The 132373-nt window shown below is 43.3% G+C and overlaps 3 protein-coding genes and 1 pseudogene across 8 annotated transcripts; 1 reads left to right on the plus strand and 3 right to left on the minus strand.

Annotated features, from left to right (window-relative positions):
* Positions 1-7202: 7202 nt before the first annotated feature.
* Positions 7203-33818, minus strand: LOC106613094 (WD repeat and SOCS box-containing protein 1). Its single transcript, XM_014215011.3, has 9 exons — positions 33414-33818; positions 32143-32311; positions 23190-23458; positions 17625-17756; positions 16819-16919; positions 13685-13857; positions 13476-13589; positions 12528-12635; positions 7203-9863 (listed from the first exon to the last, which is right to left on the minus strand). The coding sequence occupies exons 1-9, from the start codon at positions 33451-33453 to the stop codon at positions 9701-9703; spliced, it is 1269 nt and encodes a 422-aa protein (XP_014070486.1). The 5' UTR covers positions 33454-33818; the 3' UTR covers positions 7203-9700.
* Positions 33819-42258: 8440 nt separating this feature from the next.
* On the minus strand, positions 42259-91376 carry LOC106613091 (CUE domain-containing protein 1). Of its 3 annotated transcripts, none has more exons than XM_014215007.3 (11): positions 91122-91376; positions 57745-57948; positions 57311-57642; positions 56415-56542; positions 55235-55361; positions 54813-55092; positions 54409-54480; positions 48720-48809; positions 48479-48572; positions 48178-48300; positions 42259-48022 (listed from the first exon to the last, which is right to left on the minus strand). In XM_014215007.3, coding segments are annotated over exons 3-11 (1221 nt in total). In that variant the 5' UTR covers positions 57617-57642; positions 57745-57948; positions 91122-91376; the 3' UTR covers positions 42259-48021. The 3 variants fall into 3 exon arrangements, with proteins under 3 accessions (XP_014070482.1, XP_014070481.1, XP_045580641.1); XM_014215006.3 differs by adding an exon at positions 61472-61575 and having other exon boundaries at positions 57311-57948; positions 91122-91358; XM_045724685.2 differs by lacking the exon at positions 91122-91376 and adding an exon at positions 60276-60367 and having other exon boundaries at positions 57311-57948.
* Positions 91377-93550: 2174 nt separating this feature from the next.
* LOC106613090 (vascular endothelial zinc finger 1) lies at positions 93551-113606 on the minus strand. 4 transcript variants are annotated; one of them, XM_014214999.3, is made up of 8 exons: positions 113482-113588; positions 109286-109345; positions 102184-102986; positions 99978-100047; positions 99407-99572; positions 98058-98102; positions 97575-97643; positions 93551-97374 (listed from the first exon to the last, which is right to left on the minus strand). In XM_014214999.3, exons 1-8 carry the CDS (start codon positions 113512-113514, stop codon positions 97052-97054), a joined length of 1569 nt encoding a protein of 522 aa, XP_014070474.1. In that variant the 5' UTR covers positions 113515-113588; the 3' UTR covers positions 93551-97051. The 4 variants fall into 4 exon arrangements, with proteins under 4 accessions (XP_014070474.1, XP_014070476.1, XP_014070477.1 ...); XM_014215001.3 differs by lacking the exon at positions 109286-109345 and having other exon boundaries at positions 113482-113606; XM_014215002.3 differs by lacking the exon at positions 97575-97643.
* A 3910-nt stretch (positions 113607-117516) lies between these two features.
* LOC106613089 (gap junction delta-2 protein pseudogene) lies at positions 117517-121695 on the plus strand (annotated as a pseudogene).
* The last annotated feature ends 10678 nt before the right edge of the window (positions 121696-132373 follow it).

A 132373-nucleotide genomic window follows, 5' to 3' on the forward strand; every position in this document is an offset into this window, starting at 1 on the left:
AGGGATTTGGACACCGAGGAACTGGAAGCTCTTGACCAGCTCCACTATAGCCCCGTCAATGTGAATGGGGGTGTACTCAGCCCTCCTTTTCCTATGGTCCACGATCAGCTCTTTTGTCTTGCTCACGTTGAGGGAGACATTGTTGTCCTGGTACCACACTGTCAGGTCTCTGACCTCTTCCCTATAGGCTGTCTCACCGTCGTCAGTGATCAGGCCTACCACCTTTGTTTCGTCGGCATACTTAATGATGGTGTTGGAGTCATGCGTAGTCACACAGTAGTGGGTGAACAGGAAGTACAAAAGTGGACTAAGCACACACCCCTGTTGGGCCCCGGTGTTGAGGGTCAGGGTGGCGGAGGTGATGTTGCCTACCCTCACCACCTGGTGTCGGCCCGTCAGGAAGTCCAGGATCCAGTTGCAGAGGGAGGTGTTCAGTCCCAGGGTCCTAAGCTTGGTAACTAGATTGGAGGCGACAATGCTGTTGAACGCTGAGCTGTAGTCAATGAACAGCATTCTCAGATAGGTATTCCTCTTGTCTAGGTGGGTGAGGGCATTGTGGAGAGCATTTGAGATTGTGTCGTCTATGGACTTGTTGAGGCGGTATGCAAATTGGGGTGGGTCCTTGGTGTCTGGGATGATGGAGTTGATGTGTGCCATAACCATCCTTTCAAAACACTTAATGATTACTGATGTGAGTGCTACAGGGCGGTAGTCATTTTGGCATGTTGCCTTAGAGTTCCTGGGAACAGAAAATATGGTAGTCATTTTAAAATGTGGGGATTACAGACTGGGACAAAGAGAGGTTGAAAATGACCTGCCAGCTGTTCTGAGCATGCTCTGAGATCTTGTGTAACCGATGTGAAATGGCTAGTTAGTTAGCGGTGGTGCGCGCTAATAGCATTTCAATCGGTGACGTCACTCGCTCTGCGACCTTAAGTAGTTGTTCCCCTTGCGCTGCAAGGGCCGCGGATTTTGTGGCGCGATGGGTAACGATGCTTCGTGGGTGTCAGTTGTTGATGTGCGCAGAGGGTCCCTGGTTCAAGCCCAGGTTGGGGCGAGGAGAGGGACGGAAGCTATACTGTTACACTTGCCCTGGAATATCATCCGGTTCCACGGCATTGCAAGTGTTGACCTGATTAATGGACTGTAACCCCTGCCATATGCGGCGGGCGTCGAAGCCTGTGTAATATGATTCCACCTTATTCCTATATTGTCGTTTTGCTCGTTTGATGACTCTGCGGAGGTCGTAGCGAGATTTCTTGTACTTGTTCCTGTCCTCAGCCGTAGCCTCAGGGTTGTCTACGATAGCCCTGTGTGTGGCAGCCCTGTCCTTTAGTGCCAACCTCTGTGTTAATCCAGGGCTGTCTATTGGGGAAGCAGCGTATCTTTATTGTGGGGACAACGTTGCGGATGCATTTCCTAATGAAGCCGGTGATGGAGGTGGTTAGCTCATCAATGCTATCGGTGGAGTCTCGGAACATATTCCATTCAACGCTAGCAAAGCAGTCCTGTAGCATAATCTCTGATTCTGATGACCATTTCTCAACACAACGAGTACTTCCTGTTTGAGCTTCTGCTTGTAACAGGAAGCAGGAGTACAGAGTCATGTTCTGATTTGCCGAATGGGGGACAAGGAGGGCCTTGTATGCATGCTTGTGGGTAGAGTAACAGTGGTCTAGGACTTTTTCGCCCCTGGTAGCAAAGGAGACGTGTTGATGGAAGCTGGGCATCACGTGTCAACAAGGAAAGCAGCCTCCGGGTGCAAGTTTTACTGCTTATTTATAGCCTCATACAGTTTGTTAAGTGCCAGCTTGTTATTTTTCTTGTTCCGAGATGGAATGTATACAACAGTCACAATAATATCTGAAAACTCCCTCAGGAGGTAGATGGGTCGGCATTTGACCATCAGATAGTCCAAGACGGGTGAACGATGGGTCAAGACTTCCACTGCGCTCGAGTCGGCACACCATTTGTTGTTGATGAAGAGGCAAACCCCTCCCACTCTCGATTTCCCAGACTTCACTGTCCTGTCCGCTCAGTGAATGGAGAATCCATCAAGTTGGATAGCCATGGGGGTATCGTGGCCGAAAGCCATGTTTCAGAAAAGCAGAGAATATTGCAGTTACGAGAGCCCTGTTGGTGGCAAATCCATGATAGGAAGGTAATCCATTTTATTATCAAGTGATTCTATTGGCCATGATTGTTCACTCGTCTTGGGCAATAGAATGGAGGGAAGAGGTGGCTGGTTGGGGGTCCTGGGTCCTGTTGGTTCCAGACTTGGTGCATCGGTACCGCTTGACGTACTGTAGCAGAGAGAACAGTCTATGACTTGGGTAGCTGGATACAATTTTTAGGGCCTTCCTTTGACACCACCTGGTATAGAGGTCCTGGATGTCAGGGAGCTCGGCCCCAGTGTGTGTACTGGGCTGTACGTACTACCCTCTGTAGTATTTGCCATACCAAGCGTTGATACAGCCAGTCAAGATGCTCTCAGTGGTGCAGGGTTAAGGTTTAGGGTTAAGTGCCCTGCTCAAGGGCACACCGATTATCACAATAATCCTGGCTTAACTATCACCAAATACAAAGATCACAGCACATGTTCATTAAATGTTATCTATGTATGTGATTTGCCAGTATACAGGTTGGGGGAGAGAACTATGGTGGGAACCAGAGTAGTTGGCAGAGCGCAGAGAATAACCAGGTTTTTGTTAAATTTGTGTGTGAGATGAAGCTCGGACTGGCATGCTGTGATCTGCCCTCCCTGTGTTTCCCATGGGAAAGCTCCCCTCTCCAAAACAGCTGGAAAACAATCTCCCTACATGGGCAGGAGAGGAGGAGGAGCCAAATCCCGGTGGACCGGAGGGCACACAGCCAGTTCCTTGAGTCCTGGAGAAGAGCCTTAACTCTGGGAATACTTTAATGCTCTGTAAGGGAGGCAGATGCAGACAGAATTCGAAGTCATTGGATTTCATCCACTCTCAAAGCCCAATGCAACTCACCTAGAATTTTACAGTAATGGGTACTAACCCAGAGGGTTCTGGCATCAGGCAACTTGCTGTGTTTAATGACATTCTAATCACATTCACACCGATTGGCTCTATAGAACAGCACTGACATAGTCCTCCTCAGAGCCCTCGGGCCAAGTTGCCTAGATTTCAGGTGATTAGAGAGAAACTGGTCCGTCGTGGCACTCGTGCCCGCTACCCTCAACAAAGTTGATCAAAACGCATTGTTGTTTCATTATATTTAAATATCTCATAATGCAAAGATGTATGAAAACATGATTTGTATTGACATAGACAGTCTCTCCTGTCTCTTCCTGTCCTATTTTGGAGACTGCTCCCAATGTTTGGGGACGATTGTTGTAACATATTTTTGTATTACTGTTATTTTGTCCTCTTGTCCCAACTTTTTTGTGAGAATGTACTGCCATCTACTGATACAATAGGGTCAGTGAATGGAGAGAGAGAGCGAGAGAGAGAGAGAGAGAGAGAGAGAGAGAGAGAGAGAGAGAGAGAGAGAGAGATTTCCCCTCCCATCAATTCAATGAATGAATTCTAATTATTTTCTATGTAAAAATATATATTCTTTAGGAGGTCTGTTAAAAGATTGACGTAGTTGGCAATGAAGACACTCAACAAGGACAGGAAGTGACGCTGTTAGGAGATTGAGAGACAGGAAGTGGACACAATTGGAGGAAGGGAAAGAATGTTAATTCATCCCTTGATATTTACAGCCCTCTATAATGTATCCACATACCCGGTAACGTCATTGTATCAATATTTATTTCTGCATATCCCCTTTGTTCTTTTTATATTCATATGTGTATCAATCCTCAAATGTCAAGCCACGTTTAAGAAACAAGATCTTTATCACATTAGTACACAAATAAAATGGTTGTATAAATGTGATCAACTGCAAGTGAAACAGCTGTTGCACAAACAGCTGATCTGGCAACGAAGCAATGCAAATGAACGTGCAATTTAAGTCGCACATTCCCCTGCCTGCTAAGAAACTTGTACTAGCCACAGTTCCACCATATTCTCCCTGTTCTCAGTGCATGGATCATCCAGCACAGATCTTATGTAAAGGCCCAATTTGTGTCTTTGTTCACGGACACGTCACTATGAGAACAACGTGATATTTCACAGGCGACAAGGAGAGGGCCTCCTGTGGTGCCAGATTCTCTTCACCGGCCATTCCAAAACATAGTGTAAAAGTAGGGGTTGTGCACCTGAAATGGCATCCTATTCCCTATATAATGCCCTACTTTTGGCCAGAGCCCATGAGGGATAGGGTGCCTGAGTCTATTTTAGGCTGCTGAGCTCCTCCATCTGCTGACCTGTGACCCACAGAGGCAGCTTTACGGTCAGACATCAGGGGCCAACTAGGCCAGTTACCTCTTTAGCCATATACTCTAAAAAACACTACCACTGATGCACAATAGTACTAAATTGACAGTAATCGCTCAGAAAGCACCGAGTAGCACTCAACAGCCTGAAGTCCACTGAGTGAGACTGAGAACAATCAAATCAACACACTACAGATGGCGAAAGAAAGAAAAAGAGAGAAAAAGCGAAAAAGACAGACCAGTTTCCAAATGAAGTGATAGTTGTTTCTACCAACCCACTCTCCCTGCTCCCCTCCCTCGCTCTCTGTATCCTTTTCCCCCTCTTTCCCACTTTTTTCCACGAGGTGTCAATATTATTATGTTTCAGGAGGCGTGGCCGTTGAGCATATGACTTGCACTGCCCAAGACATCATTTACACTAGTTTTTCAAGGCTGTAAGGAAAAAGGCCCTCCACTATGCCCTCAAATACACACAAGCACACAGAGGCAATCTTTATCCTATCAGTCAAGGACAGGAAATGATAATGGCTTTATGGAAGAGTTCCTGTCCCAAATAAATAAGAATTTGTTCTTAACTGACTTGCCTAGTTAAATAAAAATTTAGGACAGTTTTCCTATGTGAAATGTTTGCTATATGTGTATTTTTATTTAACTAGGCAAGTCAGTTAAGAACAAATTCTTATTTACAATGACGGCCAAACCTGGACGATGGTAGGCCAATTGTGCGCCGCCCTATGGGACTCCCAATCATGGCCGGTTGTGATACAGCCTGTATTCAAACCAGGGTGTCTGTAGTGACACCTCTAGCACTGAGATGCAGTGCCTCAGACCGCTGTGCCACTCGGGAGTGTATGACGATTAAGAATTTCCAACGACATATTTTAAAGAGATTGAACAGAATCTTACACACTTACAAATTCGTAACATAATTGTTAGGGTATTTTTGCACCTTTTACATTTTTTTTGCAGGACGTAACATATCATACGAAATGGATGACGTTGTACACAATTGTGCACCATTTTTGGGGACCAGATTTGGATTGTGAGCACTACTTTTCAAACTACTGGATGAAATTATACAAAAGCTTTGTAGCATCACTTTAAGTATATGATCTAGTATGTTTTATGTTTTCTTCTATGACATTACTGCTGACTGATCCAGATGTTTTTTATGTCTTATTTATGAATGGTTCCTAAGAAATTTATTATTATCCAAAATGTCAGGTTAGTGCTTAAATCAGGTAGCTAAGTGTGCTTGTGTCAGTAAATGTGATACTGTATTATCAGAACACACAGCATATTTCTAATACCATGTATTGTAAAGATAAAAAATAAACTATATGAATCATTCATGAATGTGTCATAATGCAGTTTGGATCAACTAGAATTAGTCATGTGGCTTTGGGTTCAACACATTTTCTGACACATTTCACAAACAATTTTGCACCAAGTTTCAAAGTTCATCATATTATGCCACATTATGATGGATCTGCAGTAACAGTAACACTTAATCTATATAACATGTTTCTACCTGTGTAGAAACAGGAACGCTACCTAGGACTGATGATTGTGGTCTCTTTTAAACTGGATCTTCAGTACTGTGTGTCATGTGTCAGTGTGGCATGGATCTGGTGTAAAATAAAACTGGGCTTCAGTAATTCACAGCTGATATTGGTCAGTTCTAAACCAAAATGGAGCTTCAGGAGTGTTCTGGTCACTTGTGTCACAGCTGACAAAGCAAGACAGCTGGAGATCTACAGTAACTCCTCACTCTCTACTTCTCCCAGACTAGTAGAATCTTCTGGAGGTCCTGGAGTCCCGTGGAGGCAGTTACCACAGCTGAGAAAGCTAAGACGGGGGGTTTGGTCTTACAGCTCTAAGGGATTGGGTCAATATCCCCTTGACTGGGGAGTGCTACTGACATCACAAACAACCTCAAACTCCCCATGCAACAATCAATGTCATTTCAAGAAAACGTACTTGACACACTGTTTTGGGCTGTCTTCTCGAGCTCGTACCACCCCGTGCTAGTTTTGCTTTTATTTGCCTCATGCTCCTGTTTCACATTGGCAGGTTGAAGTGACTCAAGTCCTATTTTTTTGCATATCGGATTCAAATCTGTTATTTCTCCTGCAATCTGAACAGCCAAAAAGCAAATGGAATCGGATATTTCAAGCCACATTTCAAATCCCATTCGTAGGTGGTTTGAAGTCAGACACAAATCTGAACGATGAAATCGGATTTGTTTTTAGAATGATATTTGGCATATCTAGCTGCCCTGTTGACAGTTTGACAAGAATACGAGGTAGCTACCTATTATCTTGTTAATAGTTTACAAATGAGTGAATGTGCTAGAAAGCTAAGCATCTACCTACGTAGCTAGTTGACTGCTGTGGCTAGCCAGAAAGGACTCATTTTGAAAGTTGGATCACCTTCCGGAGGCTTTAAAAGTGTTCTTACGCTATGATTTTGAACATTCAAAGTGACTGGGAATCGTCTTTGGCAGGTATTATCACCTTAGCTTGCTACATAACTTGAGTGATAGAAAGCACGAGCGCCACCACCAATCAGCCTCCACCACTGCACACCACAATCGTTACTATGACAACTAACAGTGTCACCAAATGACTGTCGTCTGAACACACACATTTGGTAACTTGAAACTTGCTGTTCGGATAGTCATTTTTACTAAATGGATTTGAAGAAAAAACAGACTTCAGCATTAAGGCCTGCAGTGTGAACAAGACTTCAGTGTTTCTCAGGTGACCTCTTTTCCTTTTGCCTTGTGGGTTCCAGGATAAAGCTTTCCTGGTGACTTCAAGAAAAGGACAAAACAAAGAAAACTTATGACTTATTTTTGGTTTTCAAAAAAAGGCTTTATTCAAACTATAAATGCAAAAAAACAATACATGCATAAAGCAGACCAGAAAGAGAGAAAAAAAAGGATTTAATTTCAATTTGATATATTCAACATTTTACTTGTTGAATAGTGAGAGAACCAGTTTTGGGGAAGCTATTCTGTAATGATATTGGTAGCTTGGTAAACTTACTTCACACTGAAAGAAGTTAAGCTAACCCTGAAAAAAATATAGTTTCCTTAACTAATGTTACTTTGAAAATGTAGTTCACTACATCCAAACTACTTTGTGAAAAAGTATATGTAAATCTGAAATGTCAGACTATAAATTGCAAGCAAAGATCACTTTGGGGTCATACAGTATGTTAAACAAAATGTGTAATTTAGCCTATTAAACACAAAAACTAATGTTCCAATTGAGAATTAGGCAGGTTTGATGCCCAAACATTTAGGAAATGATTGCCTACTTCACCCATAGTTTTAGTTAGCTACACCACTACATGGCAAAAACCTGTATTAACTACAGAAAAAAAACTACCGAGATTGAATTAAGTTACCACCAAGCTAATGCAAACTGTAGTTCAATTACTAGTTGAACTACATGCAGTTTACTATTCCCCAACACTGGTGAGAACCCAGCGCTTGGATTCATTCACTGGCTCTAGATCTAAATCAGCAAAGGCTTTACTAAACACACCAACCCAACCGGTTACTGAAGACAACAGCCTTATGGCTTTACTAACAGGATAAATCAAATCAAATTCACAGATGCACAATAGTTAGAAGTTTTAGCCATGAGAGAGAAAAGTCACTGACTGACAAGAACAGGCTATAAACCGAGAGAGAAAGAGAGACCTTTGGCATCAGCATTGACAGACAGAAAACGTATTTCCAAGATTGAGTAACAGCAGGCCTGTATCCACTACCAAGGTCAACATAGACAAAATACAAAAAGTAGACCATTAATACTATTCAGTTAGGCTCTTCTCAACATTCTGTTTCTGAAAATAATTCATTTTCCCCCCAATTAAATATTTACTATCAAATGTCTGCATATAGGCCTTCAAAGGCTTGCCAGTCATGTATGACACAATCAATAAAGATCCCATGCTACAGATGGCAACTGTAAAGACTTATTTTCAGATGTTGTATAGCTCTCCACGACAGGTTATTTCTTACACTTAGAAACACCACTTTAGAGTTGTGCAGCATAGCACAGGATAGAAAAGGGGTTTCAGACCGTCATTAATACGGATGTCAACCGCCTATTAGGCTTTTTCTGTGTTTTTGAATAAGTCCTAGGGCACACTATAATCCACACTTTCACAGTCTCCGTCTCACCACTTCTGAAGGAGCACAGACTACACCCTGATCTCTACAATAAGAGATTGTCTCATTCATTCATTTACAGGTCTTCACATTAAAACGAGCGAAAACTATGTACAGAGGGGGAAAAAACTGCTTGCAACAGTCTATTATTCAAAAAGAAAACAGCAGTAAAAAAAACATACTACACCCTCTGATACATTCATATACTGGTATATTAATAGGTATTTATAATATATTGTGTATATACACACACACAGACTTGCACACAATAATTGTCCATACAGATTTTTTTTTTTTACAGGTAAAAAATATACATATTATGAGAAGCAAAACAGGTCAGGCCATGGGTCGCTATTATTTTGGAGAGTGAGATGTGAGACAGTGAAGGCTACAGGCCGTCCTTTCCCTCCTGGACATGAGTGAGGCTGGAAGTGTGGAAAGAAAAGCCCATTGAGGAGCTGGGGCAGCGAGTGAGTGAGGGTTAAGACCTGGGGAGATCTAGTGTAGCAGAAAACATTGGGAGGGCACTACACTAAATCTTATCAGCAGTCATTCACTTACCCCAGTGATGTTAAACACCGGATTCAGCCCGCCAGCGCATTCAAGCCGACCCGCAGATGGTTTGACTATTTTTTTTTAAAATAAATAAATAAAAAAGGTATTTAGGGAAAGGGAAAACGATCTCAATTGATATTGAAATTACCAAAAACAAATGGAAACTGTAGAAAGGATAATGGACCTCGACATTTATAGTCTCCTCGATTTGTCCAGCTTTCTAACAGGCATTCGAAATCAAAGTTAGACAGTTAGGGAGCATCGAAAATCTAAAAGCGGCCAATTATCTACAGAGAACAAGTCTCTATTGCAGGAAGAATGCAGAACTATCCAGAGGTGACTGATATGGTAAGGCCATCTTAACCACTGAAATAACTTAACCATTCAAGCACACTCCCTGAGGGAGACTGTGGCTTGCACAAACAAAAGTAAACCAACAAAAATAAATACATAGAAAAAGAAGCTGCCTTGCCACAGAATAGCATTGGGGTGTTAGTCTGTAAATCAAGTTTTCCTCTTCTGTTGTCTTCTTTATCCTGGGTATTTTTTCAAGGAAGGTAATATTCATTGGTTTCCAGCGTGCGGTGTTGGGCGGTGAGGGTGAAGGGCTAGAGATCTTGGTAAGACAGGTAGGAGCGTATGCGGGGCGGGATGGGCAGTGTCTGCACCTGCTGGGTGGACATGACCCGTCGTAGTGCCATGCGACACAGGTGCTGCAGGCTGGCAATGCTCTTTGGGCACGCCCAGAAATGCACGCTGCCGTCTCGAGACCTGAGAGAGAAACGGGGCGAGAGAGTTATTTCCATGTCAATCTATCCCTCACAACAGCACTGAAAGGTAGGTACTAGGTAGCCATGGTCTCCCTAACAGAACTGGTTGAAGCATCGTAAGATACACCCAGGCTCCCGGTTAACCGTTAACATATAGGAGCCGCTGCGCTTCCTACAGCAGAAATAAAAAGCTGCAAAACCAGTTTCTGGCAGAACACAATGACTTGATTGATCACCTGCCACTTGCCTATAGACTAGGGTGTGTGCAATTCAAAAAGGATTATTCCCCCCCGAGCACCTAAATGGACTGAATGGGTGTGTGTGGAGAGGTGTAGGTAGGTGTGTAGGAGTGTGTGTGCGCGCAGAGGCGGAGGTACAGTTGAAGTCGGAGGTTTACATACACCTTAGCCAAATACATTTAAACTCAGTTTTTCACAATTCCTGACATTACATTCCCTGTCTTAGGTCAGTTAGGATCACCACTTTATTTTAAGAATGTGAAATGTCAGAATAATAGTAGAGAGAATGATTGATTTCAAATTGTATTTCTTTGATCACATTCCCAGTGGGTCAGAAGTTTACATACCCTCAATTAGTATTTGGTAGCATTGCCTTTAAATTGTTTAACTTGAGTCAAACGTTTCGGGTAGCCTTCCACAAGCTTCCCACAATAAGTTGGGTGAATTCTGTCCCATTCCTCCTGACAAAGCTGGCGTAATTGAGTCAGGTTTGTAGGCCTCCTTGCTGGCACACGCCTTTTCAGTTCTGCCCACAAATTTTCTATAGGATTGAGGTCAGGGCTTTGTAATGGCCACTCCAATACCTTGACTTTGCCACAACTTTGGAAGTATGCTTGGGGTCATTGTCCATTTGGAAGACCCATTTGCGACCAAGCTTTAACCTCCTGACTGATGTCTTGAGATGTTGCTTCAATATATCCACCTAATTTTCCTACCTCATGACGCCATCTATTTTGTGAAGTGCACCAGTCCCTCCTGCAGCAAAGCACCCCCACAACATGATGCTGCCACCCCCGTGCTTCACGGTTGGGATGATGTTCTTCGGCTTGCAAGCCTCCCCCTTTTTCCTCCAAACATAACGATGGTCATTATGGCAAACAGTTCTATTTTTGTTTCATCAGACCAGAGGACATTCTCCAAAAAGTACGATCTTTGTCCCCATGTGCAGTTGCAAATCGTAGTCTGGCTTTTTTTATGCCAGTTTTGGAGCAGTGGCTTCTTCCTTGCTGAGTGGCCTTTCAGGTTATGTCGATATAGGACTCGTTGTACTGTGGATATAGATACTTTTGTACCCGTTTCCTCCAGCATCTTCACAAGATCCTTTGTTGTTGTTCTGGGATTGATTTGCACTCATGGTTGTCTCATGGTGTTTATACTTGCGTATAGTCAACTTAGTGTATGTAAACTTCTGACCCACTGGAATTGTGATACAGTGAATTATAAGTAAAATAATCTGTCTGTAAACAATTGTTGGGAAAATGACTTGTGTCTTGCACAAAGTAGATGTCCTAACCAACTTGCCAAAACTATAGTTTGTTAACAAGAAATTTGTGGAGTGGTTGAAAAATGAGTTTTAATGACTCCAACCTAAGTGTATGTAAACTTCAGACTTCAACTGGAGGTGTGTGTGTGTGGTGTGTGTGTGTGTGTGTGTGTGTGTGTGTGTGGGGAGAGGTGTCGGTAGGAGTGTGTGCGTGTGTAGGAGTGTGTGGGTAGGAGTGTGTGTGTAGAGAGGTGTAGGTAGGAGTGTGTGTGTGGAGAGGTGTAGGTAGGTGTGTGTGTGTGTGGAGAGGTGTAGGTAGGAGTGTGTGTGTGTGTGTGTGTGTGGAGAGGTGTAGGTAGGAGTGTGTGTGGAGAGGTGTAGGTAGGTGTAGGAGTGTGTGTGTGTGTGTGTGTGTGTGTGTGGAGAGAGGTGTAGGTAGTTGTGTAGGAGTGTGTGTGTGTGTGGAGAGGTCGGTAGGAGTGTGTGTGTGTAGAGGTGTAGGTAGTTGTGTGAGTGTGTGTGTGTGTGTGTGTGTGTGTGTGTGTGTGTGTGTGTGTGTGTGTGTGTGTGTAGGTAGGTGTGTAAGTGTGTGTGTGGAGAGGTGTGTGTGTGGAGAGGTGTAGGTAGGTGTGTGTGTGTGTGTGTGTGTGTGTGGAGAGGTGTCGGTAGGTGTGTGTAGGAGTGTGTGTGTGTGTGGAGAGAGGTGTCGGTAGGTGTGTAGGAGTGTGTGTGGAGAGGTGTGTGTAGGTGTGTAGGAGTGTGTGTGTGGAGAGGTGTGTGTGTGTGGAGAGGTGTGGTTAGGTGTGTGTGGAGTCGTGTAGGTAGGTGTGTAGGAGTGTGTGTGTGTGGAGAGGTGTAGTTAGGTGTGTGTGGAGTCGTGTAGGTAGGTGTGTAGGACTGTGTGTGTGTGGAGAGGTGTAGTTAGGTGTGTGTGGAGTCGTGTAGGTAGGTGTGTAGGAGTGTGTGTGTGTGGAGAGGTGTATTTAGGTGTGTGTGGAGTCGTGTAGGTAGGTGTGTAGGAGTGTGTGTGTGTGGAGAGGTGTATTTAGGTGTGTGTGGAGTCGTATAGGTAGGTGTGTAGGAGTGTGTGTGTGTGGAGAGGTGTAGTTAGGTGTGTGTGGAGTCGTGTAGGTAGGTGTGTAGGAGTGTGTGTGCGCCTCACCCAGCTGCTAAGACACTCCCATCAGTAGAGAAGGCACAGCAGAGGCCATTAGTGAGGGGAGCGATGGCCTTGGGAGACTTCTCATCAATGGTCCAGAAACGCACCATTCTGGAGAGAGGGAGGGACAGAATGAGTTAATGGGTGTGTAGAAGAGAGAGAAGGACAAAATAAAGAGGGAGAGGTAGACCACAAGAGGGGCGCTGGTCAGACACAGCTGACATAGATCACATGGGAACTGCATTAGAGACAAAACAAGCTGGCTGAAAGACTGTAGGATTCATATTGTTCTGCTTCAAATTAAAAAAGGGTTTATTGTCACTTAAATAAAATGTAACTATTCAAATTCTAAATGTTTTATCCTCATTCTATCTGAAAAACTAATCTTGGCAGATGTGGCTGGGGAAAAAAAAAAAATAGTCCCCGCCATTTTGTGAGACTTGTTCCTCCTCTCCCTCTAGCACTGCCTTCACACTGGTAAACACTTAGCAGCCTAACCAACGAAGGGAAGGGCTAAGGAGAGACGGAAGCAAGGCGTCAGCGGTTGATTAATGGCCGTCATGTGAGCCATTCCCAAAGGGGGCCCTGCCTGGCTGCAACAGCTCTGTTCTCACTCAGACCCCATTAAGACTCGTGACTCCCTCTCTCTCTGCATCACATCGCTCTGCTACTGCAGCAAACAAACCCTTTTTCATCAGCAGAGAGGGCACACAGTTTACCATGTACACCGTGAAGTGTGACAGCGCAAGTGAGCTTGGTGAAGCAGCTATGGCCAACACAAATTTACAAATCTACACCAGCCATACTCTACACCTGTGGTAGAAGAGAACGCCTTAGAGAGAGGATCAAGTGGACATTAGCCATAAGAATCTCAAACATTTTTAAAGCTGAGCTTTTCCTTATTGGACCCTCCTGATGCACCAGACACAGGTCTCAGCCTTTGTTCCTTACCTGTCATCAGTGATGCTGGCGATGTGACGCCCGTCGTGACAGAATGCTACGGAACGTACCCAGCGATCGTTGGCCCCTCCTGCAAAGATGGGCGAGGGGGGAGGGAAGAGGTGCCTGAAGGAGAGAAACACAGAGATAAGAAAACTTCAACAAGGTCTTAACAACATTGTGTCATTGCTTTGCCCTAGTTCCTGGTGTCTGTGACTTACGCTAGCTCCAGCAGCACAGTGCCCACGTGGGGGTCCCAGATGATGACGCTGGTGTCGTAGGAGGCGGTGGCGAGCAAGGCGCCATCAGGAGAGAACTCACAGGACACCACGTCATTATGGTGACCCTCAAGCTTCCGGATCAGGGAATATTTATCCATATCCCAAAGGAACACCTACAGAAGAAAGAGGTCCATGTTATAGCCCACGGAATAACGCAATGCAGGGACAATCATTTTAAACAACTTAAAACACTTAACCTAAAAACTACTGACATTAAATGTCAAAACAGATGCAATGTATATTACAAGTAATTAAATTAAGCAACAAAAATAAAACAAGAAATAAACAGAAAAATCATTGTATGCTCAGTGTCATTTTATGGCTTATGTGTAGAACTACAGACCAAACAACGCACAAAATAAATCACATGCTACTCAAGCAGCAATTCTATGTTATGTAACAAAATGCATGTCACTGCACATCTGGTTTCTTAACATAGCTGCTAAAATAGTGCTCCGTATAAATTGTAATTTTCTTGACGTAGGCTAGCATTTAAACATATCAATATCTAATTACAACGTTCTCAATACAAACATTTTTAAGTCTACAGAAAAAGAAGAAAATAAAACAAGTAGTAACTTAAGGTAACATAGTGTTACTCCACTGGTATTCCCCTTTCAGAGTTCTAGTTCACTGTGATTACAAAAGGCTCGCACCTCCGGTGGAAGCCTACGAAGAGACATACTGCAAGAGAAAAAAAACATTTGATGGCCAAAAGGTTGACGCCTTTGGACACACATTTGCAACATGTGCACACGGTTTTCAACAGTCAGCCATAAAGCCTTGAACGTTCCTTTGCTCCAGAGCAATGTAATGCATGCGCAAGAGGAACATGCCTTGTTGTTTGTTAAAACTTTAAATTGACCAGAACAGAGCAAATCTAATTAAACTCCAATTCTAGAGAGGCTTTAACAGTGATGTTGAACTTCCTTGTAACTTTTAGAACCAAAACAAGATTGTATAGGCCTATTGAAAATGTCACAAGGAGTTTTGCAAACATTGCACTTGAGCAAAAGTGCAACATTTCAGCTAAAGTAGATAAATGCCATTCCACAATCAAGTCAATGGTTTCTAGGGGCTACTTCAGTTCAAAACGTTCTCCTACTCTCTCCTCTAGCGTTAGTGTGAAATGAAAGGAATCCAACGCATGAGGCTACTGCCTGCATTTTAGGCAAGCTACACCACTCCACAGTTTATAAGACAGCCAGCTGCCAGTGACTGGAAAATCTGCTCCAAAATGGCAGACAGTTACAGTTGCCTCCTTTGTTTTCTGTGGTGTTTTTAATGAGGCCCAGTTCTCTAGAAAATTTCTGTTCAAGCAATTTAGAGTTCAGTTTGAATGTATTAGCAGTTTTGTTTTTTGTACTATGACGAGTATGTGTTTTGGTTTTCAGTCATTCTGTATGAGAGACTGTTCTTCCTCTCCCACTATGATCACAGAAAATCATTGACCATTGCGTTTGTTTTCTCTATCTGCTTTAACAAAAAAATATGCAAATGCTAATCAAAGTGGGACATTTCCATGAGGAAAATACTGCCCTTTGGCCAATTATGAGGCAACAGGGAATTCACTAACTTACATCATGTTTTTTTCGACTCCAACATTGTCCATGTTCATTTTGGTAGAGTGTTTGGGACAAAGGCGGACATTTATGGGGATGATGGCAGTCTGCGGAGCCACAAAGAGTCCTTTCAATTCTCATTTACGCCAACAATGACCTGACCCCTGCACACTAACTTCATTACAAAAGGGGCTGAGTGGGGCGGCCACAACAGAGACGGGCGTGCAGACTGGCCCTTAAACATGGGCCCCGGGAGAGAAGTCAGGAGGATGAGGGAGAACTAAGGCTATCAAACTAAAGTAACTGATGTGAACAGCCTCATTATGGAGAGACATAAATAATCATAACAATGTCATTCATACAAGTTAGAGACTGTGGGAGGGCGAGACTGACATTGAACTGACAAACTACTAACCTAACAAAATGTCAGTTAAGGTGTGCTATAATAGGTAGGGTTTCTAATTAAGTACATTTGGGAGTGGGGGGGGCGAGGTGAGATAGGGAGGGACAGTAGGAGGTGAAGGAGAGGGGTAAGGGACCATGTGGGTGGGAAGTGTTGACTTTACTGCCGTTTTAAAATCACTGTTTTATAACTGATATAGAAGGAGGAACTGCGACAGCGGAGGTAGACAAACATGGAGACAGCAGCACCTACGTACGGGAGACCATGCGGTCAGGTAGGTGCAAGGCTGCCCCCTGGGCAGGGGCACAGTGCGTCCCAGCCCGGCAGTAGTAGTGGCACTGGTGCCACCAGCCAGCCGTCTGCACCGGCTGCTTTATGTCAGCGCGGCGCTCCCTCCCTTCAAAAACACTCACACACCTGCCACCTGTGACAGGGAAAGCAAGACACTTATGGACACACAGCCTAACAACAATCTAGCTGCACCCTGCACAAGAAGGGTGGAACTGGCTACAGTAACTAACAACTAGCATGTTAATGAAGTTCTTGCAAAGTGTGCATCTGTGACTGAAGTCATTGGGGTCCAATCCCTCACTGGCTGGGCAGCCATTTTGAGGACTACGCCACTTAGCTAAGCATCTCATTTTCTCCTTGCATACTATTTACTAAATACCAGGTAGATTTTATCAAAAAGGGAAATCCAAAAATATTTACAACATTTCTTTGAATGATTTTGGTCAGCACTGAGGTTCAAAGGTCATTAAATAAAGCATAGCAATCTGCATCCCACATTGTAAAGCATCAAATGAACAGTTAAAGATTGTGAGCTGGATTGTAGATGGAGGATAAATACCAGAACTATTACAAAAAAGTGTGTGATCATTTGTTAGTCTACATGCATATTACAATACCAAAGCTGTTTCAAACCAAGCCAAACCGAACTACAGGCAGGGCTGTTGAACTAGTCATGACACCAAGCATAACGATCAAGATTCAGTTGAGGGGAAGGTGGGAGTGTTTCACTGATAGGTCATTGAGCATAACTAGACAAGCAATAGCACAGAGAAGCAGTTCATCTCAAAAGGGAGAGAAAGGGGAACAGGTGTACGTACCGATTTACTGGCTCCGACAGAGCAGAGGACTGAGGAGTCTGGTGAGAATGCGCTGCAATAGACCCAGTTCTGATGACCCCGCAACACTTTCACCATGTTGCCTACAACACAGCATCACAGGTTGTTATGACATGTACATGTGACGGAAAAATGCATAAACCATTTGCTTTTTAAGAAATTATTATTGTGATGAAGTAACAGTACAAATGTCTGCTGATTATGTTTCCAAGGTTTATAGGATTGTCTGCAAGATTTCAATAGGGATAACTGTGCTATTTTAATTAATGGGCTTAGATGGTAAAATGTAGGTTTTTCCAATTAGGCTATGGAGACTAGGCTCGCGGAGTTTCATTTTTCAAGTTACAAAAACTGTAGGAAATCCTACTGCTTGTGTTTGGGTATGTTGATTGCGTCATTTGAAAACACGGACTCACAGATCAAATAGATGTGTCAGGGGACTTGGGCCCAATTTTAACATTCTCTGCTCATGTGAGCTTAAAACGCATGCAGGGGGTGAGGGGCCTTTCAAGGTGGAACTGCCAGCAGCAGAAGCTCATTCCACTGGAACAAAGGCAACTTATCACATGCTCCCTACTTCTTCAGCTTCGTGTGTAGATGTGTATAAGCCCAACACACAAAAACGACATCTGCATGCATGATAATAATCTTGACCTCAACAGATCAGTGTGGCTTGCTGGCACAGCTGTAAAATCTCTAACAAAAACAATAACTATGTTAACAAGCATGGAAAATGGTTTCAGGTCCAAGATAATAAAAAGGTGTTCCTCAGGGCTCAGTGTTCTTACCGTCATCTTTCAGGTCCCAGACCCTCAGGGTTTTGTCTCTGGATGCCGAGACTAGCATGAGGCTGCCATCAGGGGCGAAAGTCAGGTCTCGCACTATATCTGTATGGTCCATGAGATTCAGCAACAGCTTTCCTGTAAAGGCAAACAACCCCAGAGTTAATAATAAAGCTAATGAGATACACAGCACAGACAAGTTACTGTAGGTCAACTCCACCACCTCTGTTTACACAGCCTTGGGGAATTTGTTTTATTCCCTCTGTGGGGTGTAGAATAGTGTGGGTTCCACACCCATGCAAAAAGTAACCAGAGCGCTGTCAGTTTTTTACAGAGGCACAGAAAAAGAGAGTGAGATGGAGTATAGAAAGAAATATTTAAGAGGGGAAAGAAAGAGGGCGGTCACAAATGAATTCTTCATGTAACAACTAGTCCCACTGACTGTGCTCTTTTCTTTACGTGATGAGGTGGAGCCCAGGAGAGCTCTATTTCAAAGGCTGGTCCTGGTGTTGACAGTCAGAGTGACACAGAATACCCTCTGGGTAGACTGACACACAATAGTTGAAAGCAGAGTAATCCTGAGTTAAACCCTGCAATTTGTTACTTCCTGACACTCAGTCCAAACACTGGTTCCATTGAGGGGAGGATGGGACTCAATTACAGTAGCTATTCTCAAATAGTCTGCTAACAGTTGACAACTCTAAATTGGGGTATAATAATCTATTATAATAGTTATTACAATAACACCCTAATTACGCCTGAAGCCAAATCCTAACAAAAGTAACGCCACTGGCAATATTCAGCCATGAAATAAAGAAAGCAAAGCCAGAATAATCAGTTCTTGATAAAGTGAACTGGAGATCTGGATCGATGTCAGAATGCCATGCGATCACTGGAGCCAGGAGGGAAATACAGTTGAAGTCGGAAGTTTACATACACTTAGGTTGGAGTCATTAAAACTCGTTTTTCAACCACTCCACACATTTCTTGTCAACAAGTTATGGCAAGTCGGTTAGGACATCTACTTTGGGCATGACAAGTAATTTTACCAACAATTGTTTACAGACAGATTATTTCACTGTATGACAATTCCAGTGGGTCAGAAGTTTACATACACTAAATTGACTGTGCCTTTAAACAGATTGGAAAATTCCAGAAAATGATGGACCACACAGCCATCATACCGCTCATGAAGGAGACACATTCTGTCTCCTAGAGATGAAGGTACTTTGATGCGAAAAGTGCAAATCAATCCCAGAACAGCAAAGAACCTTGTGAAGATGCTGGAGGAAACAGGTACAAAAGTATCTATATCCACAGTAAAACGAGTCCTATATCGACGTAACCCGAAAGGCCACTCAGCAAGGAAGAAGCCACTGCTCCAAAACCGTCATAAAAAAAGCCAGACTACGGTTTGCAACTGCACATGGGGACAAAGATCGTACTTTTTGGAGAAACGTCCTCCGGTCTGATGAAACAAAAATAGAACTGTTTGGCCATAATGACCATCATTATGTTTGGAGGAAAAAGCTGAAGAACACCATCCCAACCGTAAAGCACTGGGGTGGCAGCATCATGTTGTGGGGGTGCTTTGCTGCCGGATGGACTGGTGCACTTCACAAAATAGATGGCATCATGTGGTAGGAAAATTAGGTGGATATATTGAAGCAACATCTCAAGACAGTCAGGAAGTTAAAGCTTAGTCGCAAATGGGTCTTCCAAATGGACAATGACCCCAAGCATACTTCCAAAGTTGTGGCAAAATGGCTTAAGGACAACAAAGTCAAAGTATTGGAGTGGCCATCATAAAGCCCTGACCTCAATCCCATAGAACATTTGTGGGCAGAACTGAAAAGTGTGTGTGCGAGCAAGGAGGCCTACAAACCTGACTCAGTTACACCAGCTCTGTCAGGAGGAATGGGCCAAAATTCACCCAACTTATTGTGGGAAGCTTGTGGAAGGCTAACCGAAACATTTGACCCAAGTTAAACAATTTAAAGGCAATGCCACCAAATACTAATTGAGTGTATGTAAACTTTAGTCCCACTGGGAACATGATGAAATAAATAAATCACTCTACACTATTATTCTGACATTTCACATTATTAAAATAAAGTGGTTATCCTAACTGACCTAAGACAGGGAATTTTTACTAAGATTAAATGTCAGGAATTGTGAAAAACGGAGTTTAAATGTAATTTGGCTAAGGTGTACGTAAACTTCCGAATTCAACTGTAGGTGTGTGAGAGAAAGAGAACCAATGAGTCTAGGAGAGAGGGGGGCCTAGCGGGGTTGTGACATCAGCACTGTGTTGGCAGCAGGGAGAGAGGGGCCGTGGGCAAACGTCATCATTCAGGTGTGTCAGTAAAAAACATGGGAGCAGGAGAGGCGGCACAAGCAGACAGCTGGGCTAAAATGAACGTCAACACATTATATCACCCACTGACTGTCTCCAACACAGACTGATGGGTAGGATTTCTAAACTTGAAATATTGTTAATCATCAGTTATAACTAGAGGCATGAGGAGTGCCATAGTCTAGTTTATACACCAGAAGTTAATGGGTATCTATAGGAGGGCTGTATATGGTGGGGTCAGGGAAGGTTCCTGCCTAGTAATAAAGATGTAATGTTTAGAGAGGAGGAGACTCCACCCAAATCGGGATATATAAACTCAGCAAAAAAATGTATGTCCTCTCAAACTTAACATGTGTAGATATTTGTATGAACATAAGATTCAACAACTGAGACATACACTGAACAAGTTCCACAGACAGAAATGGAATAATGCGTCCCTGAACAAAGGGGGTCAAAATAAAAAATAACAGTCAGTATCTGGTGTGGCCACCAGCTGCATTAAGTACTGCAGTGCATCTCCTCATGGACTGCACCAGATTTGCCGGTTCTTACTGTGAGATGTTACCCCACTCTTCCACCAAGGCACCTGCAAGTTCCCAGACATTTCTGGGGGGAATGGCCCTAGCCCTCACCCTCCGATCAAACAGGTCCCAGATGTGCTCAATGGGATTGAGATCCGGGCTATTCGCTGGCCATGGCAGAACACTGACATTGCTGTCTTGCAGGAAATCACGCACAGAACGAGCAGTATGGCTGGTGGCATTGTCATGCTGGAGGGTCACACACCACCCCAGACCATGACGGACCCTCCACCTCCAAACCGATCCCGCTCCAGAGTACAGGGCTCGGTGTAACGCTCATTCCTTCGACGATAAGCATGAATTCGACAATCACCCCTGGTGAGACAAAACCACGACTCTTCAGCGAAGAACACTTTTTTTCCAGTCCTGTCTGGTCCAGCGACGGTGGGTTTGTGCCCATAGGCGACGTTGTTGTCGGTGATGTCTGGTGAGGACCTGCCTTACAACAGTCCTAAAAGCCCTCAGTCCAGCCTCTCTCAGCCTATTGCGGACAGTCTGAGCACTGATGGAGGGATTGTGCGTTCCTGGTGTAACTCGGGCAGTTGTTGTTGCCATCCTGTGCCTGTCCCGCAGGTGTGATGTTCAGATGTACCGATCCTGTGCAGGTGTTGTTATATGTGGTCTGCCACTGTGAGGATGATCAGCTGTCCGTCCAGTCTCCCTGTAGCGCTGTCTTAGGCGTCTCACAGTACGGACATTGCAATTTATTTCCCTGGCTACATCTGCAGTCCTCATGCCTCCTTGCAGCATGCCTAAGGCACGTTCACGCAGATGAGCAGGGACCCTGGGCATCTTTCGTTTGGTGTTTTTCCAGAGTCAGTAGAAAGGCCTCTTTAGTGTCCTAAGTTGCCTACCGTCTGTAAGCTGTTAGTGTCTTAACGACCGTTCCACAGGTGCATGTTCATTAATTGTTTATGGTTCATTGAACAAGCATGGGAAACAGTGTTTAAACTCTTTACAATGAAGATCTGTGATGTTATTTAGATTTCTACATAATTATCTTTGAAAGATAGGGTCCTGAAAAAGGGATGTTTCTTTTTTTACTGAGTTTATATACTACCACTGGTGGAAATATGTATTTGTCTTATGCAGCTGTATGACCCAATGGGTGAATAAACTTGGTTTAAGTTTTACTAATCGTCCATGAGTTTTAATAGGCCTTCCCTGTAGCTCAGTTGGTAGAGCATGGTGTTTGCAACGCATGGTGTTTGCAACACCAGGGTTGTGGGTTCGATTCCCACGGGGGGCCAGTACGGAAAAAAAAAAATTAATAATGTATGAAATGAAATGTAAGTCGCTCTGGATAAGAGCGTCTGCTAAATGACTAAAATGTAAATGTATTTAGAACCTAACAAGACCATAAAACAGGATGCCAGCTAGAGGTGGGTGGGTAGATGAGATGGGCAGAATGGCATGGCGACCTTGTTTCACTTTCACTTCACACAGAGCATTCTCTTGGCACTTATTTTAGAAAAACTCATTTTCTAGCCCTGTGTGCATCAGGAAGGCTTATGTAACCCTACTGAGATAAATCTACTCTCTTTAATGATTGGCTACTAAAAAGAGTCCCTAATAATCTTGCATCTGGGCAACAGATGATGGCACAGCAATCAGACATATGTCCAGAGCCAGTGTTTTTCCTCTATATTCACTTAAAATCGTTGCTGCCACTACAAAAAGTATGTAGAAAAGAAAATGGACCTATTATGGAGCTTTGAGCACTAAGAATCACCCAAATCAAAATAAATATCATGGCATGCGGCACCCATTGATTTTGTTATGATTGAGCCACTCAGATAGCATAAGAACACATCATAAACCATTGCAAAATGTGTAGAATTGCAGGAAAGTAGCTTTAAAACAGTAAAAACATATATATATGCAGCCAAGAAGAGGACCTCTATAAACACTAAGCCCAATTTTGATCCAGAAAAAACCCTGGAGTTCCAAGTACATTTGTAGAATTGAATGCATTCAGAGTCTTTTGTGGTTTTTCAATTAGGTAAATGCAGATGGTCAACCCCATGCTCCAGCCTATTTATTTATTGGGCTATAGGTTGTAACGCTTTTGAATTGGAAATTAGATTTTATTTTTTTAAATCATTGTGTAATGTCCTTTTAAAAGTCACCAGAAGTGACCTCATAATAATGCCAAAAAAAGATGTATCACAGGTGTGCCGGACCCCACCCAGCAAAAAGGAACCTGCCCCCCCCCCAAAAAGCTACATTTGACGCCGCTGCTGAAAAAAATAAAATACATTCCATTTAGGACACGACTGGCGAGGTACCACCAGTTGAGCTCCAGGCAAGACATATCATGTCCTCTCCCCTTGACATAAGTGTAAACAGCCCCACCCAATTTCTGCCTTGCTGCTTTCAACTATAAGATCTGTGAGAGAGAGAGTGAAAAAAGGTAGAAGGGCGAAGTGGATTTTCTGGAATGAAAACACAGCCCAGGATTTGTGTGGAGAAAGTTGATCCAAGAAACCCCCCTACGAGGCTTCAACTTCCTCCCTGCTGAGAAGAGGCATGCTGATTCAATCACTTGTATTGGTACATGGAACTAGGGATAATGCACTGTGAAAACAGAGCCGTCCAGCTGGTCGTGATGTTAATGTTTAATCAGATGCTCACCAGTATAGACGTCCCAGATCTTGACACGTCCATTGTTGAGGCCCGTGGCAAGCAGCAGCTGGTCCTGACCGAACTTGAAACGGTGCCACTCGATGTTGACGCAGCGACTCTGCTTCTCTGGCACAGACGAGCCAAAGGCCAGGCCCCACACGATGTCACCGCAGTCGATGGTATGCTCCCTGGGCTCGCCCACTGGCACCACTGTTCCCCCCTCGCTGTTCTGCCGCGACAAACGCTGAGGGCCCGCTCCGTTGGAGCCTTCCCCAACACTGGAGAGTGGGATAGAAAGAGAGGAAGGAGAGGGGTCATGTGGAAAGACAGGGAGTGAGATGGAGAGAGGGCAGAAAAAGAGAAGGGACAGAAATGGAGAACAGGGAAATGAGGGTAATGGAGAGAAAGGAGAGGGAGAAAGGTGAGTTACATGTAGGCCATGATCACATTACTTTTTAATGTCACGCAACTGAATTCAATAGATCCAGGTGCCAAACAGCTAAAAGAATTATGCACATACAGGAGGAGAGCACAGTGATACATGCAGTCTAAAGTGGTGAGAGAGGGTTGGCTAACTTGGTCCGTGAGTTTCATATTGTTAAGAAAGATGTTCTGATGATTATTCCCTATTGGAATTTGGCCTCCAGGTAACCTCTAAGGACAGAAGTCATCATAAACAGGTCTTAGTAACTGATATCTGGGCCAATGAGCCACAAAATCAGCCATGGGTGTCCTTTAAAAATGTATAGTCTAGTGAACCTCGAGGTCTCAGCCTTGATTCAATGTTTTGACCAAGGGCAGGGAAGGATGAGACAACAAACATAAGGAGGAGTATTTAGGTCTACACTCCCTGCTAGGAGGAGAAAAATTTGCTGCGAACCTCTTAAGAGCAGCCTCTCTCAAACCCCGGTCTGTGGAGGAATGCTTGCCGGTCCGCGGCAAATTTGTCTTGAATATGATTTGGTCTTTCTTTGGTCTGCGGCATATTTGAATCTAATAAATACTTGCCATAGGCCTGCTTGGGCAATGCGCTCAACTACGCATGCTGCAGTAAAATAATGGTGTTGCCATGACGAAGTATAGTTACACCACACACATGCGCGCGCACGCTCGCCCTGGAATTGTTTTAAATGACAGTTGCCCACCAAAAGCGGTCTGTCAGACTTGCCTCAACAAAGCATCCCCATCTCAAGAATGAACCAGATGATATTTATTTTACGAGAAAGAGATGAGACTAACCCCCCCCCCAAAAAAATCACAATCATTTCAGACAACACTTGACTGAGGACATCGTACTCTCTCAAAACATTTCCAAATGCCAGGCTCCTTTCGCTATAGTTGAAAAGCTGGTGATGCCATCAGACGTGGATGCTTGCCAAGAGGTTTTAGGCCCAACTGCTGCTACAAAGGTCAGTGAAATCCTACTTTACAATAACACTGTCACACCTAGAATCCACAATATGGCAGATGATATTGAATCACAGGTTTTAGACAGAGCCCGTGCATCAAATTGGTTTGCAATCCAATTAGATGACTGACATTTCAAACGCCCGCTTCTTGTGTGTGTGTGTGTATGCTACACTTATGAAGAATGTATTTGTTTTCAAGAGATGCCTCAGAATACAGCTGCAGGTCAAATATTCTGTGTTCTGAACAAGTAGTCCTACATAACGGGACATGGATTACGATGGGACGTTATATCGGACTCTGTACCAACGGGACTGCTGCTCAAATTTGGCGAGAATAAAAAGAATGCGGGACACTTGTTTTAATGAGATGCGCCTTTCCACATTCTGGCTGTTCAGCAGCAGAGAATACCCACAACTCAGCAAGATGGCAGTGAAGACATGAATCCCCTTTCATTCTACATACTTATGTGAGACAGGCTTCTCCTCTCTTGCTGCAACAAAATCTAAAAATTGCAGCAGACTACAGTGCCTTGCGAAAGTATTCGGCCCCCTTGAACTTTTCGACCTTTTGCCACATTTCAGGCTTCAAAGATATAAAACTGTAATTTTTTTGTGAAGAATCAACAAGTGGGACACAGTCATGAAGTGGAACGAAATTTATTGGATATTTCAAACTTTTTTAACAAATAAAAAACTGAAAAATTGGGCGTGCAAAATTATTCAGCCCCTTTACTTTCAGTGCAGCAAACTCTCTCCAGAAGTTCAGTGAGGATCTCTGAATGATCCAATGTTGACCTAAATGACTAATGATGATAAATAGAATCCACCTGTGTGTAATCAAGTCTCCGTATAAATGCACCTGCTCTGTGATAGTCTCAGAGGTCCGTTTAAAGCGCAGAGAGCATCATGAAGAACAAGGAACACACCAGGCAGGTCCGAGATACTGTTGTGGAGAAGTTTAAAGCCGGATTTGGATACAAAAAGATTTCCCAAGCTTTAAACATCCCAAGGAGCACTGTGCAAGCGATAATATTGAAATGGAAGGAGTATCAGACCACTGCAAATCTACGAAGACCCGGCCGTCCCTCTAAACTTTCAGCTCATACAAGGAGAAGACTGATCAGAGATGCAGCCAAGAGGCCCATGATCACTCTGGATGAACTGCAGAGATCTACAGCTGAGGTGGGAGACTCTGTCCATAGGACAACAATCAGTCGTATACTGCACAAATCTGGCCTTTATGGAAGAGTGGCAAGAAGAAAGCCATTTCTTAAAGATATCCATAAAAAGTGTTGTTTAAAGTTTGCCACTAGCCACCTGGGAGACACACCAAACATGTGGAGGAAGGTGCTCTGGTCAGTTGAAACCAAAATCGAACTTTTTGGCAACAATGCAAAACGTTATGTTTGGCGTAAAAGCAACACAGCTCATCACCCTGAACACAACATCCCCACTGTCAAACATGGTGGTGGCAGCATCATGGTTTGGGCCTGCTTTTCTTCAGCAGGGGCAGGGAAGATGGTTAAAATTGATGGGAAGATGGATGGAGCCAAATACAGGACCGTTCTGGAAGAAAACCTGATGGAGTCTGCAAAAGACCTGAGACTGGGACGGAGATTTGTCTTCCAACAAGACAATGATCCAAAACATAAAGCAAAATCTACAATGGAATGGTTCACAAATAAACATATCCAGGTGTTAGAATGGCCAAGTCAAAGTCCAGACCTGAATCCAATCGAGAATCTGTGGAAAGAACTGAAAACTGCTGTTCACAAACGCTCTCCATCCAACCTCACTGAGCTCGATCTGTTTTGCAAGGAGGAATGGGCAAAAATTTCAGTCTCTCGATGTGCAAAACTGATAGAGACATACCCCAAGCGACTTACAGCTGTAATCGCAGCAAAAGGTGGCGCTACAAAGTATTAACTTAAGGGGGCTGAATAATTTTGCACGGCCAATTTCAGTTTTTTATTTGTTAAAAAAGTTTGAAATATCCAATAAATTTCGTTCCACTTCATAATTGTGTCCCACTTGTTGTTGATTCTTCACAAAAAATTACAGTTTTATATCTTTATGTTTGAAGCCTGAAATGTGGCAAAAGGTCGAAAAGTTCAAGGGGGCCGAATACTTTCGCAAGGCACTGTAGCTGTTAAAACCCCCTCCGGGTCCCTCTCCTCCGTGTCCCTCTCCTCCTTCCCTCTGAGGTTTGACCTGTTGTTGTCCAAGAGACAGGCACACCAGTCTCAATGATTGAGTGAGTCAAACATCTTGTAATATTCTATTTATTTAACATTGTATATATTGATTGTTATTTGTTTATAAAGATTCAGTTGCTATTAGTGATACACCGATATGATATTTTCCTTGCCCCAAAAAACTGATACTGATAATTTGTTTTGTGGCCTTAAGCATTCTAGTACAGTTAAATCGTTAACACACACGGACACAGCGGTCTAAGGCACTGCATTGCAGTGCAAGAGGCGTCACTACAGTCCCTGGTTCGAAACCAGGCTGTATCACATCCGGTCGTGATTGGGAGTCCCATAGGGCAGTGCACAATTGGCCCAGCATCGTCCGGGTTTGGCCGGGGTAGGCCGTCATTGGAAATAAGAACTTGTTCTTAATAACTGACTTGCCTTGATAAATAAAGGTTACACACAACAAAAAGTTATTTTGTTGGCATTTACGCATGTCCCCATTACCGGTAAAACATAATCAAAACCTGTTTCTTTCACTTACTTGCTGTGCTGTTTCATTGTTCATTTGTTCAGTTGTTTCATTCTCAACCAGGATTTCATCATACATGTCAAGCAGTGAAGTTTCAGCTCTGACCGTGGCCTCTTCCTCGGAGCGCAATGTCACTGTGTCCGTTTCCATCTTGTCCAGCTGTGTATGTAACATTTCACGTAAACCCTGTTTGTCTACATCACAGTAGCGGTCCTTGTACATAACATCAAGCATGGTGGAGACACAGTAAAAAGAGAATGCCACTGAATCGCTTGTTCACAGCCTGTGTGGGCAGTTTTGTTGCCGGGGCAAACTGTTGTCAATGGCAACTGTTTCATACGCCAATGAGGGCCAGTAAAAACACCCAACTCGTCAGGAAAAGGGGCCATCTTCACTCCATAGAAAATAGTCAGCATTAATGCCGCACGCTAGCTAACTGATTAGCTTAGCATTGACGAAGTCAGAATGGGCATACGCACTCCGCTGTTATGTGACAGAATCGGTGGCGTTAGAAAATATATAAATGCAACATGTAAAGTGTTGGTCCCATGTTTCATGAGCTGAAAAAAAAAGATGCCAGAAATTGTACATAAAGCTTCTCAGATTTTGTGCACATTTGTTGACATCCTTGTCAGTTTTGTTGAGCAGGCATTTCAATGCCATGACAGAGAGTATCACGTCTACTGCAGGCGCAGTTGATGAGCTTATTTCTCCAGTCAGTTGTTCGAATGGATCTAGCTAGTGTGTTCATGTTTCAAACATGTTCTCAAAAGCCATTTAAATGGCAGCAGCGGTATGACAACCAGCATATTCCTGAGCATACAATACAACTTCCTCAGTACGAAATCCTCGATGACCCACTCTGCTGTCAGACTTAGCATGCTCATAGGGCTGATATCGCTGGTCCAAATGTCAGTTGTGAAGCTAATAGCAGTGACGCTATTACTGTGTAACTCCGGTAGGGCAACATCTGGAAAATGTGCACTTGGTAGTGTGTACCGGTGCTCGACCAGTTGGCGAAAGTCAACATCACCCACGACAGAGAACGGTTGATTGTCAAGGACAATGGATTCCATTATCTGCCGTTAATGGGTTTCGCCTTTGAGTTGTCTCGCTGAAATTTCCTTACTCTTTCAAATGACTGCTCGACGTGTTGACTGCTCGATCCACACATCAGACATTGTAGGCTAGGTGAGGAATGCTGTGTTGCATGTGTAGTGCAACATTTTAGGTGGTGTCATTACATCATGTACCTACGTTATATAGGTAAGCACGTTAGCTTCGACACCGTCTTTGCACATCGGCGTTAAACTAGACATCGGGCCGATACCGATGTTGGCATTTTTTAGCTAATATCGTTCGATTTCTGATATATCGTGCATCCCAAGTTGCTATATTGTTTTTATTGACAACACAGGTAATGTGATTGTGTATAATGACTAAATTATATTATTTTTGTTTTGTCATTTATAGACAGACAGCCCCTGAAGACAGCACAGACAGAGCAACACTGCCCATGAGTACAACAGACAAACCATGAAGGAAGCCAATTAAATACATCATTCATTCATTTAGTATAAAAATGTATGTTCATAAAGAAAAAGCGATTATGAATTATAAAAAAAAGATGTAAAGTCCCCAGAGGAAAAAGCCCATGCCTTGCTGGTCCCTGGCACAAACAAGTTTGAGAAAGGCTGTCTTAGAGGAACGCATCTATCTTCCCATATTAATATCTCTGTCTGTCTATTAAACATTTAAATACTGAAGTTGTTCCCTTATATTCTGCATCTAGTATATCTCTACACCTTGACCGGTTTTCAATTTCTAAACAATCTCTCTCTACTAGACAGGACTTGTCTAAACCATTCTGGACTAGCTAATCACAACATCCAATAGGTAATACCAAACATGTCTACTATACAATAAGCTATTTTTGCTCAGACTAGTTGAAAAGGTTCTGGGGAGGTCACAAGGCTTTATTGTGTGGAAAAAGAGCCAGATCTGCAGAAAGGCAACTGATAATACATGCCACGTGTCCTTGGCAGCTTGCTACACAGCCCACTGCGCTCTGTTTCCTCCTCACAGGGAAGGATAGCACAAGTAATGAACTACAACTACTAGAATATTCTAGAACGAGACCAAGAACTCAACTAGAACTGTAAACAACAATTTGGACTGTCAGAATCTAGAATGAATTTTCAGTTCTGTGGTGTTATAGAATGTTGTGGATATTAGAAAATCAGATTGGATGCACCTAGGCCTTAGTCTGACTGACACCTAACTCAAAGTCCTCCTGACTTTAGAGTCTGGATAGGCTCTTTTGATGTCAGCACGATGCCTCAATAATGAAGGGGGCTGGGGTTTTTTTAATTATTTTTTTATGATTAGTTATCTTGTGTCTTTCTCACTCAAATACCCACATGGTGAGCCACATACAGCCCCTGAACTGTTGGATTTTCAAATCCAAACAATGTGAAGTCTCAACCCCCCATGAAAAAAAACCTATCAGAGAACCAATCAAAGCTCAGCAAGAATGAAGCACAAATACTGCATTTACAACAGCCTCCTGTCCAGACCAGGGTCGGAGCTCCCTCTCTGACCACGTGAGCCGCGCCAGCCAGGCTACCCTGGCCTGTTACTCGAATTAAAAAGGAAGTAGGCTGTAGCCCTGAAATAATGTAAAAGTACATTTATAGCCCTCAGCCTTCCTTTAGTATTGATCTGATGTGTCATTGTTTACAGAAGGGTTTACAGCCTTACACATAGTAGGTGACTTCATGGCAGTAAACCTTACATTATTTAGTATTGATCTGATGTGTCATTGTTTACAGCCTGACACATAGTAGGTGACTTCATGGCAGTAAACCTTACATTATTTTACAACATAAGGATACAGTAATAAAACCCTAAGCTGCTGCATGTTGCTTTCTCTTGCCAAAGACAAGACCGTTTCTGTAAAAGTTTGACTGCACTTTACAGAAGCTTTTCCACGTGCTAAAATTATAGGCTAAAATAACACAAGGCTCTTGAGTAAATATCCACTTCTGAATAACAAGAAGCAGCGTCTCCTTTTCTCTAACTTGGTTTAGCGAGAACTCCTCATTAATGAAAGTCCACTCTACGTTATCAACCATCAGCTGCTGCTTTAAAAATAGCAGAATCTAGTACAGAACACCAAGATATTCAAGCAAAACAAAAGAGCATATCGTAAGAAACATTAGGAGACAGGAATGAAGCAACAATAAATAAAAATACAGTACCAGTCAAAAGCTTGGACAAACGTACTCATTCAACGATTTGTCTTTATTTTACCATGGGGGGGATTTGTCTTTATTTTACCATGGGGGGGATTTGTCTTTATTTTACCATGGGGGGGGGGGGGGGGGATTTGTCTTTATTTTACCATGGGGGATTTGTCTTTATTTTACCATGGGGGGGGGATTTGTCTTTATTTTACCATGGGGGGGGGATTTGTCTTTATTTTACCATGGGGGGATTTGTCTTTATTTTACCATGGGGGGATTTGTCTTTATTTTACCATGGGGGGATTTGTCTTTATTTTACCATGGGGGGGATTTGTCTTTATTTTACCATGGGGGGGGGGGTTGTCTTTATTTTACCATGGGGGGGATTTGTCTTTATTTTACCATGGGGGGGATTTGTCTTTATTTTACCATGGGGGGGATTTGTCTTTATTTTACCATGGGGGGATTTGTCTTTATTTTACCATGGGGGGGATTTGTCTTTATTTTACCATGGGGGGGATTTGTCTTTATTTTACCATGGGGGGGGGGGGGATTTGTCTTTATTTTACCATGGGGGATTTGTCTTTATTTTACCATGGGGGATTTGTCTTTATTTTACCATGGGGGAATTTGTCTTTATTTTACCATGGGGGAATTTGTCTTTATTTTACCATGGGGGGATTTGTCTTTATTTTACCATGGGGGGATTTGTCTTTATTTTACCATGGGGGGGATTTTTCTTTATTTTACCATGGGGGGGATTTGTCTTTATTTTACCATGGGGGGGATTTGTCTTTATTTTACCATGGAGGGGATTTGTCTTTATTTTACCATGGGGGGGATTTGTCTTTATTTTACCATGGGGGGGATTTGTCTTTATTTTACCATGGGGGGATTTGTCTTTATTTTACCATGGGGGGGATTTGTCTTTATTTATATACAGTACCAGTGGGGGGGCTACAGCCTACTTCCTTTTTAATTTGAGTAACATTCCAGGGTAGCCTGGCTGGCCGGCTCACGTGGTCAGAGAGGGAGCGCCGCCACTGGTCTGGACAGGAGGCTGTTGTAAATGCAGTATTTGTGCTTAATTCTTGTTGAAGCCTTTGGAAGTGTGCCGTAGCCTTTGGAAGTGTGCCGTAGCCTTTGGAAGTGTGCCGTAGCCTTTGGAAGTGTGCCGTAGCCTTTGGAAGTGTGCCGTGCGACCTGTTAAAGTAAGAGTGGAGGAGCGCTGAAAGGGCCTTAAAATACCAGACAATGAAACAGGCAGGGCAGCCGCCAAATGAATACCCAGTGGGCAACAGCAACACACCAGCACATGCCACATTCACTGTCTCTCTTGCTCCCCTGCTCTCTACTGCTGTCTCTGCCAAATAGGTCTCCACACCAGTCAGTGCATTCATTGCACAGACAAATTAGTTAGGCTATTCAGACATTTTAAACTGTTGATTTTCAAAACTCAAAATGAATAGTTGCTTCTGGAGGCCTCCCTCAAAATGTAAACAGACCTTTGAAGTAACCTGTTACTTTCTGATCACAATTGTACTGACCAAGAATGTGGTTAGGCCTAGTACAGGTACTTACAAATTCTTCAGGCATTTTGACCAGGGAACAAGCGTCACAATGCGATGCCCTTGAGACCAAGCGAAATAGGAACCATCAGGTGCAAAGGCTACAGTCCAGGTCTCTCGCCCAGACTTCTGGTCAAAGGGAGCAACAGGCACTAAGAGTTCACCAATGAACTTAGCCTTACCTGAAAACAGAAACAAGAGGTCCGTCAGGGATCAATAGCACAAATACCATGATGCCATGGTGCTTGTGAGCAACATCTGAATGACAGTGTAGAAAAGACACTTTGGGGCCAACTGACCTAAGCCTGGTGGAACCAGCCTGATAACCGCTTTCATCATTCTATTTCACCAGCCTGGTCGCTGCATTCATCAATCTATTTCGAAAGGCGAACACAGATCAGGCTGGTTCCACCACCCTAAACTGGCCTCTGTTGTAGATTGAACATTCATATCCATGTCAGAACTGATGCTTAAAAGTAATTTTACTGAGAGATTCTGAGTCAATACTGTTTTGTTATTTGACATGCCATTAGAAATGTAAATCAATGATAATGAAGTTGGCTATAACACAACATATTATTAGCCCAAATAAACTTATTTTAACTGGGTACCATAAAGATATGGTTGACCAAGTAGCTAAATGAGACATCATATATCACTTTGATTTATTACGCAGTGTTGCAACAAAACAAACTATTGTATGTATTTATTATTAGCCGTACTTATTTCAACTGGGTAACATAAACATTCGGTTGGAATATAAATGAGACATCATATATCACTTTAATGTATTACGCAATAGAGGTGTTGCAACAAAACACCCATTTTATACATTAGCTACGTGATAAATCAGTGCGCTTCACCGACTAATGAGGAATGAGTCATACTGCAGAAACCTCGTTACCGCCGTCGCCTCCACCACCGAATGACATGCGAAACAGTGTGCCGACTGCTCGCGCGATGTGTGGGTACAGAGTTTCTTCCGTACGGTCTTTGGTGTGGGGCCACCGAGTATAATCCACGGGTGCATCGTGAATATGTGACAGGCGGTTACTGTAGTGTGAGTCTCTAGTCTAGTAAATAGGTTATATGCTATGGAAGAAACGACCTGACCTACAATAGAAAATAAAGACTACCTATGACGTCACCGACTGATGAAAGGCGTAACATAGTGGCTAGCTAGCGATCTAGGTTAATGTATCTTAGATAGCGAGGTGAACATTAACGTTTGCAACCCCTCCACCTCAAACACAGAGCAAGATAGTGAAAACGATCTCAACTTACCTATTTCATTTTCGTTTACAGAATTTGGGAAGCTTGCCATCTAAATAGAAACCGGATCCGTAGAGAAAAACCTATTGGTTTAATAACAAAAGTTTGGTGGAAAATAAACAAAGTAGCTAGCTTTATAATTAGCCAGAGAGAAAGCTGGATTCTATTCCGACGTCTGGAATGCTGTGCACGTAGCCTGCTGCGAATTCTAATATCGCGTGAGCCCTAAAAAAAATAATATTTTAGGAATTATCTTCTTTAAAATCCGTGTGCAGAATAGGTTTTGTTCAATTCAACTGGATGGCTAAAATCTGCGTTTATTGAAATCCACGAAATGACTGTGTTACAGCACACCGTTGAAATCCAATGGCTGAAGAGTAGACTTGATGGCATCTTTTCTTTCACTGGGGAGGTCTGTCTGAGTGGCAGTTTTTTTCTATACGTCATCACAGCTACCAAGGTCATAAAATGGCACCTCCCCTTCATTTGTAACCGTTTTCCACTCTCATTAACAAATATTTATATATTTCTCTCTTACTGTGCACTGTTCCATTTCAACGGCAAATGGTTATATATAACAAATAGATTTCAAACCAGAACTATTTTTCTGTTGAAGCTTAAAGCTGTGGGAAGGGGGACAACAAAATTAAATTTGCATCATTTACATTGGGGGATTTGTATTTATTTTATTTATTAATTTAACCTTTATTTACAGTTGAAGTCGGAAGGTTACATACACCTTAGCCAAATACATTTAAACTCAGTTTTTCACAATTCCTGACATTTAGTCCTAGTAAAAATTCCCTGTCAGTTAGGATCAACACTTTATTTTAGGAATGTGAAATGTCAGAATAATAGGAGAGAGAATGATTTATTTCAGCTTTTATTTCTTTCATTACATTCCCAGTGGGTCAGAAGTTTACATACACTCAATTAGTATTTGGTAGCATTGCCTTTAAATTGTTTAACTTGAGTCAAACGTTTCGGGTAGCCTTCCACAAGCTTCCCACAATAAGTTGGGTGAATTTTGGCCCATTCCTCCTGACAGAGCTGGTGCAACTGAGTCAGGTTTGTAGGCCTCCTTGCTGGCACACGCTTTTTCAGTTCTGCCCACAAATTTTCTATAGGATTGAGGTCAGGGCTTTGTGATGGCCACTCCAATACCTTGACTTTGTTGTCCTTAAGCCATTTTGCCACAACTTTGGAAGTATGCTTGGGGTCATTGTCCATTTAGAAGACCAATTTGCGACTAAGCTTTACCCTCCTGACTGATGTCTTGAGATGTTGCTTCAATATATCCACCTAATTTTCCTACCTCATGGTGCCATCTATTTTGTGAAGTGCACCAGTCCCTCCTGCAGCAAAGCACCCCCACAACATGATGCTGCCACCCCTGTGCTTTACGGTTGGGATGGTGTTCTTTGGCTTGCAAGCCTCCCCCTTTTTCCTCCAAACGTAACGATAGTAATTATGGCCGAACAGTCATATTTTTGTTTCATCAGACCAGAGGACATTTCTCCAAAAAGTACAATCTTTGTCCCCATGTGCAGTTGTAAACCGTAGTCTGGCTTTTTATGGCGGTTTTGGAGCAGTGGCTTCTTCCTTGCTGAGTGGCCTTTCAGGTTATGTCGATATTGGACTCGTTTTACAGTGGATATAAATACTTTTGTACGTTTCCTCCAGCCTCTTCACAAGGTCCTTTGCTGTTGTTCTGGGATTGATTTGCACTTTTCGCACCAAAGAGCACGTCTCCTTCCTAAGCGGTATGACGGCTGCGTGGTCCCATGGTGTTTATACTTGCGTACTATTGTTTTTACAGATGAACGTGGTACCTTCAGGTGTTTACAAATTGCTCCCAAGGATGAATCAGACTTGTGGAGGTCTACAATTTTTTTTCTGAGGTCTTGGCTGATTTCTTTTGATTTTCCCATGATGTCAAGCAAAGAGGCACTGAGTTTGAAGGTAGGCCTTGAAATACATCTACAGGTACACCTCCAATTGACTCAAATGATGTCAATTAGAATATCAGAAGCTTCTAAAGCCATGACATAATTTTCTGGATATTTCCAAGCTGTTTAAAGGCACAGTCAACTTAGTGTATGTAAACTTCTGACCCACTGGAATTGTGATACAGTGAATTATAAGTGAAATAATCTGTCTGTAAACAATTGTTGGAAAAATTACTTGTGTAATGCACAAAGTAGATGTCCTAACTGACTTGCCAAAACTATAGTTTGTTAACAAGAAATTTGTGGAGTGGTTGAAAAACGAGTTTTAATGACTCCAACCTAAGTGTATGTAAACTTCCGACTTCAACTGTAACTAGGCAAATCAGTTAAGAACAAATTCTTATTTACAATGACTGCCTACCAAAAGGCATCCTGCGGGGACGTGGGCTGGAATTAAAAATAAATAAAAAAATATATAAATATAGGACAAAACGCATCACGACAAGAGACAACACTACATAAAGAGAGACCCAAGACAACAACATAGCAAGGCAGCAACACATGACTACACACCATGGTAGCAACGCAACATGACAACAGCTGCACAAAACATGGTACAAACATTATTGGGCACAGACAAAGCACAAAGGGCAAGAAGGTAGAGACAACAATACATCACGCAAAGCAGCCATAAGTGTCAGGAAGAGTGTCCATGATTGAGTCTTTGAATGAAGACATGGAGATAAAACAGTCCAGTTTGAGTGTTGGTTGCAGCTCGTTCCAGTCGCTAGCTGCAGCAAACAAAAAATACGAGCGACCCAGGGATGTGTGTGCTTTGTGGACCTTTACACAGAATATGACTGGCAAAACAGGTGTTGTATGTGGAGAATGAGGGCTGCAGTAGATATCTCAGATAGGGGGGAGTGAGGCCTAAGAGGGTTTTATAAATAAGCATGAACCAGTGGGTCTTGTGACAGGTATACAGAGATTACCAGTTTACAGAGGAGTATAGAGTGCAGTGATGTGTCCTATAAGGAGCATTGGTGGCAAACCTGATGGCCGAATGGTAAAGAACATCTAGCCGCTTGAGAGCACCCTTACCTGCCGATCTATAAATGATGTCTCCGTAATCTAGCATGGGTAGGATAGTCATCTGAATCAGGGTTAGTTTGGCAATACACAGCTTTGGTGAAAAAGGAGCGATTACGATAGAGAAAACAAAGTCTAGATTTAACTTTAGCCTGCAACTTTGATATATGCTGAGAGAAGGACAGTGTACCATCTAGCCATACTCCCAAGTACTTGTATGAGGTAATCACACCTGTGGGGAGAGGGGCATTATTCTTACCAAACCACAAAACCTTTGTTTTGGAGGTGATCAGAACAAGGTTAAGGGTAGAGAAAGCTTGTTGGACACTGAGATATCTTTGTTGTAGAGCATTTAACACAAAATCTTGGGAGGGGCCAGCTGAGTATAAGACTGTATCATCTGCATATACATGGATAAGAGATCTTCCTACTGCCTGAGCTATGTTGGTGATGTAAATTGAGAAGAGCGTGGGGCCTAGGATTGAGCCTTGGGGTACTCCTTTGGTGACAGGCAGTGGCTGAGACAGCAGATATATTGACTTTATACACTGCACTCTTTGAGAGGTAGTTAGCAAACCAGGCCAAGGACCCCTAAGAGACACCAATGCTCCTTAGCTGGCCCACAAGAATGGAATGGTCTATCATATCAAAACCTTTGGCCAAGTCAATAAAAATAGCAGCACAACATTGCTTAGAATCAAGGGAAATGGTGACATCATTGAGGAACTTTAAGGTTGCAATGTCACATCCATAACCTGAGTGGAAACCAGATTGCATACCAGAGAGAATACTAGACATCAAGAAAGCCATTCAATTGATTATTGACAAGTTTTTCCAACACTTTTGATAAACAGGGCAAAATAGAAATAGGCCTATAACAGTTAGGATCAGCTTGATCGCCCTCTTTAAATAAAGGACGATCCATGGCTGCCTTCCCAGCAATGGGAACCTCCCCAGAAAGGAGTGACAGGTTAAAAAGGTTGGAGATATGCTTGGCGATGATCGGGGCAGCAACCTTAAAGAAGAGATTGTCTAAACCATCTGACCCAGATGTTTTTTGGGGGTCAAGTTTAAGGAGCTCCTTTAGCACCTCGGACTCAGTGATTGCCTGCAGGGAGAAACTTTGTAGCGGGGCAGGATAAAAAGAGGGAGAAGCATCGGGGATAGTCGCATTAGAAGGGGTGGGAGATGAGGAAATGTTGGACAGGCAAGGAGGCATGGCTGAGTCAAATAGGAATCCTGACATAATGAAGTGGTGATTTAAGAGCTCAGCCATGTGCTTCTTGTCAATAACAACCAGGTCATCATCATTAAGGGACATGGGCAGCTGTGAGGCGGAGGGTTATTCTCCAGGTCTTTAACCATTTCCCAGAACTTCTTTGGGTTAGACCCACAGAGAGAGAATGCTTAATGTGAGTCTGGAAGGAGAGTTTACAGTTTAACCAGACAACTAGGTATTTGTAGTTGTCCACATATTCTAAGTCAGAACCGTCCAAAGTAGTGATGCTAGTCGGGCGGGCGGATGCAGGCAGCGATCGATTAAAGAGCATGCATTTAGTTTTACGAGCATTTAAGAGCAGTTGGAGGCCACGGAAGGAGTGTTGTATGAAGCTCGTCTGGAGGTTTGTTAACACAGTGTCCAAAGAAGGGCCAGAAGTATACAGAATGGTGTCGTCTGCATAGAAGTGGATCAGAGAATCACCAGCAGCAAGAGCGACATCATTGATATATACAAAGAAGAGTCGGCCCGAGAATTGAACCCTGTGGCAACCCCATAGAGACTGCCAGAGGTCCGGACAACAGGCCCTCCGATTTGACACACTGAACTCTGTCTGAGAAGTAGTTGGTGAACCACGCGAGGCAGTCATTTGAGAAACCAAGGCTGTTGAGTCTGCCGATAAGAATGCGGTGATTGACAGAGTCGAAAGCCTTGGCCAGGTCGATGAAGACGGCTGCACAGTATTGTCTTTTATCGATAGCGGTTATGATATCATTTAGGACCATGAGCGTGGCTGAGGTGCACCAATGACCAGATCGGAAGCCAGATCGCATAGCGGATAAGGTACGGTGGGATTCGAAATGGTCGGTGATCTGTTTGTTAACTTGGATTTCGAAGACTTTAGAAAGGCAGGGCAGGATAGATATGGGTCTGTAACAGTTTGGGTCAAGAGTGTCCCCTCCTTTGAAGAGGGGGATGACAGCAGATTGCTTTATGCCATACAACTCTCCTTCTGTGGTCTCCAACTGCTCTTAAATACAAGTAAAACTAAATGCATGCTCTTCAACCGATTGCTGCCTGCACCTGCCCGCCTGTCCAGCATCACTACTCTGGATGGTTCTGACTTAGAATATGTGGACAACTACAAATACCTAGGTGTCTGGTTAGACTGTAAACTCTCCTTCCAGACTCACATCAAACATCTCCAATCCAAAGTTAAATCTAGAATTGGCTTCCAATTTCACAACAAAGCATCCTTCACTCACGCTGCCAAACATACCCTCGTGAAACTGACCATCCTACCGATCCTCGACTTCGGCGATGTCATTTACAAAATAGCCTCCAATACCCTACTCAACAAACTGGATGCAGTCTATCACAGTGCCATCCATTTTGTCACCAAAGCACCATATACTACTCACCACTGCGACCTGTACGCTCTCGTTGGCTGGCCCTCGCTTCATACTCGTCGCCAAACCCACTAGCTCCAGGTCATCTACAAGACCCTGCTTGGTAAAGTCCCCCCATATCTCCGCTCACTGGTCACCATAGCAGCACCCACCTGTAGCACGCACTCCAGCAGGTATATCTCTCTGGTCACCCCCAAAGCCAATTCCTCCTTTGGCCATCTCTCCTTCCAGTTCTCTGCTGCCAATGACTGGAATTAACTAAAAAAATCTCTGAAACTGGAAACACTCATCTCCCTCACTAGCTTTAAGCACCAGCTGTCAGAGCAGCTCACAGATCACTGCACCTGTACATAGCCCAACTATAATTCAGCCCAAACAACTACCTCTTCCCCTACTGTATTTATTTATTTTGCTCCTTTGCACCCCATTATTTATATTCTACTTTGCACTTTCTTCTACTACAAATCTACCATTCCAGTGTTTTACTTGCTATATTGTATTTACTTTGCCACCATGGCCTTTTTGCCTTTACCTCCCTTATCTCACCTCATTTGCTCACATTGTATATAGACTTATTTTTCTACTGTATTATTGACTGTATGTTTGTTTTTACTCCATGTGTAACTCTGTATTGTTGTATGTTGTCGAACTGCTTTGCTTTATCTTGGCCAGGTCGCAATTGTAAATGAGAACTTGTTCTCAAATTGCCTACCTGGTTAAATAAAGGTGAAATAAAAATTTTTTTAAATCACGGTGTTGATCGGGAGAGCTTAGACAACAATGGGTAAATGGCGATGAATGGGCAGAGAGGGTCGGTTAGGTACGCACAGGACCTGAGTTCGAGGCTGGGGCCGACAGATAAACAAAAAGATGTACCGCGTTAGTGAATAGTCCAGCAGGCATCAGCTGTCTAGCCGAGTGATCATAGGGTCCAATGAGCAGCAATAGCTAAGTCAGGGAGCCGTTCAGTAGTCGCTACTAAGCTAAGCGAGCGGGAGACAACGGTGTTCAGAAAGCTAGCGGGCCGGGGCTTACGGATGGGTCTTAAGCGACATCGCAATGAAAAACCTGTTGAAACCACATCGGATGATTACGTCGGCAGACCAGTCGTGATGGATTGGTGGGGCTCCGTGTCAACAATAAAGGGTCCAGGCCAATTGGCAAAAGAGGTATTGTAGCACAAGAAGTTAGCTGGTATATGGGCCTATCTCGAGGCTAGCTCAAGGCTAACTGGTGCTTGCTTCAGGACAGAGGCATTAGCTAACAGTAGCCACTCGATTGCAGCTAGCTAGCTGCAATGATCCGGTGTAATGGTCCAGAGCTTGCGGCAGGAATCCGGTGGTGTGGTAGAGAAAAGTAGTATTGTCCGAGCTAAAGCTGGCTGGTGTCCGAGCTAAAGATGAAGACCGCTAGCCGTGGCTAACAAAGACTGATAGCTAGTAGCTAATTAGCTGGCTAGCTCCTGATGGAAGTTCCAGTTATAAGGAATAAAAATAGCAGATCCGTACCACATTGGGTGAGGCGGGTTGCAGGAAAGTATATTTAGTTCGTAGATAGAAAGTGAGATTAAAATATATACAAAAAAAACCTGACTATTTACACGGGATAAGACAAAGACATGTCCGACTGCTACGCCATCTTGAAATGAGATGCTACGCCATCTTGTAACATTCAGTCCCCATAAAGTAAAATATATCATTGTGATGTATTTTATATAAACAAAAATAAAAATAAAACATTTTCTTCTTGGCTTTCAAAATAGCATCAGACCAAATACTGCTCCCTCAGTTTTAGGTTGGATGGTGTCCTCAGGTCTCTGCTGTTTGTTTGCTAGAACACCCTCCGTAGAGCTTGGAATGGGACCTTACCATTCATAAAACAAGAATGTCACTATACCAACGATTGTTTATACTGAATCTAAAATTCCTTTCTGAATATAACAAGAAAGGAGTGTGCAAACGGTGCACTATGGTATGATCGTGGACTACAGGAAAAGGAGGGCTGAACACGCTCCCATTTACATCGATGGGGCTGTAGTGGAGCGGTTTGAGAGCTTCACGTTCCTTAGTGTCCACATCACCAACAAACAATCATGGTCCAAACACACCAAGACAGTTGTGAAGAGGGCACGACAACTCTATTCCCCCTCAGGAGACTGAAAAGATTTGGCATGGGTCCTCAGATCCTCAAAAAGTTATACAACTGCACCATTGAGAGCATCCTGACCGGTTGTATCACCGCATGGTATGGCAACTACTCGGCATTCGACTGTAAGGCGCTACAGAGGGTAGTGCGTACGACCCAGTACATCACTGGGGCCAAGCTTCCTGCCATCCAGGACTTCCATACTTGGCAGTGTCAGAGGAAGGCCCAAAAAATTGTCAGACTCCAGCCACCCAAGCGGTACCGGAGTCTAGGTCCAAAAGGCTCATTTACAGCTTCTACCCCCAAGCCGTTAGAATGCAGAACAATTGATCAAATGGCAACCTGGAGTATTTGCATTATTTATTATCTATGCATAGTCACTTTATCCCTACCTACAAAATAAGAACTTGTTCTTAACTGACTTGCCTAGTTAAATAAAAAGAGTGGTTTCGGGACAAGTCTCTTTTAAGTCCTTGAGTGGCCCAGCCAGAGCCCGGACTTGAAACCAATCAAACATCTCTGGAGAGACCTGAAAACAGCTGTGCATCAACGCTCCACATCCAATCTGACAGAGTTTAAGAGGAGCGTCATACCCAAGAAGACTCAAGGCTGTAATCGCTGCCAAAGGTGCTTCAACAAAGTACTGGGTAAAGGGTCTGAATTCTTATGTAAATGTGAGATCAGTTTTTTATTTTTAATACATTTGCAACAAAAAAAAGTTTATTTGTCATTATGGGGTATTTTTTTAAACTTCAGTTTAATTAGTAAATATTTTCTTAACTCTGCATTCTTTCTTAAAACTGCATTGTTGATTAAGGGCTTGTAAGTATTTCTCGGTAAGGTCTACACCTGTTGTATTCTGCGCATGTGACAAATAAAATTAGATTTAGTATCTATTCCCAAAATGTTTTGTCTTAGCTAGAAACATTTCACGTCAAATCTCGTTCACGAAAGTCCTAGGTCTTTCTTTCTCTTCAAAGAGATAGGCCTCATCAGGAACCTGATGTTGAGCGATAAGTCATTTTCACTGGTCAGTTGTGACAATCTTGTCTAAGGGATTGATAAACAACTTTAATGAGCAGAATCAGTTAATAAATCTTTACAAATGTCACACAATCACATCAGACAGGGTACAACACAATTTGATTATTTCAATAGCTATAAGAAACTTTCTTAAAGTGTACGAAAAATCTGATCCAGAAATCAATCTTGAGTACAACAATCACTTAAAGAACCTTTAACATATGTTGTGGGTAGAAACTGGCTTCTGACCTTGGCCTTCCAAAATATGACACAAACAAACATATTGAATCATTCAAATTCTGAAGTTCTTGAAATGTATATCAGTTTTGATAATGAGCAACGCTTTTCGGATGTTTGACCTACATTGACTGGTAGGATTAGCTACAGTCCTGTTCAGAAACAGATCTACAAAAATGCATGGAGGTTAGAGGCTATAGGGTTTGTTTATGGACAGGCCACACAGATCTCACTGAGTTCCATACGAAACTAAAAACCCTCAGGCCTGTGGTGGTAGTTTTTCAAAGTAACTATGGCATACATTCTTATAATAGGGTTATGAGCCATAGAAGATTGCATGCTCATGACTGCATTGTAAACAAGCATGTTGTCTGCTATTACTGGCCTCATCTCTATTCATGTACATTCATAATGAAGCATATCACCCTGTCTGGCACACATACAGTACAATAAAATAATCTGTACTTAGAAACATCAACAAAAAAATAATTAACCAAGCATTTGTGGTGCTGCATGTCTATTGGTCAGAAAAGGTTAAAACGTTAAAGTTTAAAATTATTTTTAGTATGCTCTTTTCCGTACAACAACTAGGCCTATATGCAGCTTTTTGGTCTATCGCACAGACCGGTCCAGTATGCATTTGAAATCATGTCTGGCCACCAACATGATATTTGAAGCTTCTAAAGAAATAAACTACCAGCCTAAATATACCTTTTCATATTCTTAACTGTGCTTTTACCAAGTCGCACAAATTGGAAATGGAAGAACAGTAAAAAGAAGAGGGGTGCTTCCCTGAGAGGATACCGTATCTACAAGTTTCTATGAGCAGTCATCAAACATCAAGCCATTTTGAAATCACATCACAAAACCATGCAGACAAGTGTTGCCCTCGACAGTGCAATAACAAAACTGCACTCATGTACAGATGTCAGTCAAAAGCCTGGAACTGAAGATACAAAAAAAAACATTTTCACTTCTCTCTTTTCTGAAAAGAACAAAACTAAGCAATAGACCAATGGAGTGCAAGCACTTGGTGACTTACTGATATCATGTAATGTTGTAATAGACAGACAAACCTGCTGACTGCTCAGTGGGTGAACTGTCACAGGCTTTTGTAAACAAACGTAACCTGCGTCTTATCAATGATGCTTTCTCAGCTACTGCAGATATGAGTTAGAATGTCTTCTATAGAAATAAATGAAAGCACTCCAGTATCATGGGGTGACATTTGAAACATTCTGGTACAGTAAGAGCTATATATATATCTCACTACCGTTCAAAAGTTTGGGGTCACTTATAAATGTCTTTGTTTTTGAAAGAAAAACAGTTTTTTTTTAGCACCGCTGAAAACTGTTGTCCTGATTAAAGAAGCAATAAAACTGTCCTTCTTTAGACTAGTTGAGTATCTGGAGCATCAGCATTTGTGGGTTCAATTACAGGCTCAAAATGTCCAGAAACAAAGCACTTTCTCCTGAAACTCGTCGGTCTATTCTTGTTCTGAGAAAGGAGGGCTATTCCATGTGAAAATTTCTAAGAAACTGAAAATCTTGTACAACGCTGTGTACTACTCCCTTCACAGAAGAGAGCAATCTGTCCCTAACCAGAATAGAAAGAGTGGGAGGCCCCGGTGCACAACTGAGCAAGAGGACAAGTACATCAGAATGTCTAGTTTGAGAAACAGGTGCCTCACAAGTCCTCAACTGGCTGGCCTTCTAGGCAGAGTTGCAAAGAAAAAGCCATATCTCAGACTGGCCAATAAAAATAAAAGATTAAGATGGGCAAAAGAACACAGATACTGGACAGAGGAACTCTGCCTAGAAGGCCAGCATCCCAGAGTCGCCTCTTCACTGTTGACATTGAGACTGGTATTTTGCGGGTATTATTTAATGAAGCTGCCAGTTGAGGACTAAAAATAAGGCGTCTGTTCCTCAAACTAGACACTAATGTACTTGTCCTCTTGCTCTGTTGTGCACCGGGGCCTCCCACTCTTTCTATTCTGGTTAGAGCCCGTTTGCACTGTTCTGTGAAGGGAGTAGTACACAGCGTTGTACGAGATATTCAGCTTCTTGGCAATTTCTCGAATGGAATAGCCTTCATTTCTCAGAACAAGAATAGACTGACAAGTTTCAGAAGAAAGTTATTTTGTTTCTGGCTATTTTGAGCCTGTAATCAAACCCACAAATGCTGACGCTCCAGATAATCAACTAGTCTAAAGGCCAGTTTTATTGCTTCTTTAATTAGAACAACAGTTTTCAGCTGTGCTAACATAATTGGTAAAAAGGGTTTTCTAATGATCAATTAGCCTTTTAAAATGATAAACTTGGATTAGCTAACACAACGTGCCATTGGAACACAGGAGTGACGGTTGCTGATAATGGGCCTCTGTACACCTATGTAGATATTCCATTAAAAAAATCAGCCGTTTCCAGCTACAATAGTCATTTACAACATTAACAATGTCTACACTGTATTTCTGATCTGTTTGATGTTATTTTAAAATGGACAAAAAATGTGCTTTTCTTTCAAAAACAAGGACATTTCTAAGTCACTCCAAACTTTTGAACGGTAGTATATATTACAAAACCCCATTTGAAATACCTATATGAATATGAATGTGAATCACAGGAGGTTGGTGGCACCTTAATTGGGGAGGACGGGCTTGTGGTAATGGCTGGAGCGGAATCAGTTTAATGGTATCCAACACGTGATTTCTATGTGTTTGATGCCATTCCAATCGCTCCATTCCAGCCATTATTATGAGCCATCCTCCCCTCAGCAGCCTCCACTGATGTGAATAGCATGACAGTAACAATGAAGTCTGGATAGTCTGATAGCAGTTTGAGTAAGCTGGATAATGGCGCCCCCTATCTGCCGCTCAATAACAGTATAAAAGAGTGGGTGACATTATGGCAAATCTTTTTCATTATGGCAAGGGCAATAAACACATTTTATTGGCAAACATGTTCAGAGAGTTTGTGAAGACCTATATGAGAAAAATGCTGAGAGCAAAACTAACAAACAAGAAAATGATAACAGACAGAAATTGTCAATGGGGGAAAATTCCAAACCCAATCCATTACATCAAGACTTCAAAAAGCCAATCCATTACAAACCCAATCCATTACATCAAGACTTCAAAAAGCCAATCCATTCCAAACCCAATCCATTACATCAAGACTTCAAAAAGCCAATCCATTACAAACCCAATCCATTACATCAAGACTTCAAAAAGCCAATCCATTACAAACCCAATCCATTACATCAAGACTTCAAAAAGCCAATCCATTACAAACCCAATCCATTACATCAAGACTTCAAAAAGCCAATCCATTCCAAACCCAATCCATTACATCAAGACTTCAAAAAGCCAATCCATTCCAAACCCAATCCATTACATCAAGACTTCAAAAAGCCAATCCATTACAAACCCAATCCATTACATCAAGACTTCAAAAAGCCAATCCATTACAAACCCAATCCATTACATCAAGACTTCAAAAAGCCAATCCATTCCAAACCCAATCCATTACATCAAGACTTCAAAAAGCCAATCCATTACAAACCCAATCCATTACATCAAGACTTCAAAAAGCCAATCCATTACAAACCCAATCCATTACATCAAGACTTCAAAAAGCCAATCCATTACAAACCCAATCCATTACATCAAGACTTCAAAAAGAACACTGAAAGGGTCGATTTCAGCCTCCCTTCACACAATCAATACTTGTACATACAAAACTTTCTCTGTATGTTTACCAAACATACCTTTCTCCTTATATACAACACATGACCTATCACCAAGAAGGTAGAGTGGATGAATTGGTGTTCCAATTCCTCACCCTTCTCCCTAAAGTGTGCACTTGGCTTGCTCACTTTTATGCATCAATTTTAAAACATAGAATTTTTAGAAGCATAGTGGTGAGAGTTGCCACCATATTTCCTACACCAGTCTGTCTCTTCCTTTTTAACGATCGTGAGCAAAGAGCATCCTTCAGGGAGAAGGCTTCAGAATAAGACAGTAATCATTTCCAATAGTTGGGAAAGTGACGGATCAATGTGAAACCTTGCGAATCAGATAGTGGCTCAAAGGGTTGACTTTAAATCTAGCTCGACTGTCTGTTGAAACTCATATCACAGCGCTGGGTCATCATCAGCCTTCTCCTCTTTTCCAACAACTCATATCACAGCGCTGGGTCATCATCAGCCTTCTCCTCTTTTCCAACACCCAACAGCATCTAATCAAGATCAATGCCAGTCCTCACCTCACAGAGGCTTCATCCATATCATGTTCTGCTCTCTCCATACCCAACACTTCCCATTACAAACGGTTCATTTCCCATTACACCACATAACAAAAAACACATGTTTATCAACAATGTGCACAGATCACTGGCATATTTGTTTATCAAATATTTCTACTAGTTATATTATTGTGTACTCATTAATAACACGAATTCAGCAATATGCACCCCTCCTTACTCTCAATGAGATAGGGTTAGTATATAAATGCTGTATTGAAAAAGACATGAGAATAGTGAGATATGGCAGTCAGTTAGCTTGAGGGATATTTCAGTTCGCATGAAATCTTAAGTTTGTCAGAGTTCCTGAAATGGGATTAAAGGTTACACTTGGCATTTAGTTACACATTGACATAACAATATGGGATGAAATATGACCCGCTTGGAACAAGTGACCCTTTTGGCAGGTTTGAATGCCTCTTTGATATAGGAGGGTGCAGCAGAAGGGTTTGTTGACATTTGAGCAGGGCAACTTGAATAACAACCCCTTGACTGACACACACAGGTCTCTGATGATATCATCTCCTGTCAAATTGCTCCGAGGCAAATCCAGATTTACAAGGGGGAGTCAACTGTAATGTTAGAGTCTCTGTTTACAAGTTGTTTCTATGTCCTGAACTTTCAGGAAACATGAGATTGAACTTGGATTGAGCTGTGATTCTAGTTGAGATGTTGTTTAAAAACTCGCCACATCATCACTGCTTACTGTCTGTTTAAAACTGTGACCAAATGGGCATAGCAACACATGGGTACTGGGAGTGAACATGGTTTATTATGGGACATTTCAGAGGTGCTTGTGCACACTTTGGCTCTAGAGTGACCTACCCCAGCCATATCAAAGAGATTAGACTGGTAACACTAGATGAGTCCATATGTTAAGATCACCACCAGCAAGGCTGCCAAGCATTCTGCAATGGGGATTAAAGGGAGCTGATACAACAACAAAAAAAGAACTGTCAAAAGACTAATGCATCTGCCCTTTACATATGAAATCATATATTAATGAAGAGTTATAATACAGAGATTATAATGGTAATCCAATGCGGTTATGAACAGTCAGAGTTTAGGATAGGTGGTAGCAGTCTGCTTCCTCTCCTCCTGGGCGAGGGGGTGGTCCCAGGTCACTTCTGGGCCTGGGATTGGCTGGTCTGTGTTAGGGGAGGGAGGAGCCAAAGTATTGGGCGGCCACCAGCCATGGGTCATTCTGCTGTCACCATGGAAACCCTGATGTGGTGCAGCCTTGAGGAATCTGAAATGGAGGTGACATGTTTGTCAGATTACAGCCAAAAGGCCCATCTATAAACAAAGGATGTAAGTCAACAATAATGTTTGATTAGAGCGGTTATAGTAGTTACACAGAGTAAAGTGATACAATTTCCAACAGGGAAGGAGACAGGTTTTCACCATGACAAAGGCTCCTTGTGTGGCACATCGTCTTCCTGAGTGTCTGATCTTCTGGGCTGGCCATCTTCTGGGCTTCCCTCCACATCCTCCAGGAGGTTGGCTGTGGAGTTGGCTGTGCCCAGTCTTAGAGGGGATATGGTCAAGGGAAACACCTAAAGGCCTGGATATTGATACATATGCATCTGTATTATACAATATGTGGTACTTGAACATTGAGTTCTATAAAAAACCATCACTGCAAAAACGGAACCCATCCAATGTTTCTGATTGGAAATGAATATCGACTGGCAATGAAGGATACGACTGGTGCTTCAGGAGCGTTCTTCTTTTTAACTTTCTTCTCTTTGTCTTGTCAGAGAATGATCTGGCGATTTCAAACAGCTTCTTTCTTGTTGCTAGGTGGGAGAGAAGACAACCGTATCGGGGGGTTTTGCATAAGTATGCTGTTCTAGTGATTGAGTTTGTTAACTGGCCATTGCCAGAGAGAGACAGGGGATGGTAATCATGTGTATTGAGTGGCCTGCTGGTAGAGGATGCCTTACATTTGCCCATGTGTTTGAGTTTGTCTCTGAACATGGCGTCATCTGACACAGCAGTACAAGCCTCCATCGACCTCGAAGCACAGTGCTCTCCTGGAAACAAAGAAATTAGTTGTAAAAGACAAACATAGGCATATTATGCACACACACACACATACACAATCACACAAGAAAAGACTAACGCAGTAACACACATATAATAATGAACCTGAGTAGTGAACAAACAATCTACTTCAACCATTTTGGTAAAGTCTTAATTGGTGACTACAGCCGTCATTAAATATTCTATGGGCACTTTAAGACTTCTTTTTTTTTTATTACTATAGAACAAAGATAAATGATATAAATGTATATGTGTATGTACAGCACCAGTCAAAAGTTTAGACACACAAACTCTGTAGTAACCAGAACTGACTGCCCTTGACCAGCACAAAAACATCCTGTGGCGTACTGCATTAGCATCGAATAGCCCCCGTGACATGCAACTTTTCAGGGAAGTTAGGAACCAATATACACAGGCAGTTAGGAAAGCAAAGGCTTGCTTTTCCAAGCAGAAATTTGCATCCTGTAGCACAAACTCCAAAAAGTTCTGGGACACTGTAAAGTCCATGGAGAATAAGTGTACCTCCTCCCAGCTGCCCACTGCACTGAGGATAGGAGACACTGTCACCACTGATAAATCTATGATAATCGAGAATTTCAATAAGCATTTTTCTACGGCTGGCCATGCTTTCCACCTGGCTACCCCAACCCCGGTCAACAGCTCTGCACCCCCCACAGCAACTTGCCCAAGACTCCCCCCATTTCTCCTTCACCCAAATCCAGATAGCTGATGTTCTGAAAGAGCTGCAAAATCTGGATCCCTACATATCAGCCGTGCTAGACAATCTGGACCCTCTCTTTCTAAAATGATCCGCCGCAATTGTTGCAACCTCTATTACTAGCCTGTTCAACCTCTCTTTTGTATCTTCTGAGATCCACCAAAGATTGGAAAGCTGCCACAGTCATGCCCCTCTTCAAAGGGGGAGACTCTCTAGACCCAAACTCTTACAGACCTATATCAATCCTACCCTGCCTTTCTAAAGTCTTCGAAAGCCAAGTTAACAAACAGATCACAGACCATTTAGAATCCCACCGCACCTTCTCTGCTATGCAATCTAGTTTCCGAGCTGGTCATGGGTGCACCTCAGCCACACTCAAGGTCCTAAACGATATCATAACCGCCATTGATAAAAGACAATACTGTGCAGCCGTCTTCATCGACCTGGCCAAGGCTTTCGACTCTGTCAATCACCGCATTCTTATCGGCAGACGCAACAGTCTTGGTTTCTCAAATGACTGCCTCCCCTGGTTCACCAACTACTTCTCAGACAGAGTTCAGTGTGTCAAATCAGAGGGCCTGTTGTCAGGATCTCTGGCTGTCTCTATGGGGGTGCCACAGGGTTCAATTCTCGGGCCGACTCTTTTCTCTGTATACATCAATGATGTTGCTCTTGCTGCTGGTGATTCTCTGATCCACCTCTATGCAGACGACACCATTCTGTATACTTCTGGCCCTTCTTTGGACACTGTGTTAACAAACCTCCAAACGAGCTTCAATGCCATACAACACTCCTTCCGTGGCCTCCAACTGCTCTTAAATGCAAGCAAAACTAAATGCATGCTCTTCAACCGATCGCTGCCCGCACCAGCTCGCCCATCTAGCATCACTACTCTGGACGGTTATGACTTAGAATATGTGGACAACTACAAATACCTAGGTGTCTGGTTAGACTGTAAACTCTCCTTCCAGACTCATATTAAGCATCTCCAATCCAAAATTAAATCTAGAACCGGCTTCCTTTTTCGCAACAAAGCATCCTCCACTCATGCAGCCAAACATACCCTCGTACTGATCCTTGACTTCGGCGATGTCATTTACAAAATAGCCTCCAACACTCTACTCAGCAAATTGGAAGTAGTCTATCACAGTGCCATCCGTTTTGTCACCAAAGCCCCATATACTACCCACCACTGCGACCTGTATGCTCTCGTTGGCTGGCCCTCGCTTCATATTTGTCGCCAAACAAACTGGCTCCAGCTCATCTATAAGTCTTTGCTAGGTAAAGCCCCGCCTTATCTCAGCTCACTGGTCACCATAGCAGCACCCACCTGTAGCACCGCTCCAGCAGGTATATTTCACTGGTCACCCCCAAAGCCATCTCCTAATTGGCTGCCTTTCCTTCCAGTTCTCTGCTGCCAATGACTGGAACGAATTGCATAGTACGGCCATTGCAATTTATTGCCCTGGCCACATCTGCAGTCTTCATGCCTTCTTGCAGCATGCCTAAGGCATCGTCACAAAGATGAGCAGGGACCCTGGGCATCTTTCTTTTGGTGTTTTTCAAAGTCAGTAGAAAGGCCTCTTTAGTGTCCTAAGTTATCATAACTGTGACCTTAATTGCCTACCGTCTGTAAGCTGTTAGTGTCTTAACGACCGTTCCACAGGTGCATGTTCATGAATTGTTTATGATTCATTGAACAAGCATGGGAAACAGTGTTTAAACCCTGTACAATGAAGATCTGTGAAGTTATTTGGATTTTTACGAATTATCTTTGAAAGACAGGGTCCTGAAAAAGGGGCGTTTCTTTTTTTGCTAAGTTTATAGATATATTACATTGATGGAAGCTACAACCACACCAGCCGCAATATTAAAGATGATCTACACCCCCAAAAAACTATTTCAAAAATAAATAAGACATAAATTATATCAAAGAATGATAGTAAAAAGCTCTGGAGTACCTTAAATGAAATTCTAGGCAAAAAAAGCAAACTCAGCTTTATCCTTCACTGACGCAGATGGCTTGTTCATAACAAAACCCTTTGATATTGCCAACCACTTTAAGAACTTTTTTGTTGACAAGATTTGCAAATTTAGGCATGTTACGGTGACCGTATTACCACCACACCGGCGGTCACGAGTCATGACGGCAGTCAAATACCACATGACCGCTTCATCGCGGTAATTAGGCTTCTCCAAGCTCTGATGCTGCTGGTCATTAGTAGCCTACCAAACTTGCTAACTGCCTGGTACTCAGCACTCTATTGTCCCTCTAATCACTCTGACATCAACGCAAATGTAATAGAAAATCTAATCAAACACTTACTGAGAGCCCATGAGTTCACGCAACATTTCTATAGGCTATGCAGAAAACAGAGTTTTGATGGCCTCTATTTAAAAGAGAAGGATCCCATCAGCTTTCTATAGGCTAGGCCTACTATACAGTGCATTCGGAAAGTATTCAGACCCCTTGACTGTTTCCACATTTTGTTACGTTAAAGTCTTATTCTGAAATGGATAACATATTCTATTCCCCCTCAATCTACACACAATAACCCATAATGACAAAGCAAAAACAGGTTTTTAGAAATCTTTGCAAATTTATTACAAATATAAAATGAAAATATAGCATAATATAGCATATATTTGCATAAGTATTCAGACCCTTTACTTTTTTTGGTACATTGTTCAATTTCCTTTGGCAGCGATTACAGCATTGTTGGGTATGACAGCACAAGCTTGGCACACCTGTATTTGGGGAGTTTCTCCCATTCTTCTCTGCAGATCCTCTCAAGCTCTGTCAGGTTGGACGGGGAGAGTCGCTGCACAGCTATTTTCAGGTCTCTCCAGAGATGTTCGATCGGGTTCAAGTCCGGGCTTTGGCTGGGCCACTCAAGGACATTCAGAGACTTGTCCCGAAGCCACTCCTGCGTTGTCTTGGCTGTGTGCTTAGGGCCGTTGTCCTGTTGGAAGGTGAACCTTCACCCCAGTCTGAGGTCCTGAGTGCTCTGGAGCAGGTTTTCATCAAGGATCTCTCTGTACTTTGTTCTGTTCATCTTTCCCTCGATCCTGACTAGTCTCCCAGTTTCTGCCGCTGAAAAACAATCTTGTTTCTCATGGTCAAAGAGTCTTCTAGGTGCCTTTTGGCAGACTCCAAGCGGGCTGTCATGTGCCTTTTACTGAGTAGTGGCTTCCGTCTAGCCACTCTACCATAAAGGCATGATTGGTGGAGTGCTGCAGTGATGGTTGTCCTTCTGGAAGGTTCTCCCATCTCCACGAGGGCCTCTAGAGCTCTGTCAGAGTGACCATCGGGTTCTTGGTCACCTCCCTGACCAAGTCCCTTCTAACCCGATTGCTCAGTTTGGCCGGGAAGCCAGCTCTAAGAAGAGTCTTGGTGGTACTAAACTTCTTCCATTTAAGAACAATGAAGCCCACTGTGTTCTTGGGGACCTTCAATGCTGCAGACCTTGTTTGGTACTCTTCCCCAGATCTGTGCCTCGACACAATCCTGTCTTTGAGCTCTATGGACAATTCCTTCAACCTCATGGCTTGGATTTTGCTCTGACATGCACTGTCAACTGTGGGACCTTATATAGACAGATGTGTGCCTTTCCAAATCATGTCCAATCAATTGAATTTACCACAGGTGGACTCCAATCAAGTTGTAGAAACATCAAGGATGATTAATGGAAACAGGGTGCACCTGAGCTCAATTTCGAGTCTCATAGCAAAGGGTCTGAATACTGATGTAAATAAGGGATCTGTTTTTTATTACTAATACATTTGCAAACATTTCTAAAAAACTGTTTTCGCTTCATCATTATCGGGTATTGTGTGTAGATTGTTGAGGATTATTATATTTTTATTCCATTTTAGAATAAGTCTAACGTAACAAAATTTGGAAAAAGTCAAGGGGTCTGAATACTTTCATGAAGGCACTGTATATGCTCAGTGGCTGCTAAAATGGGAAGAGGTCTGTCCATGATAAGACGCTGCTCTGTTTTCATCTAAATCAATGTACACGGAGGGCAAATGTACACGGAGGGCAAATGTCAGTGGTATATATGTCAATCTCTACTGGCTCAAAGTTGACTGCATCACTATTGTCTTTGTGCGAGGTGTTAATGGGCTAAAGGTAACAAACTATCTGTTCAAACAGTTGGACACTCATTGGTACAACACAAGACATGTAACCAGAGGTCTCTTCACAGTCCCCAGGTCCAGAACAGAGGCTGGGAAACACACAGTATTAAATAGAGCCATGATTACATGGAACTCTGCGCCATCCCAGGTAACTCAAGCTAGCAATAAAAACAGATTTAAAAAATACAACTGATAAAAGAAAAACTTGCAGCACGACAGGGACTTTTAAGAGACTTTAAAAAAATGTAAATATATATTTTGTATTGTATTATCAAAGCAAAATCAAATCAAATGTTATTTGTCACATGCGCCGAATACAACAGGTTACCGTGAAATGCATACTTACAAGCCCTTAACCAACAATGCAGTTTTAAGAAAAATAAGAGTTAAGAAAATATTTACTAAATAAACTAAAAGTAAAATATAAATAAATAAAATAACAAAATGATGTAATGTATATTATTTGTTGAGTTTTGTTTCCTGGCAGCGGATATTTGGGGATCCTAATAAAATACTAAACGAATCACTCCAGAGAAAGCCATTTATCGTGTCAACAACTACTTGGAGAAGCATTCACCATACCCAGTGGTAGCGAGCGATAAATATAGGTGGCTAGATATTGGACGTGATCAAATTAAACCCCAAGTCATTGATATGAGTAGGGCTATTGGGTGTTTGAATAAGAATGTGCGCCACACACACACACACACACACACACACACACCTACCTGCTGTGGAATTCTCCATGTAAGCGGATGAATGATTGGACTTGGATTTCTTTGATTCGTACTTCAAGCGATCTAAAACAGAGAGAGCTGGATGTTATGACGCAATATGGGGACACATAGCAGCATCTAATCTATTATTAAGAAACCTTTATGAAAGTGGGACATGGTTCCCAAATTGAAACTTTTGTAGGATGAAGCATCATGAGATACACAAGGGACTTTGCAACTAGCATAGCATGAAAGAGAGAAGAGCATTAACAGTATCTGTCTCGCTCCGTAGAAAGCATAAACTTGACTACTGTACTAGCCTACTGCACAAGCCTACTGTGTCCTGAACATGTATTCTGTGTGTTAAAGTATATCATGCACATGACCATGTATGCCCATCTGTGCATGACACACACCTCTCTCCAGGGCGACGAGGAACTCGCGGTTGCGCTGCAGCTCCCTCATGAACTCCTCGTTCTGGAGGAACAGAGCGATGCGTTCATCATCCAGGTACTGTTTCAGTTTACGCTCCTGCTCCGTGCCTACCCCTGCCATGCCCCCGGGAACGCCTGGCCCTCCAGGTGCCCCTAGGGCTCCACCAGTCCCTGGCTTGGAGACACCTCCCTGGGTTGTCTGCTGGGCAATGGAGGACAGAGAGGAGGAGGAAGAAGGCTGGGACAGACTGCTCTGTGAGCCCTAGAGGAGGAGAGATGGAGAAAGAGAGTTTGAATTTAGTTGCTATTGATTTCTGTAAGCAGGATGTCGCCCTGCTGTTAATGATAATGTCATACTGCCAATGTATTTTTTGTGTGTGGTTTTCTTTACATCCACTGTGTACCTGTATACTTTCTAGTTGCTGTGGCAGGATCCGCAGGAAATCATCTGGCAGGTTGCCAAGCAACGGTGGATTCCAGTTCCTGTAGCTGCGGACCTGCCGGTGACCTGGAGGGAGCTGGGCCTCAAACCTAGGTCAGACAAGGGTCAAAAGGTTAGGGTCAGACTAGAGAGAGATTCATATGCCATGTCACACTAGAACTAAACTAAATGCACACATCATACATTGTGTACTGATGCTGTGAAAAGTAAGCAATGCATGAAAACACAAATAATAATTAATGTCTGTTTGTCTTCACAATAAAATCCCCTTTGAGCAGCAGTCACCACATTTAACACACCACTTTGTACAGTCCAAAAAGTCAATTACTGTGAATCTCTCAGCTGGTGGTGTGAAGCAAAACAAATGTGGACATGGTCTTGAATCATAAATCATGGACAATAGGGCTTGAAGCAAATTCAATTCCATGGATTTTTGTTATTAACTGGTCCAGTGACACACACACACACACACACACACACACACACACACACACACACACACACACACACACACACACACACACACACACACACACACACACACACACACACACACACACACACACCCTTGAGACAGCATTGCACAGTTCTTAAAATGGCCACCAGGTGGAACCTTGACTAACTATAACAGCATGTGGTCGGCTGTGCTATCCACAGGCCCGAGCATATAAATTCCAGGGCCCCATAGGACCACTTCCTCTGTTCCTCTGGGCTTTATAGAGTACAGGCTAGAGGATTGCATGCAAACAAAAGGTCCTGTCGGGATTTTTAAAACATGCATCCTTCCTTCCTTCCTCCCTTTCATAAAGTAATCAGTGTTCATGTTCCAGATGCACATATTCTATACAGGATTAAAGAATTACCATAGACAGATGACTGATAGGTTAAACTCTTCTCTGGTTATTTTGTAGATCTGTTGAACTGTATAGTACAGAGGAGGCTGGTGGGAGCATGTATAGGGAGCATATATAGGAGGAAGGGCTCATTGTAATGGCTGGAATGGAATAAATGGAATGGTACCAAACATGTCAAACACATGGAAACAATGTGTTTGACTCCATTCTTTCCATTCCAGCCATGACAATGATCCTGTTCACCTATAGCTCTTCCCACCAGCCTCCTCTGATAGTATGACAATTTACCTGGGTGGAGGAGTGGGCGGGGCCTCGGGGTACTTCCTGTCGTAGATGTGCATGTCATAAGTGGGCGGTGAGTAGACGGGGGGAGGTTCCTCGTCGGAACTGTCCGGTTCTAACGTCCTCTCCAGAATCTGGCCCGGGGAATGGAGGAGACCAAGAGAAAGAGAGAATATGTCCTTGGTCAATAACGTTAATACACGTTTACCCATTCAAATCAGTCATGTCAGTAAGATAAATTATTTCAGTTTTATGAGAGAAGCTGGTTGCGGGGGTTAGTGTCTGGTAAGGTAACTGGAGCACACAAAACAGCACTACTTTACTATTTATAATGTAGTGAGACGACATGGGTTGCAGTTCCTTATTTTTTATGTGTGGTACTGATACACAATGTATTATTTATTATTGACTAAAACCTAGACTACAACAAGAACAGGAGGGGAGAGAGAGACGAATTCCGTCTGGCCCCGCGACCTTGCCAATGTTAACCTGTTTAAAAAGGTCACAATTGGCCCAGCGTCGTCTGGCCAAACCCTCCCCTAACCCGGACGATGCTGTGCCAATTGTGCGCCGCCCTATGGGACTCCCGATCCCGTCTGCAGTGACGCCTCTAGCACTGCGATGCCTCAGACCGCTGCGCCACTCGGGAAACCCGTGTGAGTAAGACCTTTAAACAGGTTAACATTCGCAAGGTTGCTGGGCCAGACAGAATAACAGGAAGCGTACTCGGAGCATGCACTGACCAGCTGGCAAGGGTCTTCACTACGGCATCTCAAGATGGACAAACAGTACTATTGCCGCTTTTTTCTAGTTTAAGCAAAGATATTTTAAGGGCTTACGCGAGCAAACTTGTTCGGTTCGCCTAGCAAAACATGTGGAAGCCTTGACCTGCACTAACTGACCTCTGGTGGGATGCTATCATCGGAGTCAGAGCTGTCATCTGATCCCTCGCCGTCGATGCTCATCTGGAGGAGCTGGTCGATGGTGGCGTCCACCGCCCCGTTGTTGGAGCGCAGGACGCACTCGATGACCTCGTAATCCATGGTGGGGAACATGATCTTGAAGTCCTCCATGGCCTGGTTGAACTCCAGGCGCCGCACCTGTCGGTTAGGCCGGCTGTTGTTGAGCTCTCCTGGGGTAGAACCACCACCACCTCCCCCTCCACCGGAGCCTCCATTATTGTTGCTTCGCCTGAACAGGCTGGTCATCCTGCTGCCTTGACTGGTGCTACCACCTATGGGTCAGGAGGGCACCTTGACACTCACCCCGTACCCTCACTCCTCTTTCTCACCCTCTTTCAATCTGCTCCCGTCTGATTGTGTTTCTCCTGACTCACCGTCTCATCATACCACCGCATGGATGGCAGTCCTCTGAATGGAGCAGGAGAGTCCAATGCTCTTTCTTTTTCTCAGCTTGTTATTCAGCTGCATCCAACACGCCTGGCTGTAGCGAAGAGGGTCCTTAGTTTGTGTCCACTCCTCCGTCCCGTCACAAGTTTCTGGTACGGGGACCGGAATCTCTGGTCCAAAACAGTCAATGCCTGAGAGGGAGATAAGGAGGGAGATTAGCAAAAGTTAACATATCTGTAATACGCACAGTTGATTTTTCCTTTAACAAGCACCTAGGCTCTACACAGAAGCAAACACCTAGGCTCTACTGAGAATAAATCACTTAGGCTCTACTGGGAATAAATCACCTAGGCTCTACACAGAAGCAAACACCTAGGCTCTACTGGGAATAAATCACCTAGGCTCTACTGGGAATAAATCACCGAGGCTCTACTGGGAATAAATCACATAGGCTCTACTGGGAATAAATCACCTAGGCTCTACTGGGAATAAATCACCTAGGCTCTACTGGGAATAAATCACCTAGGCTCTACACAGAAGCAAACACCTAGGCTCTACACGGGAATAAATCACCTAGGCTCTACTGGGAATAAATCACCTAGGCTCTACTGGGAATAAATCACCTAGGCTCTACTGGCAATAAATCACCTAGGCTCTACTGGGAATAAATCACCTAGGCTCTACTGGGAATAAATCACCGAGGCTCTACTGGGAATAAATCACCGAGGCTCTACTGGGAATAAATCACCTAGGCTCTACTGGGAATAAATCACCTAGGCTCTACTGGGAATAAATCACCTAGGCTCTACACAGAAGCAAACACCTAGGCTCTACACGGGAATAAATCACCTAGGCTCTACTGGGAATAAATCACCTAGGCTCTACTGGGAATAAATCACCTAGGCTCTACTGGGAATAAATCACCTAGGCTCTACTGGGAATAAATCACCTAGGCTCTACTGGGAATAAATCACCTAGGCTCTACTGGGAATAAATCACCTAGGCTCTACTGGGAATAAATCACCTAGGCTCTACACAGAAGCAAACACCTGGGCTCTACTGAGAATAAATCAGCTAGGCTCTACACAGAAGCAAACACCTAGGCTCCACTGGGAATAAATCACCTAGGCTCTACACGGGAATAAATCACCTAGGCTCTACACAGAAGCAAACACCTAGACTCTACTGGGAATAAATCACCTAGGCTCTACTGGGAATAAATCACCTAGGCTCTACACAGAAGCAAACACCTAGGCTCTACACAGAAGCAAACACCTAGGCTCTACACAGAAGCAAACACCTAGGCTCTACACAGAAGCAAACACCTAGGCTCTACACAGAAGCAAACACCTAGGCTCTACTGGGAATAAATCACAGAGGCTCTACTGGGAATAAATCAGAGGCTCTACTGAGAATAAATCACCTAGGCTCTACACAGAAGCAAACACCTAGGCTCTACTGGGAATAAATCACCTAGGCTCTACACAGAAGCAAACACCTAGGCTCTACTGGGAATAAATCCCCTAGGCTCTACTGTGAATAAATCCCCTTGGCTCTACTGGGAATAAATCCCCTAGGCTCTACTGGGAATAAATCACCTAGGCTCTACTGGGAATAAATCACCTAGGCTCTACTGGGAATAAATCACCTAGGCTCTACTGGGAATAAAGCACCTAGCTCAATTGAAATACAATTGGGAAAACTGACATGGTTTGACAAGATTTTACATGGCCTTGTCTGAGATGGTGTCTCAGGGCGAAAGATGGACAGTGTCCCCACTCCACCTTTCTGCTCAACCTTGCCAGGCTCCTGTGTTACCATGGCAACCCAAATAACATCTGTAGACTAAACAGTTGGCATTTGAATGAAAAGGTGAAACTTTACATGCCAGCACTGTAGGGGAATTCCATATTTTGAATCACATTATAGGCCTATATTCCAACTCACCAACAAGACTACAAGGCCAAGATGTACAGTTGCAGAGTGCATCTCTTTCCAGTTTCTTGTAAAACAAAGCCTGTTTCTTAATCTCAGAGCCAAGTTAGTGCCATAGAGGGACAAACGTCCTGCCAACTAGGCCTGAAGGAGGAACCCAAATATTGCCCTACACACGTCCAGTCCAGAGAAAGTAGGATGGATGGCCAAGCTGCTGCTAACAGACGCCCTTAATCCATGGGCCAAGCACCATCCCCACACACACACACACACACACACACACACACAAATCTATACAACAAGCACAAACTGGTGCCCAGCTTAACCCCCAGTTTACCTTGGACGACTTCAGGCCATGGCAAATTAGTCTAATGGGAGTATGAGACCGACTAGACCACTGAGTGACTGACTGAGATGCTGCTCGAATGGCTGGGTAAAGACAGGGAGGGAGTGACAGCTGCAGCAGAAAAATCACCCAGAACCAGCCAGCCACCACAAACCAGGGCAAACACTCGAGAGGAAAATAAAAACAGGCAGCAAGAGCAAAGCAAGGTGGCGTCGGTCAATGCGAATGATTACCCACACAAAGATCTGTGATGAATTTAGCACAGGCTTAGTGGTCCCTTTTTCCCTCTCGGACACAATTGAAGGACCTTGCGAGAATTAAGCCTGGTAGAAACAAAGAGGGGTCAATGTGTCTGGATGACCTTGGAAGCCTCAACAGATGGACTGCTTTTTCATAACCAGCAAACAATACATCATGGATATAAGTGAATGAATTTTAACTGGGGATTCACTTGACATTGACACAAACAGATATCCCTTTCATGGCATTCAAACCACTGAAATCATTTCCATTTAACCCACCACTAAATTGAATGTGTGGACAGTTTTTCAAAAAGGTACAGAAATGTATCAGATGAATATCAAGGAAAAGTCCAAACACTAATGTTTCAGTCATTTCAAAATGTTTTGAGCTTAGACCCATTCTAAAATCAATGTCTCCAACATGACATATCATGCAACACACCAGTCTGTGACCTATTGACCTCCTGACTGGCCATCTGCCACCAGTCTGACTTCTCTCTGGATGTTGAGCATTGGCTGACATGCACTCCAAGGTCTGTCATGCTTGATGGAGCTTCCAAAAATGCACCATTCCACAACTGTTAGCCTGGTTTAGCATACATTCAGTTCCAGACCTTCTGCCGGATTCTCAAGAGGCCAGGGGTGTCGTTTTGCCCAGGGGGGGGGGTTGCAATCGGTCTTCAACGAGGTCCATTGGGCTGCACTGAAAACTGGTTCGATTTCCTTGCCGTCAAAATGTGCAATAAATAGTCCTCCATATATTGTTTTGCTCCCTGACTGTTGAGCTTTCATTTAGGTAATTATTAGCGAACTGGACACAGTCAACAAACTTTTCATTATCATTTCTACACAGTTTCAATTTGGTTTTAATCATTCTAAAGTATGTTGACTTTTTTTTGACACCCCTAGGCTGGCGTAATGTTAAATTGAAAACTTGAGTAGGCCTAGTTTCATGCCAGCTGTAGTTTCGTGCCAGCTGTAGTTTCATGCCAGCTGTAGTTTCATGCCAGCTGTAGTTTCATGCCAGTTGTAATGGGAGCTCACACCTAGGCTCCACGTTAACATGGGTTCTACGTACTCTGACATCTGGTTGGCGCCTGCAGTTGAACTTGATACATATTTACATTGCTAGTTCTAAAAGTTTATGCTACGTAGAGTAAACATTAGAATAGGAAACATAAGATCCTTTACCTTCTGGTTACCTCTCCACAGCTGAAACAGAGAGCAGAGTTTACAGAATCCCTGACTAGGACTATAGCCAGGAGTCGTCTCTGAGTGCCTGGATTTTCCTCATCCTGGTTTCCATTACAAGAAAGAGGCCATGGAGGGAGAGAAAAAAACAGAATTCCAAAAATGTAAGAGTCCTCTGTGAGGAACTGGAGTGTCCTTTCGATGCCCTAGCTAATAGTTATCACTACTCTCCCCCTCTGCTCTGTCACTGTAGTGCTGGGAAGAGAAATCACTGGCTGCAATGGGGGAACAATGCATCCAGTGCCAGCCCAACCCACATGGCAGTGCCAGGCCCCATCCAGCAGCAGCACAGCCAGAGTCTGCAACTTCACCCCCTCTATGCACTACCTCCCCTCTCACCCCCACTTCACCCTCCTCTCTGCACTGCTCTCACCCCTCTCTGCACTGACCCCACCCCTCTCCCCCCAAATCACCCTCCTCTATGCACCGCCCCCACCCCTCTCCCCCCACGTCGCCCTCCTCTATGCACCACCCCCACCCCTCTCCCCCCAAATCACCCTCCTCTATGCACCGCCCCCACCCCTCTCCCCCCACGTCGCCCTCCTCTATGCACCGCCCCCACCCCTCTCCCCCCAAATCGCTCTCCTCTGCACCACCCACACGTCGCCCTTCTCTCACTTCGCCCTCCTCTCTGCACCGCCCCCACTTCGCCCTCCTCTCTGCACCGCCCCCACCCCTCTCCCCTCCCACTTCGCCCTCCTCTCTGCCCTGCCCCGACCCCTCTCCCTCCTCTCTGCCCCACCCCTCTCCCCTCGCACTTCGCCCTCCTCTCTGCTCCGCCCCCACCCCTCGCCCTCCTCTCTGCCCCACCCCCACCCCTCTCCCCTCGCACTTCGCCCTCCTCTCTGCTCCGCCCCCACCCCTCGCCCTCCTCTCTGCCCCACCCCCACCCCTCTCCCCTCGCCCTCCTCTCTGCCCCGCCCCTCTCCCCTCGCACTTCGCCCTCCTCTCTGCCCCGCCCCCACCCCTCTCCCCTCGCACTTCGCCCTCCTCTCTGCCCCGCCCCACCCCTCTCCCCCCAACTTCACCCTCTTCTCTTTTACATGAAGACTGGCTCTGATGTAAACAGGGCCATCTTGCCTTGTGTGTGTGCGTGTGTGAGAAAGTGTGAGTGATTGAGACAGCGGGTCTTCTCACAGTTGTGGAAACATTGCTGTAAAGTGGATTATCTCTAGGACGGCACCCATCTCAAAAGGCATTGTTCAAGAGGCCTATTGAAATCAGGGCTGCACATGACTGTTTACTACTAGTGTACTGTGCCTCCTCTCTGCAGCAGACAGTCTGAGGGAAGGCAGGTCATTTTCATGTAACAGGACCCATGAGCACCAACATGTAACAGGACCCATGAGCACCAACATGTAACAGGACCCATGAGCACCAACATGTAAAGCCCTCATTTGCCACTCACAAACTTATTCCAGGATCTGCCTGCCAGCTGGAAATCTTTGCCAGTGTGTGCGTGCGTGTAAGTTACCTGCCCCTCCCCCTCAGAAGCATAGGTTACAGTAGCTTTCTGACGACGTTACAAGCGTGATTCAGAAATTAGGGAGAGAGGTGTTTAATTAGAGAAGAATGGAGCAAGTTTTTTAATGCTAGTTAAGGATACTGTAGTTATGTTTCACATTGGATTTATCAACTACAAAAAGTTGAGACCGTTTTTAATTATAGTGCTGCTCTGCACACACAAGCTTGTTAGCTTGCTAGCTAGCTAACGTTTTCTCTGGTCCAATGTTAAGACAACTCTTGGAAGACATTCAAAGGTCCTCCATAGAAGCCACTCCTCCATAAGTATAATTCTGTCGGCCTAAATCAGATAATACAGTTGAAGTCGGAACTTTACATACACTTTAGGTTGGAGCCATTAAAACTTGTTTTTCAACCACTCCACACATTTTTTGTTAACAAACTATAGTTTTGGCAAGTCGGTTAGGACATCTACTTTGTGCATGACACAAGTCATTTTTCCAACAATTGTTTACAGAAAGATTATTTCACTGTATCACAATTCCAGTGAGAAGTTTACATACACTAAGTTGACTGTGCCTTTAAACAGATTGGACATTTTCAGAAAAAGATGTCATGGCTTTAGAAGCTTCTGGTAGGCTAATTGACATAATTTTAGTCAATTGGAGGTGTACCTGTGGATGTATTTCAAAGCCTACCTTCAAACTCAGTGCCTCTTTGCTTGACATCATGGAAAAATCTAAAGGAATCAACCAAGACCTCAGAAAAAAAATTGTAGACCTCCATAAGTCTGGTTCATCCTTGGGAGCAATTTCCAAACGCCTGAAGGTACCACGTTCATCTGTACAAACATTAGTATGCAAGTATAAACACCATGGGACCACACAGCCATCATACCGCTCAGGAAGGAGACACGTTCTGTCTCCAAGAGACGAACGTACTTTGGTGCGAAAAGTGCAAATCAAACCCAGAACAAAAGCAAAGGACCTTGTGAAGATGCTGGAGGAAACAGGTACAAAAGTATCTATATCCACAGTAAAAGGAGTCCTATATCGACGTAACCCGAAAGGCCACTCAGCAAGGAAGAAGCCACTGCTCCAAAACCGCCATAAAAAAAGCCAGACTACGGTTTACAACTGCACATGGGGACAAAGATCGTACTTTTTGGAGAAACGTCCTCCGGTCTGATGAAACAAAAATAGAACTGTTTGGCATAATGACCATCGTTATGTTTGGAGGAAAAAGGGGGAGGCATGCAAGCCGAAGAACATCATCCCAACCGTGAAGCACGGGGGTAGCAGCATCATGTTGTGGGGGTGCTTTGCTGCAGGAGGGACTGGTGCACTTCACAAAATAGATGGCATCATGAGGGTGGAAAATTATGTGGATAATATATTGAAGAAACATCTCAAGACATCAGTCAAGAAGTTAAAGCTTGGTCGCAAATGGGTCTTCCAAATGGACAATGACCCATAGCATACTTCCAAAGTTGTGGCAAAATGGCTTAAGGACAACAAAGTCAAGGTATTGGAGTGGCCATTACAAAGCCCTGACGTCAAACCTATAGAACATTTGTGAGCAGAACTGAAAAAGCGTGTGCAAGCAAGGAGGTCTGAAAACCTGACTCAGTTACACCAGCTCTGTCAGGAGGAATGGGCCAAAATTCACCCAACTTATTGTGGGAAGCTTGTGGAAGGCTACCCGAAACATTTGACCCAAGTTAAAGAATTTAAAGGCAATGCTACCAAATACTAGTGTATGTAAACTTCTGACTATTTGACTATTATTCTGACATTTCACATTCTTAAAATAAAGTGATGATCCTAACTGACCTAAGACAGGGAATTTTTAATATGATTAAATGTCAGGAATTGTGAACAACTGAGTTTAAATGTATTTGGCTAAGGTGTATGTAAACTTCCAACTTCAACTGTACATGTCATAACAAGATGCCCAGCTCTTCAAGCCAAGCTTCCTCAATTCTCTCTCTCGCTCTCTCCCAAACCAGCTAAACCTCAGTTGCATCTCGCACCCTGAACTGGTCTGTCCATAGCGACAAGCAGCACAGTGTGTGTGTGTTTGTCTTTCATTATGATTAAACCATGCCCTTACGGCAAAATACAATTTACCCTTAACGACTTTCTTATACAGATTAAATACTTTACCCACTCCACAGCAAGCTGCTTGAAAAAAAGGTTTAAAAAGGATCAGAAAACAAACCTGTACTTTTTTGCAGTTCCAACCAGTTTAGAACTTTATTTGTGTGGTCGGAACAGTGAAATGGAACTTATAAAATAAATGGTTCTGTTCAGAACTTAACGATTGAACCTAAATTATTTTCCAAACTCCTGATAGGTGTATATCAAATTGAGTCAAATGAAAACTAAGAGTCTATATATGTTTGAGAAATTAAGGCATTCGGAAAGTATTCAGACCCCTTGACTTTTTCATATTTTGTTACGTTACTCTAAAATTGATAAAAAATATTTTTTCCCTCATCAATCTAAACACAATACCCCATAATGACAAAGCAAAAACAGGTTAACAATTTTAGCAAATTTATATAAAATGTATAAAGTATTCAGACCTTTAAATCAGTACTTTGTTGAAGCACCTTTGTCATAGATTACAGCCTCGTGTATGACGCTACAAGCTTGGCACACCTGTACCTTGGGAGTTTCTCCCATTCTTCTCAAGCTCTGTCAGGTTGGATCTGGGGATGTCGCTGCACAGCTATTTTCAGGTCTCTCCAGAGATGCTCAATCAGGTACAAGTCCGGGCTCTGGCTGGGCCACTCAAGGACATTCAGAGACTTGTCCCAAAGCCACTCCTGTGTTGTCGTGGCTGTGTGCTTAGTGTCATTGTCCTGTTGGAAGGTGAACCTTTGCCCCAGTCGGAGGTCTTGAGTGCTCTGCAGCAGGTTTTCATCAAGGATCTCTCTGTACTTTGCTCCGTTCATATTTCTCTTGATCCTGACTAGTCTCCCAGTCCCTGCAGCTGAAAAACATCCCCACACCATGAGGCTGCCACCACCATGCTTCACCATAGGGATGGTGCCAGGGCTCCTCCAGACGTGACTCTTTGCATTCAGGCCAAAGAGTTCAATCTTGGTTTCATCAGACCACAGAATCTTGTTTCTCATGGTGTGAGAGTCCTTTGGGTACCTTTTCGCAAACTCCAAGCGGGCTGTCATTGTCACAGTATCCACAGAAAATGGTGCCCCTCCTCGGCCGGGCGGCGCTCGGCGGTCGTCGTCGCCGGTCTACTAGATCGGTGGCAGCTATGTTCTGTGTTCATTGTGTTTTGTCTGTTTAAGTCCGCACCTGTTTCCGTTTCTGTAATTAGTAGGGGGGGGTATTTAGTTTGTTCCTTGTGGTTTGTGTTTTGTGCGGGATTGTTTATTCGTCAGCGAGCAGGTCTGTGAACGTTTTGTGTTTTTTGCACATTTTTCCCCAGCGGATTCTCGCTAGAGGAATGTTACATTTGCCGGGCTGCGCCCCGTGCGTATCTTTGTTTTCTCGGGGTTAACTGTGTTCCCGTGTGGTCTCTGGGCACACCCTATGCCCTTTTGTTACGCCGAGTGGTTTTATCGGTGAAATAAATATACCTTTCTACGGCACAACTGAACTACGTCTCCTGCGTTTGACTCTGCCTTTTCCTCCTGCCTTACGGAATCTTGACAGTCATGTGCCTTTTGCTGAGGAGTGGCTTTTGTCTGGCCACTCTACGATAAAGGCCTGATTGGTGGCGTGCTGCAGAGATGGTTGTCCTTCTGGAAGGTTCTCCTAACTCTAGAGCTCTGTCAGAGTAACCATCGGATTCTTGGTCACCTCCCTGACCAAGGCCCTTCTCCCCCGATTGCTCAGTTTGGCCAGGCGGCCAGCTCTAGGAAGAGTCTTGGTGGGTCCAAACTTCTTCCATTTAAGAATGATGGAGACCACTGTGTTCTTGGGGACCTTCAATGCTGCAGACATTTTTTTGGTACCCTTCCCCAGATCTGTGCCTCAACACAATCCTGTCTTGGAGCTCTACAGACAATTCCTTCGACCTCATGGCTTGGTTTTTCCTCTGACATGCACTATCAACTGTGTGACCTTATATAGACAGGTGTGTGCATTTCCAAATCATGTCCAATCAATTGAATTTACTACAGGTGGACTCCAGTCAAGTTGTAGAAACATCAAGGATGATCAACGGAAACAGGATGCACCTGAGCTCAATTTCAAGTCTCATAGCAAAAGGTGTGAATACTCATGTAAATAAAATACCTGTTTTTAATAAATTAACCAACATTTCTAAAAACCTTTTTCCGCTTTGTCATTATGGGGTATTGTGTGTAGATTGATGAGGAAAATGTTTTATTTATCAATTTTAAAATAAGGCTGTAACGTAACAAAAAGTGGAAAAAGTCAAGGGATCTGAATACTTTGCGAATGTACTGTGTACTTTTTTCAAAAAAAATCTACACTAAAAATTAAGAATAAGCAAAGGCTTTGATTTCTGGTCTGGAAAGGGGTCTTAGAAAACATCTACAAGAAAAAGTCTTAAAAATGTACCAGAATACATTAAAAACACAATAACGTTGAAGTAAAGATCCCTGCCAACTAATATCAACACATATTTCTTTTTTGAGAAATGTTTACTTTCTGTAAGTTTAAGAAATATTGCCTTGTAATTCTGTTACCAAAAACCAACATCTTTAAGATATGTTCTAACTTCTCATGAGGGAGAGGGAGGATAATGAAAGTTCACAGAAGTAACAAGTAAAGGTAGACCTATCAATTAGTGTTTTTACTGATATCAATTGTGTTTGTGAATTAAGTAATTAAAACTAGAAATTCCGTTACCAAATCGGTAACAGAATTTCCCCAGAATTGGTAATGGAATTTCTGCAATTTAATTGGCTACAATGGAAAATCATAGTAGTTACATATCACAAAAAAAGTTTGGTTGGCATGCATTTTAAGTGAAAAATCTGAGCATTAGCACAATTGCGTTTCCGTGGAATTGCCTGGTAGGCAAGTGTGTGTGTGAAAAGTGTGACCAGGGCGCAGTGGCAGCCATGGGAAATCACTTTCATGCTCCAGCTCTGGGATCAGGAGAGCGAGACAGACTCTATGGGTGCATCTCAACAGTCTTAAGTAGGCTGCTCATCCTACTGATTACACATCTGCTCAGATTAAGGAAAGGAGATGAGGACAATATTGAAATGCACCCCATCCTGGGCCTCTGAGGATATTGGCAGTGACCGTCTGAGCCGTGAGCTGGGGCCCAATGTTTATGGACATCCTCTCTATACAGGCCAGGAGATAACCTAACTCTGCTAGGTCTTCATGTTGATTTGTGGAGCAATAAACTCTACGTACACCGCAGTGGGCTTCTTTGAACTTCCATTTCATCTGGCCTGTAAAGCACCCTCCCAACAGTACCTCGCTCAGGGCATACAGCCAGTAAACACATACTGCACTACAGTCTCTCTCTATGGACCTTCCCAGCATAAACCTTGAGTCACTGAAGTGAGTCCAACTCTCATAAGTGTGTGGGACTGTTAGGTGTGAATATGTATGTGCCAGAAACAAGCAACCGAGGAGTGGCGAGAAAGAAAAAAAGGGGCCACTTTCACATCTAGGAGTGACCTGGAAAATCTCTTCATACCTTCTTACTACTGACATTGTTTGCTTAATTAATTGGAATCCAAATGAATTGGAAAGTGGTTGACTTTGACCTATATCATCCATCAACTCTTTTGACCTATAGATATCGATGGGAGATGTCAGCGATAATGCCAGTTAAGCAGAGAGAATTTAAGTGGGTTTCCTGCCCATAGTTGTTTCTACCATGTTACCCTCTGTGCAGCATGTGTGCTCTGGTCTTGGCTGTTGAGGTCACATTCGACCATACAGAGTTGACTTCCTGCTTTGCGCTGCTGAAAGGGCGAGTCACTGTCCAATAAGCAGCTTGGAAACACTTGGTTCCCTTGGTAAGGACATCACTGGCCAGCAAGGAAACAGGATGTCAGACAATATGATAAACACCCTCTCATGCCTTCACATCATCATGCCAGCAATATTATAGTTATTCCTTATGACTACTAACCGCTAGGATATCATGAGGGATGAATACAGAGACTCAATCCTTCCACTTTCCAATAAAAAATGCTGATTTAGGTGATAATATTATAAAGTTCTGCAGCTGGTCCATCTCTGTGCTATAAAAATACATGTAGAAAAACTGTTTGTCAGCATTACGGGACCAAAAACCTGTAAACACTTCCCTATCGAAAGACCATATCATAGCTTCCTTCTTTCGGGCTCAACATCCCTATTTTTGTACCAGCAGCCCAAGATTATGCAAACTTGCATATTTTTTTGGTAGAAAGTTCATTATGTATATAAAAGGTATGAAGCGTGTGCGTCTCAGCACAGAACCCAGGCCCAGCCCTGGACTCCTCTCTGCCTCACACACAGACCTCTTCACATCAACGAGACCATATTCATCTGCACCCAAGAACCTGCTATATTTAGCATGGGATCCGTTGCTCTTTGTCCTCCTCGGCCTGTTTGTGCGGTTGTGGTTGTCTCCCAACACACAGTGAACAAAAGGAAGCAGCAGCACTGCCCTGGTCAACATAGCTGGGCTTACCTTCAATCTATCATATTCACTGTGCTAGAGCAGGTAAGAAGAAAAAAGACATTACCCTACGATAGAGTACTAGGAAGTCACCATCTGATGGATTACACTCATCTAAAGTAATTATGTGGAGCAACAGACTCTGAATGACTAAATGCAGCCAGCAATGCACTTTGATGCTGAAGCCCTTTAAGCAGGCCTACATTAACACAGTCAAGCATGAATTAATCTGCTTTCAATAGGTAGGAACACGATGACAACAGAAAAATAAACTCAGCAAAAAAAGAAATGTCCTCTCACTGTCAACTGCATTTATTTTCAGCAAACTTAACAGGTGTAAATATTTGTATGAACATAAGATTCAACAACTGAGACATAAACTGAACAAGTTCCACAGACATGTGTCTAACAGAAATGTAATAATGTGTCCCTGAACAAAGGGGGGTCAAAATCAAAAGTAACAGCCAGTATTTGGTGTGGCCACCAGCTGCATTAAGTACTGCAGTGCATCTCCTCCTCATGGACTGCACCAGATTTGCCAGTTCTTGCTGTGAGATGTTACCCCACTCTTCCACCAAGGCACCTACAAGTTCCCGGACATTTCTGGGGGGAATGGCCCTAGCCCTCACCCTCCGATCCAACAGGTCCCAGACGTGCTCAATGGGATTGAGATCCGGGCTCTTCACTGGCCATGGCAGAACACTGACATTCCGGTCTTGCAGGAAATCACGCACAGAACGAGCAGTATGGCTGGTGGCATTGTCATGCTGGAGGGTCATGTCAGGATGAGCCTGCAGGAAGGGTACCACATGAGGGAGGAGGATGTCTTCCCTGTAACGCACAGCGTTGAGATTGCCTGCAATGACAACAAGCTCAGTCTGATGATACCGTGACACACCGCCCCAGACCATGACGGACCCTCCACCTCCAAATTGATCCCGCTCCAGAGTACAGGCCTCGGTGTAACGCTCATTCCTTCAACGATAAACGTGAATCCGACCATCACCCCTGGTGAGACAAAACCACGCCTCGTCAGTCAAGAGCACTTTTGCCAGTCCTGTCTGGTCCAGCGACGGTGGGTGTGTGCCCATAGGCGACATTGTTGCCTGTGATGTCTGGTGAGGACCTGCCTTACAACAGGCCTACAAGCCCTCAGTCCAGCCTCTCTCAGCCTATTGCGGACAGTCTGAGCACTGATGGAGGGATTGTGCGTTCCTGGTGTAACTTGGGCAGTTGTTGTTGCCATCCTGTGTCTGTCCCGCAGGCGTGATGTTCAGACGTACCAATCCTGTGCAGGTGTTGTTACATGTGGTCTGCCACTGTGAGGACGATCAGCTGTCCGTCCTGTCTCCCTGTAGCGCCGTCTTAGGTGTCTCACAGTACGGACATTGCAATTTATTTCCCTGGCCACATCTGCAGTCCTCATGCCTCCTTGCAGCATGCTTAAGGCACGTTCACGCAGATGAGCAGGGACCCTGGGCATCTTTCTTTTGGTCTTTTCAGAGTCAGTAGAAAGTCCTCTTTAGCGTCCTAAGTTTTCATAACGGTGACCTTAATTGCCTACCGTCTGTAAGCTGTTACCGTCTTAGCGACCGTTCCACAGGTGCATGTTCATTAATGTTCAGGTTGCAAGATTGAGGTTGCAAGATCGAATCCCCGAGCTGACAAGATAAAAATCTGTCGTTCTGCCCCTGAACAAGGCAGTTAACCCACTGTTCCTAGGCCGTCATTGAAAATAAGAATTTGTTCTTAACTGACTTGCCTAGCTAAATAAAGGTAAAATAAATAAAATTGTTTATGGTTCATTGAACAAGCATGGGAAACAGTATTTAAACCCTTTACAATGAAGATCTGTGAAGTTATTTGGATTACGAATTATCTTTGAAAGACAGGGTCCTGAAAAAGGGACGTTTCTTCTTTTGCTGAGTTTAGATTTTAAAAAAATGACAAAATGCATCTCCTCTCTAAGTAGTGGAGAACAGATCTAATTACAAGGGTTACAGTGTTTTCAGATGGTAGGCTCCATCTCCCAACACAATTACGAGTCCCAGGCTCGTCTGTCCCCATGACAACCAGGCCCCAGCATTCCATCTGGGGCCATCATACTGTAGGTGGGATTCTAATCTCCTGTGTTGACCACCGCTGCTAGACTATTTAGGGCCAGAAAGCTCCACTTATACTGCGTCTCCAATTTACAGGTGAAAAATCAAATTTCAGCTATGATAAATACACACTCTATAAGTGGCACAAGTGGCAGTTGAACAAGAATGAAATTAGATTATTTTTGGATTAGGCCTCATAGTAAGTCTCTGATCATCTCTGTAGACAAACTGTACTGTAGTCCCTTACTAAATCCCCCACGGAAATGGTAAGTCTGTCCGTGTCAATACTCTATAGGCCTACAGCTTCACAGACACGTGAGTGAAAGGCCATTGAGTCTTGGCTAAGCTAACTAGATATAGATATCTCTCAACAGCAATTAGACCCGCAAAAGCAAGCAATGACAGATCAATGCATCTTTTAGATTGAAGTAAACAGCAAAAAGGCCTAAACTATACATTACATAAAAATACATCTGCCAAACAACCAGTAGACTTACTTGAGGGAAAACCAATGAATGAATAATTCTGCCATGGCGGCCCGGGCCATAAAGGTTGTAGCTTACCATTTAGATGAGTTGCAGCCTCCTCCATGCGGTGTTGAATCTCATGCGAAGTTTGATTCCATTCTCCTTCCTGGTGAAATGTATTTGTCAGGTCCCTTTCAAATACCAGCTGGACAAGCTTGGCTTTTCGTTGATGTAACATGCTGAGTCTGTGTTCACTGCTATACGTTCTTCAGAGGTGAGAAGGAATTTTCTCACATTGCTGTAGATGTCCAAAATGTGAATATAAATCCCTGTTTCAGTGCCAACAGCACAGATGGCAATGCTGACAAAGGCCCGCCGTATCTTTAAAGAACACTGAGTGAGGTCCATATGTTGTTGCTAGCTGTGGTTGCGATTTCACTTTGTTTCTTGCAAACTCTGCTTCCCCGGTTTAGTTTTGGTTAGAGCCAACAGGCCGTCAGATGCTAATGGCTTGGGTAACAAAGGTGCAGGTGCTTGTTGTGATGTTACCCTCGTGCTGTTGGCGCTAGGTCCTGGCTCTTCTCAAGCTTGTTGGTCAACAGTTAGAATGTAATACCTACCCATTCCCCACGCTAACTGGTCCTAGCCCAGCTTTGCCACCCCGTAGAGCCAGCTCTGGCTAGGGCTGTGACTACCATGGAATTTTGGGTGACGGTTATTGGTCAGCCAAATGACGCGGTCAACGTAAAAAAAAAAAGATCCTCTCCTCCGCTGCTGACTGCAGGGAAGGGGGTGTTGCCTAAGCAACCAAAGACTTGTTTGTTACAACGCCTTGCTTGTTTCAGCAAGGAGCGACAAAGTTCCATCACTTTGTAGAGGCCATGTAACAGCAGAAAAACACATCCTCACGAATGCCCGGCGGTTCCATCTTCGGTCAGCTGATCGTTCCACCCCAAAAATGATTATAATACGTTACGAGGGTTGTTCGATTTTCATGACGGTCTTCATCCATAACCGTCGGTTAGGCTACGCGGTTATATGGTAATTACGCTAGCCCTAGCTACAGCCATGTCACAGGGCAAAAGCTGCACACAGGCACACATACACTGCTCTTTTGAGGATTTAAAAACGTACACGCGGCACGCACACATTCGTTTTTTCTTTCCTGTGTCTAATGAAGAGCAAGCGTTCTCAGATTGTGCACATGATGTGAATTAAAAAAGGGATCATATCCTGCCTGCACGTTGGCTGCAGGCCAAGTAGCACAGCCAGATGTTGCAGCTCTTAAAAACACAATTTTGAAAAGCAGGCTTTGAATCCAGTGCTTGGGCCAGTAGCGTCATCACCGACTCACTCACTAGAGCTGCTTATAAAGAAGCAGAAAATCAATAGTGTGCAATGTTTACTAATATGAGAAGTCTGATTAAAATAGTTAATTGAACATCTGTAGATATTCAAATAGCATGAGGACCACAGGGAATACATCCAGGTGGCCCTCATTATCAAATCTGTCCAAGTCTACGTTTAGTTTGTGTTACCCCCACACAATGAATTCTTACACTGCTACCAGGTTCACATTGGCGCCAGGCCCAGGGGCCCCCAAACTTCCAATAGGGGTGATTCCATGGGACAGGGGGTGGACTCTGTGCCCCTCTGCAAGCAAGACCTCTTCCCATCTCATCTTGTTTTCACAGCTGACAAAAGGAGCCCAAAAGCAACCAGAAAGAGTCTATTTCAACAGAGTCTGGTCCAGACATGATCCCTATCCCCATTAGCACAACAGAGCATCGTGTAGCATTACAATAGGAGCATCCGGCCATGGTCTGACTGTACTGAAGACTAATCCATAAACATAACATTTATTCAGTCATGTGGCTTTGATGTACAAGTAAGTTACAGACCTTTCAGGGTAATCATATTTTCACTGTGATCTTTTATGCACACCAGCCCTGCATTCATCTATTTATCTGGCTATTATGTTTGTAGCATTATAATTTTTCAAGAATTATTTTATATGGCATAGTAGTCTAAATCAAATCTCAGCCATCGCTTAGAAGGGTAAAAGTCATTGCATGTGATGTGTCCAATAAAAACACATAAGGCCTAACTGTCTCCCAGATTATCTGTGTCATTTTTATCTATTGTGAAACCTAATAACATATATTTTGGAAACAATTGGCTTCCATTGATTTGGTAAGACTTTGGTGCCACAGAGAGAGGCCCTCAATCACTGTGAGGAAATGGGAAACAGGACAAATAACAGGAAGTTGTCAGATGAGATAACCCTTCCACAACAGAAGCAGAAGAAAGAGACGCCTTTAGCGGGGTGGGGGCGAGATGCTGTGAGTCAAGAGAAAGGTCATTGCTTAACACTCTGGGACAATCACCAGAGGTCTTGATATGGAATGAAATCAAGTTGTATTGGTCGCGTACACATATTTTGCAGATGTTAACACAAGTGCAGCTCCAACAGTGCAGTAATACCTAACAATACAAACAAATCAAAAACATTTAAATAAAGAAATATCAGAACAAGCAATGCGAGTGCGGAATATAAATATATGTGTACAGTGGCTTGCGAAAGTATTCACCCCCTTGGCATTTTTCCTATTTAGTTGCCTTACAACCTGGAATTAAAATACATTTTTGGGCATTTGTATCATTTGGAGTTACACAACATGCCTACCACTTTGAAGATGCAAAATATTTTTTCTTGTGAAACAAACAAGAAAAGAAAAAAAAAAGAAAAAAAACATTAAACTTGAGCGTGCATAACTATTCACCCCCCCAAAGTCAATACTTTGTAGAGCCACCTTTTGCAGCAATTACAACTGCAAGTCTCTTGGGGTATGTCTCTATAAGCTTGGCACATCTAGCCACTGGGATTTTTGCCCATTCTTCAAGGCAAAACTGCTCCAGCGCCTTCAAGTTGGATGGGTTCCGCTGGGGTACAGCAATCTTTAAATCATACCACAGATTCTCAATTGGATTGATGTCTGGGCCATTCCAAGACATTTAAATGTTTCCCCTTAAACAACTCAAGTGTTGCTTTAGCAGTATGCTTAGGGTCATTGTCCTGCTGGAAGGTGAACCTCCGTCCCAGTCTCAAATCTATGGAAGACTGAAACAGGTTTCCCTCAAGAATTTCCCTGTATTTAGCGTCATCAGTCATTCCTTCAATTCTGACCAGTTTCCCAGTCCCTGACGATGAAAAACATTCCCACAGCATGATGCTGCCACGACCACCATGCTTCACTGTGGAGATGGTGTTCTCGGGGTGATGAGGTGTTGGGTTTGCACCAGACATTGCGTTGTCCTTGATGGCCAAAAAGCTCAATTTTAGACTCATCTAACCAGAGTACCTTCTTCCATATGTTTGGGGAGTCTCCCATATGCCTTTTGGTGAACACCAAACATGTATGCTTATTTTTTTTCTTGAAGCAATGGCTTTTTTCTGGACACTCTTCCGTAAAGCCCAGCTCTGTGGAGTGTATGGCTTAAAGTGGTCCTATGGACAGATACTCCAATCTCCTCTGTGGAGCTTTGCAGCTCCTTCAGGGTTATCTTTGGTCTCTTTGAAGCCTCTCTGATTAATGCCCTCCTTGCCTGGTCCGTGAGTTTTGGTGGGCGGCCCTCTCTTGGCAGGTTTGTTGTGGTGCCATATTCTTTCCATTTTTTAATAATGGATTTAATGGTGCTCCATTAAGTTTCAGATATTTTTTTAGAACCCAACCCTGATCTGTACTTCTCCACAACTTTGTCCCTGACCTGTTTGGAGAGCTCCTTGGTCATCATGGTGCCGCTTGCTTGGTGGTGCCTCTTGCTTTGTGGTGTTGCAGAATCTGGGGCCTTTCAGAACAGGTGTATATATGTGTATATATACACTGAGATCATGTGACAGATCATGTGACACTTAAAGTCCACCTGTGTGCAATCTAACTAATTATGTGACTTTAGAAGGTAATTGGTTGCACCAGATCTTATTTAGGGGTTTCATAGCGAAGGGGGTGAATACATATGCGCGCACCACTTTTCAGTTTTTTATTTTGTAGAATCTTTTGAAACAAGTAACAAAAAAAAAATTACTTCATCAATTTGGACGATTTGTATATGTCCATTACATGAAATCCAAATAAAAATCAATTTAAATTACAGGTTGTAATGCAACAAAATAGGAAAAACACCAAGAGGGATGAATAGTATAGACAGTATGGCAAACTACCAGTCAATACATTATTGAACGAGACATTCACAAGAGACTTCGAGACATCGTCTGTTGGCCTAAATCTCACCCATGCAGGCTGTAACACACAACTCTAAATTCTGTAGAAGTATCAGACAGAAAGGCTCATGATATAGCTCATTGAACACGATTCTAAAGATGGTAGTTTTGTCATTATTCAGAGGACCTAAAAAGAGGTTTACGGAATTAAAAAAGGAAATGTTGCATTCAACAACACTGCATAATTTGCACATTGCTCATGCAGCCCCAGCCGACTACAATATCTTGGCGAAGGGATGACAGAATTGACAGGGAAGAGGAGCCAAGACCAAGTGATAGTGAGATGTGGTGTAATAAATCACACAGTCGGTCATGTCTGGCTCCAACTGCCGCCTCCACACCAGAAGCACAGAGGCTTTTAGCAGCCACAGTCGGCAGTGGGACTTGAGAAATATGGAGTTTTAATGGACAAGGAGAAACCAGAACGGCAAATGCCTTTGGTCACACATTCATTTTGAATGAAGTGCAGTTCCTTTGGAGTTTAACCCCCCCATCAGGCCCCAGTTCTCTTTCCCTACTCGTCTGTGGAATACACTGCTTCTCCATAACTTACATACACACGTTCCATTAACATTTATTGTGATAGGCCAGTTTGTAGACCTAGTCTGTTTATCGAGGGTACAATAATAACGTTGTAATATTTCTTCATTTTGATGTGTATTTTCAGGTACACCGAATGTGCTCTTTCCATGACAGACGGACCAGGTGAATTCAGGGGAAAGCCATGATCCCTCATTGATGTCACTTCAATCAGTGTAGATAAAGGGGAGGAGACAGGTTAAAGAAGGATGTCTTGAGACAATTGACACATGGATTGTGTATGTGTGGCATTTAGAGGGTGAATGGGCAAGACAAAGGATGTAAGTGCCATTGAAAAAGGTATGAGGTGACAGGCACACCGATTTCAGTGTTTCAAGAACTGCAACGCTGGCGGGTTCTTCATGCTCAACAGTTTCCTGTGTATCAAGAATGGTCCACCACCCAAAGGATATCCAGCTACCTTGACACAACTGTTGGAAGCAATGGAGTCAACATGGGCCAGCATCCCTGTGGGACACTTGACACCTTGTAGAGTCCATGCCCTGTCTAATTGAGGCTGTTCTGAGGGCAAACGAGGGTGCAACTCAATATTAGGAAGGTGTTCCTAAGGTTTTGTACATTCGGTGTACTGCACTGTTGGAGCTAGAAACATGTAGCATTTTGCTACACCTGCGATAACATCTGCAAAATGTGTACGCGACCAATATAAATGTATTTGAACAGCAGTGTTGGATTGGTGAATTGTTCCAACTTCTAGGTCATTGAGGTAAAAATCTAAGCGTAAGAAAAGAAGGAAAAAGCGCTGCCTGCCTCCCTGAACCAACTACAGTAATCACTTGTGACCCATAAGCATGGTGGGAGTGGGACAGAAAGTAGAGACAACAGAGCACTGAACCAAAGCCTTGTGACTAATGTGACAGTGGCAACCCATAATCCTTCCTGTTCAATGACCTGGTTCTGGGGAAGGAGGAGGAAGAGTGTGTGAATGAGGGAGGAGAGCAAGCAAGAGGGTGAGATAGAATGTGAGCAAGTGAGTGTGTGCGTGACTGAGTGAGTGGAGGGCACATCGATGTCAGTGGAAGCGTTACTGGAAATGTCAACCCACCCTCTCTCCCTTTTGTCCTCCTCCTCTTCCTGTCTTCCTGGAAGCCTTAAATGTGTGTGCCTGCTGCATCTGTCAGAACACACGTTCTAAAACTAATAATGACAATCATGGTTGTAGCAGGCCCTTTCTGGGCCATCTGTCACGCAGGGGAATAGGGAGTTTTTACCTCCTACTACCCCAGGGAGAGTTCAACGACTCACTGAGATGATTCATAGATCTAATTTCACACAACCCAGGGAAGAATGCGCTTGAGATGCCCTTCAATGAAATGGCAAATAAATGGCTTGTTTATTTTTTTACTGGCAAAGCAGAAAGGAGAGTGATAGTGAAACGTTGGATGTTAATACCATGGTTACAAAGACTAAGTGAAAGATGTCATGACAAAACAGAGAGATTAAATCAATGTAGCGCTAGAGCAGGTAGTGAAAACAGCCCATAGACAGACCATACTAGTCAGTTGGACCCTGCCCAAATCTTTCCTCCCCTTATCCACACAGAACTCTGGGATAGAGGAGAACGTTCCCATGTGGCATCACATGGTCACTGATGAGTACCATCGGGTGATAGAAGAGGGGGGACAACATGGGAGAGGGGGTTATCCAGATGGGCCTCACTCTGGCCCGTCTGCCTGCCTTTCCCAGCATCGCCCTGGGAGGGCCAAACGGAGGGTCAGGACTCAGGAGCCATATGCAAATCAGGGGACCCTGTGAAGGGGGAAGGGAGTGGCAGCAGCTAGCTGGGGACCCTGTGAAGGGGGAAGGGAGTGGCAGCAGCTAGCTGGGGACCCTGTGAAGGGGGAAGGGAGTGGCAGCAGCTAGCTGGGTACCCTGTGAAGGGGGAAGGGAGTGGCAGCAGCTAGCTGGGGACCCTGTGAAGGGGGAAGGGAGTGGCAGCAGCTAGCTGGGGACCCTGTGAAGGGGGAAGGGAGTGGCAGCAGCTAGCTGGGGACCCTGTGAAGGGGGAAGGGAGTGGCAGCAGCTAGCTGGGGACCCTGTGAAGGGGGAAGGGAGTGGCAGCAGCTAGCTGGGGACCCTGTGAAGGGGGAAGGGAGTGGCAGCAGCTAGCTGGGGACCCTGTGAAGGGGGAAGGGAGTGGCAGCAGCTAGCTGGGGACCCTGTGAAGGGGGAAGGGAGTGGCAGCAGCTAGCTGGGGACCCTGTGAAGGGGGAAGGGAGTGGCAGCAGCTAGCTGGGGCATGCAGCCGTAAAGGAGAAGATAAAGGTCAGGTTTTTTAACATGCCTCCTCCTCCATCAGTCTTTATCTCTGATCTGTGGATGGCTAGGCAACACACTATCATCCCATGGAAGGACAGACCAACACACTATCATCCCATGGAAGGACAGACCAACACACTATCATCCCATGGAAGGACAGACCAACACACTATCATCCCATGGAAGGACAGACCAACACACTATCATCCCATGGAAGGACAGACCATTGGCCTTGTAGGAAGAGAGAGAGATCCAGAAGTTATGGTGATTTCCTTGCAGATAGAAATAAAACCGTACAGAACTGACACAAACCACTCAATTTCATTAGTATGCAATAACAGAGCAATTACTAAAGCACTATGTAACAGTGTAATAAATGTTAGTACACAGAAGGATTTCCGTTAGTAAAATGTGGCGCCAGGCAACATGACCAGGAAGATGTTTTATTTACCATTTGAGAAATCTACCAGACACATATGCACTGGGTGAGTAACCCATTAGGGCATCCAACCACGGTGCTCAGAATGACACAAATCACATTATGGTAATGCATCTTAACAGAACATGTAACTCATGTAATGAAGCGGCCAATAAAACTGCCCTTTCAAACATTTGCCAAAAAACAATTTGCGAGAACACCATTCTTAACAGCGCACCTGATAGTGGTTCCACATGTGACCGATAAAATCTCTGTTAGAAAGTTAGAAAGAGGGGGAATCTAAAGATGCAACAACTGGGATGCGTTGCTAATATGACCAGGATTGTACATTTGGCTTCTGGATAACCAAAGAAAAAGTGGATATGAAATCCAGTAAAACGGGAGAGAAATGAAATGGCGGTCCAATAGGGAAGTAAATGGAAATACATTTGATAAATTAATTATAAATCACTCCTGTCTATACATAAATAAAATTCATTCAAAATACTTCACCAGCAAGCATGACTTAGCCACAGAGGAACCGAGAACAGGATCATTAGCGTATTTGAAAAAGCTCATAGGCCTATGCCTATTTGGTTAGCCCGCAATTTGGGCAGCGCGCGTGGCAATAGGCCTGCCTAGCTGATTACTGACTTGCAGCTGTCAGCGAAAAGCATCTAAAATATATATGTGTGTGACTATAATGTTTGAGTATAATTAAAACAAGAAGGGGTATGTGGAAAAGATGTAGGGGAGTCTCTCTCCAGAATGGCTCAGCTGTCTCCCGCCAACTCTTGCACATTCATTGTGTGTATTGTTTGCCCTCTGATCATTTTTTTCTCATCAATTCCCCATAACATGTCATCAGTAGTAAATGTACCGTTACTCTTCGTCATTTGGTTACATACATTTCTGTTAATGCATTTATTAAATTAATGATTTACCGTTTTCATTCTCACAGTTGAAATGTTGTTTGCAGAGTTCAAAACAAGTTAATTTCATAACCATAATTTAAGAGATTTGTCAATTTTTTCATTGTCTTTTGTTTGGAGTGCCCCATGTGTCTGGTTTCTCTGTCCTGATAAGGTTGAGGTAGCGATTTATCAGGAGGTGCTGCAGTACCCTCAGCACCCCTACTTCTCACGGCTATAGTAGAAAAGTGTTTATTCAACATCCATTGTGAATGATAATATATCAAAACTATGAAGGGAAAAGGGAGATATCTAGTCAGTTGTACAACTGAATGCATTCAACTGAAATGTGTCTTCTGCATTTAACCCAACCGCTCTGAACCAGAGAGGTGCAGGGGGCTAGTTCCTCAGAGTAAGCTATCTTTCTTTATTTGAAAAATCAATGTGTCCATATGGCAGAGGCAGTTTATCAAATCAAATTTTATTTGCCACATGCGTCAAATAACAGGTGTAGACCTTACAGCAAAATGCTTACTTATAAGCCCTTAACCAACAATGCAGTTAAGAAAAATAAAAGTGTTAAGTCAAAAATAAACAGAAAAATAACAAATAATTAAAGAGCAGCAGTAAAATAACAGTAGCGAGGCTACATACAGGGGGTACCGGTACAGAGTCAATGTGCGGGGACACAGGTTAGTCGAGGTAATATGTACATGTAGGTAGAGTTAAAGTGACTATGCATAGATAAACAGAGTGGCAGCAGCGTAAAAGAGGGGGTGGGATGGGGGGGACGACGACAATGCAAGTAGTCTGGGTAGTCATTTGATTAGCTGTTCAGGAATCTTATGGCTTGGGGGTAGAAGCTGTTAAGAAGCCTTTTGGACCTAGACTTGGCGCTCCGGTACCGCTTGCCATGTGGTAGCAGAGAGAACAGTCTATGACAAGGGTGGCTGGAGTCTTTGACAATTTTTAGGCCCTTCCTCTGACAGCGCCAAGTATAGAGGTCCTGGATTGCAGGAAGCTTGGATGTACTGGGCCGTATGTACTACCCTCTGTAGTGCCTTGTGGTCGGAGGCTGAGAGGTTGCCATACCAGGCAGTGATGCAATCAGTCAGGATACTCTCGATGGTGCAGCTGTGGAACTTTTTGAAGATCTGAGGAGCCATGCCAAATCTTTTTCAGTCTACCGAGGGGGAATAGGCTTTGTCTAGCCCTCCTCACCACTGTCTTGGTGTGTTTGGACCATGTTAGTTTGTTGGTGATGTGGACACCAAGGAACTCGAAGCTCTCAACCTGCTCCACTGCCCCGTCCATGAGAATGGGGGTGTGCTCGGTCCTCCTTTTCCTGTAGTCCACAATCATCTCCATTGTCTGGATCACGTTGAGGGAGAGGTTGTTGTCCTGGCACCACATGGCCAGGTCTCTGACCTCCTCCCTATAGGCTGTCTCATAGTTGTCGGTGATCAGGCCTACCACTGTTGTGTCATCTGCAAACTTAATGGTGTTGGAGTTGTGCCTGGCCATGCAGTCATGTGTGAATAGGGACTACAGGAGGGGACTGAGCACGTACCCCTGAGGGCCCCCCCCGTGTTGAGGATCAGAGTGGCAGATGTGTTGTTACCTACCCTTACCACCTGGGGACGGCCCGTCAGGAGGTCCAGGATCCAGTTGCAGAGGGAGGTGCTTAGTCCCAGGGTCCTTAGCTTACTGATAAGCTGAGGGAAATATGGTGTTGAACGCTGAGCTGTAGACAAAGAATAGCATTCTCATATACACACCACCGTTCAAAAGTTTGGGGTCACTTAGAAATGTCCTTGTTTTTGAAAGAAAAGCTCATTTTTGTCCATTAAAATAACATCAAACTGATCAGAAATACAGTGTAGACATTGTTAATGTTGTAAATGACTATTGTATTTGGAAAAGGCTGATTTTTAATAGAGTATCTACATAGGTGTACAGAGACCCATTATCAGCAACCATCACTCCTGTGTTCCAACGGCACATTGTGCTAGCAAATCATTTTAAAAGGCTAATTGATCATTAGAAAACCCTTTTTCCAATTATGTTAGCACAGCTGAAAACTGTTGTTCTGATTAAAGAAGCAATAAAACTGGCCGTCTTTAGACTAGTTGAGTATCTGGAGCGTCAGCATTTGTGCTCACCAGTCTATTCTTGTTCTGAGAAATGAAGCCTATTTCATGTGAGAAATTGCCAAGAAACTGAAGATCTCATACAACGCTGTCTACGACTCCCTTCACAGACCAGCGCAAACTGGCTCTAACCAGAAAGAAAGAGTGGGAGGCCCCGGTGCGCAACTGAGCAAGAGGACAAGTACATTAGGGTCTCCAGTTTGAGAAACAGACACCTCACAAGTCCTCAACTGGCAGCTTCATTAAATAGTAGCCGATTAGCTAACACAACGTGCAATTGGACCACAGGAGTGATGGTTGCTGATAATGGGCCTTTGTACGCCTATGTAGATATTCCATTACAAATCAGCCGTTTCCAGCTACAATAGTCATTTACTAGATTAACAACATCTACACTGTATTTCTGATCAAGTTGATGTTATTTTAAAATGGACAACTTTTTTTGCTTTTCTTTCAAAAACAAAGGACATTTCTAAGTGACTCCAAACTTTTGAGCGGTAGTGTAGGTGTTCCTTTTGTCCAGCTGGGAAAGGGCAGTGTGGAGTGCAATAAAGATTGCATCATCTGTGGATCTGTTGGGGCGGTATGCAAATTGGAGTGGGTCTAGGGTTTCTGGGATAATGGTGTTGATGTGAGATGACCCGCCTTTCAAAGTACTTCATGGTTACAGACCTGATTGCTGCGGGTAATTAGTCATTTAGGCAGGTTACCTTAGTCCCTGTGCCCAAGAACACTATGGTGGTCTGCTTGAAACATGTTGGTATTACAGACTCAGACAGGGAGAGGTTGAAAATCTCAGAAGGCACTTGCCAGTTGGTCAGCGCATGCTCTGAGTACACGTCTTGGCAATCCATCTGGCCCTGCGGCCTTGTGAATGTTGACCTGTTTAAAGGTCCTGCTCATATTGGCTACAGAGAGTGTGATCACACAGTCGTCCGGAACAGCTGATGCTCTCATGCATGCTTCAGTGTTGCTTGCCTCAAAGCGAGCATAGAAGTAATTTCGCTCATCTGGTTGGCTCATATCACTGGGCAGCTCGCGGCTGTGTTTCCCTTTGTAGTCTGTAATAGTTTGCAAGACCTGCCATATCCAACGAGTGACGGAGACAGTGTAGTACGATTCAGTCTTAGTCCTGTATTGACGCTTTGCCTGTTTGATGGTTAGTCTCAGGCAATAGTGGCATTTTTTTTATTTTTATAAGCGTCTGGGTTAGAGTCCCGCTCCTTGAAAGCGGCAGATCTACCCTTTAGCTCAATGCGGATGTTGCCTGTAATCCATGGCTTCTGGTTGGGGTATGTACGTACAGTCACTGTGGGGACGATGTCATCGACGCACTTATTGATGAAACCAGTGACTGATGTGGCGTACTCCTCAATGCCATCGGAAGAATCCCGGAATATATTCCAGTCCGTGCTAACAAAACAGTCCTGTAGCTTAGTATCTGCATCATTTGACCACTTTCTTTATTGACAGAGTCACTGGTTCTTCCTGCTTTTGTTGTTTGTTTGTAAGCCGGAATCAGGAGGATATAATTATGGTCAGGTTGGTCAATCGAAGGGCAAGGGAGAGTTTTGTATGCATTCTCTGTGTGTGGAGTAAAGGTGGTTTTGAGTTTTTTCCCTCTGGTTGAACATTTAAGATGCTGGTAGAAATTAGGTAAAACTGATTTAAGTTTCCCTGCATTAAAGTCCCCAGCCACTAGTAGCGCCGCCTCTGGATGAGCGTTTTCCTGTTTGCTTATGGCAGTATACAGCTCATTGAGTGCGGACTTAGTGCCAGCATCGGTTTGTGGTGGTATGTAGACTAGAGGTCGACCGATTATGATTTTTCGACGCTGATACTGATTATTGGAGGACCAAGAAAAGCCGATATCGATTAAAATCGGTCGATTTTTATATATATTTGTAATAATGACAATTACAACAATACTGAATGAACACTTATTTTAACTTAATATAATACATCAATAAAATCAATTTAGTCTCAAATAAATAATGAAACATGATCAATTTGGTTTAAATAATGCAAAACAAAGTGTTGGAGAAGAAAGTAAAAGTGCAATATGTGCCATGTAAAAAAGCGAACGTTTAAGTTCCTTGCTCAGAACATATGAAAGCTGGTGGTTCCTTTTAACATTAGTCTTCAATATTCCCAGGTAAGAAGTTTTAGGTTGTAGTTATTATAAGACTATTTCGCTCTATACCATTTGTATTTCATATACCTTTGACTATTGGATGTTCTAATAGGTACTTTAGTATTGCCAGCCTAATCTCAGGAGTTGATAGGCTTGAAGTCATAAACAGCGCAATGCTTGAAGCACAGCGAAGAGCTGCTGGCAAATGCAGGACAGTGCTGTTTGAATGAATGCTTACGAGCGTGCTGCTGCCTACCACCGCTCAGTCAGACTGCTCTATCAAATATCAAATCATAGACTTAATTATAATAATCACAGAAACACGAGCCTTAGAAACTATCATTTCGAAAACGAAACGTTCTTTTTTTTCAGTGAAATACGGAACCGTTCCGTATTTTATCTAAACGGGTGACATCCCTAAGTCTAAATATTGCTGTTAACATTGAAGGTTGTGCAATGTATGTCATAATTATGTACAATTCTGGCAAATTAATTACGGTCTTTGTTAGGAAGAAATGGTCTTCACACAGTTCGCAACGAGCCAGGCGGCCCAAACCGCTGCATATACCCTGACTCTGCTTGCACTGAACGCAAGAGAAGTGACACAATTTCCCTAGTTAAAAGAAATTCATGTTAGCAGGCAATATTAACTAAATATGCAGGTTTAAAAATATATACTTGTGTATTGATTTTAAGAAAGGCATTGATGTTTATGGTTATGTACACATTGGTGCAATGACAGTGCTTTTTTCGCAAATGCGCTTTTGTTAAATCACCCGTTTGGCGAAGTAGGCTGTGATTCGATGAGAAATTAACAGGCACCGCATCGATTATATGCAACGCAGGACACGTTAGATACACTAGTAATATCATCAACCATGTGTAGTTAAGTTCTCTGGGTTAGGTGGGACGTGACCGTCCCACACTATTCAACAGCCAGTGAAATAGCATGGCACGAAATACAAAACAGCAAAAATATCATAATTTCAATTTCTCAAATATACACTTCTCCTTAATGTAACCACATTGTCTGATTTCAAAAAGGCTTTACAGCGAAAGCAAAACATTAGATTATGTTAGGAGAGTACATAGACAAAAATAACCACACAGCCATTTTCCAAGCAAGGAGATGTGTCAATAAAACCCAAAACACAGCTAAATGAAGCACTAACCTTTGCCGATCTTCCTCAGATGACACTCCTAGGACATCATGTTACACAATACATGTTTTGTTCGATAAAGTTCATATTTATATCCAAAAACAGCATTTTACATTGGCGCGTGATGTTCAGAAAATATATTCCCACCAAAAACTTCCAGTGAATGAGCACATCAATTTACAAAAATACTCATCATAAACGTTGACAAAACACATAACAATTATTTTAAGAACTATAGATACAGTACTCCTTGATGCAACCGCTGTGTCAGATTTTAAAATAGCTTTTCGGCGAAAGCACATTTTTTCTATATTCTGAGTACATAGCTCGCCATCACAGAAAGCTATACAGACACCCGCCAAGTTCGGGGCAACCTAAACTCAGAATTAGTATTATAAATATTCTCTTGCCTTTGCTGATCTTCGTCAGAATGCACTCCCAGGACTGCAACTTCCACAAGAAATGTTGTTTTTGTTCGAAATAATCCATATTTATGTCCAAATACCTCAGTTTTGTTCGTGCGTTCAGGTCACTATCCAAAGACATAATGCGCGAGCGCAATTCGAGACACGAAAAGTCAAAATGTTCCATTACCGTTCGAAGAAGCATGTCAAACGTCATTTACAATCAATCTTTATGGTATTTTTAACGTAAAAATGCGATAATATTCCAACCGGACAATAGCGTATTCATTCCAGAAGAAAAAGGAGGAGGGGCGCGCTGTCGGGCTCGCGCATAACCAAGTCCTTGGTCCTCAGGCAGTCCACTCATTGATTGAGCTCCTATTTTCTGCCCGGTTACAGGAGAATGATGAAAAAAAAACTTTCTGCAGGCTTTTGACAGCCAATGGAAGCCTTAGGAAGTGCAACGTGACCCCACAGACACTGTAGTTTCGATAGGGATTCAAAAGAAGAACTACAATTCTCAGATCTCCCACTTCCTGGTTGGATTTTTCTCAGGTTTTTGCTTGCCATATGAGTTCTGTTATACTCACAGATCATTCAAACAGTTTTAGAAACTTCAGTGTTTTCTATCCAAATCTACTAATAATATGCATATTCTAGTTTCTGGGCCAGAGTAGTAACCAGTTTAATTTGGGTAGGTTTTTCATCTGGCTGTGAAAATACTGCCCCCTACACCTTGACAGGTTAACTAGTGATTATGTTAAGATTTAGCTCATAAAAAACAATCAGTTTAACACTAGTTAGCACCATACCTTGGCTCCTTTCTGCACTCGCATAACAGGTAGTCAGCCTGCCACGCAGTCTCCTCGTGGAGTGCAATGTAATCGGCCATAATCGGTGTCCAGAAATGTGGCTTACTGATTGTTATGAAAACTTGAAATCGGCCCTAATTAATCGGCCATTCCGATTAATCGGTCGACCTCTAACGTAGACAGCTACGAAAAATACAGATGAAAACTGTCTTGGTAAATAGTGTGGTCTACAGCTTATCATGAGATACTCTACCTCAGGCAAGTAAAACCTTGAGATGTCCTTACATTTTGTGCACCAGCTTTTGTTTACAAATATACAGACCGCCACCCCTTGTCTTACTGGAGGCAGCTGTTCTATCTTGCCAAAGCAGCGTAAACCCCACCAGCTGTATGTTATCCGTGTCGTCGTTCAGCCATGACTCAGTGAAACATATGATATTCCAGTTTTTAATGTCCCGTTGGTAGGATATTCGTGATTGTAGACCGTCTATTTTGTTATCCAATGATTGTACGTTGGCTAACACACTCACCGTCGGATCCTTACAAGGCACCCCGTACCTACGTCCCTGATATCTCCGTCTCTTTCTGATGCAAATGACGGGGGGGAGGGGTGTTACGTTGCATCGGGCCTTGTCGGATGTCTGAAGTAAATCCTTTGCGTCCGACTCGTTAAAGAAAATATATTTGTCCAGTGCGAGGTGTCCTGATATCCAGAAGCTATTTTTGGTCATAAGAGACAGTGGCAGCAACATTATGTACAAAAAAAAAACAAAAGTTACAAATAACGCAAAAAAAAGTATTAAATAAAAAACACACAATAGCACAATTGTTTAGGAGTCGGTAAAACGGCAGCCATCTCCACCGGCGCCATTCTTTCTATTTTTGATTTCGCACTAGTTGACTTATAACTTTTAGATTATCATTTTAATTCCGATTTTTATGATTAACCACATGACAACGATTTTGAGAAACAAAAATGTTATTGAAATAAAACTGTTCCACGAAATTGCGCATATGAAAATCATTACTGGCATGCAGAATGGTAGAAATTGTAATCTTACAACTCACGTGCCGCCTATGAAGTCTTTCTAAAATAATTGCCTCCACGTTTCCATGGTGGGATTTTGCCTATAGGCTCCTTTGAAGTAAGGTAAGATATGCCTCATCATATGAAATAAAACATTCAGGTTTGAGCCTCCAGCTCACATTGTAAAGTGGTGGGTGACGCGCTGATCGCCTGTTGCCTGCAATAGAATGAATGGGAGGCACGCTTCAATGACCAACTGAGAAATAAAAATAGTAGCCATTTTTAATTCTGCATTAAAACTGTTAACACGTGATTGCATTTAGAATTGTTGTGCAATAATTGGGCTTATAAAAGCATGTTTTAGTCCAGCAGCAACCAGCTGAGAAGCTGCAGGAGAAATACAGCTCAAAATAGGCTCTGTATGCTGTGCGTGTGTAATAGTTGTGTTGGATAAATAAGATGCATGATGAATAACAAAAACAGACAGGCCAATTTAATTCCACTAAATTATGCAAATTAACCTATAGACTGATAAGCATGACAGTCAAATGTATATACACAATTAATAAAAAGCATCAATGAATAAAAAGCATAATTTTGCGCAGGATTTTTTTTCTCCTGGTCATTTACGTGTGGCAGTGGTCTGGACTCGGTGGTCTCATGTTACAGTTTTATTTATGGTGGGGGGGGGGGGGTAAAAGCCTGCAATTGTCGGCTAACAGAAACACTGCTACACAGGTAACACTTAACGTAAAGTAGGCCTATTACAGAACATAGTCTAATTTGACATTGTGGATCCATCGACCAACCACGTGATTGGCTTCAATGTATTGCTAACTTGCACTTTTTCAAAAGATGTTGGAAAATGATAAACAAAACAAGAAGTTAATTTGAGTCATAATGAGAGGAGAGAGAGGCCAACTGCAGTGCAAACCTTCAGAATACCATCTCTGTGATCTCTCAAACCATGGGCAGCGGTCCAAAACATTTCTAATGAACGATAAGAGCTTCTGACACTCATCTGGAAACATGGTGGTGAGTTCTGTTCAGCCTCACCGGGCAATTCATGGGCTGTCGTCTGAAGCTGTTGTATGGAAAAGAGTCAACCAAAGACAAGGAGCCAAAGGTGAGAACAAACTCTTGACGTGGAATATTTTGAAACCTTGAAATCCTTGGAACTGTAAAGAATTTCTAGAGCACGAAGAGGAATATTTATGGATTCAACATCAGTTCAGACTATAGACAGAGTGGCATCAAAGCAGGAGTGACGCTTTGGCCATATAAGAGCAGTCTGTGTTACATGAAAATGTTTTCATCCTTGAACAGCTTATGAACACAATCAATAATGTTGCACTGTTGAGAAGTAGCTGGCACAGTTTAGGAAAGACACACATGATAAATAGCCACTATTCTTTCATAATAATAGGTATACTAGACTTACTTGCCATTTTATTGTGAAAGCTTTGTTGGCACATGTGAACTTTAATAATATACTGTGCGAGATAATGTAAGGATCTGCATCTTATTGATGGTAAATAAATATTTACAGTGTGACTTTATTAACGGTGAACCATCACACCATTGCTTTGGCAGCTGTCTTTGTTCGTGTCGCTGACAAAAAAAAAATATATATATAAAAAAAATAGAAAAAAAAAATCAGGCACGTGTTGCTTGATCGCTTTATGAACAAATTCCTGTCAACTACAGGTAACAGTCAAAATAAAAGAAACATCAACATAACGTGTATTGATAGGGCGGTGGGCCACCACGAGCCATCAGAAAAGCTTCAATGCGCATAGATTCTACAAGTGTCTGGATTCAACGCCATTCTTCCACAAGAAATTCCATAATTGTGTATTTTGTTGATGGTGGTAGAAAACTCTCAGATGCAGCTCCAGATTCTCCAGTAAGTGAGTTAAGATCTGGTGACCATAAACCCCTTATGCTCCTTTGACACCCCTCTTTCAAAGTCACAGATCTACACCCACAATAACATTTGCTAAATATGTATACGTGACCAATACAATTTGATCTCTTCTTCTAGCCACGGTAGACAAAATAATGGGCAACTGAGCATTTCCATACATGACCCTAAGCATGATGGGATGTTAACTGCTTGATTAAATCAGGCATCACACCTGTGTTGAAGCACCTGCTTTCATTATGCGTTGTATCCCCAATTTACTCAAGTGTTATCTTTATTTTGGCTGATACCTATATATGATGTTTGTTTAAGTTTTGAGTTTACGATATTAAAACATTATTTGACATTTACTGCCTCCGAAGACAGCTAACGTTAGCTTGCGTTCACTGATTTAGCTAGCTAACGTTAGTTTTGTGGATTGCGTTAAGGGAATTAGCTAGCGGAAATACTTTTTAGATAAACTATAGTATAAGCGAATGCGATAGCATTTAAGGCAAGCAAACATCTGTTCACTAGTTAGCTAACTAACGGTAACGTTAGCTACTTGGGACACAATATATTTTTATAACTAACGTCAACCCTTGTTCTATATGTGACAACTGTGCAATCCTGAGACGCTGCTGTTCAGAAGGGCCTCGCTGACTCCCAATTCCACCATAGAAAACAGACAATCAAGGTTCACTTTAACCAGTGTCCTTTAGCTATTCATAATCTCAGTAAATTGTGAACACTTAAAACGTTACTTCGTTGTGTTTTAAATCAGCTAGTAAAAAAAAAAATGCACATTGGTTAGCGTTTACTTGCTAGCTAGCTGGAAAACAGTCAAATGTAGCTAATGTTACTTACTCATTGGAAAGCAGACAAATGGTTTCCGAAGAGGAACTACGACGGTGATTTCTTCTGTTAATGATATTTTTATTGCCAAACAGATTGTGGATGACTCTTCAGTGACCGTGTTTTGAAAGTCCGAATTATTGCAACAGAGGGATCTCCACAAAACTGTGCCTGTGTTGGCTGATAGTAGTAAACCAGAGCTATGAAAACAATGTCTGCCGGTCGGAGGCACAGAGCCTGCATCATGTTGTCCCAGAAACAAAGAACAACACAGCTTCCTAGCGGACAAATGGGAGAAATACAGTAGTGAGCAGAGAGAGGGTAGTTCATTTATGTTATAGAGGCGCACGAGCAGAATGTACACTTGTGCTTAGCCTCCAGTTGAAAGCATGTATGTTTGATGAATGTCTGAAGACGTAATGACAGAAATGTACTGCACTTTTTACTGAGAAAAAACACAGGACTACCTTTTCCTTCAGATACCCTATATTGTCCTTTTTTAGGTAAGCAACATATGAGACTGACTCAATTAATCCCTTTGGTGAAACCAATAATGTAGCTAGCAAATTTACAAGATAGCGAAAGTGTTTCCCTTGGTAACCAAACAAACATACTTGCCAGTTTAGCAACCCAAACCATCAGTCCTAGCTTGCTATTATGAAAATCGAATTGAACAATGACAATATTTTCAATTCGATTTTTGCTTTCAAAAGCAACTCAAACATAGAACACATTACCAAAAGTCTCGTTGAACATCTCATTCCAAAATCATGGGCATTAATATGGAGTTGGTCCCCCCTTTGCTGCCATAACAGCCTCCACACTTCTGGGAAGGCTTTCCACTAGATGTTGGAACATCGCTGCTGGGACTTGCTTCCATTCAGCCAAGAGCATTAGTGAGGTCAGGCACTGATGTTGGGCGATTAGGCCTGGCTCACAGTCGGTGTTCTAATTCATCCCAAAGGTGTTCAATGGGGTTGAGGTCAGGGCTCTGTGCAGGCCAGTCAAATTCTTCCACACTGGTATCGACAAACCATTCCTGTATGGACCTCGCTCGGAACACTGGGCAGTGTCATGCTGAAACAGGAAAGGGCCTTCCCCAAACTGTTGCCACAATGTTGGAAACACAGAATATTCTTCCACCTCCACCAAACTTTACAGTTGGCACTAGGCATTCAGGCAGGTAGCATTCTCCTGGCAATATTTGGGGTTAACTGTCAAGTGTAAATGTGTTTCTGAATGAGAAGTGACAAATGATGTGATGCGTTTCTTGTGACTTGAATGGTAATGAATGGATCTATTATGCTGCCACATGCCAGGGCCACAACACAATGTATGTGTGGTGGTGCTGGTGGCGGAGTGAAGGGAGACTGCAAATGTACACTCACCTGACAGTTTATTAGGTACACCCATCTAGTATGTGGTCGGACCCCCTTTGCCTCCAGAACACCCTGAATTATCCGGGGCATTGACTCTACAAGTCGGTAAATGTTCCACAGGGATGTTGGTCCATGCTGACATGATGGCAATCATGCAGTTGCTGCAGATTGGACGGCAACTGCACCAGGCAGGATGGGGCCATGGACTCATGCTGCTTACACCAAATCCTGCCTCTGCCATCAGCATGATGCAACAGGAACCGGGATTCGTCGGACTAGGCAATATTTTTTTACTCAATTGTCCAATGTTGGTGATCACGTGCCTACTGGAGAAACTTCTTGTTTTTAGCTGATACGAGTGGAACCTGGTGTGTCTTCTGCTTCAATAGCCCATCCGTGACAAAGATCAATGAGTTGTGTGTTCCAAGATGCTGTCTGCACACCACTGTGCCGTTATTTGTGTTTGTGGCTTGACTGTTGGCTTGCACAATTCTTTCCATTCTCCTTCCACCTCTCATCTATGAGCTGTTTTCGCCCACAGGACTGCTGCTGACTGTTTTTTGCACACTTTTCGGATAAACCCTAGATAGACACTGTCGAGCTTGAAAAGCCCAGGAGTGCGGCAATTTCAGAGATGCTGGATCTGCTTTGCCTGGCACCGACGATCATACCACGCTCAGTTGCTTAGAATGGTTAAAACAAGTGACCTAACGTTCAATCGAAACTGAATGTCTCAATGCCGGCCTGCTTTATATAGTAAGCCACTCATGACCATGAACTCTATCAGAGCGAGCCATTTTCATGAACAGGTGGTGTACCTAATAAACTGTCCAGTGTGCGTGTTTAGTCCCCACTCCATCCTCTTCAGTCATGCATCTTTGCCTTCTAAATTACTTGGATCCACACTGACACGAACCTCATCCCCAGGCTAATGTGCACTGAACCAGATTACTTTGACACTAACAGTAGGAGCTGAAGTCTGGACCGCAAAAAGATGTGAGAAAAAAAAACTACAATAGAATACTGTGTGCAGTTCACACAAACAAACAGAGACACCCCATCCAAGTTTCCAAGTTTAATTGATAAATTGAAATGAGTGAAAAGAAAAAAAAACACCCACACACACAGCATGGTTTGGCACAACACCCCAAATCCTCTCAATACGCAGTCACACAGGCACTTATCATTCCACCATACTCCAATAGCACGCCAACTGTGAGCCAGGCAGTGTAGACACCTGAGGGGTGGGGGGGGACGAGAGAAAGAAAGGAGAGACCTTTTTGGAGGTGTTGGGTGAGCCAAATGTTAATTCTGTCCTCCCTACACAGACTCAGCATGGACAGTCCACAATCATGTTTTATAGTTCTTTTATTTAGACAACCCAAATAAAAGGCACATAAAAACATTGCGCATATGTTTACAATTATTCTTGACACACATGTAAAAAGAAAAAAAAAAAAAAGTAGGAATGTTTACCTTTAAGCTAATTAGAAAGCCTAGTCTTCGTATATACAAAATTACCGTTGTTAATGTTCTAATACAAAAAGATTTATAAAAAGGTTGTTTTTTTTTTCCTTGCATGTGTCTATCATAACTAACATGTCCTCTGAACTAAATGGTTTTGTACAAAGATATACATTCATCAGCCTTCACAGGGCTCCAAGAACTTCCAATTCATGAAGAAAATTGAGAAAGATCAGACCAACTTTTCTCTTCCAAAAATCTAAGTTAAGCCCAAAACCATCATTGCATTTAAAAAAAATGTAGTGTCATCGTAAACAAATTAAAAGCATTTGGTTAAAAAGAAACTGATGGTGCATAAGAGTAATGGCCCTTTATCTAAAAAATGATTACAGAACATGTTTTCAAAATGTTTATAACGGTTTAGAATGTTGCTTACAAAACACTTAATTCAATGTAAACCATACTCCCCGCCCCCCAAAATGACAGCGTATCAATTTGGTTGAGGGGGCTGTCTAGCTCTTAGCCATCTGAACAGTTAAGGCTTCCTTCACCATAGACATTATGGCATCTGTGAGAGCAGAGGCAGCGCCATTGAATTCTGAAATAGTACACTTTCTTCTTCTACTACTTCTATGAGTTGGCAAACAAACTAAAAGGGTGTATACTGCCACCTGGAGTGTGTTGTTAGAACATGTATTAAGCCAAGGTAGGCGATTTACTGCCACCTGCAGTTATGGAATGTTTCCTCATGAGTATAATTCATTGGCTGATCCCGCCTGATGACCTGGATAGAATTATGTGATCCTTCCTTAACCCTATAGGAAGTCCCACCTAGTTGACTACTTCAAAAAGTCCTCAATGGCACTGCCCATGCTAAAACAGGCTTTTGGGCACTAGTGTTGTCTAAGTCCATCACATCTAGAAGAGGAAGCAGAGGTGTGAAATAGTCTTGTTGTAAAGCAGTTCAGGCACATGAGTTACGGCCACTGCGGAAGGCCAAATGACAAACATACAAGTACTTCAAAACTATTCTGTTCGTAGTGTTATCTTAAAAAAAAAAAAGGTTGTCAAGTCTAATTACTATTTTTTTTTACTCAACCCAAACTTGGACGAGCTCAGACGTCCACATGCAACATCGATGCAAGATCGATGGAAAGGGAATCCAATGCCAACAAGACCACAACTCCATACCAGATTTGAGTAATTCTCTTGGGGCACTGTGTTGGCATGCATGCAATACTAGCAAATGCCTCGTACATCTTGCCTTTCCCAAGACAGAGACACGGGGAAGGCGAGGCCACTGACGAGGGCAGAAGTCTCTGAAGAACGTCCACCAGTTTGACATACAGCCTGATTTTGGGGCAATGGCTCACATCGGTGCCGTGCCGGCTACACGTGTTTCAAAGAGTTCCTGCCAGTTGAGGGAGAGGCCTGTGTACTGAACGTAGGCCTAGGCAGCGCCAGTTGGCACTGGGCTGGGGAAGGAGGCAGCCCTGTGACCCTTGACCCATAACCTTTGACCATTCTAGAACACATGTAGTTGACACAGCCTCTCATCTCTGCTTCCATTCTCTTTCCGGGCACCTTGGGCCCCAGATGGCAGTTTTGGTTCTACAGTAATATAATAAAAAGGACCTCAGGAGACAAATACTTCCCAGGTTAGTTTGAGGTTAACTATGGAAAAGTAGTCCAATGGACGGTCGTATTGACATTGATAAAGTAATTGCAGCCCTGACCTGTGTTGAAGGATATCTACTTTTATTAAATGTTTTGAAAGGCAAAGACAAAATAATAAAATAATTGTGTTGTAATATTTACAAAGAATGGGTATAAGGTCAACAAAGGTTGCATGTTGACCTTAAATTGATCCTTTTACTCTCATCAAAAGACTGGGCTACTCTCAGTACGGTTCCTGAGTAGAAGTTCATACTTATAAGATCCTAAACCTGCAATAAAAAACTAAAAAGAGAGGGGGATTAAATGGCCCTACCAAAACCTCTCCCAACATAACTATTTTCACAAAACGTTTTAAAAAGTGAACTTTGGGACTGTTTTTTCAGCATTGTGTCTACTGTGCCACTAGGTGGCTCAGATAGCCTCTACATTAACAAGGCTCACAGCCAACACTACTAATTTTGATTCTTAATAATACTGCTGTTTTCAGGACATTAACCCGGGGATATGCTTTCAGTGCGAGACATTTCCTCCTTGTGTTCCTGTAACATTACCACTGTAATGTCCTCCGGCTACTTTATCAAGTCATCTAAAAATACACCTGAACTATTCCAAAAACAAAACTAACAAAAACCATGTATAGGTTTACAGTAACCAGCAGTGAGAATGTGACCATTTTCTAGAGATGGCATCAGGACCTGGGAGAGCTCACCTTATGCAGTCAAAGGCATTGACCTAAGATTGAACTGTTGAGCCTTTGATATTTTTCTCTCCAGAAAAATCACCATCCTGCAAAATGGTAGCCTTTGTCCCTTTTGCTGTACTTAACACCTTACAATGCATACAACTATTAAATACTGATTAGCAGGCTATAATAATAATAATAATAATAACAACAAAAGGAAAACTAATATAAAAACCATGTGCTCTGTAAGAGAGCATTTAAAAACATTAATACCAGCAATACATTTGTTACAGTTTCATTCCAATGCCAAATGTGCAGGTATGTTCTGATGCAAGAGGCGAGGCATAACTCGTTGTTTGTTTACGTCAGGCATCCACTTGGAGCATCATTCCAAAGCTCCATTCCTCCTTCTGAGACTTCACATGATTTCCAGGACTGTTCTCCTACCGGCAGTTAAAAGGTAATAAAATGCACCAGCATCTACAGGGGCTGGCCAGTCCACCTCTCATCATGCTGCATTCACAGCTGCTCCCACTGCAGCCAGACGAACAGACAGACAGGTACAGCGTCCAGCTAGCCCACCACACTACACCTCTGCTCTACAACATCATCTATAGTACTCCTGGTAAGGAGGAAGGTCTGCTAAAGTAAGGGAGGAAGAGGTGGTGGTCTGGGGGTAGAAGGAGAGAGGTGGGAGGGGTTGATAAAGAGATGCTAACCAGGGGCCAGGGAAGGGGTTACTACCAGGGAGGGGAGGAAGGCAGGACCTGGGAGAGAAAAGGCATGCTATCCATGGGCCGCATGGCGATGTTAAGAGGCCCGGTTATATTCATGGGCATCCCAGAGGTGATGGCCACAGGGTGGGCTATATTCATGGGCCCGGTGATGGTCACTGGGTGCTGCAGGTTGATTGGAGAGGTGATGTTGACCGTGCTGGTGGTGATGTTCATCTGGGCGGCGATGGTTACCGGGTTGCTGGCGTTGCCACGGTTCATCACCGAGGTGATGGCGGCAGAGTTGGTGACGGGCGTCACCGAGCCGGAGTTGTGCACGTTGTTAGAGTCTGAGGAAAGACGAGGGAGGGAAGGAGCGAAAGAAAGACAGAATGAGCTGGATGATCGTTCATTACAAACCATTTAGGATAGCCCCAAGCTCCACAGGGTTAGAGGGGCCGAGGTTTGAGTCACTGCAACGGTCAACACACACACACATTAAAATGATTAGACATTATAAAACAAAATGGTAGGATTCTTATGAACCTACCTTGAAAACGAGAGATGTCCATAAGGACTTGGAACGAGTTATTTAAGATCTCTCCTACCGTCAACTCACCTGAGGGGGCAATTCAAAAAGCAGGATCAATGTGCTAGCCAGCTAACTTTCAGCTAATATTCAGAAACACTTGATTTCATACTATAGTCAACTTGAAATTGTATAATTAACTCAATGCTTTAAACAACCCATATTCCACTTAAACCTTCCGAGTTGTAATTTAAGGTTGATCAAAGTCATTTGGCTAGCTAACTTATTGATCCTGCTTAATGAAATAAAACCCTGATACCTGAATAGCAATAACACACAAGCATCTGCAACAACTTGGTTGTAAAACCACTAGAACTACACACGCTAGGCTAGAAGACAGATCTGTAGTGGAAAATGGGCCACTTCAATGCATAAGTAAGTATACAGCTACGAATTTGGAGGGGTTGGGATCGGGATGGGTTTCGGCTTTAGCTACTAGATTACCTTTTCGTAGCCCTGAGTGGTGGTTCCACTGCCAGTCACTTAGCCCTATTCAGAGATACAGACAGATAGGGGTTACATTGATTGACAGGACTGATTGGGACAGGGCATCACTTGGTTCTGCGTGCCAGAAGGGCATAGGGGGACACAGGTCATTGGGTTAAATACACGAAGGGCCAATCATTTGGCCTTCTACCAAGTACTAAAAGGTTTATAGCACGTCGTAGCTGGTGAGGACAGAAATAGATCGTTGTATAATGTATGCATATCCATTTTATTGGGTAAAATGATTAGGGTCTGCTGAACAATAGATTTTGCCCATGCCATTTTAGAGTGATCAATCCTATGAAAAATGTATCAGAGTGATCTTATTCTTCCAAACTGGACTTCAACACCCATAAGTCAGTGGAGGTTTGACAAACCAACAAGAGAGCAGATGTCATAAACCTCAATTTCAACAGCTGAGTAACAAGATACCCACAGAGTCTGAAAACAGCATACAGAACCATCAACACTGAAGAGGATATTAAGTGTTTTCTTTGGTCGACTCGCATATCGCATTTGAATGACTCGTATTGCTGCACTAGTTTGCTATGTGCGTCAAACGAATTGAACATCCAAAGCCCTTTAAATTTAGACCGTCTCCTACCAGATTTCTTGCTACAGGCTATCCATTTCTTTCAGCAGTACTTGTCATCCCCACCACACATGTAAACAACTGGTAAACCAGACAGGGCTGTGGGTTGGCCCCAGCAAACAGACATTATCATGATATGAATCCCTGAATGAGTGGTAACACAGTCCTTGTCAGTTGTGGACTGGTTGTGCAGTACATTTGAATCTCTAAGTCAATTTGTTGTGGTGCTGCACTGAAGGATATGAATATCCATGAAAATGGCTAATATAAAGTAGGCCTATTCCTAATCATTCTTTATCCTGACCCAAATATATTGGAATCAAATACATACAGACATGGGTCACTCTCCACTCCATTTCATGATTCTGAAGAAACTCTTGTATGAAAACAAGAGTTTCTACTGGACAAATTCAGGTAGGTCCCCCTTCATTTCATTCGCTTCCATTAAAGAAAGGTTTAGCAACAGAATCGTCGGAATGAATACACCCGACAACGTGCTTTGTGCCTGCCTATGGTGTACAGGACACCACAGAACAATGCATGGGGTGATTTCAGCATAAAGATAGGGACAGAATAAGTACCTAAAGTATTTTTTAAGAAAACAAATATAAGGTTGAATACCTAAGTCTGGAGCACCCCAGGCTAGGTGTGGCTGAGGGGAGAGTGGGAAGGATGGAGGGAGTGGAGGAGGAGGGTGGGAGGCTGCCTGGCGTACCTTTAGTACAGGGGTTGTTGAAGCTGGCCTGGCCGTGGGTCTTGAGGTGGCTGGTAATGTAGGCGGCGCTCAGCATCTTGCCACAGATGTTGCAGGTCACCTTGCCCTCGTGTCGGATCATGTGGGAGCGCAGGCGGTCTTTGGTGGCGAAAGCAGAGGTGCAGGCCTGGAGTGGTATACAGGGACAATGATGGGGATATTAGATGAGATACAGCCTGATACAGATTGTATCACAACCGACCGTGATTGGAAGTCCCACAAGGCGGCGCACAATTGGCCCAGCATCGTCCGGGTTTGGCGGTCATTGTAAATAAGAATTTGTTCTTAACGGACTTACCTAGTTAAATAAAATTAAAAAAAATATATTAAAATTTCACTCAATGAGTTTGTGTGTGTACACTGCAGACCTGTCTGCATCTTGAAGACTCAGGAGAGATGACATATTTTACAATTGGGAGTTAGCGTAATAATCTCATCCTTAATCCGACAAACCAGGAGAGAATGTGCGGGACAGGAAAGTGACCATAAACAGGGAAGGTAGCGTCCCGGAGGAGGATGCCTGGCTCCTTACCGTTACTTGGCATTTGAAGGGTCTCTCTGATGAATGAACATGCTTCACATGACAGCTTAGATGGTCAGGCCTGCAGGAGGAGAGGACACAAGAACACAGGCATTTTGAAACCTGGTATAATAGCTAAAACACCGGTACAGGTTAATCAATAACACCATACACTGACAGTAGCTGGGGCTACTCTGTTGGCACTTGATTCAATTAACAAAATGGGCCAACAAAGATTGCAGGCAAATTACACATTCTCTGTGAACCCACTGTTATACCATAATAGTTAGATTTACTGTAGATGTTTTATTTATTAACTTAATGTTAGTCTCATGGCGTCCATATTTGACCCATGGGACACAAGCTATTAGAGCATCAATCCACTACTACACCCCTCCCAAATGCATTCCTTCCCCCAAAGTAATAATTGATATTCTTGCAACGAGACCAGAGAGTTATTCAGTTGAACCACACCAAAAAATTACCAGAGGGATGGAATTTAGACCTTTTTCAAAATCGACTAGAACTCTATTCTACAACATCACAACAACAACAAAATCATCTGTTCTACAGTATACCCTGGAGAAGACAATTATCTGGCAACCACAGCCGTCCATCTGTCGCTCGGTTCTCCTCTGCCCTCACTAAGCCGCACTAGTGAAATGTAGCTACTGGACAAACGCAGCCAGAGAATTCCCCTCCAACAAAGGAGGAGAGTGTGGCTTGAAAATGTCTCTAAGGAGGCGGTTTCACACTAGCAGGCTTTTCGTGATGGCGAGCAGGAGTCCAATCCCATCTCTTCAGGAGTGCAGTGGAGCTGAAAAGCTCATATCTCCCCTCCCACACAACACTCCTTCGTTAAAGAAGAGGGGAATGGTCTCTTTCAGGACTGCCAAGCGTGAAAATGAACATGCACCTCTAGCCGCATAAGAGTAAGATTTGTTACTTTGCACCAAGTCACTATGGTTATGATACAATATCCTTCACTTCGCTAGTTGCTAATAATTTAGCTCAAGAACTTCACCGTTCACTGACAACTTAATGTCTGAAAGGGTTAGGTTGGGGGGGAAATAACAAAATACTCTCCAATATTGGAAAGAACAAAAGGGGTGGAGCTAAATCAATGATTAGAAATCAGACCAGTCAGTGAGTCAGAACACTACCATTGGCCTTGGGAGCTGCAGGAGTGACACTGGAGACCCATCTCTTCTGGTGCTGTCTGGCCCCTGCAGCAGTCTCCCTGTCCCCTGCCGATATCCCTGGGAGGGAGGACACGAGGGACTACTATGTGACGCACGCAAAGCTCCAGATACTGTTTATATACATGGTGGGGCACTGCTTGCATGTCATGAGCCAGTACTATGGTCTGAACAGAACCTGCGTGGGGCATCGGTAATCATGGCCGAGCTTCATAAAAGCTACACACAAACAAGAGGTGGTCCAGAACAATAATTAAGGACATTGTCTCATAGGGTTACCATATAAATAGGCATTCCGGTATGTGATTTTAGGCATTCAAATTATACTCCACCTTGTTCTTTGATTGAGGAATTTCATTCAAAGTGGAAATTGTACATAACACCTTTTGGCTATGTGCATTAAAGCATCATAGTGGAAACATACTAGTATGCAAAGCAATGTTCCTAAATTCCTATCGATTGAGACTGATTAACCAGTCCAATTCAATTACATTCCAACACAAGATTTCCAAAATTCATCACACCTTTAAATTATTTGGCTACTGACCACTGAATATCAATTTCAAGTGGAATGTTTTTACCAAACCATGCCCACCATGGACTTGTACCATCCTTATCATATTCATCCAGGGCTACATTTGACAGTTTTATGAGGCTGCACCTGTTGGATACTATCTGCCCTCTTGTCGTCCTTTATGCCTGTCAGTTAGGCTTCTTCTTCTACAACATAGTCGTATCCTGAATTAAGACGACTTTCGAAAAGTTGTAATATGGCCCTCTTGCTTTTTCCCCACAATCAGGAAATATATTTGGGGCCCATTGAAATGGAAGCAGTGAAAAAGAGATCACCTTCACAGTGGTGGTAACGGTAAGAAATATGTGAAATTTCAAAAGAACCTTACACAAACTCTTTCTCAGAATGCATTATTGACAATTACAGCTCAACATGTACTATGGACAATAATTTTTTTTTAAGTGGACTAAAGGGAAACTTGAGTAAGTTGAACTGCGCCACGCACCTGGAGAAGCCCTTTCCACAGACAGAGCAGATGTAAGGTTTGTGAACGCCCCCGTCGTGTGAGCGCACGTGGTAGGTCATGCGGTCCTTTCTCTTGAAGCGCTGTTGGCAGATGGGGCACTCGAAGGGCTTCTCGTCTGAGTGGGACAGCTTGTGACGGTTCAGGTGGTAGACGTCTCGGAAGGCCTTGCCACACATCTCACAGCCGTGGTTCTTCTTCACTGGCTTGGCAGGCTTCTTGGGCTGGCTCTGCTGCTGATGATGATGGTGCTGCTGTTGATGCTGGTGTTGCTGGGGCACCATGGTGGGAGACATGATGCTGGAGCCCGTGGAGGCTGAGGTTGTGGCCGTGGTGAGGATGCCAGCGATGGTGGAGATGTAAGAGGGCTGACCGCCGCTGTTCTCACGCTGTGGCACTGTGGAGATCATGGGCACCATGGTGGGCGCCGTCTGCATCTTCTTGGGACGAGACACCATCTTGACGCCCGTGTGGCAGGACTCGTGCCGTCTGAGATGGTAACTGTCCCGGAAGGCCTTGTTGCAGTAGCCGCAGATGAAAGGCGTTTTGGACTTGGGCTCTTTCTTCACCACAACAACGGGACCACCGCCTCCTCCGCCGCCTCCCCCCGTCCCACTGGCCACATTGTCCTTGAGGAGCTCTGCGACGCTGACCGGGGGCTTCTGGTCCAAGAGGATGGGCATCACAGGCTTCTGGTCCACAGGTTCTGGTCCTCCTGACTGGAGGAGAGGCAGCAAGCTGTTCTGGGCCACCTGGTGCTGGTGATGCAGGGCTTCATTGGCCTGCTGGAAGGACAACACAAAGACAGCCATGTAGAAGCACATCAGTACACAGTCTACAGTGTCAGTCAGTCACACCCTCAAAGCTACTACAGCTGCATGTAGCAGAGAGAGAGAAAGTGAGACCTGTTTCTGACTGCTCCAGAGAGTTGAAACGGACTGCCTTGTCAGCAGAACTACCGCTGTTTCCAAGATAAGGATGACAGTAAAACAGAACTTCTCATTTTTCAAAGGACTGAGCAGAGTATAACAATTTGATTCACTTTTGTTATTTGAAGAGTCCATTTGGTTGTCAGCTTCCATTTACAGATGTTGTTGATGAATTTCATGAACTAAGCTATAATACTCAAACGCTTTTCTGGTGATATCTAAGGGTAGCCTTGTAGGTGACGTTGAGGTTTGAGGCTCTAAAAAGAGGTTGCTCAATTTATGACATTATTTATTTAACTAGGCAAGTCAGTTAAGAACAAATTCTTATTTACAATTGACTGCCTACACCGGCCAAACCCCCGACGGCCCTATGGGACTCCCAATCACGGCCAGGTGTGATACAGCCTGGAATCGAACCAGGGTGTCTGTAGTGACGCCTCTAGCACTGAGATGCAGTGCCTTAGACCGCTGTGCCACTCGGGAGCCCCCCCAAAAAATACAAATTATTCCAAGTCTTCCCCTGTGCCATTCAGGCAGCCAAGTTACTACTGCTACAACCCCAGCCCTGTCAGCATGAATGCTGCGTTCTAAGAGGAAGGACAGGCTTTAAAAAGAGGGACATCCATTAATTTACCAGAAATAGAAAGGGAGCCATTTCCAGCCAGGGCATCTGAGCTTCTCAGAAAAAACACAAGTGCAGCCCTGATGAATGTGGTGTGAGAAGAGGGTTAGGAGGGGAGAAGAGGGTTAGGAGGGGAGAAGAGGGTTAGGAGGCAGCTGTTCAAGGTGCCATATAACTAATAAGACACAGGAGAGGATTTAAACTCTGAGATTTGAGCTCAGTGGGTGATGTAGTCAGTTATGTCGTGCCAGAATGACACCAACGTACACCTGACCAACTACATACATACATACAATGAATCAACAGGTTTGTTTCACTTTGTAGATGTACACCTCTTGACCTTTTCACCAAATCTCGAGTTTTATTTTTTTAAACTAGGATGACTAAATCTAGCGTTGTACACCCAAAATATTCAACTCGAGATCTGCTCAAACGAGTCCATCAAAGATACACAAGTAACAGGCTGTCTACACACACACACAGCTCCCTGCCACTCAATAATCTAAATCTGTTGCATGTAAGGTGATCTTTTTTCCTCCTCTACTGGTACAGCATCTAGCGCGGGACAACCTGTGTGTTAGCTTACTGTACCTAATAAAAAGCATTAGCTGGAGCACCCCCAGAGAACATTAAATAATGTAGTGCTGACTAACAGAGAACAAACTACAATAGAGAAAAATAGTCGCGCACACACACACTCCCAGGAATTTATTGGGTAAAATACCAATGTTTCGGCATCACTGTGGGTCATTTGATTAGATGTTCAGTAGTCTTATGGCTTGGGGGTAGAAGCTGTTTAGAAGCCTCTTGGACCTAGACTTGGCGCTCCGGTACAGCTTGCCGTGCGGTAGCAGAGAGAACAGTCTATGACTAGGGTGGCTGGAGTCTGACAATTGTTAGGCCCTTCCTGACACAGCCTTCCCTGTAGCTCAGTTGGTAGAGCATGGTGTTTGCAACGCCAGGATTGTGGGTTCGTTTCCCACGGGGGGCCAGCACACAAAATAAAAAATGTATGAAATGAATGCATTCACTACTGTAAGTCGCTCTGGATAAGAGCGTCTGCTAAATGACAACATTTTTTTTTTAAATGGTATAGAGGTCCTGGATGGCAGGAAGCTTGGCCCCAGTGATGTACTGGGCCGTGGCACTACCCTCTGTAGGGCCTTGTTCAGCCTCCAACCGCAGTTGCCATACCAGGCAGTAATGCAACCTGTCAGAATTCTCTCGATGGTGCAGCTGTAGAACCTTTTGAGGATCTGGGGACCCATGCCAAATCTTTTGGCAAACGTACAATCGCTGGATTTGGTTTTGTCATGCCCTCTTCAACTGTCTTGGTGTGCTTGGACCATGTTGGCGATGTGGACAACAAGGAACTTGAAGCTCTCAACCTGCTCCACTACAGCCCCGTCGATGAGAATGGGGGCGTGCTCAGTCCTCCTTTTCCTGTAGTCCACAATTATCTCCTTAGTCTTGACCATGTTGAGAGAGAGGTTGTTGTCCTGGCATCTGACCTCCTCCCTATAAGCTGTCTCGTCATTGTTGGTGATCAGGCCTACCACTGTTGTGTCATCAGCAAACTTAATGATGCTGTTGGAGTCGTGCCTGGCCGTGCAGTCATGAGTGAACAGGGAGTACAGGAGGGGACAGAGCACGCACCCCTGAGGGGCCCCCGTGTTCAGGATCTGAGTGGCTGAGGTGTTGTTACCTACTCTTACCACCTGGGGGAGGCCCATCAGGAAGTCCAGGATCCAGTTGCTGAGGGAGATATTTAGTCCCAGGGTCCTTAGCTTAGTGATGAGCTTGGAGGGCACTATGGTGTTGAATGCTGAGCTGTAGTTAATGAATAGCATTCTCACATTGGTATTCCTTTTGTCCGGATGGGAAAGGCAGTGTGGAGCGCAATAAAGATTGCATCATCTGTGGATCTGTTGGGGCGGTATGCAAATTGGAGTGAGTCTAGGGTTTCTGGGATAATGGTGTTGATGTGAGCCATGGCCAGCCTTTCAAAGCACTTCATGGCTACAGACGCGAGTGCTACGGGTCATTCAGGCAGGTTACCTTAGTGTTCTTGGGCACAGGGACTATGGTGGTCTGCTTTAAACATGTTAGTATTACAGACTCAGACAGGGACAGGGACAGGTTGAAAATGTCAGTGAAGACACTTGCCAGTTGGTCAGCGCATGCTCGGAGTACACGTCCTGGTAATCCGTCTGGCCCTGCGGCCTTGTGAATGTTGACCTATTTAAAGGTCGTGCTCACATTGGCTACAGAGAGCGTGATCACACAGTTGTCCGGAACAGCTGATGCTCTCATGCATGTTTCAGTGTTACTTGCCTTGAAGCAATCATAGAAGTAGTTTAGGTCGTCTGGTAGTCTCGTGTCACTGGGCAGCTCTCAGCTGTGCTTCACTTTGTAGTCTGTAATAGTTTGCAAGCCCTGCCACATCCGATGAGCGTCAGAGCCGGTGTAGTACAATTCGATCTTAGTCCTGTATTGACACTTTGCCCGTTTGATGGTTCGTCGGAGGGCATAGCGAGATTTTTTATAAGCTTCCGTGTTAGAGTCCTGCTCCTTGAAAGCGGCAGATCTACCCTTTAGCTCAGTGTGGATGTCACCTGTCATCCATGGCTTCTGGTTGGGGTATGTACTGTGTACTGTAGTGTGGGGACGACATTGTCGATGCACTTACTGATGAAGCCAGTGACTGATGTGGTGTACTCCTCAATACCATTGGGAAAATCCTGGAACATATTCCAGTCTGTGCTAGCAAAACAGTCCTGTAGCTTAGCATCTGCTTCATCTGACCAATTTTTTATTGACCAAGTCACTAGTGCTTTCTGCTTTAATTTTTGCTTGTAAGCAGGAGTCAGGAGGATATAATTATTGTCAGATTTGCCAAATGGAGGGCGAGGGAAAGCTTTGTACACGTCTCTGTGTGTGGAGTAAAGGTGGTCTAGAGTTCTTTCCCTCTGGTTGCACATTTAACATGCCGAAATTAGATAAAACGGATTTAAGTTCCCCTGCATTAAAGTCCCCAGCCACTAGGAGCGCCGCCTCTGGAGGAGGGTTTTCCTGTTTGCTTATGGCAGTATACAGCTCATTGAATGTGGTCTTAGTGCCAGCATCGGTCTGTGGTGGTATGTAGACGGCTACGAAGAACATAGATGAAAACTCTCTCGGTAGATAGTGTGGTCTACAGTTTATTATGCCTCAGGCGAGCAAATGCTTGAGACTTCCTTAGATATCGTGCACCAGCTGTCGTATTCATGTTGTTCAGGCACGACTAAGTGAAACATAAGATATTACAGTTAATGTCCCGTTGGTAGGATATACGTGCTTTTAGTTCATCCAATTTATTATCCAGCGATTGTACGTTGGCCAACAGTACGGATAGCAAGGGGAGATTAGCCACTCATCGGCGGATTCTCACAAGGCACCCCGATCTCTTTCCGCGATACCTCTTCAGTCTTTCACCTGCGAATGATGGGGATGAGGGCCTGTTTGGGTGTCTGGAGTAAATCCCTCTCGTCCGCCTCATTAAAGAGAAATTCTTAGTTAAGTTTAAGGTGAGTAATAGCTGTTCTGATTTCCAGAAGCTCTTTTCAGTCTTAAGACACAGTAGCAGCAACATTATGTACAAAATAAGTTACAAAAAAACAAACAAAATAGCATGGTTGGTTAAGAGCCCATAAAACAGCAGAAATCCCCTCCGGCGCCATCTTTTATTTGATTTGGGGGGTGTAAATACTGTCCAGAATGGTTGCTTAGACCAATTGGACAAGTTCAGGTATTTTCTCATCTACTTCAACATTTCCGCCAATGTCATGCCTCCTGAACACGGTATCCATCTGCAATGACGAGCAGACCCTTTACTATTCAGTGCCGCTTTGAATGGCAGTAACAGAACCTACCAATGCTAATTGTTTGAAATGAAACTTGTGTTGTTTCTCAGTACGTGTTGTATAAGCAGCATGTTACATCTGCTATAAATATCCCTTTTGGAGCAATTTCACACCACCTTTATGTGGTGCTGTGGGTGCAGGCGTCAAACTCTCAAACTAATTACACCCCCCGAATCACAGTCATCCCACTGGCTTATATAACCTACTACAACCATCAACCATATGTAAATAAAACATTACAACATTTAAATATTTCAATAATCACCTACTAATAATCATACACTATCCAAAATGTTGCTGATTGTCTATTGTTTTGCAGTGGTTGAAAAACATGTAGCAGTGTAATGAAAACTGACAAGATAGCAAAACAATGACCCAACACTGGTAGCTAATAGAGCAGTGTACAGAGGACATCTGCAGCTGCTGGCATTGTCCAATTGGTCACGGCAGCCCCCAAAGATTGGGTGGGGGGGCGGGGGGTTTATGAATATTTTTGGTTGGTGCATGAATAGAGTTTCACATTGTACCCAGCAACCTTACAACGGGCAAACCAAAGACACCACGATTGAAACGACCTTGTTATTTTCCGTAATCACCATAGGGCAGGGTTAAAGAGCTGACCCCTGGGCTTTCAGGTTCAGCCAAGCATCCCAATACGGTCAGCCAGGCAGGCAAGGGATGGGGTCTGAGCTGGGGGAGTCGGAAAAAATCCAAAATTGTGTTCCTTTTTCTTTATGCTCTTTTGTGGAGCAGTAGAGGACACAAATCCAAGCAGTGATGCACTTACGACCCTCAGGGGGGCCTTTGTGACACCAGTCCTGCCTGATTTGGGGATTGTGTTCAGCTGGCGGCCGCTGCAGACTGCTTAGTGAGGCAGCTGTGCTTTGGGGAATGGGAGAAAAACAGGGTTAAGTCACAGGGTGTCGAGTCCCCTTTTTGTCCTCCGTCCGCACTGTAGTTGGATCCAGACTGGAATTCTTACCACCATTAGCATTTCTTCTAGCTGTGAGTGTGTGTGTGTGTGGTGTGTGTGTGTGTCTGAGACAGCAAGGCTCTCAGACTCAGACGCATAGGGAGCTGAAGCCCGCTGTGCCTTCACGCTGCTCTGATGATTTTGATACAAATCCGCTCTGAAGGCTGAGGTCATTCCCAGATAAATTGTGTTGAAACGGAGTGGGGGTGTGGAAAACAACTAAAAAAATACAAAACATATAAAAGCAGCCTGTTCTGTTAGTTCAGTCAGAGATGTGGGGCGGGGCTTTACAATGATGGAGAAGTATCTCATTGACCACAATGCTAATCTGTTTAGATATCAGACAAGGCCCCCAAGAACGCAGCTTGCCATTTGCTCAGACAAGAAGTGCCCACTTTATTTTATGATCCCAGAAACAGTAATAGTTCAAATATATTGGTATTGCTTGAGTTCTCACAAAACCTGAAAAACATACTCAGGCACCAACCTGCATGAGGGAAGCAACAAGATCTGAGTGTTAACCCTGAAACCAGGACTAAGACCTTGACTACATACTTTGTTCTATCTATGTTTTGAGGGCTTGGTTGGGGTCGTGTCATGTGCAGAACATTTTTTTTCACAGGTTACAGGGATTTTACTGTGGAGGACATGAACTTACTCTGATCCCTGTGTAGTAGTCCCTACGTGGATTCCCTGGAACCATGGGACCTACAGAAGACTAATACAAAAGAAAAAGGAAAATACTGGGCTTGTTAATAAAATGTTAACATTAACAGTAAAACAAAACCCTATTACGTATGGTCTTAGGGGAATCCTAAAATGTAAGTTTGTCCTAAAATCGTGAGAAAAGAAATGAGTCATCTTCATCTGATTCAGGAGGATTACGAGAACACCATTATTGAGAACTGCATAGCTTGACACCCCCCCCCCCCCCCCGCATAACTTCCGATGCTTACAGAACAGTAACAAGTGACGCACAGCCTCATTAGATGCTTTATCAAATCCAGCGAATCAAATGGAGCCTCCAAATAACAACTACTTAGTTTCCATTTTCCTCCACTGCTCCATCACACCAGCTTCAGGTATTTGTGCCTTGTTAGCCACAAAATAAAAGCATTATCAAGGGTCCTCGGCTCACGCCAATTAACTGGCAGCAGCTGCACCTCTCCAGCGCTGAGGGAACAGAACTAGGCCTACCACTACGGCTGCAATATGATTAGGCGGAGTTGGGAAGAAAGAAAACAAGTGGCAAGTGGTTTGAGGACATACATTTTCAGCACTGGTGTTCACATTTGACCTGGGATTGGGACACTACGCAGCGGGCCATTTGAGATGTTGTGAATAAGGGTCTTCAAAAAGGTCCAATTCATCTAATAATTTAACCGACACTGCATTTTGTAATGCATCTTAGGTTGCCAGATAGATTGGACAGTAAAAGTTACATACATGTCCACTAGGCGAAATAGCCTGTTCCCCTTAAGCTAATGATACACATTCCAGGAAAAGAAACATAAGAGGATGTTTCAAATGTCTAGGCATACATATTCTGGATTCTTAAAATGCAATTCCCCCCAGGTGTGATGGAAAGAGAGCCATTTTCAAGATCTAGCTGACACACGTGACTGCTGGTGGTTTAATTCCCAATGGTTATGTAATGTCTACAATCTATGAATTTTGTGTACCTGGCAGGTTGACTGCTTTCATGTTTTCTTTCTCCATCAAAGGCACTTTATTTTTTGGGGGACTGCTGCCCTATGTAGAGTCATTGAACACTGGTGACATTAATAAATGTTTACATGCTGTTTTACCCACTTCATATGTATATATATGAGCGGCAGGTAGCCTAGTGGTTAGAGCGTTGGGCCAGTAACCAAAAGGTTGCTGGGTCGAATCCCCAAGCTGACAAGGTAAAGATCTATCCTTCTGCCCCTGAATAAGGCAGTTAACTTCTCTAGGGTAGGGGGCAGTATTTTGACGTCCAGATGAAAGGCGTGCCCATAGTAAACTGCCTGCTACTCAGGCTCAGAAGGTAGGATATGCATATTATTAGTAGATTTGGATAGAAAACACTGAAGTTTCTAGAACTGTTTGAATGATGTCTGTGAGTATAACAGAACTCATATGGCAGGCAAAAACCTGAGAAAAATCCAACCAGGAAGTGTGGAAATCTCAGGTTTGTAGTTTTTCAAGTGATTGCCTATACAGTATACAGTGACTTAGGGTTCATTTTGCACTTCCTAAGGCTTCCACCAGATGTCAACAGTCTTTAGAACGTTGTTTCATGCTTCTACTGTGAATGGGGAGAGAATAAGAGCTCCTGGAAGTAGACGACAGAAAATGACATGAGCTCAGAGGCGCGCGCTCACATGAGAGTTAGCTGTGTTCCTTTTCTTTTTTGAAGACAAAAGAATCGTCCGGTTGGAATATTACTGAAGATTTATGATAAAAATATCCTAAAGATTGATGCTATACATCGTTTGACATGTTTCTACGAACGTAAATATAACTTTTTTTTTACTTTTCGTCGTGACATTTTGCGAGCGCTTCCTGCATTTGGAGTAGTGGACTAAACGCACAAACAAAAAGGAGGTATTTGGACAAATTATGGACTTTATCGAACAAAACAAACATTTATTGTGGAACTGAGATTCCTGGGAGTGCATTCTGATGAAGATCAAAGGTAAGTGAATATTTATAATGTAATTTTTGTCATTTCTGTTGACTCCAAAATGGCGGGTATCTGTATGGCTTGTTTTGATATCTGAGCGTTGTACTCAGATTATTGCAAAATTTGCTTTCGCCGTAAAGCTTTTTGAAATCTGACACACTTCTCCTTAATGCAACCGCTGTATCTATAATTCTTTGAATAACTGTTGAATATTTTATTAACGTTTATGATGAGTATTTCTGTAAATTGATGTGCTCCTTCACCGGAAGTTTTGGGAGGCAAAACATTTCTGAACATTACACGCCAATGTAAAATGGGGTTTTTGGATATAAATATGAACTTTATCGAGCAAAACATACATGTATTGTGTAACATGAAGTCCTATGAGTGCCATCTGATGAAGATCAAAGGTTAGTGATTCATTTTAGCTGTATTTCTGGTTTTTGTGACGCCTCTCCTTGCTTGGAAAATGGCTGTGTGGTTTTTCTTGTCTCGGCGCTGTCCTAACATAATCTAACGTTATGCATTCGCCGTAAAGTCTTTTTGAAATCGGACAATGTGGTTGGATTAACGAGAAGTGTATGTTTGAGAAATTTGAATTATGAGATTTTTGTTGTTTTGAATTTGCCGCCCTGCTATTTCACTGGCTGTTGAATAGTGTGTCCCACATACCCCAGAGAGGTTAACCCACTGTTCCCCAGTAGGCCATCACTGTAAATAAGAATTTGTTCTTAACTGACTTGCCTAGTTATATAAAAATAATCTACTGTATTCTAGTCAGGGCTTGTACACATTTTGTACTCATATACAGTCCATACACACACCATCAAATACATATATTCCACACTGGCATAACTCGTCCTGATATTTCTTAATTATTTTCTTTTAATTTAGGGGTATTTGTGTATATTGTTAGGTACTGTTGGAGCTAGAAACACAAGCATTTCGCTGCACCTGCAATAACATCTGCAAAATATGTGTACAAGTTTATATCAGTTGTTTGACGTCTTGTTACAAGCACACATTAGTAAATACTACAACTCCTCTGCATGGACATAGTGCAACAAGAGGATAGGTTTTTACATGGACAACTTTTCACCTACTGCCAGAGGGTAGGAAAAGCATTTTTGCAACTGATTAAGGTGCAAGGTGCATTGCTAAAAATGCTGTAACCATGTCCAGGAATTCTGAATATGTATAGATTGGATATAGGTACTTAATAAAATGGTAAATGGCAAATACAAATGGCCATTGATGACTATCCCTATTCCTGGATTTGCAATTTAAATCGCACCAAAGGCTGACAACTAAGGACGTGAATATCCTCCGCAAGCTGCCTAATAGAAATCTCAGACATAGGGCAGAGAGAGGGGTTACAAATGATCAGTAGTGCAAGAATTAGCTAGCATCTTGGCTGTAGATTACTGCATAGTTTGAATTCTTTCTCCAACCCGCGGTTACATATTTTGGGACGAGGAAAAGGGGGGAAATTTTAGAATCGGAAGTGCGGGGTATTCCCTCCTCGTGCCCAGCGTGTATACGAGTGCGATTTGCTTAAAGTAGAACAATATTCAAATCCTATCAAAATGTGTAAACAAAATCACTGACTGCAAAAATAAAAAAACAGCTTTCATGCCACATTCACTCGCTAGCTAGCATGGCTCGCCGCTGGAGGTGGATTGTTCTCGTTCTTTGAGGCTAACTACAACTAGCTGGCTAGCATTCTAACTAACCAACGCGCGGCCATGATCACTTTGCTAGCTTGCTTAGTTTTATATTTAGCTAAATGGGGCCCATTCCAATTTATCCTGTACTTATAATAAACATGCATTCGACGATTTTGATTAAAGTATGTATTAACACCAACAATCTACAAAAACTGTGGGGCACCCAGATCGCCCCCCTCTCCCCTCCCCTCCTCTCCTCTCCTCTCTCGAAAGCGTCATCCATATACCTCACAGCTGGAAGTCTGGGATTGATGTAGTGAGCTAGCGAGCTAACGTTAGCTCTTTCAGCGGATTGCTCATAGGCTAGCCAATATTAGCTAACTAGCTAACGCTACCATTGTTTTGCTTGAATAGTTTTACTAGAAATCCACGTTTAAAATCACCATTGGCAACGGTGCATTAGACATCAAGTAACATTTAGATGTAGTTAATCAAATTAACCACTCTGATGACACTTACCTGGAATAAAAATGTACTCCAGCTCGGTTCCATTGCAACACTTAAAATCTGCAGGAAACCTAGACGGAATCTACAACAAAGCAGCAAAACATGGCAGCTGCTACAACTTCCTGTAACCCTCCGGGCTGAACCATTTCTAGTCGACGTTCATGGGACGTTAGAGATTTTTCAGAAATTAACATATTGTAAATTGGCTTGTATTAAAATATTGCGGCTGTAAAATGTGTTTCTAATACGTATGTATTGGAAAACGATTGAATGGTATATGATGTGGCGAGTCAATCAACAATAAAATATGTTCGATATGGAACATGTTCCCCCATTTGTCGTGCTTAACTAGTCCATTAGAGCGCCTTCCAGAGATGACATAAAAGTACATTTTCAATATGCCATCGTCAAATATGGTTACTGATTGTGCCTGTATTTATCATTACATTATGTTACAACACAAACACTAGGGGAAAAGCAACATGTTGTTTCTATACAGTTTAGCTACTATTTGTCAACCCCTTGAAATCAAATTTTAAGAAATCCTTTCAAGATTTGCTTGGATTGCAAAATATTGACCTCTAGACACAAATGCTTGCATAACACAATTAGGATGCAACATATGCATAACATTAATTAACTTACAAATGTGCTCAGAGCCTACCTTCATTGTCCATTATCTGATAACCACCATGGCCTTGCTCTATGAACTGTAATACTGTAATGATGAATCACTTACATAGACGTATATAATAACCACTTAACCATAGTAGTCACTTCAAACTAAATCAGTGAAACAATACAATTTAGATTTTTTTTCCAGATTGCATTTGGTTACTGCCATATGTTGCTCTCAGGAAAAAAAGAGAATTGGGAAGATTCCAACCCTAAACAGGAATGTCGTAAAACATAAATGTATCACTTCCCACTGAATATATGATTAGAAATCAATGCACAAACTCAATAGTTCACAGAAAGCCCAAACAGATTTCCACACACAGTGATTGACACCCATTCAAATCAATGATTTGGTCATGCAGCCCAGGGCTTGGCCATCCAACTCAAATATTGCAAGTCAGACACAATCAAATTTGTGGACGTACAATTGAGAAGTTTAAATGATTAAAGGCCCTGTGCAGTCAAAAACATGATTCTCCTACGTTTTATATATATAGGCCGTCATTGAAAATAAGAATTTGTTCTTAACTGACTTGCCTAGTTCAATAAGGGTACAAATGAATAATACTGTGAAATTATGATAATGCCCTTTTAGTGTAAGAGCTGGCTGAAAAGACCGCCTGAAATTTCAGCCTGTTTTGTTGGGATAGAGTTTTGGCCTACATGGTGACATCACCCGGCGCTTAATTAGTTAATAGACCAATAAGAAAGATAGTTCCAAACCTCTGCCAACAACAGCTAATTTACCCCTCCCCACTCAGACTACTCCCAGACAGTCCTAGCAACATTTTTGCTTGAGCATTTGCTTTTTGCTAAGAAGCTATTTTAATTTCTTATTGACCATTTTCATTTAAAACAATCACAGTAAGGTACTTATTTCTTACCCAGAAAGGGTTTGATATTGAGATAAAAACGGCTGTATTGGCCCTTCAAAGAAATCCATCACCTACAGTATACCATACATACTTAAACTGATCTATACATACTTAAACTGATCTATACATACTTAATGATCTATACATACTTAATGATCTATACATACTTAATGATCTATACATACTTAAACTGATCTATACATACTTAAACTGATCTATACATACTTAAACTGATCTATACATACTTAAACTGAAGTGGTACATGATCATAACATTACAGTAGGCACATGTGCTCTCTAGTCAATAGTGCAACACTTTATCTTGCGAGACATTTGCATATAAATTATTTCTGAAGCATCTACAGTATATAGGTCCTATAAAGGGTTTATTAATTATCAATGGTCTACACCTCTAGGCATGACAATGCTTAGTGCTTAGTTAGTAATTTCTGTCTTTGTCTTTCACAGATTGGTGTTTTTCAGAAACCCAAATGCTTCCTCAATATTCTCATTTAGATCAACAATTATTGATCATATTTGGCCCACTGGCACTGGCTGCCCTGTAGTGTTTACATAAATTGCATTCGGAAAGTATTCAGGCCGCTTGACTTTTTCCACATTTTGTTACGTTACAGACTTATTCTAAAATTGATTAAATTGTTATTTTCCTCATCAATCTATACACAATACCCCATAATGACAAAGCAAAATCAGGTTTTTAGAAATGTTTGCTAATTTAAAATATCACATTTACATAAGTATTCAGACCTTTTACTCAGTACTTTGTTGAAGCACCTTTGGCAGCAATTACAGCCTTAATAAGTCTTCTTGGGTATGACGCTACAAGCTTGGTACACCTGTATTTGGGGAGTTTCTCCCATTCTTCTCTGCAGATCCTCTTAAGCTCTGTCAGATCGGATGCGGAGCGTTGCTGCACAGCTGTTTTCAGGTCTCTCCAGAGATGTTAGATCGGATTCAAGTCCGGGCTCTGGCCGGGCCACTCAAGGACATTCAGGGACTTGTCCCGAAGTCACTCCTGCGTTGTCTTGGCTGTGTGCTAAGGGTCGTTGTACTGTTGGAAGGTGAACCTTCGCCCCAGTCTGAAGTCCTGAGCATTCTGGAGCAGGTTTTCATCAAGGATCTCTCTGATCTCTCCATTCATCTTTCTCTCGATCCTGACTAGTCTCCCAGTCCCTCCCTTTGTATCTCTGTTCTTTACTGACCAGATCAGTCAGTCAATACAGTCTTCGTTCACAGTCGCTGCTGTCCTTGTCTGTTCCTAAGAATATAACTGAGATGGGGACACTAAAATATTTTTCCCATAATGCCCCTTCATCCTGGAACATGCTTCAAAAGATTTTAAAGTTAGGGGAGTTAGTGTCCTTGCCAATTTTTAAAACTCTAATTGACAACACTGTTTGTCATAACCGCAATTGTTTCTAATCTTCAATTGTACCTGTAACTTGTGACACTGTGTCTTTTGTGTGTATTTTGTATTTTTCTATAATATTTTATGGACACGCTGCTATTTCTCTGTTGTTTTGCCTTCTTGCCAGGTCGCCCTCGCAAAAGAGGTTTTTAACCTCAATGGGTTTTACCTGGTTAAATAAAGGAAAAAAAAATAAAAACATCCCCACACCATGATGCTGCCACCAACATGCTTCACCGTAGGGATGGTGCCAGGTTTCCTCCAGACATGACGCTAGTCATTCAGGCCAAAGAGTTCAATCTTGGTTTCGTCAGACCGGAGAATCTTGTTTCTCATGGTCTGAGAGTCTTTAGGTGCCTTTGGCAAACTCCAAGCGGCTGTCATGTGCCTTTTACTGAGGAGTGGTTTCTGTCTGGCCATTACCATAAAGGCCTGATTGGTGGAGTGCTGCAGAGATGTTTGTCCTTCTGGAAGGTTCTCCTATCTCCACAGAGGAACTCTGGAGCTCTGTCGAAGTGACCATCGGGTTCTTTGTCACCTCCCTGACCAAGGCCTTTCTCCCCCAATTGCTCAGTTTGGCCAGGTGGTCAGCTCTAGGAAGAGTCTTGGTGGTTTCAAACTTCTTCCATTTAAGAATGATGGCCACTGTGTTCTTGGGGACCTTCAATGATGCAGAAATGTTTTGGTACCCTTCCCCAGGTCTGTGCCTCGACACAATCCTGTCTTGGAGCTTTACGGACAATTCCTTTGACCTCATGGCTTGGCTTTTGCTCTGACATGCACTGTCAACAGTAGGACCTTATATAGACAAGTGCGTGCCTTTCTAAATCATGTCCAATCAATTGAATTTACCACAGGTGGACTCCAATCAAGTTGTATAAACATATCAGGATGATCAATGGAAACAGGACGCACCTGACATCAATTTCGATTCTCATAGCAAAAAATTCTAAAAACCTGTTTTGGCTTTGTCATTATGGGTATTGTGTGTAGATTGATGAGAAAATAAATAATTTAATCCATTTAGAATAAGGCTGTAACGTAACAAAATGTGGAAAAAGTCAAGGGGTCTGAATACTTTCCGAATGCACTGTATGACACACAGACGAGACCTAATCCAGCCTTTCAGCCCAACCACACAAAGTAACAATTTAATTCCTGCCCTCGCCAACTGCAGGGGAATGGTTGTCATGTCCTCTGTTCCAGAGCCACAGTGGATGGACTACATCATGATGAAGCAGAGTGTCATAGTCCGTGTATGTAGGTGGCAGGGAAGTCAGGCGCAGGAGAAAACAGAGTGGTTAAAAAATGGAGTATTTATTTCCAAAACTAACTCCAAAACCCACGTAGAAAATAATCCAGGTAAACAGTAACCCGTCGCACACCGATACATAAACAACACGTACATAACATAACAAACAATCACCGACAGAGAAATGAGGGGAAGCAGAGGGTTAAATACACAACATGTAATTACTGGGATATGAAACAGGTGTGTAAAGAGACCAGACAAAACCACTGGAAAATGAAAAACTGATCAATGGTGGCTAGAAGACCGGTGACGTCGATCGCCGAACACCACCTGAACAAGGAGGGGCATCAACTTCAGTAGAAGTCGTGACACAGAGACAGATGCTGCAGAGGATACTGAGGCTTGGTCTTTACATTGGATCCCATGATGGACATTCAAGTGGATGGATAGACTCTTAAAATACTTATTTTAATGGAGATACAACCTGTTCTGTGTGTTTCGTCTGTAGACTTGAATTGGATCCATACGTCATTGATGCAAGCTGCTTGTAGTGTTTTCAGTATACCATTTGAAAGGATACCACAGTCCTGTTTGGTACAGACAGTTCCTGGATGACAATTCTAGTGAACATTATGTATTGTGAGATTTTATCTCTGTTGTTAGGTCTATAAGTGGATGGGGCAAAGCACTAAGACTAGAGGTCTACAGAAAGAGAAATGCTGTAGTCATAACTGGTGAATATAAGCCTAAAACTGCTGGATGATTCCTCTAATTTGTCATCACATGTTATCACATTTCATTCAAAGATTGATTGAGCATAATCTGGAAAAGTGCGAAATTTTCAATCTTCCATTTCTCTAAATTGTATTTTTTAAACTGGCGAAGAGCAGAATCTTTGCATAAACTGGTATTGTTTTCCTTTTCCAGTTTGTTCCCTGCTGTTATTGTTTCACTATTCCCGGCTGTTCAGAATAGGTGCCTCCCATTATATTTTTAAATCTTTGTTAAACTGTACATTGGCTGCCTTTGTATCCCCATAATACAATGAGAGTTTCAGATAGAGTGGCTGAATATGTCTGGTCAGCCTATTTTCCCATACCAGGCTCAACACTGTTCATATCGTCCATTAAACAGAACTCATATTAATTATAGTCAATGCAGACTGCATGGCAAAGCATTTTTTACAGATTTGCATTGGAAAGAGACAAACTATCCAGGGGTGAGTGAATTTTTAACTATTTTGTTAGGATTGTTCTTTTCTGTTTGTGTTTTCAATTGTTATGATAAAGGGAAAGGAGGAACAACCTTTTCTGCTGTTACAATTTCCTTTGCATTGTATCCCCCTCACTGATATGGGCATATTCTAGCATTATTGTGTATCAACAGCTGTTTGAGAAGTTATGAGATAATGAGTGACATTTTTTGTACAATTATTTATTCAACCATCTTAGACCAGATAAGAAGTCATTTTCTCTCACTGTTTGCAAAACAGTAGAAAATGTTCCTTTACATACACTACCGTTCAAAAGTTTGGGGCCACTTAGAAATGTCCTTGTTTTTGAAAGAAAAGCATGTGGGTGTCTTAATCATTTGGACTCTACTGTTTTAGGTAGTAGTGCACTGAGAGGTTCTGATTCACACGCTTGTCCCTTCTCAAACCTCCCCACCCCTTCCCCCAGGTTAAAACATGGGAGACTGGTCCATTCTCGGACGCTTCCTGTCCGAGGTGCAGAACCACTCCACAGTGATCGGCAAGATCTGGCTGACCATGCTGCTGATCTTTCGTATCCTGCTGGTGACCCTGGTGGGGGACGCGGTGTACAGCGATGAGCAGTCCAAGTTCACCTGCAACACCCTGCAGCCCGGCTGCAACACCGTCTGCTACGACACCTTCGCCCCCGTCTCACACCTGCGCTTCTGGGTCTTCCAGATCGTCTTGGTCTCCACGCCGTCCATCTTCTACATCGTTTACGTCCTGCACAAGATCGCCAAGGACGAGAAGCTGGAGATCCAGAGGGGGCAGGTGATGGCTGAGCGGACCTCCAAGAAGGTCTTTGGGCAGCTGGGAAGGGAAGGGCTGGAGAACATGGAGACTGGTATGCCCACCTACTGCCCTGGGTACAGGGAGGAGTGGGTTGGTCAGGAAGCGGAGGGGGTGGAGCAGAGCCTGCTGGAGGAGGACTATGGGGAGTTGGGGGAGGACCCCACTCAGCTCTCCAGCCAGGTGCTGCTCATCTACATCCTGCACGTGCTGCTGCGCTCCGTCATGGAGATCACCTTCCTGGTGGGGCAGTGCTACCTGTTTGGCTTCGAGGTGCTCCAACTGTACCGCTGCGAGACCTACCCCTGCCCCACCCGCACAGACTGCTTCGTGTCACGTGCCACTGAGAAGACCATCTTTCTCAACTTCATGTTCAGCATTAGCCTGAGCTGCTTTGTGCTCAACATCGCAGAGCTGCACTTCCTGGGCTGGGTCTACATCTTCCGCATACTGTGCTCCGCTTGCTCCACCTGCTTCCGCCCTGAGAAGGACCCTGTGGGGCTGTACAACCACCGCAACCCTCTGCTGCTGCAGCTCAAACACTCTCTGAGGGGCAGGCTGGTCCTGCAGACTCCCACTCCCATGGCCCAGGAGAAGGCTGGGGGCCACCTGCTCACTCACGTCCCAGCCATCTCCTTTGAGACCGATTCTACTGTGGAGTGCACCTCCAAGAGGACTCCGGAAGAGAGGGACCGGGTTAAGGTTAAACTGGCCAACATGGCCAAGATGGGACGGACTAAGAAGTCTTGGCTGTGAAAGGCCAAATCTGTGTGATTCTCAATGTAGCATTTTCCACTTTTGAAACAACACTGGGAAAGACAGAATAGCATAGGTTGCTCAGATTGGGCATTTGGAGAATGAGAGTATACTCCTGATTCAGAAAGAAAGATTCAGCTTTATCATCCATACCATAGCCTAAATTACATAAAGAACATTCAAACTGTTCCTGAGTTTCAAAAGACAGAGAAAAGTAAAACATTTTGCTGGAAAATTGTATACATTCAGTTTACAGTCATTATCTTCAGTCTGTTCAGGGTTCTTCAATACAAACACACCTGTTTCATAAAACATGACACGTTTTCACATTCTAACATTGTTTGTGGGATACTTTTCAATAATTCCTTGTAACTGTTGAAATACATAGCTGGCAGAGTAGTTTTGACCTGTGTGCAGACAGTCATTTATGTTGTCTAAAGGGACTTTGTCTCTTATAACATTATTCTTTATCAGAATAATCTAATCTGATTGACTGGTGGGTAGTCACTAACTATTTGTAGCATGTGTGCCTCTTTTTATTGATATTTGCATGGTATGTATGTGTATAGATCTTTAGTAATTAATGTTGAAATTATCCAAGGGTTTTTATTAATTGAAATGTTTATAGTTGGTGTCCCAATCTCAAATGCTCTCATATTTGCCCATAGTATTTAAAAAACGGCAGAATCAAACAGTATTGGAACAGTGACTTGTATTTCTCATCCAGAAGTGTAAGAATTTTAGAAGAATGTAATTTCAACAGTCAAATGTTGCACTGTTTGAGAAGACTGTGTATGGAAAACCTGCATTTGAATGAATTTAGTTGTGAGTTTGAAATTTGACCACAAGAGGTCACTATAATACTTTAAGTTATCAAACAGGGTTGTGCTGAAAATCAAATGAACCACAGCAAAATAAATTATTTGTAATTAAGAGGAAGATTAAAAAAGACATGTATAACGTACTTTCTTGATGAAATACATTCTAAAATGTAAATATTTGTTTTTCTGATCCAATGAACCATTGTATATCTGTTCACAATTTTGTGTCAAGACCCAGATGTGCCTAATTCGTTTATTAATACATTTACAAGTTCATAAATGTGCACTCTCCTCAAACAATAGCATGGTATTCTTTCACTGTAATAGCTACTGTAAATTGGACCGTGCCGTTAGATTAACAAGAATTTAAGCTTTCTTCCCATATAAAACATGTCTATGTCCTGGGATTTTTTTTTTGTTACTTACAACCTCATGCTAATCACATTAGCCTATGTTAGCTCAACCATCCCGCGGGGGGGGGGGAGAGACACCAATCCTGTGGAGGTTTTAACTACTTCCTGATAGTTCTGGTTGAAAATACAGAGTACATTCCTCTGCCCAGGCGTGGCTGATTTTACAACGTCTGCATAGGTATTTTGCATGTCAGCTAACCACATCATATGTTATAGCAGTCTGTCAGTGGATGACACAGTCAATGACTTGCACATAACCATTGGTGGATGCATGCAACGTCTGAGCAGGGGAACAAGACCTATATCTACATGGGACACATTCTTTTCACAGCACTTCAATACAAAATTATTTTCGTAGCAGGATAGGAGAGCTTTTTCGCAAACCTTAACCCTTTTCTTAACCTTAATCTCAGTCTCCTAACCTGTAACGTTAATTCTCCTAACCTGCTACGAAAAAGTAACTTAGATATTGAAGTGCTGTGAAACCTTCTAAGAGAGTACCAAACCTTTCTGCCAATAACAGCTAGTTTTCCGTTTTCGTCAACCACACCAGACCACTCCCAGACAGTCCTAGCAACATTTTTGCTTGAGAAATATTTTTTGCTAAAAAGCCATTTTCGTGGAAATCTATTACAGTAAAGTACTTAATTGTTACCCAGAAATGATTTGATATTGATATAAAAATGGCTGCATTGGACCTTTAACCCTGATAAAAAAATGTTTTACACTTTTACAGTGTTAGTTTCATCAGCTGTTGTACAGTATGATATAAAATAATTTTGACTGCACTGGGCCTTTAAAGGTGGGGAAACAAGTTTTCAGCGTTCAAACTAATTTAGCGGCAGTCAGATTCAGCACCATGGACAGTGAAGATTGGAATACACGCGATCTGACGATCAGAACAAGAGTTTTTCAAGACATCCAAAGTCACTTTACATCTGCAGGATGAAAATATATAAAATCAAACATTAAAATAAGTAAGTAGGCTATATTAAGGACAGTAAACATAAGGACATACTAACCATTGAGAACACTAAAAATGATTGCAGACTAACCAGGGAAATGAACTAAACAGAGGTTAAAGCTAGGATAACAGAGAATCTGGGTAAGCCTGTGTGAAGAGGTGTGTCTTTAGTGTGGACTTGAATAGTAAACTAGTAGGCCAAGGCTATTTTTACACTGTAAACAAATACATAACTTTGTGTTATGCAGCCCAGTGCAACATGGGTCGTATAAAGGGGACCAAGGCTCAGCGTGTAGAGTGTTCATACTTTTCTTTAATGAAATCACTTAACCAAAAACAACAAAACGACAACCAACAGTTCTGTCATGTACACTTGACAAAACGGAAAACAACTACTTCCACCCACACATGAAAAACAGGCTGCCTAAGTATGGCTTCCAATCAGAGACAACGATAGACAGCTGCCTCTGATTGGAAACCATACCTGGCCAAAACATAGAACACAAAAACATAGAAATAGAAATCTAGAAAAACCCCACATAGAAACAGAAAACCCAAAACACCCACCTGTCACGCCCTGACCACTCTACTATGGAAAAGGACCTCTTACAAGGGTCAGGACATGACAGTACCCCCCCCCCCCCCCCAAAGGTGCAGACTCTGACTGCACCCAAACAAAACCCAACAAAAACAACCCCAAACACAAAGGGAGGGCAGGGAGTGTGACAAACGTCTATGGCAGCTCATGTGCTACACCCAGAACCTTCCTCTCCCTCCGATCCTCCAGCAATGGAGGTGGCTCCGGCTCAGGGCGTAACCCCCATTCCGCCCGCAGATCCCTCCGCTTCTGTAACACTGGCCTGTGGATCATTATCGGAGGAATCGGACTGTAGATCATTACCGGAAGCTCCGTGCTGTAGACCACCGCTGGAGGTTCTGACCTACAGGCCGCCGCTGAAGGCTCCGGTCTGCAGACCGCCGCTGGAGGCTCCGGGCTGCAGACCGCCGCTGGAGGCGCCGGGCTGAGGAGCGTCGCTGGAGGCGCCGGGCTGAGGAGCGTCGCTGGAGGCGCCGGGCTGAGGAGCGTCGCTGGAGGCGCCGGGCTGAGGAGCGTCGCTGGAGGCGCGGGCTGAGGAGCGTCGCTGGAGGCGCCGGGCTGAGGAGTGTCGCTGGAGGCTCCGGGCTGAGGAGCGTCGCTGGAGACCGAGTGCTCAAAGCAGGCACCGGCCGTACTGGGCTATGGGGGCGCACTGGAGGAAGAGTGCGAGGAGCAGGCACAGGACGTACTGGGCTATGGAGGCGCACTGGAGGTCTGGAGCTTGGAGCTGACAAACCCCGTCCTGGCTGGATGGTTATTCTTGCCCAGCACGGGCGGAGCGCTGGTACAGGACGAACTGTGCTGCGCTGGTGAATGGGGGGTACCGTGCGTAGAGCAGGCGCAGGATAACCTGGGCCGAAGAGACGCACTGGAGACCAGATACGCTGAGCCGGCGCACTTCTTCCTGGCTGACGGCCAACTCTTGCACGGCAACGGTGAGGAGCTTGTACCGAGTGCACCGGGCTGTGAGTGCGCATGGATGAAACAGTGCGCATCACCGCATTGCACGGTGCTTGTTCAGTCACTTGCTCCCCACGGTAAGCACGGGAGTTGGCTCAGGTCTTACAACCGCCTTAGCCAATCTACCCGTGTGCCCCCCCAAAAAATGTTTTGCCGCTGCCTCTCGGCCTCCTGTTGCCTTCCTAGCCGTTCCTCCCAGTATCGACGTTCCGCCCTCGCTGCCTCTATCTCCTCCGGCGGGCGGCGATACTCTCCCGGCCTTGTCCACGGTCCTGCCCCATCTAGGATCTCCTCCCAGGTCCACTCCTCTGAGCCATACTGCTTGGTCCCGCTCATCCTCCTGGTGAGTGCACGCTGCTTGGTCCGTTGGTGGTGGGTAGTTCTGTCACAAGGGCTGTCTAAAGGGCACCAAGGCGCAGCGTGTAGAGTGCTCATACTTTTCTTTAACGAAACACTTAACCAAAAACGACAACCAACAGTTCTGTCATGTACACTTGACAAAACGGAAAACAACTACCCCGACCCACACATGAAAAACAGGCCGCCTAAGTATGACTTCCAATCAGAGACAACGATAGACAGCTGCCTCTGATTGGAAACCATACCTGGCCAAAACATAGAACACAAAAACATAGAAATAGAAATCTACAAAAACCCCACATAGAAACAGAAAACCCAAAACCACCCAAAACACCCACCTGTCACACCCTGACCACTCTACTATGAAAATGACCTCTTACAAGGGTCAGGGTGTGACACACAGGTCTATCTAGCCTGCTGCATATTTTTTGTTGTTGTTAGCTCACAGCATCACATGATGACGTAGGAAACAGAAACACTTAAAATCAGTGGATTAAAGTTGAAAGTAATTTCACGTCAAAAGGATGTGCAGGTGATCGAAATGGATGAAGAAGACAAGGTAATTCTAGTGAGTTAATTAAATGACACGGTGTAGCCTGTCAGCGTTGTAGGTTACTGCCTCCACCCATAGGCCTGGGCTTTAGTGGCAGGGGCACAGGTCAATACAGGCGCTCGCCTCTGCACTGAAGGAGCCAAGGGACGAGTCCCCGTTGCAGCTCGCATTTTCTCCTGCTACAGTATGGCCTACAATAATCTATTTGGTGGGCTTTGGCAGCCAATAATAGGATTTTATTGAAAGATGGTTTGGATTGAGACTAAATCAAAGAATAGAACGACATTGAAATGAATTTATGAACAAATATTTCCCAGAAGATGTTGACTAACGTCTGAACTTTAGGGTTCCACCTAAGGCTACATGGCTTATTAAAGGTCTACATGTCGTACCTATATAAACCCACAAGAGAGACAATATAGCAAAGGCAGGACGATATGTTACTGTGTTTTGACCAATGATTGGTTTTGACCAGCCGAGAGTGATGAAATTATTGGCAGTGCCCAGTGTAATTGTTCGATTGAAGGAGAAGGGGTATCGAAAACGTTTGACGGAAATTTCTCTCAATATTATTCCTACTGAGTGGGCAAGTAACCTCCTCCCAAAATACGATTTGTGATGTCATAAAGTTCTAACATTCCATGACGTAGCATGTAGCCCCAAATTACAGTACCTGCCTGCAATATTGTCCTCACTTTTGACTTGAACTCAACTTGAATGTAACCGACACAAACAATGACATGCTTTTCGAGATATAAAATAGCTTGAATGGATGAAGGGTAGGCTAAATGCTAAATAAATTGGGGGAAAGTAAAAAAAGAAAAGTAATCTAAGCTGATACAGTATTTATTGTAAAAAGCTAGAACATATTGCACAAACGGATGCACTATGGATGCACAAACCCTAACATAAATAATGAATCAGCAATATACAAATTGGCTTAATTATTTATTTACTAACTAATCAATCACAGAATTACATAAACACACACACAAATAGGTTAGACATTGGTTACTGACATGATAGAAAAGTCCCTAGTGGGCTAAGCCGATATGACGGATTGGTAGACAAAGGAAAGGGGTGGGGACAGTTCAAGAGCAGGAAACTCAGAGAGGATAACTACACTCATATAAATTGCTAATACTTTGAACACGAACAACCGCTCATTCGAAAATAAATGTCAATTTACATATTTACGAGTGTATGTTTTGGCTGTCCCACTCCGCGATCGCCAGTCCGTCTGCTGGATAATCAGTCGACAGAAAGCCTCTGGTTTGTGACCAGAGATCAGAGTCCGTCGGAGTTGTAGGTTGTTATAATGGATATTTCAGAGTCCCATTCGGAAATGTTCTAAGATCGGATGCGTTTAACAGATTAAAGTATTTAAACAGCTGCAGCCTGAATAATTGTTCTGTAGTTTGTAGATTTCTTAGCCATTTCAACATGGGCACCTTGTCCCGGCGTTATCTTGACAGAGTTGCCAACCATTTCAACATGTAGCGACAGCTCCATTTTCTGGTCTTATGTAAATTTAGTTGGAAGTGGCTTTTATACTAGAGTAGAAAAGGGGGCGTTCCATGATGCCAATGTAAATGTATGTACTCACAGGGTGTGGTCACGGACTAGTTAAAACTTTATATGAAAACCCATACTCTCATTTCCAAGGCTAACATCACATTTTATATTTTCAAAAGTATTCCTATACTCAATCATTTATTTTATTCAACATTCAGATGCAAACCCCATAATTGAGAAGTGTATACAAACAAAGAAACATTAATGTGTGTCTCTTGTCCTTAATGAGGTCACCAAATGAAACAAACTCGACATGACTGCCCCTTAAGTGTCTACGGACCATTCCCACATTCTCAAAAACAGAAATATTATTTAATTCTCCAATTTTGGGGATGTCTTGCAACCAGAATATTATTTAATTCTCCAATTTTGGGGAGTTCTTGCAAGCAGAATACTTCGGTTCTCTCTCTCAAAATTGAGAGTTTCTACCAGGAATTTATGACTGTTGGAAGGACAGAGAGTAAGAGAAGGGGGAGCCACGATATACAGTCGTGGCCAAAAGTTTTGAGAATGACACAAATATAACTTTTTACATAGTCTGCTGCCTCAGTTTGCATGATGGCAATTTGCATATATTCCAGAATGTTATGAAGAGTGATCAGATGAATTGCAATTAATTGCAAAGTCCCTCCTTGCCATGCAAATGAACTGAATCCCCCAACAACATTTCCACTGCATTTCAGCCCTGCCACAAAAGGACCAGCTGATATCATGTCAGTGATTCTCTCGTTAACACAGGTGTGAGTGTTGAGGAGTACAAGGATGAAGACAACTCTGTCAGGCTGATTGAGTTTGAATAACAGACTGGAAGCTTCAAAAGGAGGGAGGTGCTTGGAATCATTGTTCTTCCTCTGTCAGCCATGGTTACCTGTAAGGAAACACATGCCGTCATCATTGCTTTGCACAAAAAGGGCTTCACAAGGAAGGATATTGCTGCCAGTAAGATTGCACCTAAATCAACCATTTATCGGATCATCAAGAACTTCAAGGAGAGCGGTTCAATTGTTGTGAAGAAGACTTCAGGGTGCCCAAGAAAGTCCAGCAAGCGCCAGGACCGTCTCCTAAAGTTGATTCAGCTGCAGGATCGGGGTACCACCAGTACAGAGCTTGCTCAGGAATGGCAGCAGGCAGGTGTGAGTGCATCTGCACGCACAGCGAGGCGAAGACTTTTGGAGGATGGCCTGGTGTCAAGAAGGGCAGGAAAGAAGCCACTTCTCTCCAGGAAAAACATCACGGACAGACTGATATTCTGCAAAAGGTACAGGGATTGGACTGCTGAGGACTGGGATAAAGTCATTTTCTTTGATGAATCCCCTTTCCAAATGTTTGGGGCATCCGGAAAAAAAGCTTGTCCGGAGAAGACAAGGTGAGTGCTACCATCAGTCCTGTGTCATGCAAACAGTAATGCATCCTGAGACCATTCATGTGTGGGGTTGCTTCTCAGCCAAGGGAGTGGGCTCACTCACAATTTTGCCTAAGAACACAGCCATGAATAAAGAATGGTACCAACACATCCTCCGAGAGCAACTTCTCCCAACCATCCAGGAACAGTTTGGTGACAAACAATGCCTTTTCCAGCATGATGGAGCACCTTGCCATAAGTCAAAAGTGATAACTAAGTGGCTTGGGGAACAAAACATCGATATTTTGGGTCCATGGCCAGGAAACTCCCCAGACCTTAATCCCATTGAGAACTTGTGGTCAATCCTCAAGAGGCGGGTGGACAAACAAAAAAACACAAATTCTGACAAACTCCAAGCATTGATTATGCAAGAATGGGCTGCCATCAGTCAAGATGTGGCAGAGAAGTTATTGACAGCATGCCAGGGCGGATTGTAGAGGTCTTGAATAAGAAGGGTCAACACTGCAAATACTGATCAATGCATCAACTTCATGTAATTGTCAATAAAAGCCTTTGACACTTATGAAATGCTTTTAATTATACTTCAGTATTCCATAGTAACATCTGACAAAAATATCTGAAGACACCGAAGCAGCAAACTTTGTGAAAATTAATATTTGTGTCATTATCAAAACTTTTGGCCACGACTGTACACCCAAAAGGGCCATGTCGTGGCAACGTGATCAAACTGGATCTGTAGAAGAGAAAACACCAGAACAACCTGAAACCAGTAAAAGCGAGGCAATATTGCAAGAGGTCAACTCAATTGGACTTGGTGCTCTCCTTAAATGCCAAATTGAGAACTCTCAACCATTACTGTATCTCTGTTATTCCAAAGAGGTCTTTTCCCAGGTTGTGGCTATACAGCTGAAGTCGGAAGTTTACATACACCTTAGCCAAATACATTTAAACTCAGTTTTTAAAAACTCCTGACATTTAATCCTTGTAAAAATTCCCTGACTTAGGTCAGTTAGGATCACCACTTTATTTTAAGAATGTGAAATGTCAGAATAATAGTAGAGAGAATTATTTATTTAATCTTTTATTTCTTTCATCACATTCCCAGTGGGTCAGATGTTTACATACACTCAATTAGTATTTGGTAGCATTGCCTTTAAATTGTTTAACTTGGGTCAAACGTTTCAGGTAGCCTTCCACAAGCTTCCCTCAATAAATTGGGTGAATTTTGGCCCATTCCTCCTGACAGAGCTGGTGTAACTGAGTCAGATTTATAGGCCTCCTTGCTTGCAGATGCTTTTTCAGTTCTGCCCACAAATTTTCTATGGGATTGAGGTCAGGGCTTTGTGATGGCCACTCCAATAGCTTGACTTTGTTGTCCTTAAGCCATTTTGCCACAACTTTGGAAGTATGCTTGGGGTCATTGTCCATTTGGAAGACCCATTTGCGACCAAGCTTTAACTTCCTGACTGATGTCTTGAGATGTTGCTTCAATATGTCCACATAATTTTCCACCCTCATGATGCCATCGATTTTGTGAAGTGCACCAGTCCCTCTTGCATCAAATCACCCCCACAACATGATGCTGCCACCCCCGTGCTTCACGGTTGGGATGGTGTTCTTCGGCTTGCAAGCCTCCCCCTTTTCCTCCAAACATAACGATGGTCATTATGGCCAAACAGTTCTATTTTTGTTTCTTCAGACCAGAGGACATTTCTCCATGTGGTGCAGTTGCAAACTGTAGTCTGGCTTTTTTTATGGCGGTTTATATATATATAGGACTCGTTTTACTGTGGATATAGATACTTTTGTTCCTGTGTCCTCCAGCATCTTCACAGGGTCCTTTGCTGTTGTTCTGGGATTGATTTGCCCATTTCGCACCAAAGTACGTTCATCTCTAGGAGACAGAGCGCATCTCCTTCCTGAGCGTTTTGATGGCTGCGTGGTCCTATGGTGTTTAGACTTGCGTACTAATGTTTGTACAGATGAACGTATGTAAGCTTCCAACTTCAACTGTAGGTCAGAGGTGGCAGATTTGAAAAGCACATCATCTGCTGCAGAGTTGCTCTTACAACTCCCTTGAAGTTTGTGACTTTTTGGACGGTATCATGTCTTACCTAGAAGACATGCCTGTGTCCAGTTCCTTGGCGTTGGAGGGATTAAGAGATACTCCATCCTCAGTCATTCAGAAGCTCTCCAGTGAAGAGTTCCAGATGAACGCTTCCAACAAAGTGCAAAGAATACTGATAAAATCAGTGAGTAGCTTTCACAGGAAAGTCAGTTCCAGCCAGACGGATTCTCAGATGTTGCCAGCAATATCAACAATTTCCTCGAGGCATACAAATTCAACTGCTTTTGAAATCATTGGATCAATTACAAACTACATGAAGAGCCTTTTCCCACCCACAGAGTCTTCTACTACTCTATGGGAGGCAGACTCTATGCTTCAACAGAGCGATGATAAAAGCTTAGAATTCACTGAGGCCACACCTGAAGGCTCCCAGTCTGGTGTGGAAGTATCTGAGAAGAAGATCTGGACTACTGCAAAGACTATTTACCACAATGTGAAGACATACATGAGGAATTATTTCACATGGCAAAAGCAACAAAGGCTCAAGCCAAAAAGACCCATTTCTGGTTTCAATTCAGAATGAGCTGTCACAATCTGACCAAATGGTGACTGCATGAGAGCTTTCACAAATAGAGAATATGGTTGGAATTATGTTGGAGGACGTTGAGAAGGAAGCAGTGAATGTGGTGAGGAACTGGTCTACCAAGCGCCAGAGCGGTCTTACTCCTCGTTGTCATCCTCATCTGCCAGATCACAGAAGTCAGTGTGGGAATTTGCACTCCCTGGCACTCCCATCCCTTCTGAATTACCAGAAAGTACTACTCAGCCCATTTTGAGATGCTCAGTCATCGACATGGGCAAATCTACGAAGCTAAAAATATTGTTGTGTGATGCCAGGGAAAGCATATCTGCAATATTGAATACCATCATAAATTAGGTATATCCAGAGGATGAAGGGAAGGTTGCATCCCACCCTGATCAAACAGCTGCAATAGCAAGACTGGAGGAGCTCATATCTCAGGGTAGGATTGGTGCTCTCTCCTGTGATCTTACTCACCAAGTCAACCACATCATTTCTGAGAGCAACCCTTTGGTTCTGACAGTGGCGGCTGGGAAGAGTGCATCCGATTCAGTTCTTACGAAGCTGAAGAGGAATGACAAGAAGGTGGGGAAGCCCACAGCTTACGAGCTGGGTATGTGAAGCGCATCCTTCTTCCTAGCCTTGTGCCCTCTTTAGCATCAATGAGTTGGGCTCAGGGATTCAGTGTGACAGCTACCGTATCTGAAGACAGGATTTCATGCTATTTTTCTACATCGGCATTTTTTTACACAGTCAGTCTGTTTACCAAAGTAATGGTAAGCCAAGTCATGGACTTGTGGTTTCTGATGCACAAAGCAGAGGGTCATCTCCGACCTGATATAACTGATAACGGATATAGGTAGTCTACTGAGTGGTAAGCCCTCCCCTCTGCCATCTTTCTCTGCCATCAGCATGGCAACAAGTAAGACCTACAATGCTGCATGACGCCAACATAGATGAGGAAAGGGATGCCACCAGTTGTTCCAGCGTAGCTCAGAGCATTGCTTGTGATCAGATGTCAACCAGCCCAGATGTTGTCAAAGATGTCTCGCTTTCAGCCCCATCCTCTGATAACTTAGGCTGTGATGATGACTTCACTGGCCTCATCAGCATGTCAGTGGTGAGACTTCTGTCAAAAATTCTAACCAAACTGATCTGTACCCAGTTGGCATCACATGCACATCACAAAACCTGATTCCAAAAGTTATAGCCTTCAGGCTGGTGGTCAGGCTGCTTTGAGAACCAAGCTTATCCCGAGAACCTGAGGATTCATAAAGTCTACAAACATCTGTTGAAGGTGTTTGGCTCAGAGAAGATCCTCCAACTGGCCGTGTCGACTCACGACTCTACATTCAATAGGATTCTTGTGAAGTCATTGAGCTAGGAGCTTCTCCACAGTTGTGACGAGGCATCAAGGGTAGTCTCAAGAACATCTTTCGAAGCCACCCGGCCTGAGGCTTTTCCCATGGATGTGAAGGCTACCAAAGGGAAGCTGTCTTTCCTACAAAGGCTTGCCAGGCTGAAATTCGACTGAAAGGTACAGCAAACTTATTTAAATTAACAATTGTGTCAATGTGAGTAAACAATTCTATTTCGAGAAAATGTAAAACCATCCATTA

The sequence above is a fragment of the Salmo salar genome, chromosome 09 (genome assembly GCF_965601325.2).
Source record: "Salmo salar chromosome 09, fSalSal1, whole genome shotgun sequence".
In the NCBI taxonomy this organism is placed as follows: domain Eukaryota; kingdom Metazoa; phylum Chordata; class Actinopteri; order Salmoniformes; family Salmonidae; genus Salmo; species Salmo salar.

What these genes read in the sequence shown, in the direction of transcription:
- LOC106613090 (XM_014214999.3), bottom strand. Translation starts at nt 113,514, where the DNA reads ATGGAACCGAGCTGGAGTACATTTTTATTCCAG. An exon ending in GGAGTACATTTTTATTCCAG is followed by an intron (nt 109,346 to 113,481) that starts GTAAGTGTCATC and finishes CTTTTGTATTAG; the next exon opens with TCTTCTGTAGGTCCCATGGT. An exon ending in TGTGGAAAGGGCTTCTCCAG is followed by an intron (nt 100,048 to 102,183) that starts GTGCGTGGCGCA and finishes CTCCTCCTGCAG; the next exon opens with GCCTGACCATCTAAGCTGTC.
- LOC106613091 (XM_014215007.3), bottom strand. Translation starts at nt 57,616, where the DNA reads ATGACCAGCCTGTTCAGGCGAAGCAACAATAATGGAGGCTCCGGTGGA. An exon ending in ATGATAGCATCCCACCAGAG is followed by an intron (nt 56,543 to 57,310) that starts GTCAGTTAGTGC and finishes TCCCCGGGCCAG; the next exon opens with ATTCTGGAGAGGACGTTAGA. An exon ending in CCTCGTCGCCCTGGAGAGAG is followed by an intron (nt 54,481 to 54,812) that starts GTGTGTGTCATG and finishes TCTCTGTTTTAG; the next exon opens with ATCGCTTGAAGTACGAATCA.
- LOC106613094 (XM_014215011.3), bottom strand. Translation starts at nt 33,453, where the DNA reads ATGGCAAGCTTCCCAAATTCTGTAAACGAAAATGAAATAG. An exon ending in TCAAAATGCCTGAAGAATTT is followed by an intron (nt 23,459 to 32,142) that starts GTAAGTACCTGT and finishes CCCACTCTCCAG; the next exon opens with TGTTGGGGAAGGCTCCAACG. An exon ending in CTGGGACCTGAAAGATGACG is followed by an intron (nt 16,920 to 17,624) that starts GTAAGAACACTG and finishes GCTGTGTTGTAG; the next exon opens with GCAACATGGTGAAAGTGTTG.